The sequence below is a fragment of the Hemicordylus capensis genome, chromosome 1 (genome assembly GCF_027244095.1).
Source record: "Hemicordylus capensis ecotype Gifberg chromosome 1, rHemCap1.1.pri, whole genome shotgun sequence".
Lineage (NCBI taxonomy): Eukaryota > Metazoa > Chordata > Lepidosauria > Squamata > Cordylidae > Hemicordylus > Hemicordylus capensis.
This window is the reverse complement of record NC_069657.1, coordinates 40637798-40781976: the sequence shown is the minus strand read 5'-3', so window position 1 is coordinate 40781976 and position 144179 is coordinate 40637798. Positions and strand designations below refer to the sequence as shown.

The following is a 144179-nucleotide window of genomic DNA, read 5'->3' as shown; positions in this document are numbered from 1 at the left end:
ATCTGTGGGGTTATTGATGGTTGTGGTTCCTGGCTTGGAGGTGGGGGAGGGGGTCTTAGGTAGAATGGAAGGAGCTGATTCATCAGGGGACTGGGGGTAAGTAGTGTATTGCATTGGGAGATAGGTGTCTTTCTTTGTGAGTAGGAGTGTAGCTGACTAGGCAGAGAACTGTCTAGGGCTTTGGTTGGGTCTGATTTGGAAAAGAGAAATGAAGAGCTGGCTGTAGTCTATTTTGTGATCTGGTGTGTGTGTGTGTGTGTGAGAGAGAGAGAGAGAGAGAGAGAGAGAAGTGTGGCATGTGAGCTGTGTTTGCTAGGAAGTCATTTGGGCTCTACAGGGACTGGTTGATAGGGTGAGATTGTGCATGTGAGGTAGACTGAAAGAGCAATCTTTCTTAAACTTGCTGTGAGTAGCCTCCTTAGAAGTGCAGAAGAAACTGTTACAGGTGCTCAAGCATGACTGTTCAACAGATAGAGGAGTTAGTTGAAGATCTTTATTAGGTCTCCGCCCCTCCCCTCCCCTCCCCTCTCTGTTCTGATGCAGTTCTTCACAGATGGGAGCACATGTTTTAAGGAGGCACTATATATGGGGCAAAAGTCCACAAATAACTTTGTGACGTGTTTGTTTTGTACCATCTTGGTGTTTCTTTTTCTCTGTGTAGTCTTTAACTTTTTTCCTGTGCTACTTCGTTTTTCTTTTTTCTTTACTGACTTAATTTTTACTTGTCTCTGAGTGGTCTTGTGTGCCTACACACACACACTCTCTCTTTCTGCAGTCTAGGTAAAGAGTTTTCACACATGCAGTGAACATGTGCTTGGCAACATGTGCTTGGAGAGGAGAGCTGGTCTTGTGGTAGCAAGCATAACTTGTCCCCATAGCTAAGCAGGGTCTGCCCTGGTTGCCTCTGAATGGGAGACTTGATGTGTGAGCACTGCAAGATATTCCCCTCAGGGGATGAAGCCATTCTGGGAAGAGCAGAAGGTTTCAAGTTCCCTCCCTGGCTTCTCCAAGATAGGGCTGAGAGAGATTTTTGCCCTCAACCTTGGAGAAGCCGCTGCCAGTCTGTGAAGACAATACTGAGCTAGATAGACCAATGGTCTGACTCAGTATATGGCAGTTTCCTATGTTCCTATGTAGATCAACAAATGGCACATAGAATAAGCAAAATTGTGCTAGGACAAGAGGATGGCTTAGTTGCACTTAGCTGTAAAAAAACCTCAGGGTTTGCAGAATTGCACTTCAGCACCATAGTGCTGTTGCACCGATGAGGCATGCTACAACTGCACAGATGAGGTGTGCCATACTAGTACCCCAGTGGGGTACTACTTCCCCACACAATTTGACATGTCCTGCTTTCCCACACAATTTGATATGTCCTCAGTGATGTATCCACTGCAGAAGGGGAAGGAGGAGGGTGATGATCCCCCCTCCCCTGCTCCTGATTGGCTGGCTATGTGCTGAAGTTCAGCATACCTTGCCCCTCAACCTGACTGACAGGCTTTAGGAAATTAGCATTAAGTACTTCTGCTGCCTTGTCCCATTAATTTCAATGGTCATATTCATGAGTACCGTGTGTGTGTGTGCGCGCACATGCTAAAGGTTTGTGACAGAAGGGGTACACTTGTTTTTAAAAGGGTGAGAACCCCTGCACTAGTAAAATGTTCTTCGACATGTGATTTGTTGCTCAAGATGTTGGCCAATGAATTACAAAAGTATTAATTTTTGGTACTCTCTCCTCACAATGGCACTGACTGTACAAAAGGATTCTTGTTAAACAAAAGTATAAATCTCTGGTACTCCCCACAATAGCACTGACTGTGCAAAAGGCTGCCATTTGGGGAAGAAAGGAACAAAAAAAAACTGGGGATGTGCGAATCAATTTGGGTACAAAATTATTTGTACCTGAAACTAGCTGATTCGGTTGATTTGTAGACAGAACAAATCACCCCTGTGCTCAGTTGCCCAGATCTGGGTAGTACAAAACAAATCACCCAGGTTTGGACCCCCCCAAATTTGGGGATTTGGACCTCCATTTTGTGGTTTGGGCGGTAGTACCCAATGGGTGAAATCTACCACCCAAATTTCAAAGAAATTGGGCAAAGGGGTGATTTTAAACAATTTTTTAAAGTTCACGTGTCTTTAAGCTTTTCCCCATAGGGAATAATGGGGATGTCAGCATACTTATAGCTCCAATTGGGGGGCACCAGGGTGGCCCAGAACAGGTTGTGGTGGGTGGTAGCACCCAGTGGGTGCAAGGAAGCTACCACCCAGATTTCAAAGAAAATGGGCAAAGGGGTGATATTTAACAAATTTTTGAAATTGGCGTGTCTTTGTGGCAGATTTGGGGTATAAAAGGGGTTCTGGGGCAGAAGAGTGGGGTGGGTGGTAGAGTCCCAATGGGTGCCTGCTACCACCCAGATTTCAAAGAATTTGGTGAAAAGGGTGATTTATTTATTTATTTATTTATTTATTTATTTAAAAATTGAGGTTGGAGCATCTTTAAGCTTTTCCTGCATAGGGAATAATGGGGATTTCAGCAGCCCCATAACTCCACTTGGGGGGCTCGAGGGTGCAATAGGGTGCAAAACACCCCCCAAACCACATGCCCATGGGGTACTGGGTTTTGTTGTGTTCCGTGTTTGAGGTATTCTGAGAGTAGATTATTTGGTGGGAAATGAGACTGCTCTAAGTTCTTTCTAAGTTCATTCAGCATTTTGCACCAAAGAAGATTATGAATGAACAAAGATGAGCAGTGATAGTGGATTCACTATCACTGTTCATCTTTGTTCATTCATAGTCTTCTTTGGTTCATGAGTATGTGTACCAGCTATCCACTAGAATTTATCAGGGGAGCAATGGGGAAATCTGTACCACTTGAATTTATTTCTGGATGCATTGCTTCCCAGCCTACTGCTGAGCTGAAAGGTGAAGGTAAAATGTGAGTGCCCACCTGGAGCCTAATTTGTAAGGCCAGCATCGTATATGAGACTGTACATGGAAATCTTTACTGTTTATATGACGTGGAAGTTAATGTGAGCTCCTTAACTTGCCATTTCCACCCTTAATAGAGTGAAAATGGAAATTTTATGTACCTTAGTTCTCATCTTAAACCAAGGTGTGTGTGTGTGTGTGTGTGTGTGTGTGTGTGTGTGTGAGAGAGAGAGAGAGAGAGAGAGAGAGAGAGAGAGAGAGAGAGAGAGAGAGCCCATATAAACACAGATGCCCCATTGTCCCTCATCAATCATCAAACAACATAAGGAGTTGTTATTTCTGTCACATTGAAAGCTACAGATAAAGTGCTCTCCTGGAGAATATCAAAGTTGTTAGTTTGCAGCTCTGTAAAACCACCAAGATTAGATTACAGGCAAAAGACTGAGGCTTGGAGACTGAGCATGTTCTTGTACTCCTTAACTGAAATATCTCTCTTCCTTTTCTGCCTTGTTAACACTGTTTGTGGAACATAACCATATCAGTTCCCTTTCATGCTAGCTGATTCAACCTCTTTTATCCCTGTATTTCACATTATTACAGTTTGAGGAACAAGTCCTCAGCTAATGTTTATGTTTTATTTATTTTTTGGAAGGAGAGGGACATTTGGGGGATAGAGAGGGGAAAGATGCATGAAAGGAAGATTCCTTTGATCGAGTTTCTTATAGTACTGTCATAGCACAGAAAATTACAGATGGGCTTCCATGCCACTAAAGTAGTGTTGGAAGGTGTCTTTATTGGCCTTAGGCATGCCATATCATCGAGGATTGCTAGATCTCCTAAGGTTCAATAAGGGGGTATAATACAGGAGCTAAAGGCTGGATGAGGGAGAATAAACTGAAGCTGAATCCAGATAAGACAGAAGTACTTATTGTGCCAGGTCAGAACTCCAGAGACGATTTTGATCTGCCTGTTCTAGATGGGGTCACACTTCCCCAAAAGGAACAGGTTCGCAGTATAGGAATACTTCTGGATTCACACCTCTCCCTGGTTCCTCAGGTTGAGGCGGTAGCCAGGGGTGCTTTCTATCAGCTCCGGCTGATACGACAGCTGCACCCGTTTCTTGAGATCAATGACCTCAAAACAGTGATACATCTGCTGGTAACCTCCAGACTTGACTTTTGTAATGCGCTCTACATGGGGCTGTCTTTGTACATAGTCCGGAAACTTCAGTTGGTTCAGAACACAGCAGCCAGGTTGGTCTCTGGGTCGTCTCAGAGAGACCATGTTACTCCTTTACTGATGGAGTTACACTGGCTGCCAATAGGTTTCTGGACAAAATACAAGGTGCTAGTTATAACTTACAAAGCCCTAAATGGCTTAGGCCCTGGGTATTTAAGAGAGCGTCTTCTTCATTACAAGCCCTACCGCCCATTGAGGTCACCTGAGGAGGTCCGTCTCCAGTTACCGCCAACTCGTTTGGTGGCGACACAGAGGCAGGACTTCTTGGTCGCTGCCCTGAGATTATGGAATGTGCTCCCTGCTGAGATATGATCCTCCCCATCTCTGGCAATTATCAAAAAACACCTGAAAACCCATCTTTTCGCCCAAGCTTTCTCAGCTTCCTAACATTTTTGGGTTTTAATTTCTGGTTATTTTTTAAATTGTTAAATTGTTTTTAAGCCTTTGTATATGTTTTTAACTGGTTCTATGTTATTGTAAACCGCTCAGAGATGAAAGTTTGGGGTGGTATACACATTTGATAAATAAAATAAATAAATGATAATAAAGTATAGTGCATGACCAAGCAGGGAGTGAAGCCTGATCAGATGGGGGGAAGCCTTCAAGCAACTTGAAAATATTATTTTAAATAATGGAAAACACATTGCAACCCCCCCCCCCCGCCCTATATTTCTCTTCCAGTGAATTGTTCACTTCCTTTACTTGCATGCCCCAAATGCAAAATATATCTGTCCTGAGATTGAGATATCAGAGCCATCTGGCTTTTTACTGTTAGTCTTATGACTTTAGGCTTTTTTTAAAAAAAACCCTGACTTATTTTTTTAATGAAAAGAGAGGGAAAGAGACTCTTCTCATGATCAGTGAGAAGAGCCTGGAGTGGGTTGTCACATGAGCAGACAGTCTGCTCCGGGCAGCTGAAGCAGCCACCAACACGACTGCCGGCTCCATTACGGAGCCGGCGGGGGCTGGGAGGATTGAGGGCCTCGCGGCTCCCAGAAGCTCCAGCATGCCCTGTGTGAGCGTGCAGGGCATACTGGAGAGACCCCCAAGCCGGGAGGATGCTTTTTAGCCTCCCGGTTGGGGTCTACTCATGAGTTGCAGCGGCATGGAGCACAAAGACGGGGTTAGTGGTGCGCTTGCTCCGCTAACCTTGGCTAAGAGCAGGGGCAATTAAGTGGGTTACGTGCTTGTAAACCACCAGGCTCGCCTGCGAGCCTAGTGGTTTACACGACCAGCAAACATTGGGATAGGCTCTCCTATCCCGATTTTTGCTAGTCGTGAGAATAGCCCCCAAATGTTAATCTGATTGCACAATCTAAATATGTTAGTTTGAAAGGGGCCGCCTTGGGACAATATGTGGAACTGTCCTCTGTCCCATCCACATTCGGACGAAATGGAGAGCTGCCTCTCTGCAGTCTCGCTGACTGCAGAGAGGAGGGGAAACTGCCTGCCAGAGCTTCCTTCTTTAATGAAGGTCAGCCCCAGTAGCCAATAGCAGATGGAGTAAGGGAGGAGCTTCCTCTCTTAACTCTGGTTGCATGGGGGGCACTTGCAGTGCCAGTGTTTGGCTGTAATGCTGGCACTGTGCAACTTAGAGATTACAGTGGTGAAACTTAGAGATAACTGAAGATATGAATTGGAGTCTGAGGAGGGAAATTGCGGGTCCATTTTTGGGCCAAACTCTGGTTGTCTGTAATTGGATGTACAGTTAATGAAACTGGAGGTGAAGGGACCTCCAATTTCATGTTACGTGAGAATGTGGCCACCATGTTTTCAACCAGGAAAGCAAACAAAAGAGTTTTTCACCTGTACATTCACCCTATGTTTTACAGCCTTTTATTCATTAGCAAACAGATCCAGCATTATAACTGTTGTGATTTCACTGCATTTATGCTGCATTTTAAGGGACTCATTAAAAATAAACAGTACAGAGAAAGGCAATTACTACTAACAAACATCAGCACAAAAAACACAAATAAAGGGCCATTACAAATTGAAAATTTATTACCCCAATCTTTCATCCTGCCTTACTGCCAGTAACACACGTTGACGCTGACTTATTCAATTTAGTTAGCAACTTTGTCAATTTTCTTTTGTCCATTAAAGGTTTAACCTTCCATATCTCTAACCGTCAAGAGTATTTGAAGGTTTCCAACTGTTTTCTTCACATTCTGCCAAAGAAATTGAGCCTTGCTCTCCAAAATGGCAGCTCCATTCATCTTTCTTTGAGCTTTGCTATTATCACAGAACACCTACAAAGTTTTTGGTGATTACAAACTGGTCTGTTCATGAGGAGGAGGATAGAGAATGTTAATTCCTCATTGCAAGATAGATTTGGCATTAAAAGGGAACTATCACATTTGCCTCTCTTTTCCCCACCCAAATGAATGTTGCTTCTCTCAGCATGAAAAGCTGTATTGAGAATCATGCAAATGGCTTGTTTTTGCTTTGTCTTAAATGTCAAAAGTCAAATGTTGATTCTACTTATCCTTACTCAAAATCTGGATGGCTAAACCAGAGATGAGGAACTCTTTAGGAATTCACTTAGGCTGAAATGCTACGGACAGACTGGGATTTAGTGGGTTGACCGCTATGAATTGTGGCTTGCACTTGAGAGATAAGGAATAACTGCTAAAGTGTATGTACTTAAAAAAAATAAAATCTAAAATTAAGAGTACCATATTGTATTTATTAACACCTCAATGTTCATCAAATAATATGATGCCATAAGTGGGTGGAGCAATGGTGGCCATGCCACATTATAGAATCATGTTTAGTTTCAAGGAACTTTTGAGTGGTGTGTCTCCTCCTCTTTCTGATAATACCATCTGCTCCTGGCAAGGTTTCCTTTTCCGTCAGGTTTATCTTCCTTTTGGATTGAGTTTCCCACATGTTTTAAATAGGGATGCACAAATTCTCTCAGGTCTGCTTTGTTTTTTTTCTGACATCCCAATATCCCTTGGGTTCCATTCCATGTTGGAATTAAGTAGAATGTTGCTAACAGGTTATGTACATGTCTGATGACAATAATAAAGCACAAAAAAACCCCTCACTTTTGTATTCCTATGGGACTATTTTTAATAGTGAAAAATGGAAAAAGAACAAAAAGAATAAAATACAGTAAAAGTCACAAAAATATGCCAGTTTTTAATTTTCAGTGGTTTACATTCTCTGCAGGGCTAGGAAAACAGATGTAGCCCAGTGAAGATGCAAAGAGACTGGCACTTAAGTCTTCTTCTGAAGCCCCAGCAGAGGGGAGGGTGTAAATTTCACCACTCTGTCCTCTCTGCAGCTTGAGGTTTCACATGAATGAATCTGTCCCTGATGGGTACACAACTGTCAGAATCAGTCCTGACTCAGGGTCTGATTCAAGCTACTCTGAAGGGGAGGAGGAGGATATGCCAGGTGAAGAAGCTGTAACAGAGGCCTGCCCCTGGACTGTGCAGGCCTCACTCTGCACCTCTGCAGAGGAGGACATGGTACTCCCAGAGCCCTCGGACTTTAGAGACCTTGTACCAGCAGGTCCATCCACCTCAGCTGACAAGGAGGTGTCAGTGAACCTGTCTTTCCCACAAATGTCATGCCACACCCCAAGGCTGAGGCTCCAGCCTTCCTCAGGGGGTGATCTTCAGAACCTCTTGAGACCCGAGACTCATCCCCTAGCCCCCAGGAAAGTAGATGCCATTTTATCAGAGAAGAAGTCCAGTGCAGATGACTGACAGTTTGTGGTTTGTCCTCTGGGGGTTTACTTGGGTGAAGTGGAAAGCTTGCTCTGAAGACTCCTCAATTGTAAAGCAGGCCTGGGCTGGGCCGGAAGGGTCTTCCTGAGCAATATAAATGTGATGCTATTTTTGCCATTCTCCCTTTCCCTCTGAAATGGTCCGTTTCCCTCCCTTCCCCAAAATATGGCCCCAAGGCCTTTGTGACCCTTAGGGACATATGTGGGGGGCATAGAAATATGTGATTAGCAAAAATCATACCTCCACCCATTCAAGTGGCTATACGGCTTTAATTTAGAACACAGCAAGTATACACATGCTTCCTTTGCTGCATATGTGCTTTGTAGGTCAGGATGTCAGCCACTGTATTAATTTTAGCACTGCTCTAAAAGGTATATTAACTTTCTCCACCCATTGGGAACCCATTGGGTGGTATTTAAGGGTGGGGTTGGATAAATTTCTGATGAGTTTCAGGGGGCTTACCTCAAGTTGGTAGTGACAGGGCCTTTATACAATACTACAATGTGATGAAGAGTTGTTCTCAGTGTATATAATGATGGTTACCAGTAAGGTAGGTGAAGGTTACATTTAATCGCCTCATAGTAGTGTCCAGAATTTCTCACTACCACACAGCTTCTCTGGCTGTCACTGGTTGGGAGAAGCAATTCTTCAAATTAGTGCTGCTACTACAGACTTTGCTGGGGAAACCAGTGAAGAACAGGAGGGGGGAAAAATGGAACAGAAAGCGAGGTGAGTCAAGTACGGACCATGAGGTACTTTAATACTGCATACTATGAGGTAAAAGGAGCACTTTTTGGATATTTTGTACAGAAAGTTTAGGCAAGAATAAAAGAAGTGAAGTGACTGGCATTGGAGTTGTATCATTCCCATCATCACCCTTGTGGGTCTTTCTCCTGCACCCCTATCATAGCACAGGCAGGATTAGACTGGACATTTCAAAGCACTCCGCTGGCCTCCGGCACTGACTGAAGCAAATTGTGGTCTGAGGCTGTGAAGCACTTGGAAGCTCAACCTGTTCAGAAAAATATCTGTCTTAACAAGAAAAGAACAGAAGCTGCTCTTCTGAGGGAGTAGAATCAAGTCAGTGGATTAGTTCAAAGATCAGGGGAATATAACAATTCAGATACAAACACTCTGTCATTGTAACAGCACGAATAATCTGAAGAAAGAGGGCAAAGAATCCTGCTATCCCTTTGGTGAAATGTGATTCAATATTTTAACCGACTTGCCTCCTCTCCTTTGAGTCCCCCTTTTGTGTTTTCTTTCATAGCCTGGTGAAAAAGGAAGCAACTTCAAGGTTTTGGAAATAACTTTCAGTCTTGGATGAAATGCACTGAAATGGACTTAAACTGTCTGTATACCCTCTATATACCCAGAGGTATACGCAACATAACTAGTAGTCTTTGGGCAGTATTCATGTCTGAAGGACAAGAAGGAATCCTGAGGTAAAGCCTTGAATTCTCTCCTGTTTGTTCCCAAAGGATTCTGAATAATGTAAAAATTCTCTCTCTCTGTCAGAGAATGGTTACTGATCTCCTGAACAGGACTCATGATTCATGATTCATGAACAGGACTCAAACAACATGGTTTCATATAGGAAAAGAATCTGGGCTATGATTATATTTGCAAATGGAATCTTGGGGAAGGAACATATTTTTCCAAGCCCTTCACTGCCTTTCCCATGTATCTTTTCACTGTTCATATTTAATTTAAAATATTTGTGGAGCCCCCCCCCCTTTGTCCCATAAGGGACCCCTAGGTTCTACAACTTGTTTACAACTGTTTTATTTCTGTGCTGGTGATTTAGCACCACTGTCCCTCAGTTGTCATTCTTCCATGCATGAATGGTCACAGCTTATCAGGGATTACCTAATAAATATGGTAAATATTAAATGTATATATATGCAAATATAGTATAGTAAGTAATATATGTAAATAGTAAATATTATATGTAAATATGGTATAGTAAATAATAAATATGGTAAATATTACTTAATAAACATTTCATGGTGGCATAAAGCCAATTCAGAATGAGGACAAGAAGCACTGCATCATTCTGAATGAACATTGCAGAGGAAGCTACACTATCAACACTTTCATCCCTTTTCACAATCCACCTATGCCAGTCTCTTAAATAAAAGGATGTGTTTTGCAGGGAGCAAAATGGTTCCAGAAACATGTTCCTCCATCAGGAAAGTGGAATGCTTATCAACTGGTCATCTTTACTCAAGGGAGAGAAAACAAGATGTAATTGCTCATACCCAGGGCTAGGAGAAAAAGTACTTATTTACACAGCATATAATTAACAGATGAAATTTGCTGACTACTGGTTTAGATGGCTTTAAGTGGGGGGGGGGGTAGACAAATTCATGGAAGATTGGCCTCTAGGGATGGGCTGAAATGCGACCTGGCATCCAAATCATGGGCACATCCCTTTAAAACTGAGGGCTTACACAGCCCCTTTAACACAGAGGCAATCAGTTCCATACCTGCTCCTCTTCCAATTGCTGCCATGGGCGTAATTCCAGCACTCCCCCCAGCTATGCCTGCATGCTAGTGGAGTGTCTCCCAGCTGCCCCTGCACAATGCCGGCACACACATGGCTGTGTGCATGTGCGCAATTTGTATGGTGCACATGGCTGCTACGCATGTGCTGAGGCCATGTACATGTCTGCATCATGCAGGGGCAGCTGGGAGATGCTGCACAGGCACATGGGCATAGATGGAGGGAGAAATTACAGCAATGACAGTGAGTGGAGGAGCAAGTATGGAACATCCCCTCCATGTTAAAGGGGCTTTGCAAGCCCTTGGTTTTAAAGGGATTTGCCCATGATTCAAATGCTGAACCACGTTTTGGACACATCCCTACTGGCCTCTGCCAGTAGCTATTATGCATGATGTGTAAACAGACTATCTATATACTACACACAATCACTCTCAAGCTCCACCAATCCTCCTTCCATCAGCTGGAAGCCTGGCTGATGGAAGACTATGGGAAGAGCTGGGCAAGCCACCAAAGGAATGGGCTGATGGCACCCAACACTGCTTGCCCCACTCTGACCACGTGCATGCCCTCTTTCCATCAGCCCAGAGCCCAGCTGATGGAAGGACCATGAGCAGAACAAGCTGCAGTGGGCTCCATCAGCCACCTCCTTTGGAGGCTTGCCTGGCTCTGCCCATCATTTTCCATTGGCCGGTTGAGCAAAGCTGGTCGAGCATGGTGCAGGCCTCCAATCATTCCTTTGTGGCTTGCCTGGCTCTGCTTACTGTTCTTCCACCGAGCGGGCTCCTGGTTGATGGAAGGAGGATGGGCAGAGCCATGCAAGCTGCTGAAGGTGGTGGCTGGCAGAGGGAGCCCTAGCCAAGGGATGGGGGGAGCTCAGTGGCTGCTCTTGGAGGCTTGGCGGTTCCTGAAGGTAGGGAGTGATGGGTTATTTGAACCTGTATGCACTATTGATGCACCTGTATGCAGTTCATCTGGTGGTGACCTGGGACCGGGCCTTCTCTGCTGTCACCCCTAGGCTGTGGAAAGCATTCCCCATGGATATGAGAGGATTCTCTTCCTTGGAGGCCTTAAAAGACTCATCTTCTAAGCCTGCCCTTTAATGATATTTAGTTTTAATTTTAATTTTTAATTTTAATCTGCTTTTAAATGGGTTTTGATTTTAATTATTTTTTATTTATATTTTTTTAGTGTAAAGCACCCTGGGTCACTTTAGGAAAGGCAGTATATTACATCTGTGTTCCATCTAGAATTTGGTGGCAAGTGAGTCCAACTGGGTCTCAAAAGAAATAGAGTTCTTTTCACCATGAGGCCTACTTGGCCTCATGAATACACAGTGGAGTCCATGCCATATCTCCCAATCTCCCTGCCTCCCTGATGTCTATCACCCCCAATCTCACCAACCCTCTGTTCTCACTAGTCTCTAACCCCCCTAGCCTGATCCCCTTCAATCTCACCCATCTCCCCGATCCCCCTGATCTCTCCCACAGTGTACAGAACACATCCACATCAATTCAGCCACATATCCCCTTACCTGGTGGCTAGATACTCTACATTTCCTGATCTTCTGTTCCCTGCACTCTGCCTTCAGAAAAAGCAGGGGTGCACACACAAGTTTGAACCAAATCCGAACAGTACCGGGCCAGTTTGTTTTGGGCCCCCCTCACCCCCCCCATTTGATTCTGTTTGGTTCAGGGGAGGGGGGTTCATCAAACATTTTGGGGGGGATTCTTTTTTTAATTCACCCCTCTGGGGGACTTCTCCAAGGTGGTGGTGGGGTCCACAGAGGTTTCCCATCCGGCCTTCCTTTTTGTAAAAATGGCCCAGTTTGGGCATTTTCAGCCCTTTCTGGGCCTATTCCCTGGTGCGGAGGCCATTTTGGAGGCTGCCATGCCTGCACAGCGGGAACATTTTTCAAAAATGTTTGATGAACCCACAAACTGGTGTGTGTGTGTGTGTTTGGTCCGGGGTCAAGCCAAACCAGTGGTGGTTCAGCTCAACCCCGAACCTTCGAACTGAAACGGTTTGATATTGAACTGGTTTGGATTCTAACCTGTTTGCACACCCCTAGCAGGGGGTAGGATAAGCAGGAGGAAGAGGAGGAAGGGTGGCAGTGGCAGAGCCAGCACCAGCTAGTAAAGGGGTGAGAGGCAGTGGAGCAGTGAGGCAGCTGGAAGAGGCAAGTGCAGGTTTTTCATAATGCCACAATTTCTGCCTATCCACTGCCTAAGGCAACCACTGCATTGTGCCCCATTAAAAGACTGGCCTTGAAAAGAGAATCTCAGAATGAACAATGACAAAGATACAAACCTGAAAGACAGGAGAGGAAAATAAATTGATCAAATGCAAAAAGTAGATCAAGGAGCATAGTTCTGCTGAGCTGTGATGCAAATGATTAAACTAAATATAACTGATTTTTTTTGTGATCAGTTGGCTTGTATCCTCATCACCCATCTGGCTCTTCCAGCAATGAAATGTCTCTTGATACATGGGTAAGTCAAAGTCATAAGAAGGACCATTTAAATAACTTGAGAGGCTTCTCAGAATAATAGTATTTATTATCCCTAATAGAGCTTCAACAGAGATTTATTTAGTTTTATATTATGTAAACAAGCTGTGCTTTTTAAAATGCGGCCAGAGATTATTAGAGCATTTATTCATGTAAGTATTTTCAAGTCCTGGAAATAAAAGAAGGGGAGGGGGACTTCTTAGAGTATATAATACAAACTCAAACTTTCCAGTAGGTTATGTAAATTGGTAATATTTGCTGCATAAAAATCCCGCATTAGAATCTCGGAAATCATATTGACAAACTGGAGGCCATTCTGAAGATGGCAAGAAAAATTATGATGGTGCTGGAGGAATTGATTTGAAAGATTAAATGTGTGTAGACTGGATCAGCACTAATTGAATAATAGAAAATGTAGTAGAAATCTACAGATATTTCAAAAGAGTAAACGAGTGAGCAAAGATGGCAACTATTTATCGGGCTGTACATAGTGCTGTGTGTGGAGCAAAAGGAAGAAATTAAGGAAAAGTTGTGTAGCTTGAATGCCATTAATACATTCCAGGTTTACAGATGCATTAGGGGATAATTAAGTTTCTGTCTTGTAGCCTAAATACTGTTGAGGATGAATTAAAGTTTTTACTGGCAGTTCTGCAAACTGTGAGTGATTTAAGGATAATTCCAATGTAATATTTTACATTGGGGTACTTGTTTGCCAAAACTGACCATTTCCCCAGGATTTTTTTGGCTCCCTGCTGGCTAATGAGTGGCAAAGTTTAGTCTCAGGCCATTTGGGGGGGCATTGCTGAGCTCTACCGCCATGCTCCATCCCAAAACCAGATCTTTCCCCAGTTTTTCAAAGGTTGGCAGCCTTTTGTCATCACTAGGCCCTGCCTTATGACATCAATAGCCTTAGAAATCCCAGGTTTCTTTTAATGCATCTGAGCTGTCAACCCTCCTTGCATTCTCCTCCGGTTGCACAAATTGAGTAAATTGTGCTTTCATAGCCGTTCCCTCTTGAGTGAGTTTCTGGTAGTGATAGCAGACCTTGAATACAATAGTGAATCTGCCTTTATTCTACTACTACCAGATGTTCTCGTACAACAGGGAAAAGGTCCAAAGTGGTCGTGTATATCATAAAACAGACCTTTATAACCACTGCAGCATCTTTTACTTTAAAAATGGAAAGAGCAGTTTGCCACCTGGGCAGCATCACTTAATTTCCCCTCAGTGCTGGATACTGGAATTTAGAGGGCAACATGAGACAGCTAATCTGCCCTTTTTCAAAGATGAAGCGAACATTAAGAGATTAATCTGTTTAGCAGCTACTCCTACATTCTTGTAACTTGCCCTGGCATATATCACTTGGGTGTATCCAGAACTTAAATTAAAGCAGGATCCTTTTAAAAAAAATAACTCTGATTTCACCCAACGCACCCTAAGGAAGAACTCATGATGTGCCAAAATGTGAGCTGTCAAGCAGATTTCCATTTTAATGCTTAATTATCTGTGCCTTTCATAGCAGGTTGCTATTACCATTTGGTGCGGGAATGCACTTCTTGCTCTCTTCACCTTTCCCCTTGCTCACATTCCTCTCAAGTGAGGAAAGAAATATGGATAACCCCACCTATGGAAATGTAAGTCCATCTGTTATATTTTCAGTGCATCTGTTGAGTTGTTAAACCAGTTTGGTCGTATTAGTTCCAACATAGCACTGGCTTTTTTTCTTGGAGATATCAATACATACCCAGCAGAAATCTTGCACCGGATGGAATTCTATTTTTATCCAGCAAAAAGAAAGGAAGACAGCCCATATGAATGCTGAACTCAGCTGGGTTTGTAAAACCTCATTCATTAAATCTACTTCAGTCTGGATATATGATTTCCTGGAAAATTCTACATCCATGACTATCTGGTAAATGCAAGGGCTTATCAAGACCCCCTGCTAACTGAGCAAAAAGGCACCTTTTAAAAGTGTTGATTCTCTTATATTTAGCAGGGGGAGAGCAACTGGCTCTATCCATCCCTAGCTGTTACTGGTGTCTACCCTACATTGCTTTTTAAGATTGTGAACCCTTTGGGGACAGCAAGCCTATCTACCTACCTACCTACCTACCTACCTACCTACCTAAACCACTTTGGGAACTTTGGTTGAAAAGCGGTACATAAATATTCATCATATTTGTAATTATGAGGAAATTACAGGTGTTTAGTACTTTCCATTTTTCATGCTAAGAAATGATCCAGACTTCATGGCCTCCACTCCACATTGAAGCTTAAATACAGGTGGCTCCACATGGAAGCAGTGGAGGAAAATCCTGCCACAATCATGGACTTAGCTGCCAATTGACTAGAACTAGAAGCTTTTCACATTAAACTTGGTCCACATAGTTTAGTTGTATACATAATACGTGGAAGGTTTGCAGCTAATTCGAAGCCGAACTCCATTCTCCTTCAGCTTAGAATTTTCCCACCCTCCCTTGTATGTTCTATTGTAGCCAGTAGGCTTGTTTTCATGACGGACTTTGGGTAGGAGGAGTGTCCAGCCAGGCTCCAGGCCCTATGCACACTCCTGAGAAATGGTGGCATGTTCACAAACATTGAGGTAGGAGGAGGGGAAGGGAGCACTGCTAGCCCTGATCTGAGTATTGGGATATGGGATGTGCTTTCCCACCACCCTCAGTAAAATGCTAGGTAAACTATCTGGGTTGGCAGCTGAGATGGGCACCCCCTGTGCCCATCTCAAAGGCCAGGTGTACAACTCCACCCCCCACACTAGCTGGATGTGGTGGCAGGCAGTGGGTTTCACACATACATAGTAGCTGATTGTGACACTAAATGATGTGTATGGCCCCATTTGCACATAAGAGGAAACCAGAGTTGAAGGGGCCTGAGATTGAAATTTATGTACATCCAAACGCGTACAACTGCAGTTCGGACCCAAAAGTGACCTGAGGTTTCCTTCCCAAAACTCCAGTTTTAGCATTTGGTCCACAGTGGGTTTTGCTGCTCCTACTTGAGGTTCTAAGCTGGCAAGCTTTACATCCAAACAGTGCACTGAGCTCTAACCAGAGTTGAGGGAAGGAGCTCCTCCCTCACTCTGGCTGTGATTGGCTGGTGGGGCTGTCCTTCATCCCAGGAGGAAGCCCACACAGCCAGCTCCTCCTCCTCTCTGCAGTCTCCCTGACTGCAGTAGGGGTCCCACTGGTTCTGTCCGTGTGGACAAGTAAATGCCTAGGGGAGGGAGAACCATGGGTCCATTGGACCTATGGTTCCGCATTACATGTGAATGTGGCCACGGTATTGTGGGAAAGCCACCACAGAGCTCTCATGTCATCCAATGTCATCTCAAACAAAATCCTTTTCAAAACGTAGTTTGCCAGTCATCAAATACTGAGACATGAAATTGTATAAATGCATGTGTAAAAATATAAGCCCCAAATGCTAACTGAAAACTGTCCATACATCCCACCTACATGTGGAAGCAATCACAGGCATGGCAGCTCCTACATCCTCTTGGTATTGCCTACAGTGGGATCCTCCATTTGCAGTTTGGAGCAGGGAACTTCCTACCACTTGATTGGAAGGCATGAATCCATTTTGAAATGTCCACAATGCTGTCATTATAGTATTCTAGCTTTCCTCTCTGTTAACACAAGGTCACACAAGCAGGTATGAAACAGACACACTGAAACATTTTTATGTTTGTCAGAACTTCTTTCTCAGAGAACAAAGACCTCCATTAGAATACACAGGGTTGTTAATTTTCAAGCCTTTAACGATGATCTGTCTTCATCATTCTTATTGCCAATACCCTCGTGGGTCATTTTTGGGAAAAAGATAGATATGTTGGCACATCTTTTAATCTTACAAAAGTGAAAGAGAACAATTAAAATGTCATCATAAGACACACAGCAATATAACAAATTGAAAAGAAAATGTTTGCCGCTAATGACTAACATTGAGTAATGATGAGGATGGGGTTGGTTAAAAATACACAGAAGACAGGCCAAATAAGGCAATTACCTGGCATTGCTGAAAACAGTTCTCAAGGATGTACATGGAATTAGGAGAGCTGCCTCTAATTAGCCTTGAACATTGTTTGATTTAACAAAGGAGCGAAGGACATGACAGCAGTTACAAAAAGGACCCAAGCCATGGAGACTTTTACAGACTCCTTTTTAATGATTATGCTGATGTCTTCTGCACCTAAATGAGTACTGTACAAGACAGTGGGGGATAAACATTTATTTATTAGCATCTACTTGCTCAAAGTAAATTATTGCCATTGAAGCCAGTGAAAGCTGCCTCTTTATCAGAACTTTAAGTGTACAATGTGCAGTAAAAGAGTGAACGTGAATATGTTGGCATGATATTCTTTGCCTAGTTGATTCCAAATTCAGTCACCCTTTGCTTGCTCCTGTCATGCCATCCTTTTGTGGCAAACTGTACTGTGGGAGATGTAGAAAGCATTTTGCTACAGCTCTGTGGTGTAGTAGAATATACTGTTTTGTATGTTCAGCCAGACACAGAATATGAATTTATTTCTTTTGAAGAGTGCCATTCTAAAAAGAACACTTGTGCATTTCAAAAAATCAAGTCATGCAAAAGTTGAGCAGTGTGAGCGCATGTAATCAGTGAGGCTGTTCTCACAAGCAGCCTAACCCAGCCAGGGGCAGCCCAGCCTGGGTTAGGCTGGTCGTGACCCTCCGAAATAACCCGGCTGTTAGCTGATGTTAAGGGCGCTCTCACACTCTTAACCCAACTGCCAGGTATCATGTGTCTCCTCGGGCTGAGTTCAGCCTGCAGAGACACAGAGACAGGAACACATAGAGCGTCCATCTAGTGGAGGAATCTGCCAATGCAACGTGTGTGCCATGCGGTGCACTGTGGGATGCCTGGAGCCGGAACAACAAGTTCCAACCCTGGATCCCGCCACCATGCTCCGTGCTTCATGGAGCTTCATGGAGCAGGGATGCCCGTGTGGGAGTGCGGAGTACACTCCCACCACCTTCACCTTGATCATCTGTGGGGAAGGGAAGGTTTATCCTGCCATCCCTACCCTGCCCGTGCACCCTGGAGATTGTGCGGATCACCTCATTAAGTAATAACGAGAATAGCAAAGTGAGTAGTCCAGGCTCCTCTAGAATCCAGACCTTGTTCAAGCATACCAGTTTCTTCACCCCCTGCCAAAGAGGCTTCCTGTGGACTTCACTTCTGCTATCCCCAGAATAATCACCAATGAACTGAATATTTTTGTTCAATATCCTTGCCAAATTCCCAGTTCTGAGGCTTTTCTCCCACTCTGTGTAGACTGTTAAAGGTCATGGAATGTGTCGCTTGGCAACAAAGTTTATGTGCCCAGACAAGGAAAATGCACAGGTGTGTTTCATAGTGCCACGCACTAAGCTCATAAATTATACTAATATGCCATTGTACAGCTTTGAATTTTTCTTTTAATAAGCCCAAAGATAACACATTTCAGGGGTGTGTGTGTGTGTGTGTGTGTGTGTGTGTGTGTGTGTGTGTTTATCGGGGAGGAAAGCTGGTGGGACAGAAGGATCTAAGAAGCAATCACTCATTTGTTCTCTCCATCGAAAGATGCTTCTGATTGTTGTTCCACTAGTGGTGGGTCATTAGATGTTCAAGATAAATCCATAGAAGTCATTCAAGACATGAAGAATTCCTAGGATTCTCAGTTCAAACCACAGACAAACATACATATCTGGGTACTTTTTACCTAAATGAAGAATAGTACAAATCCAGCTTGACTGACTTGTCATTGTGACTCAGCTTCAGCCAGATTGACATCCAACATGACACTGTGTTTGTAAAAGCAAGTTGCTCTCTCTGGGTTACTGCAGTTCACTGAAATGCGATCCATCATCCACCCTGAAAACTTTGACTGAAGCCAATCCAGATTACTCCAAAGGACAGTTGGGTGGAGGTGGATCTACTGTATCAGTGCTGTTTCTGATCATGAGAGAAACAATTTTCTCACTACTAAAGAATTCACAAAGATAATTATATCATTCCAGATACCTTGACCTGGTTAATAACTAATTATAGTAACTTGAGGGCTGCTTGATAGGTGGCGACATCATGGCAGTACAATGCTATTAGTTTTAATGTTAAATATTATAATAAGGAGTTTGAAATCTGCCAATAGGCTAAGGCTATGGCACCGTTCTTCCGAGTTTTGCATGTGATCAGCAAAGGGACAGAATACTTTCATGGTAAGCACAGAATTTTTAAAAGCAGGCTACATTTACTTTAATTTAGATGTTAAGCTCCCTGGAGTAGGGACCTGTGCTTTGCTTATATGACTCTGTAAAATTCTATGTACACTGAGGGTGCTATATAAGTGACTGAATAAAATTGTTATTTTATACTGGTGTTGCTTCAAATCCTCTCTCCTAAGTTATCCACACAAAGTTCCATTCATCTGAAACTACGGAACAGATTTTCCTGCAGTGTTTGGATCGACATCAGCTTTGGGTGAATCTATGTGCCCACTGGTTGACAAAATACCTTGCATAAATCATTATTTATGTAATTTCTTGCACAAGAGTGCCCACACTTTGGAAGCATGGGGGCTAGAGTGGAGGTTAGAGCTGGAGCATGGACACCTTGATCCGTGATCTCTCATAATCCATGATAAGGGCTTGGGGGTGGGCGATGGGGAAGGCAGTGGAAGCTTACCTTTCCCACAGATGATCTTCTTGTACAGGTGAAATTCGGAAAATTAGAATATTATGCAAAAGTCCATTAATTTCAGTAATGCAAATTAAAAGGTGAAACTGATATATGAGATAGACGCATTACATGCAAAGCGAGATAAGTCAAGCCTTAATTTGTTATAATTGGCATACAGCTCATGAGAACCCCAAATCCACAATCTCAGAAAATTAGAATATTACATGGAACCAAGAAGACAAGGATTGTAAAATAGAACAATATCGGACCTCTGAAAAGTATAAGCATGCATATGTATTCAGTACTTGGTTTGGGCCCCTTTTGCAGCAATTACTGCCTCAATGCGGCGTGGCATGGATGCTATCAGCCTGTGGCACTGATGAGGTATTCTGGAAGACCAGGATGCTTCATTAGCGGCCTTCAGCAATTCTGCATTGTTTGGTCTCATGTCTCTCATCCTTCTCTTGGCAATGCCCCATAGATTCTCTATGGGGTCAGGTCAGGCAAGTTTGCTGGCCAGTTAAGCACAGTACACTGTATACTTTTCAGAGGTCTGATATTGTTCTATTCTTCAATCCTTGTCTTCTTGGTTCCATGTAATATTCTAATTTTCTGAGATTGTGGATTTGGGGTTTTCATGAGCTGTACGCCATGATCATCACAATTATAACAAATTAAGGCTTGCCTTATCTCGCTTTGCATGTAATGCGTCTGTCTCATATATCAGTTTCACCTTTTAATTTGCATTACCGAAATTAATGGACTTTTGCACAATATTCTAATTTTCCGAGTTTCACCTGTAGGGTCTGAGTGTGCTAGAAACTGACCCTGCCTCATCCTGACCCCTCAGTGCACCGCGTGTGTGCACAGTGCCTTGTGGGGATCCCCCCACCAGTGCTGGCTTTCATGCCCTTAACTCTGGCTAAACAGTGGGCTCTCTAAGAAGGTTTGCCATTGTACCACCTCCGAGAGCCACTTGCTTCCCGGCAGTTCACATGTGGAGCCAAAAGCGGTTTGGCTGCCTTAGCCCACTCTTGGCTGCGCATTGAACAGCCTCAGTATTGATCAGGATGTCCGCCATCAAATTTTAAACCACAGCATTAGCAGAGATAACAATGATACATAATGATAATTGATGTATGTGTTAAGTAAATTATGAGCCAGTTTAGACAATATTGGCCCCAGCAGCCTCAGGACACATGAAGAGGGCGCATCTGCCCTGGCATCACTCAAGGACATACCTGGTGCCCTGGCAGGGCGTCCTTCAATTGCGTGATCTAAATCGCTCCTCTACACGTGCCCCCAAACCTTGAGGTTTCAAGGTGCATGTAAAGCAGGTATTCTGATGAACAACAAAATGAACGTATGCAATTGAAGGAGACCCTAACAGCACATCAGGGCATCCTTCAGTGATATCAGGGAGGCTACGCTCTTGGCCTGTTCCCACCCTCTTCACATGTGCTAAGGGCTTCTGGGGCTGGAATCGCCTGAACTGACCCATTGAAATGTTCATGGCTCAAGATGTAGCAAATTCACCAAAAGAAGGATGGATTTGGGTATGGCTGCCAGCCAGATCTATTAGAGTGGGATTCTGAATTAACAGGGAGCAAGATTTGACCCACATTCCACTTCCCTTTAATTTCAGTGGCAGGAGCATGGTAAGTGAAGTGTAAACTTCTGAATGATATTTATCCTGAAATAGCTGACTTCCACTTCCTATTCACAAATGTACCTGCCAGTGGGGAATCAGAAATGTGGTTTTCCCAACAACTCCTAGCAATTTTTGGCAGGAGAATGATAGTGTAGTCTCCTATTTTCTGGAGCAATTTTGTTTTTATTCAACACTGGAACATTAAATTAATAATTTGAATCTTAACATAAGACATGAAGCATTAGAGCTATTTTAATGTGACTCTGTTGATTTAATTGTATTCGTGTTTTTAATAATTGCATTTTTGTTTGAAGTCAGCCATTGAATTTGAATCTGTAACCTTCTTTATATGTATTCACATTTTAAAAGAAATTTGGTCACAGCCAATTGGGCAGCTTTTTCCACTGGAAAAATCCAAGTTATCTTAAATGGGACTGTTAACTGCAGCCTTACATTTTGCAACAAGAGGTATTTTCACAAGGGGACAACCAGGGTGGATTTTTCTGCACCTTGTCTTAATAACCCCCTGAAGCGTTTTGCAGGCTACATCAATTCCACTCTGGCCTTCTGAAATGAAATGAATATAAGACCAGGTCTGCATGCTGGCCTCTTTTCAAAGACTCCTTCTGAACTAACTAGCCACACAAAGAATCGGTGAATTATGTTAATTAGCCCCATCTCCCCCAAGAGAAGCTCTCCATTTGCTTTGGCTTTTTTAATAGACACGATTCTACCAGATCACTTGTTCCTTCCAAAAAAGAACAGACATTTGAGAGAGATAGGCTTGCTTCCATGAAAGGGGAGGGAAACAAGCCACCACTCACACAATAGGAGGACTTGCTGTCATTATGCAAATGAAAAGGAGATTTGACATTTTAAAGTCAATGTAATCGCGTGTCTTCTGTGGACAGAATGAATTGATGACTGAAGATTTACTGGGAAGCTTTCAAAACAAATGTGTTATCCCCTTGCAAAGAAGAAGGCAAGCTCAGATTAAGGCTTGAAGAGTTATTTTCTTGGGTTCCGCCCCCCCCCCCCCCCCGCAACAAAGCAGGATTTATAAATAACCCCCAGAAGACAACATCCTTATTTAATCTGTCTGCAGAACATGTCCTTACTGAGCTACTTAAACCTATTACACTGAACTTGGTTCAGGAAGCTTTCCAGATTACGTTTTTGTACTTGCCCATTTCTGGAGTGCCACAGAGCATACTCCTCTCACCTGCTGACATACACCTTGCCTGGATTAGCTTTGGGCATGGCATTTGCTTGCGTGCCAGAGAACACGCTTCCAAAGCCTGAAGCTCAGCTTGCTAATTAACACTCTTGGCTGACGAAAAGGCCATTGTGGAGGGGAATGTTGGTGAAGGGTGTGTTTCCAGACATGAAGCATGGCCAAGACAGCCTCTGGCAGGCTCCAACCGACAGTACTGCTTTTCCTGTGCTTGGCTCCTGAGGTGCTCAAAAGGTGCAGCAGAAAGCATCCTGAAGCCCAGGCAATGTGAGAAAGACGCTGCCCTAGCACCAACATTTTCACCACCAGACAACTGCTGAGCCAAATAGTTCCCTATCAAACAACTTCCCATTCTGTTGGAAGGACATTTCATGTGCTCCTGACCGAAATGTATCCTTCCCCTCAATTTAAAATAAAGGGCCCTAAACCTCTTAAAGTGAGGTGCCTTCTAAGCCTATTTCACCAGCCAGCCACATGGGTAGTATGGAATTACCCAGGATTATTATTTTTTTAAATCTGTTGTTTCATACTTTGTCCTTTATTTTCCAGGATATATAAGGCTTGTGCTCCTACTTGTGCCACTACATAGCATTCGGGGTGCTGGGAGGGAAAATCATGCCATTCGTGTGGCAAGCTTCTGCCGTCCTAGAACAGCTTCTCCAGGCTCCCTCCCCCAGTCTTTTAAAGAAAAACACACACATCTTTCTAGAGAAGCTCTTAAATATTTTTTCTGCCTACAGATGTACATTCCAGGCAGTATAAAAATATGATAAATAAATAATAAATAAAATAAATATATCTGGTAGGTTATTTAACTTTAAGCGTTTTACTTATAACTAGCTGATCCGGGCACAGAGCATCTGTGCCTCTAGTTCTCTTCTCAGCTCCCCCTCCCCCCCGCTTTCTTCTCACCCCCCCCCCCGCTCTCCTTTTCCCTCCCCTGGCCACCATTTTTTCCTCCCCCACCCCCAGCTGCCGCTTTCGTTTCCCTGCCCATTGACCTGCACCTCATCTTCTCCGCTGCCGCTTTCCTCTCCCCCTCCCAGCAGCTCGCTCGCGAACTCTCATGAGAGCTGCCACACAAGGGATTAGAGACAGGTATGCCTTAGAGAAAAATAGATGTATATTTTTAAAAATCTGAAAATTTTTGAATGTGTAATTTTTATTTGTGGTTTTAGCCTGGTCTTTGAAAATGTTATTAATTGCTATTGTTCTATGTTGTAACTATTTTATTAACATTGTAAGCCGCGCCGAGCAGCAGTGTACTGGAGGGGTGGGATATCAATATTTTAAATAAATAAATTATCTAAAGTAACTGCAATTGCAATCCGTGCTGCACAGAGGAACACTACAAGGGGAACCATTTAAAACAATGTCCCTGTTGTCACTCTTTCATGTGCACTGGTTCTTAAGTCATCTTTGCATTCAAAGAGTATGGATAAGCCCACATATACTGGGCTTGTATATAAGCACATGCTAGCAATCCCTGTCCCACTTGATGATGTGCCCTATAGCCCTGCTTCCATGCTTCCCACAAGATTGAGACAAATGCTGTCCTTTGGATGAGATTCTCTCAGAGATAGGGAATGCTGGATGTCCAGCATTCCCCCTCATGCCTCTCTGAAGGTGAGGTGGTGGAGGGGAAGGAGCCCATCTTCACTATTTGTCCCAGGGCCCACTCCAACCTAGCTATGCCCCTGACACCTGAAGAGGGCTTTAGTATCTTGCAGTTCTGCAATATGGTCTCCAGTTTACCAGAACACCATGTCGCCTATTTAACCTAATCACACATTCAGCAAGTGTGGAAAGATTGTCTGGAACCTCCCAATGCTCAAAAAAAGAAGACAAGGACACTGTATATAATCTTTCCTCTTCAAAGCAGAGACACTGGTTCTTGCATGCCACAAGGCATCATTCTCCATTGCAGAGGACAGTTTATTATTAGCTGTGGAAGTTCAAATGGAGAGGAAATCATATATCCACCCTTAACGTATCGAGATGATGAGCATTTATTCTGTTGGGTTTTGGCATTTATATCCATCTGCACAGTGGCACAGAGCCTGCTAGCATATTGGTCTAACACATGCCTTTGGTCACTGAGGCCAAGAAAGAAAACTGGGAGGTATTCCTAACTAGAGTTGTCACTGAGACTTCTGTTTCATATATTTCTATATTATAGAATGGCCCACCTAGCTCAGCTATATCGTCTATACCAGTGTTTCTCAACCAGTGGTCCGCAAACCAGTGCTGGTCCACGGGGCATTGGGTACTAGTCCATGAGGCATCACTAATAAAAATCACACACGCACACCCCAAAAAATTTTGGGCTGGCAGTGGCCACCGGGAGCTCTCCGGAATTCATTTCCAGGCAGCCCACCATGCTGGATAACGTTCATTTCACTTCCTTGAGAGCTGCCTGAAATTGTTGGGGGGGGGGTACCTGGGAGGGGTGAGGGGGATGACCCCCTTTACTAACTGCTGGTCCAGGAAACGGTGCATGAATAATGTACCAGTCCATGACTCCAAAAACGTTGAGAAACACTGGTCTATACTGGCTGCCGGTAGCTCTCCTAGGTTTCATACAGGGATCTTTTCTAGTCCAAAACCTCTGGCTCAGATTCTAATGTGAGGTAGAGAAGAACTTTGTCCCCACCTGCCAATCTACCAATGATCCTCCAAACCTCCCTTCTATGCATTTACTTGGCTGCCATAGCAGGAATGGAGAAAAGTCTCTCCTTCTCTAGCACCTCCACATCTGGCACCCCATCTGGCACATGGAGTCCACGTGCTTTACACTGTTCCAGGTGCTAATAGAGCAGGGGGGTATTTTCTCAAGGGCTACCAACAACATTGGCTCAAATTGAGTTAAGCACTTTTTTGATGGGGGCATAGCTCTGTTTAACCTGCCCCAATCTTATTTGAGCCGTATTGGGAACTCAGTATGACTGGAGATTTGTTATTCCTAACACTGCACCTACTGGCTGGCACACAGAGCAAGGATGCACAACATGCTGTGGGAAAGGAACTATTAAGGATGTGCAACCGGTTCAGATTCTAAAGGGCATTGCATTGGCAATGCTGGTCTGGGTTTGAACCAATCGAGCCTGGTTCGGTTTGAACTGGTTCAAAGAGGCTTGAAGGCTCAAGCCTCAGACTCCATTTTATGTCACCTGTCTTGCTTGATTTCATTTGCCAAGCTCCTGCTTCCCTGATTGGCTAGATGTCTCTGGCTCTTTGATAGGCTTTCCAGGGGTGCCAGTCCTTGAGAACTGTCACCCTATTGGCCAGGGTGGAGGGGAGGGGCCCTGCCTCCAAAAGGAGGGAGTTTCAAGTTCTATTTAAAGGCAAGCCCTGGCCTTGGAAAAATCACTCTTGTTGCTTGCTGTTACTGGTGGCTGCTGGTGAAAGAGTTTGGCTGCAGACTTCTTGTGCATGCCTGCCTGCCTCTGTGCCAGTGGTGGTGAGGTCTCCCCAGTCCCCTCTGCCCCCCCACTCCCCCCCCCGCTTCTTCTCCAAAGTAATTTTCCCTGGCTGAGTGTGTCTGTCTTCTGCTACTGCTACTGGGTTTTTTGTTTTCTAAGTTTCTAAGTTGTTCTCTACCCTAACCCCCAGCACAGTAGTTCCAGTGACTGTTGCTGGTGTCTATCTTATGTTTCTTTTTAGAATGTGAGCCCTTTGGGGACAGGGATCCATCTTATTTGTTTGTTATTTCTCTGTGTAAACCGCCCTGAGCCATTTTTGGAAGGGCAATATAGAAATCAAAATAAAATAAAATAAAATAAAATAAAATAAAATAAATAAATAAATAATTGAAAAAGTTGAAGAAAATGAAGATGTAAAAATATTATGGGACTTTCGGCTACAAACAGACAAACATCTGCCACACAATACACCAGATATAACCGTAGTTGAGAAGAAAGAAAAACAAGTGAAAATAATTGACATAGCAATACGAGGGGATAGCAGAATAGAAGAAAAAGAAATAGAAAAAATCACCAAATACAAAGATCTACAAATTGAAATTGAAAGGCTGTGGCAGAAAAAGACCCAAATAATCCCAGTGGTCATTGGCACCCTGGGTGCAGTTCCAAAAGACCTTGAAGAGCACCTCAACACCACAGGGGCCAAAGAAATCACCATCAGCCAATTACAAAAAGCAGCTTTACTGGGAACAGCCTATATTCTGCGACGATATCTATAACAATTGACAATAAAATTCTGGCATCCCAGGTCCTTGAGAAGGACTCGATGTCTGGATAAAACAAACCAGTCAATAACACCTGTCTGACTGTGTAAACAAGAAATAATAATAAATAATAATAATAAAAAGATCGCACAGACTGACTGCAAACAAAGGCATGACAAAGTAGCAGGGATGATACACTGGAACATCTGCAAAAAATACAAGCTACCTGTAGCCAAAGATTGGTGGGACCATAAAATTGAAAAAGTTGAAGAAAATGAAGATGTAAAAATATTATGGGACTTCCGACTACAAACAGACAAACATCTGCCACACAATACACCAGATATAACTGTAGTTGAGAAGAAAGAAAAACAGCTTTACTGGGAACAGCCTATATTTTGCGACGATATCTATAATAACCAACAGTACTGATGATAAAATTCAGCCATCCCAGGTCCTTGGGAAGGACTCGATGTCTGGATAAAACAAACCAGTCAATAACACCTGTCTGACTGTGTAAACAAGAAATAATAATAGCAGTTATGTCGATAGGCTATACCTCCCTCGCGGCTCAGGTGGAAGAGTAATGCTGCAAGTCCATCAAACAGTAGAGGAGGAGAAAAGAGGCCTTGAAGAATATATCAAGGACAGTGAAGAAGATGCACTTAAAATGGTCAATAACGCAAAACTATTCAACACCAATGAAACAAAGCAGGCCTACAAGAAAGAACAAGTCAAGAACCGAGCAGAAAAATGGAAAAAGAAGCCCCTGCATGGTCAATATTTGCACAATATAAGTGGAAAATCAGACACCACTAAGACCTGGCAATGGCTTAAGAATGGCAACTTGAAGAAAGAAACAGAGGGTTTAATACTGGCTGCACAAGAACAGGCACTAAGAACAAATGCAATAAGAGCAAACGTCGAAAAATCAACCACAAATAGCAAGTGCTGCCTTTGTAAAGAAGCAGATGAAACTGGACCACCTAATCAGCTGTTGTAAAAAGATCACACAGACTGACTACAAACAAAGGCATGACAAAGTAGCAGGGATGATACACTAGAACATCTGCAAAAAATACAAGCTACCTGTAGCCAAACATTGGTGGGACCATAAAATTGAAAAAGTTGAAGAAAATGAAGATGTAAAAATATTATGGGACTTCCGACTACAAATAGACAAACATCTGCCACACAATACACCAGATATAACTGTAGTTGAGAAGAAAGAAAAACAAGTCAAAATAATCGACATAGCAATACCAGGGGATAGCAGAATAGAAGAAAAAGAAATAGAAAAAATCACCAAATACAAAGATCTACAAATTGAAATTGAAAGGCTGTGGCAGAAAAAGACCAAAATAATCCCAGTGGTCATTGGCGCCCTGGGTGCAGTTCCAAAAGACCTTGAAGAGCACCTCAACACCATAGGGGCCAAAGAAATCACCATCAGCCAATTACAAAAAGCAGCTTTACTGGGAACAGCCTATATTCTGCGACGATATCTATAACAATTGACAATAAAATTCAGCCATCCCAGGTCCTTGAGAAGGACTCGATGTCTGTATAAAACAAACCAGTCAATAACACCTGTCTGACTGACACCTGTCTGACTGTGTAAACAAGAAATAATGATGATAATAATAATAATAATAATAATAATAATAATAATAATAAGAAGAAGAAGAAGAAGAAGAAGAAGAAGAAGAAGAAGAAGAAGAAGAAGGAGTGAGTGCCCCTTACCAGTGTTTGTTTGTGTGTGTGTGGGGGGGGCACAACAACTCGGTTCACAGCAATTAAGGCCACACACAATTTTCCCCCCCTGAATGGATCAGCAGTCCCTATTCATTGCACCAAAACACGCTAAAATATTTTAAATATCTATATTTTTAAAAATCATGTACCCCACCAACTTGGGGCTTCAGTGGGGAGTTGTGGCACAATGTGCTTTGCCCCAAAATCCACTTTGGTGCCCAGGCACCCCCCAGGGGGCAGTTGGGGCATCCTCAAATCCCCACTATCCCCTATAGGGGAAATGCAAAAAATGTAAAAATCTTCAGAAATTCATTTAATATTGAGGGATTGCTTTGGGATTTGGTTGGTGGTAGGCACCCATGGGTACCTACAACCCACCTTGGTTTTGTGCCCCTAGATACTCTGCATAGGGAATAATGGGTGAGTTCAAGTCCCCATTATACCCTATGTAGAACCTTTTAGAACCTTTTGGGTTGGGATTTGAGCAAAACCAGAACCAAACCTACCCTCACTGGTTTGAATTGGGTTTGAATTCAAACCAAACAGGCCAAGCTGGTTTTGTGCACACCCCTAGGAATGATAATTGATGCCATCGCTTTCCCCAGGTAATGCTCTGTGCCATGTGAAAATATGTCCCTGAGGGTCACACAGTCCCCTTACTGGAGAAGGGGAAGGTGACATGCCCTTTCCCCACTGCACTGGCACAGTTATTTGGGATGTTCTATTCAGCCGGTCTCTCACTGCATCCATGCATCCTTGCCTTGAATGTTGGCCACTATCTCTTGCAGAAAAAGGACTCCTTTTTCTGTACCAAGAGTGAAAGACCATCACTACATGCATTATTGTCATCTGCATTGTTACCAGGGGCGTATCTAGGGGTAGGGCAGGCAGGGCACGTGCCCCGGGCGCCACTTGAAGGGGGGCACCATTTTGTAAAATTAATTTTTTAAAAAAAATGGCTGCCAAAAACAAAATGGCCACCGTGCATGCTCAAATGGCCTCTGTGAGGCTCTAGGTCATGCCAGGCTTTGCAGAGGCCATTTGAGCATGCGCGGTGGCCATTTTGTTTTCAGTGGCCTTTTAAAAAATATATATATATATATATATTTAAAAACGGCCACTGCACATGCTCAAATGGTCCCTGCGAGGCCCTAGAGGCCAGTGGGGTGAGGGGGAACCTTTGCAAACCCCCCCAGCCTTTAGGAAGCCCCCCAAAGGGGCTATGGGTAAAAATAATAATAATAAAAATATAATATAAGACACTGTACACATATTCAGATTGGCACTATGTACAGAGAATCAGGGCTTGTGAATACTGAGCTGACGCTTAAGAGCTAGGATTGTATTCATTTGCTCTTACTTTGCTTCTTGTGATAAGTGAGTTAAATGTGATGTCTTGCTAATATGGCTATTAATGGTGAGTTTGTCTTTGAATCAGTGTGAAACCCTTAATATTAAGGCCCACTGGGAGTTTCTTGCTCTCTTTCTCTCATTTTAACTGTCTTTCTGAAAGACTAGAATATATTCCAAGCAGTGACACAGCTTACTCTGCATATCCTTTAATTATTTACAGAGTATCTGGGAAAAGTCAAATTCTCCATTGATTTTTAAAACTTATGTAATGGTGATGCTACAATGCATAGTAGGGAATTAGACAGGCACTTCTGTTTAGTTTTCCAAGTACATCTCCACATAGTATTTGGGTATTTCATGAGCCCCCACACACTGAAATGTGTAGTTTTCCAGCATTTTTTGGTCTGTCTAAGTCCACTGCTAAATAGTTTTTGAAATATTAAAAGATTAACGGGCTTGACTTGTATTTTTCAGCTGATATTATGGTAAAGTTATCTGAAAGATGGGTGTCAGATGCTTGGACAGGGGGCGCAATTTCAGTGTTTGCCCTAGGCGCTATTTTCCCTAGATACGCCTCTGATTGTTACATTCCCCATTGCTATGGGTTGCTAATTTTTTATGGGACCTATTCCTGTATTTTTAACACTTGTTTGATCCACTGCAATAACGGTCCACCTGGAAGTCTTCGGTGGCAATTTAAGAACAAGCAAATTTGCTGTAGTATAAGCTTTCATGGATTAGAGTCTACACATCAGATGAAGTGGACATCCATGAGAGCCTATGCAACAATAAAAGTGTTAGCCTTTAAGGTGCTAAAAGGATTGTCTGCTTTTGTTTCTGCAGGCAAACATGGCTACTGCTCTGGAACATGTTACACAGAGATTGTTAAGATAGAACCAAGTGTGATTCACCATAACTCGTACATAAACTCTCCTAGAGCATTACAAAAGATGTCTGCTTCGAAAGTGGGAAAACATGAGTTCAGGCTGGTTATGCCCTGGCAGTCTGGCTGCAAAGGATCTTGGCATCAACCTGCAACCACACTTACAATATCATGTTCAATTTGCATACAGGTGCTCTGACATCAAGCTTCCCAGAGGTAATATACTGACTCAACACAGAACATTAGAGCATTAGGGAGAAAGAAGAGAATTTACATTTATAGAACCAGGGTGGGCTACTTGCCATCCTATCCTTCAGTCTGGCAATTTCCCCACAGGCTTGGCACAAAAAATCCCCCCCCCCTCAAAAAATGTCGGGAATTAGACTTGGAGCTTCCCAAATGCATCTATTCATTAAATGAGGTCTGCATTCCTTATGGTGTTTGCTTCAGGGAAATGCTTGCAAGTGTAGCAGATCGGCTTCAGTGGGACCCTCATTTGAGCACTGCCAACCTATGCCCATAAACCCCGGTAGAATGTTCGGCAGACAGCTCAAATGCTACAAAGCTATAAACAGCAAAAGACCAAAATTAATTATCTTGACCTTCAAATCTGTCCCGTGAGCCAACTGAAACTATTGAGGAGATGAGAGAAGCAGAATGGTAGACGCTTTGGTCCTGGTTAGAACAAATGTTGAGGAACTGAGACAAACAAAAACACCAAGAGGAGAAGCCATAGCTCAGTGGAAGATCATATGCTCTGTAAGTCAAAGGTCCCTAGTTTGATCCCTGTTATCTCTAGGGAAGGATCTCAGCAGATTCTGGAAAAGTCCGCTGCCTTAGGCCATGGGCAACCACGGCTGGTCTGAGAGTAGACAAAACTGGGCTAGACTGATCAACTGAATGACTCAATAAGAGGCAGCTTCTGTGTTCTAGATAAACTGAAGTAATAAACCAAAAGCTCTTTGCTTGGAGTGTGTGAAGACTACTCATCTCCAGGGGTGTAGGGAGCTTGGTGGGGGCCTGGGACAAAGTCCGACTGGCAGCTCCCCTTCCCCCTGGGTGTTCCTTCATGTGTGTGAAGTGTACATGTGGCCAAGACATGCCCCCTGTGTCTGACTTCAGATCCAAGGGCCAGGGTAAGTGCCAAGAACAGGGCTGTGACAGACATGGCAGAGTTTCATTTCCCCAGTCAGCTGTTGGTGGAATTTCTGAAAGGGAACTCTTTTCCAGGTGAAAAAGAAATTCTGCTGGGGCTGTCACAGCCCTGTTCTTAGCACTGCCCCTGCCCCCTTGCATCTGATTTCAGATGCAGGGGAAGGATCAATGCCCAGCAGGGAGAGCCCACCCCTCCAATGTCAGCATGAAATGCAGGCTGGAGAGGTGAGGGGCATGCCTCATGCTCCCAGCCAGCAAGCACTTTGCTTGCAGGCTGGGTGCAAGTGGGGGAAAAGGGGAGCCCTAGCTGAGGATGATGGGGAGTGTTGGGGAACTCCCAGGCCTGGGGACAATTATCCCACCTTGCTCAATAGTCGCTATGCCCCTGCTCCTCTCTTTTTTCATGGGGTGCTGGTTCTTTAATGGCTGCATGAAAAACCAACACAAATTCAATCACTGAAGCTGCCCAGTGTGAACCAAAAACCTAAAAATAAATGTGGAAAGGTAGTCAGGCAGAACAGTTCTAATTCAGCCTGAAGTTCTATCATACTCTCCACATAAAGTTCTTTGATGTGTGTGGCGGTTAGAAATGTGAAGGTCTGGAAAAACTGAAAAAATCAATTTTCCTCCAGAAAAAAATGGGGGGGATGTTTTTTCCTCCCCCCCACCCATTTTTTCCAGGCCTTCACATCTCTAGTGGAGGTGCTGGGATGGAAGACTTCAAACATGCTAACCATCCCAGCATTCTCCTGTGGTATAATTATGGGGAAACGTCACCATATTCTTCACTCTCAAAGCTTCGAATCATCTCTTTGATCTGCCACCCCACAGATACCTGAATAGAGCTTTTCAGGTTCTTCATGATCTTCAGATATGGCTGGCAGCATCCTTTTGAAAATTGATCTGAAGATACTGAACTCAATGTCATTTACTAGATTCCATAAGACCAAAAAAAAAAGTACAAATTAGCCCGTTACACCACATGTTGGGTTGGCTTGACAAGCATGGAAGGAATATTGTCTTTCATCAGAGCTGTTAACAAATTATCATGTGTTAGCCTAAGAAAACAATTAGAGACAGAGAGGTCAGAAAGGAATGTTCTTCTTAATTTAGTTTGCCTTTGATTGCTTTGAATGCCTGTTTATAAATTTAGTCATTCATATACCTGGCATGATGCTGTAGAAATATAGCCTGACATCCAGACTAAGGAAGGACCAGTGTTACATGATAAGTGGCAGTGTCCCCAATAGCTTCAACTAACTCAACAGCAACAATAGCTTAGGGTGTGTATAGATTTTGATGACCTCCCCAAGAAGCACTCTATACCACAGGAAAATATACCCCTGAGGGTCATGCAACCCTTAAGGATATATTTTTGTGAGATACAGAGTGCTTCCAGGGAAAGAGGAAGTTGTTGAAATTCACACTTGTATGATTGTCACTATTGAGATAGTTGAAGTCATGGGGAGCACTGAGTCAGCAGTGGAGTTGAGTTAACTGGACTTTTCAGAAGAACTGGTGCTTATTTAGTCAGGATGTCAGCCACAGTAAAAAGTTCATATTCTTGCAAGTCTCTTGTGATCTGTTAAGTATTGCCTTTTTTTTTTTTTTTTTTGGTCAAGTAGGGACCACGCCCAACTTCATTTCCAGAGATGGTTGGAGATGGTTCAGAGATGGTTGGAGGAACTGTGATATAGCCACGTGTTCAAGCTAAGCAGATCTAGGTTTGGGTGACTAGTCCTATTTATGCTGCCTTAAATTCCATGGTGGAAGTAATGTGGCATATATTTGAAATAAATAACTTGAAAAGTCATAAGTAGGACACACTTTTAGAAAAGAAAAGAAAAGAAAAGAAAAGAAAAGAAAATATCATGTTCAGCCAATGTGACAAGTCAGTTCTGATGGTCTCTGGAAGTCATATGAAACAAGCCTGCTGTGGAATATCTACAACTGACTCAGAATTCTTGCAGTATGAATACCACCAAGACGGCACTTCAGTAGAAATAACCTAGCATGTTGCAATCTGGCATGGAACCAAAACATCTCTTCTAATAATGTTAATAATTAATATGTCATGTTGTTTATCAAATAATGTTAAAACCAGGGCCAGATTGACTGTAGATGATATGTGAGAAACGCACTCTGTTACTATTTCTCAGTTGAATACATCTGATAGTTACCATCACAGTTGAGTAATATAGATTTAAGAGAGAAGAGCCATAAAACAATAGAACATTGATTTTTAAATTTGATTTTTAAAATGGACTTTTAAACAGTTTTTAAATCAAAACAATAAAATATTAATGTAAATTGCCCTGAGCCATTTTTGGAAGGGCGGTATATAAATAAAATAAAATAAATAAATAAAATAAATTGGGTTTTTTTGGTATGTTGTGATTTCATGGGTTAATTTTTTTTTTACTAAATGTTTTAATGTTGTATTGTGAGCTGCCCAGAGAACAATTTGTTATGAGGGGGCTAACAAATAAAGTTGTTGATGATAATGATAATTATTATTATTATTATTATTATTATTATGCCAAAGGTGAAATGAAGCAACTAGAACAAGGTGCTAAATCATACCAGTGTGTTCAGGTTAAAGTTCTAACAAATGTGCAGCACTGAGTGTTGAAGGAAATGCTTCCGACATACAGGTGGTCATCTGTATCTGTCACCAGGTGTAGGATTCAGCTTTGGCAGGCTGTCACCTTGCATGTGGGTTAATAGCAGCATGCCAAAAGCCAAATCTCCTGCATGCTGTCAGCCTATCACCATCTGTTGATATGGCTGCAAGTCAGCATTGGCTGGCTTTTTCTTGCAATTGCCACAAGTTGAAATGGTTCTGAGATGAGACCCAAAATTACATAAAACTGTCTTTCCAAGGGCTTATTTTCCATTTGTACTCCCTATTCAAACTTCCAGTACAAAGTGCTTGTAATTCTTATCCATCTTCATAACATTCTAAGCAGACCTTATGGATCAAATTCCAGCACATTTTCTACTGTGTCACATTTGTGTGGAGTAACGGTGCTGCTGCTGAGAATTTGGGGGTACTACATTAGACCTCTTCAGACCTTATCAGCAATAGCAGCACTCACATGTACAGTGGGGAAAGTGGGGAGGAAGTCCCACTCCCCTGGTGTCACTCACACCTCCCCACTCAACATAAACCACTGTTTGTCTGAAGGGGGCAGCACCATAACATGTTCACCATGCAATTCCTTGAGCTGTAACTCCAATCAAGCTGTTCACGTTGATAATGTCTGAAGAGACTGTGCATGAACCCACTTGAATGGAAAAGGATTTATAAGGAACCCTGACTGAGTGGGCATTGTATTTCTAAACAGGATCTGGTTGGCTTTCCTTGAGGTAGGGGTGTGCATGGAACCGCGGAGCTGTGGTCCGGCACTGGGGTGGGAGGTTCCTTTAAGGACAGGGGAGGGTTTACTTGCCCCTCCCTCCGCTTTCCCCCCTCCTGCACACATATTTTCTTCAGTAATCGGGGCAGCAGGATACCTCCCTGCCACCCCTTCCCCCGCTTGGCTGCATTGCCTTTTGCAGCCAAGCGGGGGGAAGGGGCAGCAGGGAGGTATCCTGCCACCCCGATTACTAAAGAAAATATGTGCATGCACGCAAAAGGCTCCCTGCCGCCCCAATTACTAAAGAAAATATGCGGGAGGGCCAGAGGATCCATGAGCTTCAGGTCTCCACTGGACTAAACTCTCATTTGGTACACCATCCAACTGTAGCCCCCCCCCCCCCGATGTGGGTTTCCTGTTATCTCTGTTTAACAATAGCACTCATATTTGGCACCTTTTCCTCTCCCCTCAACCCTTATAGACTCCCAATGAGTCTCCCAATGAGTCTGGGATGCTCCATGTATCCAGGTGGTTCTGGATGGGCAGAGTTGGGTAATGTCATGGATGGCTCCAAGAACATGATCAAAATTCCAGGGCTGGGACTGTTGTTGTGGCATAAGCAGATCAGCCACCATGGGGCATATCAGGTCAGGGGAACCCTGCCATGCTGGGTGACTGTGTTGGGCAAAAAACCCAACAACACATGCATAGGAACATAGGAAGCTGCCATATACCGAATCAGACCCTTGGTCCATCTAGCTCAGTATTGTCTACACAGACTGGCAGCAGCTTCTCCAAGGTTGCAGGCAGGAATCTCTCTCAGCCCTATCTTGGAGATGCCAGAGAGAGTACTTGGAACCTTCTGCTCTTCCCAGAGCATCTCCATCCCCTAAGGGGAATATCTTACAGTGCTCACACTTCTAGTCTCCCATTCATATGCAACCAGGGTGGACTCTGCTTAGCTATGGGGACAAGTCATGCTTGCTACCACAAGACCAGCTCTCACATGCATATGTGTTAAGGGATGACTAGACGGCCAGAGAGAACACATTGACTCCTGCTTTCCACCTGTCACTGGGACCAGGTTGCTGGGATACTATTTCCTGCAGGTATCTAGCAACTGGGCTGGATGGCAATAGCCTTCCATCCCACATGTGCCTCTATGGTCTGTCCCTCTCATTAAAGAGCGGTACCTGAGGGGATGGGATGGCCACCTTTCTAAGGTTTTATCATGACACTTGGCTTTATTGCCCAGTTAATGTAACCAATATTTAGGTGTAATCCAGGATAGCTCTTCTCATGAGATATGGCCGATACTGCATTCTTGTACTTCAGGGGAAGAGGATGGGCCCTACTTCCCCTACAAACTTGTACAACAATCAGAACAGAAGCACTCAAGTGGGCTTCCCCCAATGTAGTTCTCTACCCTTACATACATTGATGTTTGGGACACAACAATGCAGCATCACTGTTGCAGGCAATGGCAGGAGCAGTGCGAGGACTGTGGAGGGCGGGGCAACTGATTGGAGAAGCAGCCAGTGAGAAGCGGGGCAGGCATAGAGCTGAGGCATTTCTGGGCTGATCTGAGCCACCATCTCTATGGTTTTTGGAGCAGTCACACCCCAGAACCAGGTTAGTTATGATGGTGGCAGGGTTTGGATGATGTGATGCCACCTTCAACCCTGGGGTTCCAGCAGTGACCACAAAATTGGACGACCATGAAATTGAACCTCTGGCTCATCTGGCATTATGAATATGAATACGAATAAGGCAAATATTTATATACCACTTTTCAACAAAAGTTCCCAATGTGGTTTACGTAGATATAATAAATAAATAAAATGGCTCCCTGTACTCAAAAGGCTCACAATCTGAACAAGAAATATAAGATAGACACCAGCTACAGTGCTATGTGCAAAGTTGGCCTAAATGTCATGCTGAGAAGGGAGACAGAGGGACACTCTTAGAGTTACAGCTCTTGAGATAAATCACCTGGGAAATCGCAGCATATACATTTAGCTGTGTAAACTCACTGTTAAGCCTGCAGTTATGAAACCAATTTGCAGCTCCTATCCATGTTTATTTGGAAGTAAGTGCCTGGTAAGGGTCTTATTCCCAGCTTTGGACTGCAACCTTGGGAAATCTTCAAAACTATTTGAAAAAGCTACTGATTTTGGAAGGTATGGATGAGAAGGTGTGGAGTGGCGGAGAGCAAGCGAAAGTGAGAGAGTGATCAAATGTGCAATGCCTCCCACTTTCCTTGGCCAACATTCAGACTAATAAGTGTGGTGAAAAGTGCTTGTGGTCCTTCAGTGTTCCTCACTAATGCAGCACTAGCACACATGAAGGGTGGAGACATTTATACGGCCTCCTTTTCTTCTGGAAGCCCAATGTGTCACGGCAAAATATATCTCTGAAGGTTCGGTGACCCTCAGGGACATATTTTCAGGTGGCACACAGTGCTTTAGGGATGTGCACGGAACCATTCTCAGTGGTTCAGTTCAAATTTAAACCTAATTTGAACTGAACTGCTGGTCTCAGAACTGGTTCATTAGAACTGGCCAGTGGTTTGGTTCATGCAGGCAAAATGGGTTTGGCTTAGTTTGACCCAGTCAGAGGGGCTGTTTCTAAAGGAGAATCACATGATGAATCACACAATTACAAGCAAAGGGGATTCCTACCTCTAAAGGGGTTCAAAGGGAGGGTGGGGGTGTGAGCAAGAGGGCACCTTTACTGGTGATAAAGCCTATAAACCCGGGGTCCCAGCAGCAAAGCTCACCACAAACTGAAGGTTCAGATTATGGTTTGGGGTCAGAAACCTCAGGTCACTTTTGTGACGAAGCCATAGTTTCAACTAGCATTTGGATGACCATGAAATCAAACCTTTGGCTCAATCGTCTTCAGTTTGGCTTTATGTGCAAAGGCAACCAGAGAGTCAAACTGCAATACTTGCTCTTAAAACCCACAAGCTTTATTCAATCACTGCAGGTCTCCCCAGCAAAACTCATACAAGCTGAGCAGCCCAGCTACTTCTCAGATTAATAACATACAGAATACCAAATATTCTGATAGTACAGTCTTTAACTTGTTTTGGACTACAAATCCCATCATCCCTTGCGTTAAGCAATTGTAGTCCAGGATGATGGAAGTTGTTACTCAAAAACAAGTTACTTGAGACAGTTTGTTAATATTATACCCCAACTTTCCAGCCCAAATGCTTCCAAATTACCTTACACAATTTTACAATTGTACTTATGGCCATCCTTTCTCACCCCTAGCAGTTAATGATATAGTTAGGTCCAGATTCTTCCAATGGAGGTACTATATAAGCAGCAGATGGAGTCAAAGGCTGGCTGGTGAGAAGCCAAGAAGTTGTCCTTCTATGGATCTGCCTTCAGGAAAGAAATAGTAAAGCAAAAGCAAAGCATCACCCAAAGGTTTTAGGTGCTATACATGCATCATTGTCATCAGTTACAGATAACATGGCATTAGGCCTTTCTCCTCTAAGAACCTAGAAGCAAGATCCATGGACTTTCTGTTATACTTTCATCAGTGTTTGAGGTGAACACATATCCTACTAGAAAAATACCCACAAAGATACAAAGAAGACAAAGTCCAAAACAAATGGAGCCTTATGGCTCTGTTAGATTGTGCATCATGTTAGCCAGTGAGGCCATTGTGCATCAAGTTAGTCAGTGAGAGCCTAGCCCGATTTTTGCTGGTCGTGTAAACCACTGGGCTCGCAGGCAAGTCCGGTGGTTTACAAGCAGGTAAACCACTGAATTGCCCCAAAACAAATAAAAGGAATGGACTCTTCTCCCTCACTGAAATCCTGACTCTAAAGGTCTTCCTAGGATTTCAACACCAAAAATTCTTTCAACCCTGTTGGGTTTGTTCATCGCACCTTGATGTCAGCGCGTGCTTTGTCTGTGAACTAAAAATGGCTCTTAACTGCAACTTTCAAATGGAACTACAAACTCAATAAAGCTAGTTTCCCACTCTTATAAATGTATTATGAACCCAGACTGTCTTAATGGCTCAAGTATTTAGTCAGCTGGGAAATAGCCCTGTCCTCCTTTGACTTCCTGGTGTTATTCTTTTCAACAGTTAGAGGTGAAAAAGCTTATACTTCATCAGCAGAATAAAGTCCTCCTGCACTGAAGTAAAAAAAAAACCAAACCTGCATTAACTTCAAGTAACGTCCCAAAAATGGGTCAGCAGCTTTTCACATGTACTTCCAACTGACAATATTCAGTGCTTTTAAAAACTCACTCAACAGTCTTACCCAGATGTTGAGACTTTCTCTCTTTTATCCCATTATTGAAATCCTTTGCAGCCTATGTTTGATTTAGATGTGAAGCATAGTTGCCAATATTTTAAATTACAAAAGACAGACCCTACTCTTGGGCAAAAGCCCAACTCCTTGTACACTTCCACAACCCCACAGATTTGTGAGTTTACTAAACCAGCATGACACAGGTGTTTCCTGCAGTGAAGATGTAAAGTGTAGCCAACGTACTATTGTCTTACTTTGCATCTAAACACCCATGTATCAAAGAGACCTTGGCCAATTAGGGCACATCTATGTTTAAAAACATGGATATAACATCCTGATTCCACGTGTTTGCTGTAAGAAACACTGGCTAACAAGATGCACAATCTAACAGAGCCATAAAGCTCCATGTGGGGCTGCAGCAAAGCCAATATTTAAACTTGGTGGCTGCAGAAACAGCATTACCATATTTATCTGCATTGTCGCAAATAGGGATAAATGCAGTAACACTGCTTCTGCAGCTACCAGTTTTAAACACTATGGGGTTTATCTTGCAGCTTTGCCCTGAATAGAGCACTCATAGCAATTATGTCTGGTCTATTAGTCTTCATTAGCCTTAAGATCCATCCATCCACCCATCCATTTATCCACACACCCAGAGCTGGAGGATGCATGCATTTTATGTCATCTGAACTTGAGTGCTGGATCCTCTCCATCACCAAACATTACTGAGTGAACTTCAAATGTTGGTTATGAATGCCAAGTTGATGGAGGGGACCAGACATTCTCCACTGACATGGCTGGGTTCAGATGACACAGAATGCACTTCTGGATTGTGCCAGGAGTGTGCGCTCACCAGGAAGCTCTGGTTCCCTCTGTATTTAATTTCTGTGGGTTGGCTGAACTGCCAGAATTTCAATGGTTGCCTTTACCTATATTTCGGAAAGAGATGGGCCAGCCTAGAAGTCTATACCTGTCAAGAGATGGGCCAGCCTAGAAGTCTTGTCAAGGAAGCAAACTGGGGCTCTGTGGGATGCCAATGTCTGAGGATCATGGCAAAGGCTATGATATGAGGCAAAGATAACATTATCTATCTATCTATCTATTATATTTTTATATTGCCTGATATGTACGGCTCTAGGAGGTGTACAAATTTAATATTTTTAAAAGTCAACACAGATTAAAATACACAAGACACAATAAAACAATAATATAAAACAGTTATTAAAACAAATTATTAAAATTATTAAAATCCTAATTAAAAGCTTGCAAGAACAGGAAAGTCTTGAGGGTCTTCCTGAAAACAAACAGAGAAGGAGATGCTCTTATTTCAGCAGGGAGCATATTCCAAAGCCCTGGGGCAGTCACAGAGAAAGCCCAGTCTCAAACAATCTGGTGGCAATCGTAACCAGACCTCTCCAGAAGATTGTAACACGCAGTAGGGTTCATAACAAAGGAGGTGCTCTCTTAAAAAGCCTGGACCGAAGCCATTAAGGGCTTTATATGTAATAACACTAGCACTTTGTATTTCACCTGGAAACATACTGGCAGCCAGTGCAGGTCTTTCAAAACCAATTATGTGGTACCTTCATGTTGTCCCAGGGACCAATCTGGCTGCCGCATTCTGTACCAGTTGTACTTTCCAGACTCTGTACAAACTTGACTATTACAGTAGTCAAGCCTGGAGGTTACCAGCATATATACCACTGTTTTAAGGTCATTTAAACAAGGACTTTGAAATGCACTCCCTGTTGAAATAAGAGCCTCCCCATCTCTGACAACTTGTGGTTGTAAAGCCCTGAAAACAAATTTATTCACCCAGGCTTTCAATTAGATTCATGGTTTTAATTTTTAATGTTGGTTTTCAATGATTTTAGTGTTAGTGATTTTAATGTTTAAATGATTTTAATTGTAAACTGCCCAGAGATGCAAGTTTTGGGCGGTATAAAAATATGTTGAATAAAGAAATAAATGAATTTACCTCTAGAAATGGATGTAGCTGATACACACTGAAAGTGAGCAGAAAGCACAGGCTGTTTTACTTTGTTGCTCCAATCCAAAAAGAGAAACAGGCCTGAGCTGCATGACTGAAAGTGGGGTCAGGCCTTGTCACATTCTCTGGTTGCAAAGATGTTCACAGGATGCCTCCGTCCATAACTGATATGGATTATTCTTCGTTCAGGCGCTAGGAAGCTAATTATAGACAGAGTTGCTCAAAGTTGTTTTGAAGACAGAATTGTGTGTCCACGTAAACTTCAGTCACTCCTGCCTTCAGTTTCACAAAGTATGTGCTTTTTGAGAGAGGGGGCTTTTGATGTCAACCAAGAACAGGAGCGAGCAAACAAGAAGCAGCAGCAGCAACTATAATGACCTCAAAGGTACACCTAAGTAATTTTTTACCCCACCGAGTGCAAGTTAAGCATCATCCCCTACACACACACCCCATGACACATGCAGTTTTTTAAACACATGGGTTCTTGAGGGCACAAACAGCAACTATACTATATTTATGCAAATATATATTAGCAGAAACATTTCAACAAACAACTTGACATATTCCCACCCCATATATTTTTTTCCCCTTTCCCCTCTCTGACTCTAATGCAGAGGTCATGTTCAGCCACACGGTGCAGGTCACAGTCACGCCCGGCCACCTGGAGCAGTGCAGGCCAGCGGTGTGGCAATTACACCACACGCGACAGACTAGAGTGGATTTGGGGGCCCCCAGGGGGTGTGGAGGCCCTCGACTTTGGCGAGCTGAGCTCCTTCCTCCACCCAGGTTACTGCACACTGGGCTCTGCTACCTACAGCCCATTTCCAGCTTTTCTGCCTTGTGGATGGAAAGTTGGAAATGAGCCACAGATACCAGAGCCCGTGTGCAGACTGCTCACTCGGGAGGAGGGGAAGAAGATAGAGCTAAGCTCGGTGTTGTCCACACAGCGGCGGGCTTTTAGAGGTAAAAAGGGGGCACTCTTCCCTCTCCACCCACGCTGCAGCCAGCTGCCGCCACCATGGCGATCTTTTAGGGAGAGGCAGCTGGTTGCCCCCTCCCTGAAGCAGCTACAGTTGCTGCCATGGCTTTTTAAAAAATTAAAGTAAAGGGGGGGACTTTCTTCTTGCCCCTGATGCCGTTGCTGCTCCAGAGACAAAGAGGCACAGTAAAATTTGAGGAGCAGCTCCTCAAATGTTGCCACTGGAGGCAAATGCCTCCTTTGCCTCTGCGTTAATCCGTGCCTGTATATCACAGTTTCTCACAATATCTTCAGAGTTCTGGGGAAATGGAAGTATAATGTGTGATTTTTCCTCTCGCTTAAAAAAAAAAAAATCCTGTCACCTAAACTCTTCTAACCAGCTGTTATAAGAATAACATCTAACTGTTGAGGGAAGCGTGCCAATGATGAGAGAGTGCAGCATGACAACTGTGTGAAGCACTCAGGTTCATGAAGAGAAAAAGAGAGGCAACTGATAGACCCAGGCAAGAACAGGCGACTGCAAGCAGAGTGAAATTCTAGAATTTTTATTGGCTTGGGAAGGGGAGAAGTGATAATGTTAAATCTAATCAACTGGGATACTGTGACAGCCGGGTTACAAAAACAGTAGCTGCAAGAAACTAGGATATCTGGTCACTCCTAAGCTATAAATATTCAGCAGTTGGAACTTGGTTGATAGCTTTGTTGATAGAACAGAATTTGGCACGCACACCCCTTCATCTTGTGTTGGTAGAAATAACTCTTTCAACTCCTTCTGGCTTGGACAGGATGGAGGGATACCAATGGAAGAGAATCCATCAAATACTCTCATCTATCAGAGATTATGTAGATGTCTGAAATCTTTTCTTCAGTTGGGGATAATCCTTTGGGTCCCACCCAACGAGATGGTCTGGGATACACTAAAAATCTAGAGGAAATCTTTGTGTTCCTTTTCTTTCTCTGGAAACTGTGTGTGTGTGTGTGTGTGTGTGTGTGTGTGTGTGTGTGTGTGTGTGTGTGAGAAATCTTATGAGTTTAGAAACAGAAGCCGTGAACTTTTCAGACACTGAGTCTGCGTGATTACAGACAGAATTTTACTGTACCAATATATGAAAGAATACATTATTATTTACTTTTAAAATGCCATTAAGTGATTCAGGCTGTTCTTACAAGCAGCCAAGCCTGGGCTGAGAAATGCTGGGATCCACACAGATCCTGGCAGCCCTTCAGCCCCAAAACCTGTGCTGAAGCCCAGCCCTTAGCCAAAGTTAAGGGCACAAATGAGCCCTTTACCTGGTTGCCGGGGCCATGTGTCAGTGCGAGTTGCTTGCAGCTCACACTGTCACAGAGAAGGGTGCCTAGAGTGCCCATCCCCTGGAGGAATCCCCCAGGGCACTGTGCTTGGAGTGCAATGTACTGTGGGATAGGGGTGAGCACAGGACTAGCTGGTCTGGTACAGTTTGAATTTGAACCAGACCCAGACTGGACTGGGCCAGTTTGATCTGGCACCCCCTCGGAAACCCCCCCCCATTTGGTTAAGTCTTGTCGCGGGAGGGGGGGAGATGCAGGCTTTTTAATTTTTTTATTACTTTTCTTAAACTTACCCAGGGGGGCTCTCCAAGACAGCAGAGGGAGGTCCATGGAGGTTTCCCCCCACTGACCTACCATTCGTCCAAAACCAGCCAGGCCATGCAGAGGCCCATTGTGCAGGCATTTCAGCTGTTTTGTAGCCAAAACAAAACACCCAGTGCTCAAAACAGAAAATTTTAAAGCCTAAACAAAACGTCCCTGTTTCGGATACAAAACATTTTGTAGTTTCGGCTGTTTTGGAACTCCATTTTGCAATCGCAAAAAAGTCTTACTCCTTCAGTCTCCATTTTGAGTTTTGACATCTGTTTGAATTTCCACCCCTTCCAGCCTGCAGATTGGCCAGAAAAAGCATGGGCTGATCTGCTGGCAATTTCCTCCTTATTCCTTTTAAGCAAATTTAAGGGTAAATTTTACCCTCATTGGCCAGTGGGGCAGTATGCGTTTCATTGTTGTTGTTTCACACTGTTGTGTGTAGATCAATTGCATTTCGGGTGGGGGGGGATGTGCATGTGTATGACCTTTGGAAATCTGCCTGATTTTTTCCAAAGCTCTGCTGTTGTTAATGTGTGATGTTGATGTTATTTGGGGTGGATTCGGGGCAGAAAGGGGGCTTTGGGGGCAGAAGAGTAGTTCAGGTGGTAGTGCCCCAATGGGTGCCTGCTGCCACCCAGATTCCAAAGGAATTGGGAAAAGGGCTGATTTTTAAAGAATGTCTGAAGTTGACATGTCTTTGGGGCAGATTCAGGGCAGAAAGGGGGCCTGAGGGGCAAAACATTGGGTTGGGTGGCAGTGCCCCAAGGGGTGCCTGCCACAACCCAGATTCCAAAGGAATAGGGCAAAGGCCTGATTTCTTAGGAATTGTTGAGGTTTACGCTTCTTTAAGGTCCCCTCCCAAGGGAATAATGGAGGTTTCAGCAGACCCATAACTCCACCTGGGGGGCACTGGGGTGGCCAGGAGCGAGTGGTGGTGTAGTGCACATAGGGTGCCAACCACCCCCATGGGTTGCTAACCCATGGGGTGCTGGATTCTGTTGTTTCTGAGGTGTTCTGAGTGTAGATTCTCTGGTAGCATATGAGATTTTCAACGACAAACCATGAATCCACTCTCATATGCTACCAGAGAATCTGAATCTACACTCAAAACATCTCAGAAACAACAGAACCCAGTACCCCATGGGTTAGCAACCCATGGAGGTGGTTGGCACCCTATGTGCTCTACACCACCACTTGCTCTGGGCCACCCTAGTGCCCCCCCAAGTGCAGTTATGGGGCAGGAATTATGGAGGTCCATCATTCCCTATGGGGAAGAACTTTACAGATGCGCAAACTCCATTACATCTTTAAAAATCAGCCCTCTGCCCAATTCCTTTGAAATAATTCTGGCAGCTTCCTTGCCCCCACTGGGCACTACCACCCATCCTACTCTGCTCGGGGCCACCCCTTTCACCCCAACATGAAGCTATACTTTTGCTGAAACCTCCATTCTTCCCTATGGGAAAAATCCTATACTTCAAAAATTCACCAAAAATCAGCCCTTTGCCCAATTCCTCTGAAATTCGGGTGGTAGCTTCCACCCATTGGACACTACCACCCCCACCCACTAGTTTTTCCCCAGGGCCATTTTTTAAAATCCAAAACATTTCAGATTCGGATTTTGCAATTTCGAACAAAGAACAAAATTGGGGTGTTTTGGATCGGCTGATTTTGAACAAAGAACAAAATGGGGGTGATTCGGATTTGGGCCAGAAACAAAACAGAAAAAACAAACAAAATGCACAACCCTAGATAAAACACTAGAAAGTATTTTGGTAATTCAGGAAGTGAGAGGTGTGAGCAGAGATGAAGTGTGGGACAAGTTCATTGGTTGTAGCAATTGTACTCTCAGTTTCTGGGTGCCATGTTTCCCCCCACAAGGGTCCAGAGCAATGGCAATAAGCATTCTGATTACTTCATAAAGATGCCACATGAGGATATGACATCATGAAGCCAAATCAGAGTGTGGGCAATGCTTTGTGCCCTCACTCTAGAGTCTTGTGGTGTGTGTTTGGTGGTGGCGGGGATGGCATCTGTCAGCAACCTGGGGAGATTACAACAACCTCAAAGAAATGACACTGTAAGAATAAGATGAGTGGGGGGCAGTTTCATAAAACCATTCCGCCGACCACAGAGCCATCACTCACATGCAAAAACATTCTAAACATTCTACACCGCCTAGAGATGTACATATCAGGCAGTATAGCAATATGGTGATAGATAGATAGATAGATAGATAGATAGATAGATAGATAGATAGATAGATAGATAGAAGAACTTATGGCTCAGTTTGAAATCTTAGCCACCCTAAGCCTGCAATTTCAACTTGCATCTTCATATTTAATCCTCAACAGCACTGGAGATGGGACCATAGCATCTGATTATCATGCAGAAAGTCCCAGGTTCAATCTGCGATATCTGCAGTTAGCAAGACTCCTGCCTGAAACCTTGGAGAACAGATGCCAGTCAATGTAGACAATAAGGTCATTCGGGCTTGCTAGCACTGCATACCCACACAAGCAGCATGTGGGTATGCTCTGAGAGTGGCCGGGGAGAGGGATGAAAGCAGACTGTGGCCTCCTGCATTCCAAAAGGCACCACACAATGAGTGTGATGTACTGGGGGATTCCCCGATAAACTGGGCACTCTAGGCACTCAGCTCTGTGTCTGCTTCAACTTCCTGCAGCTGAGTAAAACCTCGGGCCTGGGGGAAGGCCTCAAGCTTCCCAGGAGGGCAGTGCCGGGATCAGCCTCAATCCCAGCTTCACACGAGCCTCTCTACACAGGAAGGGCTGCTTGTGTGAACAGCTTTAATACTGAATTAGATGAACCAATGGTCTGACTTGGTTTAAGGCAGTTTCCTATGCTGCTATGAGCATTGATGTAATTATTGTCTGAGTACAAACTAAAGAATATTTCAGAATCAAACCATGCAGAACTATTTCAGGGCTAACTAATGAACTGTAATGTATATACAATAATTTTCATATTTGATTTCTCTGAGTAAACTACTACTGCTGCTGCTGCTGCTGCTACTATTATATATATACCACTTTTCAACAACAGTTCTCAAAGCGGTTTACAAAGAAATATAAATAATAAATAAGATCTCAACGGAAACATCTAAACAAAATCTAAATCTAAACAGAAACATAAGATAGACAGCAGCAACAGTCACTGGAGGGATGCTGTGCTGGGGATGGATAGGGCCAGATGCTCTCCCCATGCCAAATAAAGAGAATCACTTTAAAAAGTTGCCTCTTGGCTCATTTATTAACACCAGCCACTGGAAGGATGGCTGAAAAAGTAATGAGAGTAAGCAAGCATATATCTCCCTCACTCCCCTCCCTGCCTCCTCACTAGTGGCAGGTGATGACATTCTGGAAACTTTAAACCTATACTCTCAGCTCTTAAATTCTAAAAGTGGAAAGGGAACTATTTTGTGCGGGGGTGTCAGGAGTAACAAGGACAAAGAGCACAACACAATAAGGGCGTGAAAGGAGGTAATGAGACACTTATCACTCAGTGGCTTCTTCAGCATTCCAGCATAAAGCTCTGTGTCCTTTAGGATGCTGTTGAGGAGGAAGACTGGTTTTAAACCAGAGAGAGAGAGAGAGAGAGAGAGAGAGAGAGAGAGAGAGAGAGAGAGAGAGCAGCATAATGGAATGAATGCTTCTGCCAACCTTTTTCCTGAGGGGGTAATGCTCCTTCTGCTTGCTCTGGGAAAGAAATGAGTTGCTAATGAATGATAGAGAGGCTGCTCCTGCAAGGGTCATTTAGAGTAGGTGATTACTTTGCCACAATTCGGGACCTTTGGCTGAAATGGCGGATGGAGCAGCTGGTGCCAGACGGGGGCAGTCCAGTGGTCAGTGCTTACGTCAGACATATTAAGTAAGGCGAAACCAAGAGGCTACTTAGCTTCAACGGATAACATTCATCCAAAGAGACAACTGCCAAGTTGTTGCCCAAGGATGCTATATTTCCTGCAGAGCAATAATTTCAATTCTCATTGTTTTCTCTCTAGGAAAGAGAGGCGCTCAAGAAGTACTAGTTGAACCAGTGAACAGCTTTGGGATTCTGGGTTACTTGTTTGGATGTATTCATGTATTGTTTGCTTCTTTGATGCCTCATAAAAGCACTGGATTTGACTGCAGAGATGCAAGCAGAAAGGCACTGCTTTCATAGAAAAGAAAGGAACTGAACATGCTTGAATGGCAAAAGGTGCTATTTCAGGCAGCAAATCTAGCAGATGAAAGAATCATTCAGATGGTATGCTTGAAGGATGATGTAAAAACATTCACCACTCAAAGAATGAATGGAAGTCCTGCCCTGCTGGCATGTCCATAATTTTCCTCTCTTCCCCTGTAAGTGGCACTAACACTTCCAACCTTTTTCCGAAGCAGCAAAGGCCATAAGCATGATGGCAGGCACTTCCATGAGTGGGTGAGTTGGGTGCTGAAAGACATTAGCTGGAAGCAGGAGCCCCACAGCAGGAGGAGTGAGGAAAATGATGGACACGGCAGCGGGGCAGGAATTATGTTCCTTTGGATGGTGTACACGGGTGCATCATCCTTTAAGAACAACTTTAAGAACAACATTTGGATGAGATTCAGATCTGTCATTATTCCCCCACCATGACCACTTCCTTCCTGTTCTTTCAGAGCTCAGAATGGACATCAGAGAAGCTGGCTGGGAACTCCAAGTCAACACAAGTTCTAGGTTAGAGATGAGAAGCAGGAGTGTCAAGGGCACAATTTTCTTCAAAACCCACTGCCTCCGTCAAGGTTCAGTTGTTTCCCTTGATTCTAGTGTATGTGGACAGCTCAAGTCTTGTATTGATTGATTGATTGATTAAGTGCCATCAAGTTGGTGTTGACTCTTAAAGAATACATAGATAGATTCTCTCCAGGATGATCTGTCTTCAACTTGGCCTTTAAGGTGTCTCAGTGGTGCATTCATTGCTGTCTTAACCGAGTTCATCTACCTTGCTGCTGGTTGTCCTCTTCTTCTCTTTCCTTCAACTTTCCCCAGCATTATGGACTTCTCAAGGGAGCTGGGTCTTTGCATAATGTATCAGAAGTATGATAGTTCAAGTCTTGTATACCACATGCTTAATGGGAGAGCTGAAATACAAGGCCATCTCTTGCATTTATCTCTTCAGCCGACTTTCCCCTCTCTGTTCCAACCACTTGCCATGGCCAATTCATGTTTCATTTGTGAACTACTAGCTCAGTTCTTTTCAGAAGTGTTTCTTCTTACCCAGATGTCTTCCATTTGGCAACGGGGAATTTATTTTTATTCCCTGTGTGTTTAACGTTGCATTCATCTCTGTTGAATTTCAGTTTACAGGAGAAACCCACATTCTCAAGTGTATCAAGATAACTTTGGTTTCGCCTCAAAGTGGTTGCAGTTGCTTCTAATTTTTTTGCCATCAGCACGCACACTCTGTTCCTTCCTGGCTTATTACAGCAGGCATTTCCTGACAGGTCTGTAGTCAGCCTAAAAGGAGGGCACCCAAAAAGTAGGGGGGGAGGTTTCATTACTTTATTTGCTCTCCATTATATTACAATATAGAAGTTTTAAAATTGTTGGGGGGAGGGATAAAAATTTGGGGGTGGATTAAGCCTGCCCTCCCTGCTCGTGGCTTTGGGTCCATTTCCTGATAATTGAATTAGCAGAGGAAGAAAATCAGGCCTCTGTCACAGAGATAGTGTGACCACATTTGGCATATTGTGTACAGTTTTGGTCACCATATCGCAAAAAGGACATCATTTCTTTCTTTCTTTCTTTCTTTTTTAAAAGGTGCAGAAGAGGGCAACCAAGATGATAGCGTCTTAGAGCTCCTGCCTTATGAGGCAAGGCTACAGCATCTGGGGCTTCTTAGTTAAGAAACAAAAGGCAACTAAGGGGAAAACATGGTAGAGGTCTATTAAATTATGCATGGTGTGGAGAGAGAAACCATGCATATAAAATGATGCATAGTGTGGAGAAACCCCTGCTAACTGGGCAAAGAGGCACCTTTTTAATGTGGCGATTCTCTTTATTTAGCAGGGAGAGAGTAAACTGGCCCTATCCACCCCCAGCACAGTACCTCCAGTGACTGTTGCTGGTATCTATCTTTTGTTTCTTTTTAGATTGTGAGCCCTTCAGAGATAGGGATCCATCTTGTTTATTTATTTATTTATTATTTCTCTATGTAAATAAACACTTTGGAAGCTTTTGTTGAAAAGCAATATATAAATATTTGTTGTTGTTGAGAGAGAATTTTTTCTCTCACAGCACGTGCAACTGATTGCCAGGAAATTAAGTACTGGGAAAAGAAAGTACTTTTTCACATAACACACAATTAATCTCTGGAATTCTCTGCCACAGAAACTGATGATGACTACCAGCTAGGATGGCTTTAAAAGGGGCTTGACAAATTCATGGAGAACAGTTCTATCAATGGCTACAAGTCTGGTGGCTATAGGCCACCTCCAGTCTCAGAGGCAAGATGCCTCTAAATACCAGTTGTAGGGGAGCAACATCAGGAGAAGGGCATCCCCTCAGATCTTGCCTGTGTGCTTCCCAGAGACATCTGGTGGGCCACTGTGTTAAACAGGATGCTGAACTAGATAGGTCTTGGGCATGATCCAGCAGGGCTGTTCTTATGTAAATGCAAAGGACAGAGCTTCTAAAGAAGAGAACAATCCTCTAGATGTCAAACAAGCTGCACCTGCCACATTCCTTTTCTCTTCAACTCTTAAAGGTATAAGAGCCCCATCCTTCTTTGTACTCAGGAACCCTAACAAAGACAGCACTAAGAATACTCTGGGGCTATTCTCACGATCAGGCAAAATCAGGCTAGGGGAGCCAGCTTTAGTAACCCTCCCCAAAGCCTGGGTTTGCGGAGCAGGTGCTCCGCAAACCCAGGCTTCCCAATTGTGAGTAGCCACGGCACAGCTCCGTGGTGCAGCTACTCACAGGTAGACCCCCAGAGGTGAGGCAAAAAGCTGGCTCCTGGCTCTGGGGATCTCTCCAGTATGCCCTTCACCCAGCACCTGAGCTCCCTAGCCCCCTGCAGCTCCATCATGGAGCTGGCAATCGTGTGGGTGGCCAATCTGGCCGCCCAGGGCTTCCTCCCCGATCGTGAGCAGGGAGAGTGGCCTTAGCCCGCTCTCCCCACTCAGCTCCTGAAACTGGGTCTCTCTAATCATGAGACCTGGCTCTCTAAATTGTATCAAGAACTCTTTTTGATCCTCCTGATACAGTGTGATGGGATGTCAATCCACTTTTATGAGCAATAACCTCACCTATAAAATCAAGCCCATTTAAGCAGTCAGCAGCAAATTCTCTTTAATTTTGGTAAAACAAACATCTTGGCACTTTGAAAATGTTTTATTGAAAGCTGTTTCCCATATGGCTTAATAAACACACTGAGTATGTTTCAAACATCCTCGCTCCCTCACCACTATTCCCTTAGGAAGGCAGGAATTAATCACACCTGGGCTTTTCTCAATCAGTTCAGCAGAAGCTGCTATCAGGAGAGATTAAAAAGTCAACATTTCTTAAGCAAGAGAATCCTGTTTGCTTTGTATGTAATTAACAGATCTACTTCTAAACCCTTCCTAGTGTATATTCTGCTCATGTGCCTCTGGAGCAAATGCAGTGTATTCTTTTGCAGCAGGTCAGTTACGTGTCTTGTATAGCTTAACCATTGTTAGCTGTGAGCAGCACTCGCCTATTAGGTGGGCATTTTGTTGCAAATGAGTTCTACAAGTCAGTGCCTGGGCTTTAAAGATAAACAGGAGGCACTTGAGCGATTTGATCAAAGGTTAGTAAAGCTCTTAGAAAAATATGTCCTGCAATTCAAATCTTGTCTTCTTCCATTCCCATTGAATAGAGGCCACATTACTCATAGGAGCAGAGGAAGCTGCCTTCTACCGAGTCAGACCATTGGTCCATCTAGCTCAGTATTACTGGCAGCAGCTTCTCCAAGGTTTCAGGCAGGAATCTCTCTCAGCCCTATCTAGGAGATGCTAGGGAGGGAACTTGGAACTTCCATAAGCAAGCATGCAGATGCTCTACACAGAGCGGCCACATCATAAGAGCAGCCCTGCTGGATTAGGCCCAAGGCCCATCTAGTCCAGCATCCTGTTTCTTACTGTGGCCCACCAGATGCCGCTGGAAGCCTACAGCAGGAGTTGAGGGCATGCCTTCTGTCCTGCTGTTACTCCCCTGTAACTGGTACTCAGAGGCATCCTGCCTTTGAGGCTAGAGGTGGCCTTTAGTCCTCCAACTAGTAGCCGATGATAGACCTCTCCTCCCTGAAGTTACCTTAAAGTTATCCAGGTTGTTGGCTATCACCACATCTTGTGGCAGAGAATTCCACAAGTTGATTATGCGTTGTGTGAAAAATTACTTCTGTTTGTTGGTCCTAGATTTCCTGGCAATCCCCTAAGGGGAATATCTTAACAATGCTCACAGATGTAGTCTCTCATTCAAATGCAAACCAGGGTGTACCCTGCTTAACAAAGGGGATAATTCATTCTTGATCTCCCATTCATGTGAATGTAAAGATAAAGTGTGCTGTCGGGTCCTGGCACCCACAGAGCCCTGTGGTTTTCTTTGGTATAATACAGGAGGGGGTTACCATTGCCTCCTCTTGTGCAATATGAGATGATACCTTTCAGCATCTTCCTATATCACTGCTGCCTCAAATAAACCTGAAGAAGAGGCTTGAATAAACTTCAAAGACACAAGGAAACAGTTTAGATTCAGGGTATTGGAAACATCCCAAGAGCCTGGTCAGGGACTTGCTGGTGACCTAGGGTCAAGCTGTTGTTGGCATACCTGCCCCACCCACCGCCCTGTCACACACTGGTTTTGCATGGTATTGGACACCTGCTGACGCAGGAGGCCTGGCTAGCACTGGGAAGTGGTGATGTGCGGTCCTGGTCATCCAAATACCTACTATTTTGTGCTGTGAATAATGACTTTTTGAATCCTTCCTATAAAAAATTGATGGTTTGTCCCTCCAATATTTTATTCTTACGAATCTGAAATGTCTCATTCTCTTTCTTATAATTGCTGAAGTACTTTATCACCTCTGGTTTTCATGTCAGTTCATGGACAGTACTGTGGCACTAACATATGGTAAGTATGATGGCATTTATATCCTTGTATGGAGTACTCACCATGGTAACCTGGGCCTTACTGTCTAAAACAGGGCAGGTAGCCCTAGTTGGGGGTAAAACACCCCTGCTCATATACTTGGACAAGTCTGGGTCAATTCAAAGAAAAGATAGAACATGAACCTGAAGGAATTCAACTCAAAAAAGCCTTTTAAAGAGACCATCAGTAAATCCTGGACTGGATAGCTGGGCTCAGTCACTAAATTACTGGACAGAGTTCCATTAGTGTCTATATGTTGGGGTATATTACGCAGAGGCCCATTGTGCAGGCACAGCAGCCTTCAAAATGGCTGCTGTGCCCAGTGGGGGGAGGTATGAACGGGCCAAAGAACAGCTGAAAAAAGCCATTTTTTAAAGGAAGGAAGGCTGGAGGGGGGACCTCCATGGACCCCCCACTGCCTCAGAGGCATGTTGGGGATCTTGGAGATGTGACTGCAAAACCCAGTGGTAAGGCAGATGTGTCCATACAAGACCATGTTACTTCTCTCACAGGACCACATTCCATTATTGGATGTACTGCAGTGGTTCATGAGAAAGAAGATGACCTGGGTAGAGGAAACAATGAAGGAAGCTTGAAAACTGGAAATGCTTGTGCTCGTCTAGCTTGTGGTGTGATTGGATTAGATAAGGCTTAGATCTGTCAAGACTAACATTGTATACTAAAAGCAGTTCAAATGGAATGTAAATCTATCTGTGGCATTAAAGTGGCTTTGTTTAGAGTAAAAGCAAACATTTAAGCTCATGGTTCTGTTGAATGGAATTTAAGTTGACAAGTTCTTTGTAAAAAGGTCTGTAAACCCCCCAGACCAGAACTGGGGGATTCGAGGGGGTGCAGGACTGAACTGGCCCAGTCTGGTTTGGGTCCAGTTTGGTCTCGAACCAAACCAGACCAGCCATTTCCGTGCACACCCCTAGTGAAATGCACCTTTAAGCATAAATTAGTAGGTGCTTACCTCCACTCCGGCCACACCTGCAAGCTGTTCTGAACAGCAGCGCCACCTAGCACTCCCTGTGGCCATGGGCCAAATTATCAGCCCAATTCTGATCATGGCCATTCTCTTATCATGCTAATGATGCAGGATTGCATTGAGCCAGTAATTATTACTTACTGACTCAATTGATGCATTGAGGTGTGGGTGGAATTTACCTTAAAGGAAGAGCTGGCTTCTGCAAAGAAAGAGGCTGCCTTCTGGTAACCTCAGCAGCAATGATTCAAATTGCCCCCTTTCCTTCAGTTGTTCTGTCCTATAATACACCATAACAGGAAGCAACATCATGATGTTGCATCCTTTTCCTGGTACATTACTGGGGAATAAGATGGCCACACCCCATAGTTCTTCCTTTAAGGTTAGTTTCCACCCTCGGATACATTTTGATACCTTAATGATACTATTTGGTATGGTATCAAATGGGCTCCAAACAGCAGATTAATTTTTCTCTGGAAACATTTCTGGAGAAAAATGCTCTGATAGGGCTTGCCTTGCATCAGACCCTGTCATCAGACCAATGTGATGCCCTGCCCTCCTATGTACCCTGCCAAGTAAGGTACTTGGAAATAAGATCCATTGAACAAGATGCAAGCATCAGGCTTATATCCAATCTTTGAGCATCAGGTCAGATGAATTTTATGTGCGTCATCTCCTCGCAGATCAAGATGACAATATTTCATATAATGTTGCCAAGTTCTGCCTGATAGCTAGTAGTATTTGTCAGGGTATGATATATTTTCAATTGTATAAGAGTTATGTTTAATATGATAGTACCATTCTGTTCCTGTATAATGATTTGGTGGGGTTTTTTCTGCCCTCTTATTGGCATTCATATTTGTATTGCCCTTTATTATTCTATCTTGTGCATATCTTATGCATACACTTATTGTATGCATAAGACAGGTGAATGGTGGAGCCGATCCCCCACTGCAGGGAGTGCTGGGCAGTGCATTGCTGCTTGGAGTGACTTGCAGGTGTGCCCGGAGCGGAAATAAGCATTAAAGTTTCAAAGGCTAGGTACCTAACTAATTCAATGTGGAACAGAAGACTGAATGTATAAGTCTACCAGAGCATATTCTGCCTGGAAAATAATTCACATAGTCTTTTATGTTCTGCATTAGTCTTCATTCCCATTGTCTTCGTACTATCAGGAAAGCAATTACAAGACATCCCTGAGAACTACATTCATGTCTCCCATGGCCACACTTGACTGATCCACCAGTACCAGATATGTAGGACTGAATAACTCAGATCTTGCTCTCTACCTGCAGTGCTTTCCTTGAGTATCCTGCTTTTTAATGTGTGTGTGTTCTAGTACACTGGTTGACTTTGCCCCAGAAAAGGTCCCCCAATCAGTAAAGCCTGAGTCCTCCAAATATAACAATTAGTTTGCGTGACAGTACTAATTTCCTGATGTTGGCCTGGACTGGAAGTGGTGGTGCAGCTACATTGGCATACTAACCAAAAGAACAATGGCTGATATCCAGATTAGTCCTGTACTAGCAGAAGAGGGCAACCAAAATGATCAGGGGCCTGGAGCACCTTCCTTATGAGGCTAGGCTACATCATTTGGGGCTCTTTACCTTGGAAAAGAGGCAACTAAGGGGAGACATGATTGAGGTGTATAAAATTATACTTGGAGTGGAGAGGGTGGAAAAATTTTCTCCCTCTCTCACAACACTAGAACCAGGGGTCACCCCATGAAACTGAAGGTCAGGAAATTTAGGACCCAAGAGGAAGTACCTTTTCACATAGATCATAATTAATCTATGGAATTCCTTGCCATGGGATGTGGTGATGGCCACCAGCTTGGATGGCTTTAAAAGAGGCTTAGACAGATTCATGGTGGACAGCAGGTCTAACAATAGCTACTAGTCTGAGGGCTATAGGCCATCTCCAGCCTCAAAAGCATGATGCCTCTCAATACCAGTTGCAGGGGAACAACAGCAGGAGAGAGGGCATGCACATACCTCTTGCCTGTGGGCTCCCCAGAGGCATATGGTTGGCCACTGTGTGAAACAGGATGCTGCACTAGATGGGCCTTGTGCCTGATCCAGCATAGTGGTTCTTATGTATAAGAGAAGTTGCACACACATAAGTAGTTTGTGGAGGTGAACGAAGTTCTGGTGCTACTGTTACAGGTTGCATAACTCTTGTAGGGTGTTTAACCTTGTATATGTCCTGAAAGTCTTCTACCTGTGGTTACACAACATCATTGAGCACCAGAACTTTGTACAGCTCCACAAACTACTTAATTGTGTGCAACTTCTCTTCTGCTAGTACAACACTTATTTGGATATCATCTTAACTTAATATATTCTGTTAGAGCAAGAGGTTCCTTGGGGCATTGGGGTGCACACCTGTGGCCCTCCAGCTGTTGGACTACAACTCCCATTATCCCAAGCCACAATGGCCAATAGTCAAGGATGATGGGAGTTGTAGTCCAACGGCCGCTGGAGGGCCACAGGTGTGCAGCCCTGCATTAACACAACACTAGTCTGGGTGTTGCAATTTTTCTTCCATTCAGTATTTATTCTAAAGTACAAGACAAATTGCACAAGTCAGGCAACATACCCATAGATTGATTGGGGAGAACTGATCTTGTACCCACTGGCCTTAACTCAGAGCCTATGTATTCATGAATTGTGTACGCAAAGGGTTTGATTTGATAATGAACACATATAATGAAAGTGTGGAGGTGGGTAGCGCCCAGCACAGGGCCACCTCATCCCCACCCATGGATTCATTCTATGCACATATGTTCTCTGAAAAGGGTTAAACTAGAAGGCCACTTCACCAGTCACGAAGCACTGACAATCAACAAAAGCATTAGGGAGCACATATTCTTGTTTTGCACCAATACTGTACAGGGTGTTTATGTCTTGTCACCCTTTTCTGGCAGGACTTCTGTGCACTTCAAAATTGTGTGAAAGCCAGAAATCCGAGAGGTGAAAATTCTCCCATCATTGCATCTCCACACTGCCAAAACTGCTCTTGTTGAATTTTATGTCATGTTTTAAAAGTCCAAGAATCCTGTCAAAAAAAGGTGGCAACACAGTTTGGAACTCTGCCTTTTGGCCCAGATAGAAGAAATGAGTCAGCAGGACAATGCTCATATTGGTTGAACTCTCTCCTCACACCAATGGTATAGCAACATCAAGTGTGGCCCTGGGGGGAGATTCGAGGACCCACCACTACTGATGACATGACCCAGGGCTGAGATTTTCCCACCACCACTGCTGCTGTGCCTTCCTTTGCCAGGCTGCTATGTGGTCTAGTGATATCACCACACCGGTGTGAGGATGCTGCCTCTTCCCAGTGAGAATAGGCGTCAGTGTGGTAACATCATTAGACTGTGTCACAGTCCAGCACAGGGGGCAGGCTGATGGCAAGTGGGCAGCCAGGTGGCTGGTGGAGCTCCATGTCTCCTAGAGTGTCTCCATGTCTCCTAGAGTGTGACACATGGCTCCCAAACAGTAGCGGTCTATGTGCAGCCACACTGCGTGCCCTTATTATAGCTTCATGCTTGCCTCACACTTTGAGACCATTTGGACTAGAGTGCTACCACAACTTCGTTGCTGCTACTGCTACTGCTACCACCACCATCAGGGACATAGCTATAATTGAGCAGATGGATTCAAAGAACCCTGGGCCCCAAGCTCCTGAGGGCCCCCCAGCTCCACTCCTCCCAATTTGCTTCATTATTTCCATCACTCCAAGGGGCCACCTTGGAGGGCTGAACACAGGCCCCGTCTCCCCTGTCTATGCCCCTGACTACTACTACTGATGATGATGGTGATGTTTATATACAGGACTACTTTTCAAAGTTCTCAAAATGCTTTACACAGAAAAATAATAACTAAGTAAGAAGGCTCCTGTCCCTAAAGGACTCACAATCTAAAATAAACATAAGGTAGACGCTCTGGAATGCTCTCCCAGTGGCCATCCGCTCCTCAGTCTCCATTACAATTTTTAGAAAGCGTCCGAAATCTTGGTTTTTACCCAGGCTTTTATATGATTGTTCTGATTGCCACTGCTTTGTATCTTTGGTGGTTATATTATGCTTGGTTTTTTAAAATCTTTTTGAAAAGATTAAATCTGATTAATCTTTGAATAAGATCAGGTATTTTTAATCTTCTAACTGATGTTTTAATTGTGTAAGTTTTTTAGTCTTGTTTTAACTTTTGTGTGAATCTCCTTGAAATTGTTTTAATGAAAGGCAGTACAGAAATTTAACAATCAATCAATCAATCAATAAAAGCGACTGCCACTGAAAAGATGCTGTGCTGGGGTTGGATAGGGCCAGTTCTCCCCCGGCTAAATCTAAGAGAATTGCCACTCTAAAAGATGCCTTTATGCTCACTTAGCAGTGGCTGGCACTGCCATGGTGGACACCTTTATTGCTAAAGCATAAAGCCTCTTCAGGTCTCTACTACTAGGTACATTGTACTACCAGGTGTAGGGTGCTGATGTGCTCCATAGCCTTGCCCCCTGTATTGTCCATTTTCAGTGCTTGTCTGCAAAGACTGCAAAAGTCTGTCACCCCACCCCAAATTTGCCTGGGCAGTGACAGACTTAGTTGGATCTCTGTGCTGCTCCACCTGACTGTTTCTGCTGCTTGTGTTCGATATGGTGCTGCTGCCTAGACTCAGTGGCAGCAGAAGAAGCAGAGCTTGAAAAGGCAGAGGGACTTTTCACTCTTCCTGCAGTTCTGTTTCCTGCCCTCTGCCTTGTCAAAAGGCTGGATGGGACGAGGAGGAGGAGGAGCGGAGGAGGAGGAGGAGAAGGAGAGGAGGGGGAAGATGAGGGTGAGGAGGATTGCTATATAGAAAAACATTGTTCCTGAGCAATATATTATAATGTTGTTGTTGTTGTTGTTGTTTTACAAGATATTACATTCAGTAATATAACTTCTTTAGCCCAAACCATCAGTTCTTCAGGTAGGCAATGAGGGACTGTTCATCTTCAGTCATTTCAGCTGATTCTGCAGAAGCTAAGTTTGCCATCTCAGAGCACATGGGGAGCACATCTCAGAGCATAAAGAAATGTCTATTTGGGGGTTTTGCCTACAGTATCTTATCTACCCATTTAAACACATGCATGAATCATTAATGTGATCAAGTTTTCCTGTAAGGACTTTGCCAGAATAGCTATTTTAAGACCTTGCTTCTGTTAAAGAGAGAGAAAAAGAAATAAATGTGGGAGTAGATATAGATGTAAACGGGTTATGTAAAATAGAGTCCTATTTTTCCAGAGTGGAATGGAAAAATATGCACAATGATTCTATTGGAAAAGAATAAAGTTTCTTTTTTGTAAAGAAAAGAAAAAGGTGTATTTGCTTGTGCATGTGTGCAGATGTGCATGCATGTACACACACACACACACACACACACACACACACACACACTCACCCCTAGACTAGTGAAGACTAGGTAATAGATCCATCTCAAATAGAAGATAACAAAATCACCAGTATTTTTTGTTTGGTTTTTAAAAATGTTTTATTGAAACTTCGAATTCAATGAAAGGAAGATATATATGGATCACTTCAATAAAGTCATGGAACACACAGCATCAGGAAGGAAGTCTGTTTATCACAGTCAAACAGCCTATGTATTTTCCTGTAATAATTATAACATTTCAGATATTTGATTTTTCTCTCAGAAATAAAAAAGAACATATTTGTGGCATAGATGGCAAAAAACCCTCCTAAAAGTTAATGAAAATGTAATTTAAGCAGCAATTTTTCAAATTTTGGTTAGCCAGGTTATCAGGGTACCTTTTTGCAGCCAATTGCTTGCTATTAGTATTTTGGGAGGGCCAGTACAGAAACAATAATTTATTTCTAACCCCTTCCAATGTAGCTGTTCCTATGCAGTAGTTGAGTATATCGGAATAGCAATGCTCATAATCTGGTTAACAAGAGCCACAATCTCTACCGAGAAACATCCACCAAATATGAAAGAAATCTCCTTTAACATGATCAGCATTTACCAACACTGCAAAATCACTAGTCTTGAACGACCCATGACATTATTCTTACTTAGCCAGGGTCTCCCTGTGATCCTTTATCAACATTGGCATGCTGGGTGTCTCTTTGTTCTGATTGCTCTGTGGATTATGCTTCATAACTTATGACAGGCACCTAGTAGAAAATCAGTCACCCAGGAAGGGCATCACCCCTCATGGCAGGACCCTCCAGATTCCTTCGGCAGCTTTTATTATCATTTCCATTTAATCCCACATAAGACACAAAACTTTGGTCATGTTTCCTTTTCCCATTTAAGACAATTCCAGTTTATGCTTGACATGCTAATTGAAATCAGTTAATAAAGCCTCCAGATGTGCCTTTCAATGGAAGAGAGTTTCAGCCTTGTTGAACTGTAATATATCACATGTCTTTGTCCCTGGCTTAACATTGTTAAAAGATGAAGGGAAGGATTGATGAGTGCTGATCAGCCAGAACTGAAGTTAGTGTTGTGTTAGTAACATCTCGGGACAGTAGCCAGTAGGATATTGTTGAAGCCATCGTTTTGCTGCGTTCTTACCACAAGCTAGCTCCAAGGACATCAGAAGATGCAAAAATACTGACTGCAGATGAAAATAGTTCAGAGTGACCAGAGGTCATAATTTCCAGAGGTGCACATGAAAAGTGATGATGACAGTTAGGACCTTTGTCTTGCACTTGAAGAACAGATAAAACTATGTCCTTTGAAGTGAGCTGAAAAGGAGTGAGTGAAAGGGAGAGAAGGCCTTAAACCTGTGAAATATTCTGTTCTTAACCTTATCAGCATGTGCCTCAAGGTTGAGGCATTAGGAGGAGAGATACTGTTATTGCATGTGGAGAAATTATCTCAGGCAACTTGTGTAACTGCCCTTTTTATCTTCTGAGGCTAAAGCTTTTGACCATGTTTCATATCCTTAAACTGTTCGCCCATTGTTGTTATGACATTTTGTTATCTCCAAAGAGGGTTTAAGGACTCATTAGTGAGTCTTCCATTCATAGTATGTCAGATAGCAGCCTGCTTTTTATTTTCCCTTTTCCAAGTCTTCAGGAGTTGAGCATTTGTTTGGTTATTATGTAGATAGATAGACAGATAGATACCGTTTCTTGTGAGGTAAGTTCTGAACAAAATAGTAAAGGATGGCAAAGATTCAGCTAAAAATCACTTTGAGGATCAAAGCACCCTGAATGTTTATGGGGTTACTGACTAACAGAGAATTCAGAAAAGGTATGTGTAGACATTCCTATGTAGAGTAGTAACAGTTTTAACTGGGGGTCTGCACAACGTTCTTTACTTTTAACTAATTAATTTTTAGAAGTAATTAATTCAAGTTAAGTACAAGCATACCATCATTTCTGTTACAGGCAGTCAAACAGATAGATATAAAACAAGAACTATCTGGGTACAGGAGGAAAAAATGTTGAAACAAATTACTCGCAGTTAAGAACATAAGAACAGCCCTGCTGGATCAGGCCCAAGGCCCATCTAGTCCAACATACTGTTTTACACACTGGCCAACCAGATGCTGCTGGAAGCCTACAGGCAGGAGTTGAGGGCATGCTCTCTCTCCTGCTGTTACTCCCCTGCAACAGGTACTCAGAGGCATCCTGCTTTGGAGGCTGAAGGTGGCCTATAGCCCTCCGACTAGCAGCCGATGATAGGCCTCTCCTCCATGAAGTTATCCAAATCCCTCTTAAAGCCATCCAGATTGTTGAATTTCTCTCTATGCACTTTCTCCACACCATGCATGATTTTACCTCTAGCATGTCTCCCCGCGGTCCTCTTGTTTCTAAACTAAATAGCCCCAGGTGTTGTAGCCTTGCTTCATAAGGAAGGTGCTCTAGGCCCCTGATCATCTTGGTTGCCCTCTTCTGTACCTTTTCCAGTTCTACAATGTCCTATTTTAGATGTGGTGACCAGAATTGTACGCAATACTTCAGGTGTGGCTGCACCATAGTTTTGTATATTATAATATTATCAGTTTTATTTTCAGTCGCCTTCCTAATGATCCCTAGCATGAAATTGGCCTTCTTTTTTTTTTACAGCTGCCGCACATTGAGTCGACACTTTCAACGATGCCTCTCCTGGTCAGTCGCCGACAGCTCAGATCCCATCAATGTATACTTGAAGTTAGGGTTTTTCATCCCAATGTGCATCACTTTATACTTGCCAACATTGAGCCGCAGTTGCCATTTTGTCACCCACTCCCCCAGTTTGGAGAGATCCTTTTGGAGCTAATAATAATAACAACAACAACAACAACCCCCAGTGAGGCACTACCTTGATGTGGTTGTGGGGCTTGTGTGCTCTGAGGAAGGTGAGAGCTATGCCAGAGGTCCAACCATACTGGACAGGTCTCACCAGAGGAGCCAGACAAAGAGTGCCCCTTCCATCAAAAATATGGTGAGATGTAATTTTAATAAATTAATACCGATTTGGTCGTCGCCCGGGTCAACAAGGACCACGCCAGGTGCTATAGTCCCTGGACATCTGGTGGCAAGTGGGCAACAGGACTGAGGATCTTCAGTTGAGCAACCAGGGCTGGAGACAGCAAAGCTACTGGAAGAAACGTCGCTTAACCAAAAAAAAAATATACAAAAAATGCCAACAAGGAAATAATGATCTGCTATTACAAGTCTAGTCCAACTAGAAGAGGTTATTTAAAAAGAATGTACCAAATTTGGAAAGAGAAGCATCCAGATACAGAAATAACAGAACAAAGGCTAGCAGACCAGAGAAGATTCATACTAAGAAATAAAGTATTCACAGGAGTTGAGCTGGAAAAACTGCAAAGAGCAACACAGGCTCAAGATATGGAAGAAGAATTACCACTAACTGAAGCAGTTGCTCAGGCGCAGATGGAGGAGGTGTTGGAAATAGAGGATACCACCATTGCTGAACTGTTTCAAAATCAAAACCAGGCAACCTCCCCTTTGCCTTCACCACAAAAACCCAAATGCTGTTTAACAGAAAAGCAACAAGAACTAAAGCAAAAAATATCTGAGCACATGAACCAAACAACCACCAGGGTTCGACTTCCCGCTCTAAAAACAGTTGCCAAAAAACAACTTGCTCAGGCATTAAAAGATGTCAATGCTGCACTTGCAGAAATAACAACCAATAATTTGCAAGAAACAAACCAACTAATGTACAGTGCAGCAACAATAACAACACAAGAGCTAGGATATAAGATCAGTGGACCTGTCAAAAAAGAAAGCAGTACATCACCTAAATGGAAGATTAGATTAGAAAATAAAATCTCCAGGCTTAGATCAGATGCTAGTAAATTGAAAGATATGAAAGACAAGAAGCTGAAGAATGAAAACACCAAACAGTATCTGATCCAAAAATACCACCTAGATTCAAGGAGAATTAGAGAAGTCCTGGAAATAATAAAGCAGCAAATAACAGCTGTGTCAAAGAAGATTAGCAGGTATGAAGCCAGAATTACACAACTCAGGCAGAATCTCCAATTCCAGTCGAATCAGAGACGTTTCTACCAAAGCATAGAAGGAGAAACTGCAAGAAACATAGAAACACCAAATAAAGAAGAAACAGTGCAATTCTGGGGAAAATTCTGGGACAATCCAATAGATTATAATAAAAAAGCAGGCTGGATGAAAGAGGTCAAAAAATGTAACCAACAAATGCAAGATCTAATAATAACACCAAAATTAATAAGTGAAAGAGCAAAGAAAATTAAAAATTGGACTGCGCCAGGCGACGATGAACTGCATGGCTTCTGGCTTAAACACCTAACAAGCCTTCATAAACAACTATCAAAACAGTTCGATCACATTTTGCAAGGCGGTGATATTGAACAATGGCTAACAACTGGGAAAACTCATCTCATCATGAAAGACCCAGCAAAAGGTGCAGTTCCAAGTAATTATAGACCGATAACCTGCCTGCCAACCATGTTCAAATTATTAACTGGAATAATAGCAGATGAAGTGATGCAACACTTATAAACTAACAAACAGCTTCCAGTTGAACAGAAAGGAAATTGCCCAAACACCAGAGGCACAAAAGACCAGCTGCTGATTGACAAAAAGATTTTAGAAAACTGCAAGAGAAGAAAAACCAATCTAAGTGTTGCATGGATTGACTACAAGAAAGCCTTCGATTCATTGCCTCACACATGGATACTAAAATGTTTAGAAACAACTGGTGTCAGCAAAAACATTCAGATATTTATTTAAAAAGCAATGAGGATGTGGAGTACACAGTTAACAATCAATGGCGAGGCACTTGGACAGGTTAAGATTAGAAGAGGCATTTTCCAAGGGGACTCACTATCCCCTCTATTGTTTGTAATCGCCATGACACCACTTTCACAAATACTAAACAAAACAAGCCTCGGATACCAAACATCTAAAACATCAAGTCAAATCAACCATCTGCTGTACATGGATGATCTGAAGTTGTATGGAATGTCCCAGTCAGAAATTGAATCACTGCTAAACACTGTCCGTATATTCAGTTGCGATATAGCAATGGAGTTTGGACTAGACAAGTGTGCTGCATTAATAATGAACAGAGGGGAAATAACAAAAACAGAATGAATAGAACTGCCCAATGGAAGCAAGATCAAGAACCTGGAAGAGAAAGAACCTTACAAATACTTGGGCATTCTCCAGGCTGATAACATTGCACACACTGAAGTTAAAAGAAAAATGGGAAATGAATACATCAGGAGAGTCAGAAAAATCCTCAAGTCCAAACTCAATGGTGGGAACATCATACAAGCCATAAACACCTGGGCTATACCTGTTATCAGATACACTGCAGGAATAATAGACTGGACACAGGCAGAGCTAGAGATGCTAGATCGTTAAGACCAGGAAAATCATGACCATCAATCATGCTCTGCACCCCCACAGTGATGTAGATAGGCTCTACCTCCCTCGCAGCTCAGGTGGAAGAGGAATGCTGCAAGTCCCTCAAACAGTAAAGGAGGAGAAAAGAGGCCTTGAAGAATATATAAGGGACAGTGAAGAAGATGCACTTCAAATGGTCAAGAACACGAAACTATTCAACACCAATGAAACAAAACAGGCCTACAAGAAAGAACAAGTCAAGAACCGAGCAGAAAAATGGAGGAATAATCCCCTGCATGGTCAATATTTACACAATATAAGTGGAAAATCAGACATCACCAAGACCTGGCAATGGCTTAAGAATGGCAACCTGAAGAAAGAAACAGAGGGTTTAATACTGGCTGCACAAGAACAGGCACTAAGAACAAATGCAATAAGAGCCAAAGTCGAAAAATCCACAACAAACAGCAAGTGCCGCCTTTGTAAAGAAGCAGATGAAACAGTGGACCACCTGATCAGCTGTTGTAAGAAGATCGCACAGACTGACTACAAACAAAGGCATGACAAGGTAGCAGGTATGATACACTGGAACATCTGCAAAAAATACAAGCTACCTTTAGCCAAGAATTGGTGGGACCATAAAATTGAAAAAGTTGAAGAAAATGAAGATGTAAAAATATTATGGGACTTACGACTACAAACAGACAAACATCTGCCACACAATACACCAGATATCACTGTAGTACAGAAGAAAGAAAAACAAGTCAAAATAATCGACATAGCAATACCAGGGGATAGCAGAATAGAAGAAAAAGAAATAGAAAAAATCTCCAAATACAAAGATCTACAAATTGAAATTGAAAGGCTGTGGCAGAAAAAGACCCAAATAATCCCAGTGGTAATTGGCGCCCTGGGTGCAGTTCCAAAAGACCTTGAAGAGCACCTCAACACCATAGGGGCCACAGAAATCACCATCAGCCAATTACAAAAAGCAGCTTTACTGGGAACAGCCTATATTCTGCGACAATATCTATAACAGCAACAACATTGACAATAAAATTCTGGCATCCCAGCTCCTTGGGAAGGACTCGATGTCTGGATAAAACAAACCAGTCAATAACACCTGTCTGATGTGTAAACAAAAAATCATAAATGGCTCAGGGCGGTTTACAAAGAGAAATAACAAACAAAAAAGATGGCTCCCTGTCCCCAAAGGGCTCACATTCTAAAAAAGAAACATAAGACACACACCAGCAACAGTCACTGGAAGTATTGTGCTGGGGGTGGATATGGCCAGTTACTCTCCCCCTGCTAAATAAAGAGAATCATCATGGTAAAAGGTGCCTCTTTGCCCATTTCACTACTCAAAAGAGTTTGGTATCATCTGCAAATTTGGCCACGTCGCTGCTTACCCCTGCTTCTAGATCATGTATGAATAAATTAAAAAGCACTGGTCCCAGTACAGATCCCTGGGGGACACCACTTCTTACTTCCCTCCATTGTGAAAACTCTCCATTTATACCTACCCTCTGTTTCCTGTCTTTCAGCCAGTTAGCAATCCACACATGTGCCTGTCCCCTTATCCCATAACTGCTAAGTTTCCTCAGGAGTCTTTGATAAGGAACTTTGTCAAAAGCTTTTTGGAAATCTATGTATACTATGTCAACTGGATCACCTTGATCCACACACATGTTGACACTCTCATAAAACTCCAAAAGTTTTGTGAGGCAAGATTTGCTTTTGCAGAAGCCATGCTGTTCTCTCCCAGCATGGCCTGTTCTGAAATCAGTTGTGAAATCTGGCACACATGACGTCCACATTGGCAGGATTCTGGTTTTTTGTTTTGCTATGCGTAACTCTTCTGATTTGGGGGGAATTTGTGGGGTGAGACTAAAAATATACAAGGGATAAAACTGGCTTGTTTCAAGCCAAAGCTTAAAAATTCTGGATCTGAAGCCCTCCCTGGGACCATCATTCCACCCCCCATGCAGAGGAACAAGGACATTTCTTTGATTTTATATTAATTTTGGATTTTCCCATTGCAAAAGCACTCAGACATTAAAAGGGAAAATACTTTGAATGTTTCTGGTTTTGTGACTAGAAATAATTTCTCACTTTCCCTTCTAGCCATTAAGGGATTAAAAGGTGTGAAGTCCTTTTAATCCCTTTTAAAAGGTGTGCCTGTTCCTGTAATTGAGTAGAAAAAAATTCATATAAAATCAAAGGAATGTCCTTTTTCCTCCACGTAGGGGTGAAATTATGGCCCAAGAAGCATCGTCAATTTCAGAAGTTTTTGGAAAGTTCTGGCTTGAAACAAGCCAGATTTCTCCATTTGTAGCCATTGTCAAAAAATAATAATCAAAAATTCATCAAAAATCAGGGTACTGGCCAGTTCTCTCCAAACTCACTACAGGGGTCCTCACCTTCTTCCCCACATTTGTGTCAAGTTTCAAGGGTCTAGGACCAACTGGTGCTTTTTGGAGGTTTTTGGTGTTTTCCCCATTGACCACTATGGGGGAAATTCCAAATTTAAGTGAGAATTCTAATTCTAATTCTGAATCTGATATTGCCAGAGCCCATAGAATCCAAATACAATCTATTATATTTTCTCCTGGGTGTGCCTTGGGATGTGCGTCCCAGAACCCAGGTGATTGGCTGGGCGGCAGAGGCACCTGGCTGGCTGAGGCACACCGAGGAGAATTGGTCACCGCGGTGGTGGCAGTGGTGGGCCTGGCCACGGAGGCCAGGTGGGGACGGGCCAGGCGGGGGCAGGCATGGCAGCAGCGGTCCGGCCCGGCCATGGAGGCCAGGCAGAGGCGGGTGCAGCAGCGGCCAGGCAGTGGTGGGCCTGGCCGCGGAGTTGGACGGGGGGGGAAGAGAGAGTTGGTTGGGGGGAGGGACAAGAGAGTGTGGCAGGAGGGAGGGAGAGTGGAGGGCCTGCTGCGCTGGCCAGGCAGCAGCGGCAGGCCCAGCCGTGGCATTGGGCAGGTGGGGAGCGAGGGTGGGCAAGAGAGAGTTGGCTTGGGGGGAGGGACAAGAGAGTGCGGCAGGAGAGAGGGAGGGGGAAGGAGAGTGTTGGGCTGGCTGTGGAGTTTGGCGGGGGAGGGGGCAGGCAAGAGAAAGTTGGCTGGGGGGGAGGGACAAGAGAGTGGAGCAGGAGGGAGGGAGGGGGAAGGAGAGTGGAGCAGGAGGGAGTGGGGAACAGCCAGCCCCAAAGAGCACAGATGTTCTGTGCGGGTCAGCTAGTATTTTCAAATTCAGATTGGGTCTAATTTGAGTCTGAATTTTTTGAACACGCACAGTCCTATTGGATACTTTTTTTGTTGATAAATGTAGACCCTCATACACAAGACAGAAAGATTGAATGTAATATTTGTTTGATGGCAAATATGCAGTGGGTATACTGTGTGGCCTTATAGGAGATGGAAGGATAGCATGTTGCTATCTGATTGTTTCATGAGTTGAATTTCTTTTGTTGAATGGTGATTGATTTTTCAGTGTGATAAAAACAAACAGAAAAAGAGAGAAAATCTGGGGAGACACTACAATGTAATAGGGGAAAGAAAGGATACATTATAATTTGTAAATAAATATAAGGGATGGAGAAGAATCCTCCAAATAAGATAGATACTGTTTCCTTCCAATAGGTGCAGTATACTGTTGCTGGGGAACAGTTTTTATACCATTATCTCGAAGGGCATAGCCTTAAACTATCATGTTTGAAAAGAAACAGGCTATTCTTAGATATAGTTATCTTTCAACTTCCTACAGGTGTGCAGCAGATCAAATTGATTTATATGCATGAACAGATAATCAGTTAAACTCCTAAAGTTGTCTTCCATTTATATCAGTTTCTATTTTCTGGGGAAAATAACTAGTTTGTAAACAGCAAATAACTTCCTCACAATTAAAAGCTGATTGTTTTTTCACAGGGGCCTATTAATAAGGAGTGTCCAAATATGCATTTTGCCTTTCTCTGCTAAACTAGGGCCAAACATGCCAGAAACAGAGTCACTGCAATACAAACCGTTACTACAAATACTAGTACTACTATTTAAGAGGTAAGGTCACATCATTCTGTTCTAGCACTTGTACTTCTATTAGAACAAGAGGGAGCACATTAGAGATGTTCATGAATCATTATTTTGCTATTTGATTCGAGGTCAAATCGAATCAACCAGATTTAATTCAACCTTGAATCTTGCCCCTTCGAATCAGCCCAGATTCAATTTGAATTAGATACTATACAAATTTGAATCAATTTGAGGAAAATTTAAAAGGTCAGGGGGCATCAGAGTGCATAGGGTGGTAGTTCCCAGTGGGTAGCAACTACCTTCAAAACCCCAAGGGAATTGGGCAAAGGGGTGGTTTTTAAATAATTTTTGGATTTGGAATGGTTTTTCCCCCCGACATAGGGAATAATGGGGATTCAAAGCATCCCCATTACTCCCTGAGGGTAGTGCCAAGGTAGTCCAACGTGGGTTGGGGGGAGGGCACATTGGGTGCCATCAACCTTGCAATCCGTAAATCAGTGGGGTACTCAGGTTGTTGTTTTTAAGGCATTTTTGAATTGTTTAGACTCTCCGGTGTGTTATGACTTCTTATCATAATGAATTCCTATTAAGATTCATTACACAGAGCAGAGTCTAAAAACTCAAACATTCTTAAAAAAATAAACTGAGTACCCCGCTGACTTGTGGTTTGGGTGGAATTAGTGGCACCCCATATGTCAACAACCCTCCAGACTGCAAGCCAGTGAGGTACTCAAGTTATTTTATTTTATTGTTGAATTGTTTAGATTATTTGCTGTGTGATGAATCTTCATAGGTATTTATTATGATTAAAAAGTCACAACACACTGAAAAGTCTAAACATTTCATTAAATTCAAAAACAAAAACAAAAACCCGAGTACCCCACTGGCTTGCGGGTTGGGATGTCATTGGCACCCAAAGTGCCCTACTCCCCAACCAAATTTGGATCATCTTGATTTTACCCATGGAGATTAATGGGGCTGCTATAAATCTCCATTATTTCCCATGACAGAAAAAATAAAACCACTTCAAACTCATAAATTCCTTTAAAAAATAACTCCTTTGCCCGATTCCTTGGTGGTTTGGGTGGTAGTTGGCACCCATGGGACATGATGCAATGACAGAGGGAAAATCAAACCTTGAATCAAATTTGGGGAGATTCGGTTCGAGTTCTATTTTGCCTAGGGGGTTACAGGGCAGATTTGTTTTAGGCTCGAATTACTTGAATTGACCTAACTAGAGTCAAATCAATTCAAGCTCAAAATGATTTCCATATCCCTAGAACACAGGGAAATTGGTGGTGGAGAACACTTGGTGAGAAGGCGCCAAGAAGAAATGACACCATTTACAAAACTACAAATACTCTACAATGAAGAATAACATTCTTACTTATTAAAGGTCATTCTCACAACCATTGCAGCCCAGCGGGGAGGCCAGGGCAGGAGGGAGGCAAGATCAAGATTACCTTCCCTCCCATGAAGCAGTGCCATGATTGGCCTCAATTTCCTCAGTGTCTCCTTAACTACAACCCACCCTCCCCTTAGAAGAGGAGGGCTGGTTTTGTGGCAGCAAGCATGAATTTTCTCCTTTGCTAAACAAGGTCTGCCTTGGTTTGCATTTGGATGGATGATTGCGTATGAGTGCTGTCTGTTGTAAGATATTCCCCTTAAGGGATGGGACCAGATCTCAGTGTTCAAGCATCTGCTTGCACTCAGAAGCTACTAGGTTCACTCCCTGGCATCTCCAGGTAGGGCTGGGGAAGACTCCTGACAGAAACCTTGCAGAACTGCTGCCAGTCAGTGTGGACAATACTGAGTTAGATGAACCAGTGGTCTGACTCAGTTTAAGGCAGCATTGTACGGTCCTATATTCCTATGATCCAGGCACTCCTGCTCCCTTTGGCTAGGAGGAACTCTGCTGCAAGCTGGTGTTAGATGCCTAGATGGGGAGATGCATATAACCTTATAAATAAGGTTAAGTCACCCACATTGCATGGAGCCTGAATTTGATAGTCAAGATCCATTTCAGCTCAGTTATTTCCATAACACAGACTTCTGTTCCACCGATGATGGACTGTTGCTAGAATGGAGAGAACATAATATCATCCAAAAGAAGCAACATTTGAAACTTGCCTCTCTTGACAGCAGCATTCATATCCACTTTGCTGTAACATGAAGGCTGCAGAAGTGACTGAAATAGGAATACGGTTCCATTTTAGTAGCTATGATTTGGGTGGAAGGTTAAGAGGTGGTTATGATGGAAATATAGCATCTCTGCCTTGTGATTGGTGCTAGAGGAAGCTGAGGAGTTGATCTTAACTGTGTCTATTTTTATTTTGAACATGGTTGGTGTTCTGTAACAGTGATCATCACGGATAAAAAACACAGAGCATATCAACAGAAGCAGCAAAAACATCGTAGTGCTGTTTGGAACTGTATGTATACGGCAAAGCCGTTGATACAAGGTGATGCATTAAGTTTCTTTAAAGAAAGTTAAAACACATCTATAATTTATTTTGGATGGGTGTTTTTATTCTGTTCAGTGAAGATTAGTTGTGAAAGAGTATCTAAAGCTGCTCTTTCTGCTATACTTAATTTAGATCGATATTGTGCTACTGGAACAAATTTAATCTTTGACCAAAAAAGCTGTACAACAAAGCACAATAGGCAAAATGATGTCAAACTATTGGCAACTCCAGCTTATTTAGCAGTGGCTGCTCAAAGTGGAATTCCAAGCAAACCAGAAATGCTACTCATCAGCACGAGTGAACTATGTTTAATGTTCACCAAGAGAATCACAAAATGGGTACACTGAGATCTTCAATTAGACTAAACTGTTAGTGAAAGATGTTGGGGGCATTTGGATTACCTGGAACACTGTACTACTGTATGCAAAGTAACAGTAAATCATTAATTGCATTAGCCAAAGGCCATTGCAATACCTAGAGTACATTCAAGCAAATAAACATAAACAAAATAAAATGGTTGAATTTTTTAAAAGGCCCTCTCACTGCCTTTTAAATATAATTAAAAAGTAAGATAATGTTGTCAGGGTAAGTGCAATATCTATCCTAATCTTCCCTCACCCACCCTCATGTTTACAGCAGCCTGGGAGGTGGGATTTACAAAGGTTTTCAGCTACATAGCAAAACTGCTTCTCTTGGTAATTAATAAGGTTGTTTTCATGACCAGAGATTTCTTCATGGGAGAGGGTTAACTCAGAAATCTCTGGTTGTCTGGGGCATCGGAGTCCTCCCAACCCAGCAGCTCCAAGCCTGGGTAGCCCGGATCTGCTACTCAGGCTAAAAATTAAGTAGGAGGGAAGCAGAGCCTGTCTTGTTTCATCTTCTGTTTGTCTGTGCCACTGCTGAATGTAAATTGCTCCTGGATGGCCAGCAGCCATATTTACCATAAAGACCTGAGGTTTGCAAGGCCAGTGTGAGAATCATGGTTACTGTATTGAGGGCTGCCTCTCCGCTGCATGCATGGTGCATTGTGGGATACTGGAGGAATACAGCTTGGGTTCCTGCCTCCCAATCTCAGCCACAAAGATCTCTCATGCCATTCATATGGCACACACGTGGCAGACCCATGAGTAGGCTCTGGTCATCTAGGGGCAGGAAGGTCCTGCCTTCTCTCCAGACGAGACAGTGGGTGTTCAGGTGGACACAAAACGGAATGTGCCCGGTTCTGTTCAAGTCCAGGTCAGACTCAAACTGAACTGGACAAACTGGTTTTATGCACACTCCTATCTACCAGCATACAGTCCATTTCTGTATCTAGTTGCTAGGAGCATACTCAGTGTATGCCATTTTATCTGACTGTACTCAGAATATTCTAGCAGTTTAGTTTGGCTCAAGAAGAGAGTAGGGATATGTGAACAGATTCGATTCCAAACTGGTTGGAAGTTGAACAGGTTTGGTTTGATGGCTTGACATTGGACCGAAGCCCCACAGCCGTTCGGTGGGGGGGCGGTTTCGTGTGTGTGTATGTGTACACACACACACACACACACACACACACACACACACACACACACTTAAAATAAGTACAAAAGATAGGGGTGTGTATAAAACCAGTTTGCCCATAATGACTTCAGGCTACTCGGGCCCAATGCGCATGCGCAGTGGCCTCCAAAATGGCCACCATGATTGGGGCAAGGCCCAGAAAGGGCTGAAGATCACTAGAAATGGGTGCTTTTATACATAAGGAAGGCTGGCAGCAGGAGGGGATCATCCATGGGCCCTGTCCCTCACAGCCTCAGAGGATCCCCCTGGAGGGGATAAGCACAAAAATTTATTTATTTATTTATATATATATATTTATATATATATATATATATATATATATATATATATATATATATATATATATATTTTTTTTTTTTTTTTCCCCCACTTCCCCACAAATCCCTCCCCCCGGAGCCACTAACTGAACCAGGCCAGCCAGTTTTGTGCACACCCCTAGAAGATAGCAGTTGCAAAGCAGGGGTAGGATGGTCATGGACTACTGTTTGTTGTTTTGAGCCCTGCTTTTAGTATGTACAGGATTCAAATGTCCAAGACATAGGTTTATTTTAATGTTTAGTTTTCAACACCTGGAGTGATGATTTTTTTTTAATGTAATTTCTTAGTTTCAAAAGTAGTTACAAGTGCTTTTACTAAAATGCAGTTAACTAGTCATTACAAATCTGCCGACATTTCACAGAAACCCAGAGTTCAGCATTCCCAATGCCACATCAGATGTTAAAGGTCTCCTGATCTTTAAACCCCCTGAAAGGAAATTTTAACTCATTGTTGTGGTGGATTCCCCACTAGTGGTGGTGTATTCCTGACTAGACTAGGCTTTCTGCGCAGGTTTCAAGGCAAAATGGAATGAGGTAGAATGTTAATACATATAATACTGTTGATGTCTACAGACCATGGTAGGCCTTGTAATTGTTATCCTTGAGCTGAAGCTGTTCCTCACTCTGTTTCTGGGCTTGGATGGTTAGGTCACATCTGGAATGGTGTAGCCATAATTATTCAACAGAGTGGAGACCTAACCCTAACCTGAAACCTAACCTTAACCCTATCCAATGGCATGGATCCCTGGCAGTCTTGTGCAGAACATTCCACAGACAAGTTCACTTCTAGTGTTGCTCTGTCCCAGCAATTCAACTCAGTGATTCATTTCAAGATTTAGTGATTTCACTAATGGTCAAGGACGTACCTTCTGGAGGCACACGAGAGGGGCCCCTCTTAGAGAGGGGCAGAGGGTTGAGCACAGAGTTAGCTGTCCCAGAGTTATCTGGGCAGACCTTCAGAGCAAGAAGCACACCTTGCTACTTCAGTCCCAATCACACACATGGGAAAAGATGGAGGTGCTAGAGCAAAAGGGCTAGAGTATGTCAGACCTATTTAGTCATTCTGGAGTTGTTCTTTTATTTAGAGTGCAGTAGGCTCATCTGCCAAGATGCAACGATTGGCCTGGGACCTTGCTGTTCCAACATGGTGTTTTAGCCTATTTAAAATGCAGGATATAGACTGTGATCTCCAAGGATCTCTACAAGCTTCAGGTTTTTGCTCATTCAAGTCCATCTTGGGTGTAGCAGCTTTGCCCACTCAGCCTTGATATAGCATTATTGGCTCAGGGTCACTGTTGGTTCCTGCATGGTGAAGAGGGGGTGGAGATCCCAGTCCTGTCACTCTCTCCCTTTATTTAGCTTCTTGGTTTCATAACCAATAATAACCAGTGGTCTATTCATTAGCCAATGAAGGTTAAACTTAATGGCACACGGCTTTTGTCTCCGCAACAGTTCAGCTCAGTATAGGGCAGGGCTGTACAACTTCAGCTCTCCAGCCACACTACAAGTCCCATAATCCCCAGATACAGCAGCCAATAGATAGGGATGATGGGAATTTTAGTCCAGCATCTTCAGCATCTTCAGCAGAGCCAAAGTAGTGCAGCCATGTATACAGGTGAAATCCAAAATTGAAGGGAGACATCTTGTTACAGCATATCATGCAGACTAAACAGAGAGTTTACAGCAGGTCTGCTCAACTTAGGCCCCCAAAGTTGTTTTTGGACTAGAGCTCCCATAATCCCTAGCCACAGTGGCCAATAGCCAGGGCTGTCCTTAAGGTACAGCAAGCAGGGTGACCATTTTAGGCCCAACTTTTTTTAATCCCCATTAGAATTAACTGGAAGGGGCCCCCGCACTGGCTGCTTTGCTTCGGGCCCCGCACCCCTCCAGGGCTTTCTAATGAGAGCTCTGCCAGGGATTATGGGTATTGTAGGCCAACATCTGAAGAAGGGCCAAAGTTGAGCAGCCCTGGTGTACAGTTAGATTGCACCTGATGTTAATTCTCTTCCCCTGTATTTGTCTATTTAAATACTCACATCTGTGAGTGATTATGGTTTTTAAATGGAGTGTTCCCATTTTTATTGATTTTAATTTTTGCAGCTGCTAAAGGTTAGAGGATCTGATTGCTGTGTAAAAACTATGGATGCTGTGACTGAAAAAGCTAAACAAGTATTAACATCATTGTAAACTATTATGCCACAAATTGTCAGCATCACGGGTCAAAAAACCTCCTTTGTTTGCTTGTTTTATTTTTGCATTTTTGGCTGCCTTTTGTCAGTTGACCCCAAGGCAGCTCACAGCAAATGTAAAAACACATTAACAGCAAGTTTAAAATAATATATTCAAGTATTAAAGTGCACACTAAAAACATACCACAGACACAGAGCAGAACAATGGCCCAAAGGCCTGGATGAACAGAATGGCCTTCACCCATTTATGGAAGGCCATGTGAGCTTAGAGAGTGGGTTTCAGCATGGAGGGAGTCCAACAATCTTGGGGCAACCACCAAGAAGGACCTGTCCTGCCTGAACAACAATCAGCGGGCATCAGCACTTAGAGCAGAGCCTGGAAGAACTTGGTACTATACTTGGGAGCAAATGACCCTAAATGACCTAAGTCATTTAGGAACTTAAAAGTCAAGAGCAGCATCTTGAATTAAAGCCAGAAACAGATCATTAGCTGAGTGCAGTTCTTTCAATACTGGCTTACACAAGCAACCCCAGAAATTGATCTGGCATCCACTGTCTGCACCAGCTGAAGTTTCATCAAAATCAGAAGCATCAAAATGCAGGAAGAGCTCTGCCAATTACCTCAGCCCAACAGAGCCCTCTAGTACCCTCAAAAAGCCCTAGTAAAAAGAATGGTCTTCCATAATTAATGGAAGGCTGGGAGTCAAGGGAGGGCGCAGACTACCCAGCAGAGTATCCCATGCTCTGGAGGCCCTGAACCACAGGCATGACTGACAAGCTTCAGCAGCCATAGGCATGTGGAGCAGAGTTTCTCCATTTCATTGGGAGTAGATTTTTTTTTAATTGCTCAGATTTTATACTGCCTTTCATAATGCATCTCAAGGCACTTTACAAAAGTGAAAAAGCAATAAAATTGCATAAAATACATGAAAAAAACCTTAAAATCAATTAAACATTAAAACCATAAAACACCAATAAACAATTAAAAAGAAGCAGAAGCAGGAAAGCTGAGAAACCTGGCAGCCTCTAGGAGGTAAATGCCTAAGTAAATAAAAAGATCTTTAGTTGTTTTATAAAAGCAGCCACAGCTGTCACAGCATGAATGTTCACTGGGAGAGCATTCAAGAGGCTGGGGGCAACAACAGAGAAGGCCATGTCCCATGTGCGTGACAATCTAGGTTCTCTCAACATTGGCACATGGAGCAAAGGGCCCCCTGACGATCTTGTTGAGAGGGCAGAAACCCGTTGAAGCAGGCAGTCCTTCAGGGATCTAGGGTCCAAACCATTAAGGGCATTAAAGGTGACAACCAGCACCTTGAATTGGATCCAGAAACAAATTGGCAACCAGTGCAGCTCTTTCAGAAGAGGTGTAATATGCTCTGAGTGAGATGATCAATCAGAAGCCTTTAAAGGCCATAACCAGCTCTTGAACTGAACCCAGAATCAAATTGGCAACCACATAACTCTTTCAGAATTGGGATAAGATTATCACCAAATGTTATCTTGGCAACAGTATTTCACACAAGCTGCAGTTTCTGAAGTCTCTTCAAGGGCAACCTGAGGTATGATTGATTGATTGATTAAGTGCTGTCAAGTCGGTGTCGACTCCTAGCGACCACATAGATACATTATTTTGGCTAGCTATGTGGTTTTCTTGGTAAAATACAGGAGTGGTTCACCACTGCCTTCTCTCATGCAGTATTTGTCACTGTCACTGAAGTGATCGTCTGCCTCTAGCACCTTCCTATATCACTGCTGCCCAATATAGGTGCCTGCTTGCTTTAGCTGGGTGACCTTTGCACTTTGGGTGACCCTACTGGGAATATACCTCCCAGTGTACTTCACTCATCCCTCCCAGGAACACCCACCAAAACCACCACGATGAGGCAAGCATAGCAGGGTTTGGGTGTGGGGAGGTATTATACATTGCAGTAATCCAAGCATGATGTAACTGATGCAGGGGCAATGGTAGCCAGAGCTCCTTTTCCTCAAAGAGGGGTTGCAGCAGGCACTTTCAAAGGGAGTGCAATCCCATCTAGTAGGCTGCATCCCTACTCCCTGATTAGCTGAACTACAGTCCACTAAAATCTCTCTGGATCTAGATTAAGCTTCCGTTTGTTTGGCCTCATCTACCCTATCACCATTCCAGCCTCACATCCACTGACTCCCTGAGATCTGGTGACAAGGTGAGAAAGAGAGCTGGGTGTGATCCAGAAACTGGTGATACTTCAACCCAGATCTATAGATAGCCTTCTCCAGCAGTTCCATGGAGATGCTGAGCAATGTGGGGGACAAAACTGAATCTTGTTGGACCTCAAAAGCCAAAGCTCAAGAGGCCAAGTGAAGTCCTCCAGTGTTACCTTCTGGTCCTTCCAGAAAGATAGGATTGGAAACAATGCAAGACTGTGCCTTCGAATCCCAATCTCATGAGGTGGCCCCGAAGGATACCATGGTTCAGCATAGTCAACATCACTGGGAAGTCCAGCAGAACCAACAAGGATGCACTCCCCCTGCTTGATTTCCAGCATGGGTAATCCACCAGGGCAAGCAAGGCAGTTCCAAACCCAGGGCAGAAGCCAAACTGAAAATAGCTGAGATATACCAAAATATTCCAAATGCTCATTCTCCAATTTAAAAAATACAAATATGAATATGACAAATATTTATATACCGCTTTTCAACAAAAGTCCCCAAAGCAGTTTACATAGAAATAAATAAGTAAATAAAATGGCCCCCTGTCCCACAAAGGGCTCAAAGTCTAAAAAAGGACATATCATATAAACACCAGCAACAGCCCCTGGAGGGATGATATGCTGGGGATGGATAGGGCCAGTTGCTCTCCCCCTGCTAAATAAAGAGAATCACCACTTTTAAAAGGTGCCTCTTTGCTCTTTTAGCAGGGGTAGCTAGGGGTAGCTAAAATGAAGCTAGGTTTTCCCCTCCCCCTATTCAGTCTGTTTTAGCAGCATAGCAAATACATTATAAGGTTGCATTCATGCCTTTTTCTTTTTCTTTTTGGTAAGGCAATTATTTTTGTCAGAATGTTTTTTACATTATTTCCAGTGACTGGTATGGATGGTGTAACTGGCATTAAATAACATTTACTGACAGCAAGCTAATGTTGCCAAGTTGAATCATGATGTAGAGACAAAGGGACATTCAGAGAATCTGAAAGGTGTCAACTTTAAAACAGATAGAAGAGAGCCCTTTTTCACACAACATGTCAATTAAATGCAAAATGTGTTGATGGAATGTACTGCAAAGAAAAGGAATGTACCAAAAAGTGGGAAAATAGGGCACCTCTGTGGCTAAAAAAAAAATCATATTCTAAGCCATATCATTTAATGTTTAATGATAACGATAGGGGGGACATAAGAGCAGAATTGTACTTTATGGCATATTTGGGTCGGCACATAAAATAGTCTTCTTCCTCTCTCCCTCTGATCTCCAGTGAATGTTGCAATGTGACATCATCCAATTTCCCTGTCCTTGTTATGCATCCTGAGCTGCCACACCATGCGTTTGACTAGAGCCCTCTTCAGACATTCAGTGAAGGCATGGAATCAGCAGCATCACCGCTGCTTCCCAGTCCATTAGCATGGTGTCCTTGGCAGGACCAAGGGAGACTGCAGTTCTACCTTGGGATCCCACCCGAAGGTTCATGGATGGCTTCCTTGGAGTTTTGCCAGGTGTATGGGAGGAGCCCACCAAGCCTTGCAGCAGGGCTGAGCGGTGTGTTCCGCAGTACCTGCAGGAACCAATGGCAGGCCAGGAGACAGATTTGGGCAATTCACTGCCAAGACTGGATGGACTTGATGGCGGTTGCTGGATGGTTCCTCTTGTGCCCACCAACCAGTTTCCACAACAAGAGGGTTTTCTCCATGGCATGGTGACACGTCATTGCTCATGTTTGGATGCTGAAATGGTGGAGTGGCTGGCTTCCTGAAGGCCAGCCTCCCGCTTCTGGGCTATCCTGAGCTGGCCATGGAGGGTGAGTGATTCATGGCCACCCACCCACTTCAACACCACTGGCATCTCACCCCACTCTGGCCAAACCCAAACCCAGATGTTTCACAGTCTGCTTGTTAGTGCCATTAGGGATGTACATGCCTCCGAACCGGTCCGGATGGGCACAGGGGGGTGTATCTTTAAGGGCGGGGGGGTAGTACTTAACCCCCCCCCCGCCGCTCTTCCCCCTCTGGCGCTGTGGTTTTTGCAAAAGTTTCTGGGGTGGCAGCGTTCCTCCCTGCCACCCCTGGCCCCGTCGTTAGCCTTCCAGAGCTCAAGTACGCTACACGCATGCGCCAGCGCCGGAACGGGCGCATGCGTGTAGTGTACTTGAGCTCTGGAAGGCTAACGACGGGGCCAGGGGCGGCAGGGAGGAACGCTGCCACCCCAGAAACTTTTGCAAAAACCACAGCGCCGGAGGGGGAAGATTGGCGGGGGGGGAGTACTACCCCCCCCGCCCTTAAAGCTACAACTCCCCTCCGTGCCAAGCCACCGGACTGGCTCGGAACCGGACCGGTTCCGAGGCCTCCAGCATGGCCTCCGAACCGGTTCGGGCACATACCTAAGTGCCACTGATACACGCAAACACACATGCATGCCACCACCATGGCTGATGCTGAGATGATGAACTGGTGCCCTGTCCCATGTGTCAGCCTGTCAGCCAGAGCCAAGCACCAAGCTGAGGCCACGGTGTTATCCAGACACAAGCAGGAAGGCAGGGATGTACACTGAAGAAGAAGAGAAGTCTCCTTCTCATAGTTAGAGTATAAGCTTTGTTTCTTGTCAGACCATTGGTCCATCAGGCCATGACTGCTCTGTCCTCTGTGGCAGGCAGGATGGAAGGAAGGTTTGATTTTGTTGGTTTTTTCAACACTAAGTATAATGTGCTTGCTGTGCTATTACTTGCTGTTATTATTTATTATTATTTCTCTATGTAAACCGCTTTGGAAACTTTTTTTTGTTGAAAAGCGGTATATCAATATTTGTTGTTGTTATTGTTAACTATCTGGTTTTGCTGGATCTCACATTGACAAAGGCAGAACTTGGATGCCTGCCTGCCTTCATTTAGTTGTGGTTTGGTCTGTTTGTGAGATGGTGTTGTCGTGATACATGGACAGTGGCAGTTCAGCTCTATTTTTCTGGGTGTAATATTGCTTGGTGATCAATGTGATTAGCTCCATGTCTGGCCTTGGCTAACTTGTGCTTCACTCACTACTCTGATCTGCTCTGCAATCTGCATTGCAAAGTGTATTCAATCAAAATGTGACTGATGACATTCTAGTTGAGCTTACAGCTATGCTTGCTGCCAAGGGTGCTGCTGTGGCAGCTGTTGCAATGGAGCCATAATTGTGTGTGAGAGAGCAACTTGTGCTGATGATATTACTGCAGCCCAGGCACTGTGGCAAGGTCAGTGATTCTTTTTTGGCCATTTTTGAACTGTGTTTTTAAAATGTGTGTTCTGTGTCAGGAGGGACAGATTGCTTTAACTGTGTGCTTCTAATCTGCAGTGGTTTACAAGGTAGGAACACAAAATGCATTGCAAATTGCAATGTAAAACATCTTGTTTGCACTCTGAGTGCAGTGTGTTTCTGCCATAGGGAACAATGGGGAATTCAAAACACCCCATTGTTTCCCATGGATAGGTTCTAGGGACACCAAAGTGGGTTGTGTGGTAGGGCATGATGGGTGCTACCTACATCCCAACCCACAAAGAAATGGGCAAGTGGACCATTTTAACATTTTTTTAAACTTTTCCCCATAGGATCCTATGGGGTTTTAAGGTTTAAAAAAAAAAATCACTTGCGTATTCATTTCTTTTGTGGGTTGGGTGATAGGTAGCTCCCATCACACTATACCACCCAACCCACTTCGGTATCCCCAGGAGCTACTCATGGTGAACAATGGGGTAATTTGAGTTCCCCATTGTTCCCTATGGCTGAATCACTCAGATTGATTCGAGTTGATTTGCTGAGACAGCTGGCAATGCCTGCTGTTTCAAGAAATCGATTTGAGTGTTTTGCAATTTGATTCGTGCTCAAATCGAATCACAGTATGAGATTTGTGCACATTTCTAGTAAGGGCTGTTACATTTCTGATAATAAAAATACCCATTTACCCTGAACCTTTTATGTATGTGCTCACTAATAAAGATATTAGCTGCATGCTAATGCAAGGTAATTTATTTATAACTCAATTAAACTGGTATTTGAAATAAAAAAAATCACGCTAAATTCAATTACTCTAATTTCAATTCTTAGCTTCTATAAACATTTTTTTTGCATTATATGATCCCATCCATATAATCCTCTGCAACCAGCCAGCAACCAGATTGACATTTAATTTTCTTCTCAAATATATTGAATATAAACTCTACTTTGCATTAAAATGAGGGAGCTTGATGAGTCATGGGAGCTGGCCAAACTCTATCATGCTGAATCCTGCAAGAAATTATAGTGACTGGTTATTAAAGGAATAAACCTCATTAAATAAAAGCCAAACAGAAGATTTCATGAACATTTTTACATTGATAGAGCTGTTAACATTGAATAATTATCAATGAAAGCTGCAACCTCCACTAATGTCATATATTCATCCTATGCTAATTTGCATATGGAAATTTCCCAAGGTAACACTCTGTTCCCATTCAGCATTCACTATACTAACCCATTAAGTGATTCTTATATGACTAGAGAAAAAGCCATGCTCTTTATCTTGTATAATGTTAAACTAAGGGCTGCAAACATTTTGTACGTTGATACATAAGAGCATAGCTGGCTTCATAGGCTAACTGAATGGGGAAGATTCTGGAGTTCTCCTGCGGGAGGAGTTAATGCATTCAGGAGGTTTGTGTGAGTTGGGCAGAACCTTCAAACAAAGGGGCCATGTGCTTTCTTCTAAGTCATATCTGATACTGGGCCAAAAGGCCACACTGGTATGAAGATTGGGGAGAGGACTATAGCTCATTGGCAGAGCATCTGCTTTGCATGCAGAAGGTCCCAAGTTCAATCCCTGGCTTCTCCAGGTAAGGCTTGGAGAGACTTCTTCCTGAAATCCTGGAGAGCTGCCGCCAATCAGTGCAGAGAATATTGAACTAGATGGACCAATGGTGTACCTTATATAAAGGCAGCTCCCTAAGTTCTTCTTATGTCCCTTTGGTTACACCACCAGAACTTGGAAGATGATATTTTTAATGACTGAGTCTTTCAACATAGCACTCTTAGGTCTATTAACCCCTCTGGCTGTAGCGGGGAGGGGCCATAGCTCAGTGGTAGAGCACATGGTTTGCATCCAGAAAGTCCCAAGATCAGTCCCTGGCATGTCCAGATAGGACTGGGAAAGCTTCTTTATGAAACTGTGGAGAGATTCTACCAGTCAGTGTACTGTGGAATAATATGGTCATGGAATTGTAGTGTTAGAGCACTCTAACACTGGGGTACCTAGTCCAACCCTCTGCTTCATGCAGAAAACCCAGAGCAAGAGCATTCAAAGATAGCTGTCCAACCTCTGCCTGAAGGTCTCCAGTGAAGGAAAGTCCACAGACCCCCAGGTCACTGGTTCCATGGTTGAACTCTTCTTCCTCAGTGGCCTCAACCTCAGGGGGAAAACTACACATCCTAGGAGCATCTGCACCCTGGGATCCCTTGGGAGTAGGAAAATACCCTTTAAAAAGACAAGCTGTAGAAGCTTGTTTCTTTGTGTCAGGGAGTGAAGAAATAAAAGAGAAGCTTCTCTCCTGGCCCCTGTGGGCAAACAGTTTCAGGAGTCGGGGCATGGTGAAAAGGTTCGGTCTGGTTTGCTGTGCTTCAACCCCACTTTAGCTTCCACCAGATGGTGCTTCGTTTCAGGCCAAAGGGGTTGAAGCAGGTTGGACCCGATTAGGCCTTCGAAGCTTCACAGAATTCACAGCACTCTTCAGTTATTTGAAGAGTGCTGTCATGTCCCCACTCAGTCTTCTCTCCTCCAGGATTAACATACCTAGTTTCTTCAACCTTTCCTCATAGAACGTGTTTTCCAAACCCCCTGGACATCCAAATTGCCCTCCTCTGATCCCATTCCTATTTGTTTACATTCTTCTAGCCCCCCGAACTACTATTTGTAGTACTTCTACAAACTTACTTACTAGTAAGAGTAGTAATGGTGGTGGTGGTGGTAGTAGTAGTGCATTCTTTTTAAAGTGCAGCCCCACCCCCACCCCCAGAACTAGACAATACACTGGTTAGATAGACCCATAGATTCAGTAAGCAACATCCTTAAGTTCCTAAAGGCCCTTTGCTGGTTAAGGAGACCCACTGATGGTCTCTTGCTCAATTCCCCTCACTTTCCCCAAGACCCTGAGGTCTGCCAAGGATAAGACTTTACCTTCTGATTGTTTAACTTTCCAGAGATTCATGGTTATGTGAAAACAGGTGGATTTGGAGGAATTTTGTTTTTTGTTTTTCCCTCTGATTTGGTGGTGGTGGTATTATGGAATTAACTCTTCATGTGTGCTGCTTCATATTTTCTGACAAAACTGCCATGCTGCTAGATCACCTCCAACTCTAATATTCTAAATGTGTGCAAAGTTAATCAAAATTACAGTTACAGGGTTTCTTTCTGGTGGGCAATTTAACCTCTATTTTTCAACATTTGAAATAGGACTTATCCTGACAAGTTAGAATCCCTTGAATGCAGCTCTAATTACAGGTAACTTAAATGTATAAAAGACAGGCCGAATTAAGATGAAATAGGAATCTGGAGGACCCTTCAACTCTTATTTCCAAAGCTGCATGTTTGAATGTGGGGAAACACCATTTTGACTAAAAATGGGCCTATAGTTTCCATTCCCAAACTAGGAAATGAACCTCTGGTTTTCACTCAGCCTCACTTCCTCCAACTGCAGTTACATAGTGCCAGCGTTACTTCCAAATCCTGGCACCACAGTTTCACCCCTCTGAAACTGGGGTTGAGGGATGAAGCTCCCCTCTTGTTCCAGCTCCTATTGGCTGTGCTGGGTCTCATTCATGAAAGAAGGAAGCCTGCACAGCCAGTTCCCCCTCCTCTCTTCAGTCAGCGAGACTGCAGAGAGGTAGCTCTCCATTTTGTCCAAAGGCGGATGGGAGAGTGGGGGAGGGGGGCACAGCTCTGTGGGTCCTTTGGATGCAGAAAGAGTCTATGTAATGCAGAAACATTACATCTGAAGGCATTGATAAAATACAAGCATGCAATACAGACATGGTTAAAGTGATTTTTGTTGTTGCAAAATATACCCCTCCGCCCCAAGCTCACTGTTGATTGAGAAAGATAACAGCCTCCTTACGGGATGGATGTTTGCATCTTTATTCTTGCTTTTCTTGAATCCAGATGGCAGTCTAACATGATTTGACTTTTGAACTACAAATCTCATGTGCCATTAGAATTGCTTTGACCTGCAATTAAAACACTGATCCTGAATATCTGAACTGCTGGGAAGAGAATACATTGTCAGTCCCATCTGCAATTCTATTGACCATTATTCATGACAATAATATAAAGAGAAAAGCAGAGTGAGAAAAATACCTGCACAACATCCAAATAAAACTTGTACATCTGGCAGGGAAGTGGAGCAAGGAGCTGATATCTGGTGTGCGCCTTTGCCAGTTCCAAATGTAGTATCTGTGTGGAATCCTACCAAACAACCTAAGACTTTTATCAAAATAACCAAACCCTCAAAGCTAAGAATGGCATAGATCAGGAGTTCCCAACCTATGGTACTCTAGAGTTTGCGGAACTACATCTCCCATCACCCCCAGTTACAATTTATTGTAGCTGGGGATGATGGGAACCCCCAGACACAGTATAGCTTGTGTTTTTGCATTTTCTGGCATTCTTTTTGGGGCCCCTCTGTCCCACCATCGTGCACGGTTCCTTTTTTGTTTTTCCTGTGGGGACTTTAGTTCAGCAACATCTGGAGTACCTAGTGTAGATTATTTATTGGCCCATCTTCAGTTGTGTTGTTTTACCGTTAAAGAAAGAACTACAAAGAACTACAATTTTCAACACTTTCTAATTTTGAGGTATCCTGGTGTCATTGTACACATATGTGAGTATATGAACATATTTTATTATTTATTTATTCGATTTCTATACCACCCTTCCAAAAATAGCTCAGCGTGGTTTACACAGAGAAATAATAAATAAAACAAATAAAATGGATCCCTGTCCCCAAAAGGCTCATAATCTAAAAAGAAATACAAGATAGACACCAGCAACAGTCACTGGAGGTACTGGAGGTATTTTAGACTGTGAGCTCTTTGGGGACAGGACACCATCTTATGGATGTATTTTTCTATGTAAACCGCTTTGAGAACTTTGGTTGAAGAGCGGTATATAAATATTGGTAGTGGTAGTAGTAAAATAAAGAAACAAATAAGCAAATGTTGAAATCAGTGGGTCTTTGTAGAGCTTAACTGTGCAATGATCTTTCTACCATACTTTGAAAAAATGTTATTAATTCATTATATTTATATACTGCCTGATATACATATCTCTAGGAGGTGTACCTAGTCCAAGATATAACAAACATAAAACAGAATAAAAACAGTTAAGACAATTTCACAGAATAAAAACAATTAAACAGTTCACAATTAATTTTAATTAAAAGCCTGAGAAAACAGGTGTGTCCTGAGGGCCTTTCAAAAAGCAATCAGAGATGGAGAAACTCATATTTTGACAGTGAGCATATTCCCTTCAGTGGTCACTATTAGCAGTTCTGCAGGTTTAGGATGTTCATTCAAAATGTTGGGAGACCAAGAAAAGGCAAAGAAGTGGGGGAAATGAATTGACTTACCACAGAAGTTTGATTTTTTGTTTTTTAAAAAAATTGAGTTAGGAATGAAAGGTGCTCTCTCTTTTCCTTGAGAATAATATTATGTACCTTGCAAAGTATTCACAGTTCTCAAGAGCTCTGTCGTAATTGTGCTGTGTTGGAACAGCCTTACTACTAGCATTACAATAGTTAAGGGTTGGTCTGTCATTCTTTCCATTATAAACCCCCTGCAATATGTCCAGGAGGGGTTATAATTTGGCCATAAAAGTTCATACAGTGCTCAAAAGTGGATCACTCCCAGCTGCAAACTCTTGGTAGATGCGCTTAATGATTTTAACTGAGCTCGATGTTTAAACTGAAAACGGTCAAGCCATTGCATAAAATATCAGTCCATACAAAACATAAACTTTCCTTGCAGTAAATCTTCTGGCTATTAGGTAGATTTGCTAAGTGCCTCTTTCCGCTTTTCAGTCTTTAAAAGCCCCTCTTCCTTTCTAGATCCCTCAAATCAATGCCTTGATTTTTGCCCCTTTATGACCTTTAAAAAAAATAAAAATAAAAATACCACTATCTGATTGTTCAAGTCTGGTTTCCAAAAGCAGTAACTTTATGCCGTGATGATGACATGGCTGTCCTTCACTTCTAGCTAGGTACACTATGCTACTTGAAGGGGTGATTCTCATGATCAGCAAGATCAAAGTAGGAGGCAGCAAACCCAGCTTTTTCTGCACATGAGAAGCCCTCCAACTCAGTCCACTCAAACTTATTTACTTATTCATCCATCCTGCTCTTCCTACAAGGAGCTCAGAGCGGTATACATGGTTATTTTTATTCTCACAACAACCCTGTGACGTAGGTTAGGCTGAGAGATACATGACTGGTCCAGAGTCACCAAGTGAATTTCATGGTGAATGGGGATTTGAACTCGGGTCATCCTGGTCCTAGTCCAACACTCTAACCACTACACTATCTCTTAAATGTGGGTAGCCCACCTTTTAAACCTAGATATTTAAATAGCAGCTGTCCTACCTCAGTTTGATCATGTGTTGCAATTGCGGTATTAAACGTTTCCTGACAGCCAGTGGCCTCCTTTATTTTATAATCTTGAGGTTAAAGAAGCTGGGCAGACAGGATCTGCTGCAGTACTGAGGCACAGCAGTAGCTCTTCTCTGCCTGGCCCCTCTAGTCTTGGGACTCTATGACAAAGATGGCCGCTGGCACACCGTGCTTTGTTTTCCCTTCCTGGATCGCTGGGATCCTCAAGTATCTGCAGGGTGAGTTAGCAGAGACACATGGAGTCTCTAATTCTGTGTTGTGAACTGGCTGTGGGCTCTTCCCTCATCAAAACCACCCCAGATTATTGTGTGTATGACCTTAATGTATGAACCTTTCCCCCTAATTCTTCTGTTCTTCACTGGCATTCTACATTATTAACACTTGAGAAGCACAGTTCAGGGCAAATAGTGCCTCATTTTCACCCAGTTTCTTCTGCATCGGGGGTGGCCCAAGGTATTGTGGTGCCTGAGGGGAGGTGCAAAATGCTGACTTCCCCATCACTTGAGGGGCAGGGGACCAGCCTCTTTTCAAAACCAACCCTTGCAGGCACTGCAAGTGCATGGGGAGCAGGGAGGAGGGAAGGTTGCCAGCAGCCTCCTCTTCTCTCCTCATCCTTCTTGCAAGCTTTGTAGGGAATGTGAGGAGAGGCACTCCTTGCTAAGTTTGCAAGGGTCAGATGGTTCCCAAAGAGCTACTTTAATGGCCATGCCCGGGTGGTATCTTGCTGCCCAATAATGAGGTGACTGCCTCCTCTTGCCTCATGAAAGGGTCACCCCTGTCCTGCATCTTTAGGAGCTGCTATTCAAATCATATTACAAGAGTAGCGCTCTTTCTTGCCAATGATATTCAAGTCTAAGAAACAGATGATGGGAGATAACGGCAAAGTGACTGCGTACTGCTTGCTAAAAGTGTTGTGATAAAAGGCTGGGAGGTAGTATAGGGGAGAATAAGCAGGTATGGGACTGGAGCAGAAAAGGTTATGGATTGGTAGGTTATAGATTGGTAGGCAATTGCCCCCACCCCCTGAAGTGACCTCCTTAGTCTAAGAATGAGCCCTAGTTCAGATGAAATCAAAGTGGGGAAAGGGATAAAGAGAAATGAAAGAAAGCTTGAAGAACACTGAAGACAGTGTCACATGACTACCAGTGTAAAAGCCTGGCAACTGAGAGTGTGTACTCCTGGTGGGCATGGCATTTAAAGGCACCCAAGTCTATTCCTGAGATTCTCCGCCCTACATTCTCCTGACAATCGCAAATTTTGGGTACAAATGTTATGCGGAGATCAGGAGCATGTCGGAAGAAGAATCTCAGGGGCAAGCTTGGGCAGCTTCATATGTCACGCCTGCTGGGAGCACAATGTTCTCATCTGCCGATGTTTTCCTGACATGTTCCTCACTTATGGACCCGCCAGCCGTCATGTGAAGCCATCCTGAATGTAATACTCAGGCTTAAAAATGTATCCAACAAACTTGGGCTGGGCTGGCTGGCTCAGCAAGTGGCATCATTGGGCGGGGGCGGGGGGGCGGCAGGGAGCAGGGGGGATGTTCTTGGAGGGTATCTTGGACCTCTCCCCTTGAGGCAGCGGGGGCAGGAATGGTGGTGGGCACAGCAGTGGTGGCAGTGACGGTGGCAACGGCAATAGTGGTAGCAGCGACGGCAACCTTAAGACTTTAAAAAAATGTTGTGCCGCCTATGGTTCTATGATAGTCTGGGCCCGGATCCTTTGGGGACATAGGAACGCCCCAGGACTCAGCAGATATAGTTGAATGGTGAAGGATCCAGGGCAGGGCTATTCTACCAGATAAAGAAATGCAAAACTCTAGGAAGCCAGAAACTAATTGAAGCTATTCTCACGATCAGTGGAAAGTGGGCTAAGGGTGCTTAGCCCACTTCCCAACGATCGTGAAACTCACTGGGCTCGCAGCCAAGCCTGGTTTAGTCAAAGCAGGTAACCCGTTTAATTGCCCCTGCCTTAAACCCAGGTTAGCGGAGCGAGTGTGCTGCCAACCTGGGCTTTTCAATTGTGAGTTGCTGCGGCGTGGAACTGCGCCGCAGCAACTCACGAGCAGACCCCCAACCGGGAGGCTGGAAAGCAGCCTCCCAGCTTGAGGGTCTCTCCAGCATGCCCTGCACACTTGTGCAGGGCATGCTAGAGCTTCCAGGGCCACGCGGCCCCAAATCATCTCAGACCCCGCCGGCTCCGTAACAGAGCTGGCTGTTGTGTGGGTGGCCACTTCAAATGCCTGGAGCAGACTGCCTGCTCATCTGCGGGGAGAGTGGATTAAGTCCGCTCTCCCCGCTAACCCTCCCAAGGCGGGTCTTCTTGTACGTGAGACCTGCCTCATTATCAATGAGAGGGAGTAGACAATCAATAAGAACAGATTCAAGGAGAATAAATTATCAATGAGAGGGAGTAGAGAATTGCCAGACTCTCCTTATTTTCCCTTGCAGATATGGAAAATTATTGAAGAATCCATAACAAGTGGGACAAGATATTTGATTAGGGCAAAGCTACACGCTAGTAATGACACAGAAGTGTCATTTATGGCATCATCCTCATTTCTTCGTTAACGCTAGTTCCATCCTTAGATGCACCACTAGAACCACTTCCACACATGGTGTATATTTTAAATGTGGACCTCTTTGCTTTAAATGTCAAATTAAAAGTGCAATGTCTTAATGTGAGAACCATGGATTTCAATGATGTGTATCATACAAATGCACTTGTCAGAGAAACAGGACTGTGCTAATCTCTCTGTTGGTGGTACACTCAGTGGCAGATCTGGATTTGTCCCCATGTAACGTGTGAAATGGTGCTATGCTTTAATAAGGTGGGCCTGCTTTTTGTACATCTGGCTGGCAATGTGCATTCCTTCTCCCAGTGGCATAGCCAGCGGAAGGGCGGCCCATGTTCTTCCCACTGGTGCCCCTGCTGCACACACACCATCTGCACCAGTGACACCAGTGCACATGATGTCACAGGCAAAGGGGGCATAGCCCGATCACTGGAGGGCCCGCTTCAGCCCTCCAGGCAGCATTTGCTGACTGGGTGCATTTATTTCCCTGTCTCTCCCCCACTGGAGGGAGAGAAAGGGAAATAAATGCAGCCAACCAGCAAACGATGGCTGGAAATGAGAGCTCACATGGACTGGGGCGGCTCTCCAGTGCCCCACTTGCATGTGTCATCATGTGCAAGGAGGGCTCCAGCGGCACTTTGGATTGGCGGCCCAGCTTCTTTGAACCCCAGTGCTGGACTAGGACAGGGGAGACCCGAGTTCAAATCCCCATTCAGCCATGATACTTGCTGCGTGACTCTGGGCCAGTCACTTCTCTCTCAGCCTAACCTACCTCACAGGGTTGTTGTGATGAGAACCAAGTATGCAGTACATCACTCTGGGCTCCTTGGAGGAAGAGCGGGATATAAATGTAATAATAATAATCAATAACACCTGTCTGGCTGTGTAAACAAGAAATAATAATAATAATGATTTCCCCATAACTGTCAAGATAAGATAGCACAGAGGGAAGGGTCACCACCCTGCTCCAAACCTCACCTCACAAGGTGACGTTTTGCACTGGGGCAGAGATTCATATAGATGGTCAAATTAAATAGCTTGAAAAAGTTCCCCCAGCAGTGGGAAATGTGACCATGCATATCAATTCAAGTCTTCTTGTATTTTATAACTGTTTTTCCTTGTGTATTCATTCATATTGTTTACTGGATTGTAAAGCATTCACTCACCCTTAGGGCTTGTCCTTTACATTATGGCACCAAACTCACTCACTGAATTCACACTTCCACAGTACCCAGATGTATACTGCAGGGAAAGTTATACTTGGAGTAGAAGAACTAACTGTGAATTCCCTTGCTTATGGTGGGGTGTAGGTCATGGCCATAATGTTACTTTAACATAGCTCTTGGTGTGTTAATATGATATACTTCAGCTATTATGTTTTAACATGCATAGCAGTGGTTTTATGGCCAAGGGTTACTGCAAAAAGGTATGACATGTTTTAAGACACCTGCTTTGGCATTTCAAGAAATGTTCCCTAGAAAGCAGTGAAATGCATTCTTGATGAGCCAGATTTTTTTAAGAAAAGAAAAGAAAAAGAAAAAAAGGTTGCTCTTCCTTCTAACCTCAATTTGCTAAGTCAGGGATTTCATGCAATACTGTATTCTTAAATAAGAACTAGAAATCCATTTTATGTGTGTTAGTTATCTAATATTACTAGAAAAGCAAAAGAATGAGAAAAATTTAATGCACAGTGGATTTTTAAAAACCAATTACCACCTCAGTCTGTCATAGCTTTGTACCTTTGCTGTGTACCCAGGGACACTAAGTAGTTGTGTTTGGAATTAGCGCATGTGAAGAGGTGTTAACAGCAACATGAGAACAGCCCCATTGGATCAGGCCCCCCCGATCCTCGCAGCCCCCGATCCCTGCAGCCCCCGCCGGCTCCGTGACGGAGCCGGCAATCATGTGGCCAATCCAGCTGCCCAGGGGCTGCAGACTTGATTGTCTGTGGGGAGAGTGGGCTAAGCCCGCTCTCCCCACAAACCCCCTTACAGCTCCTCTCACTGATTGTGAGAAGAGCTTCGTTGACATATTGCAGCAAGAAATGTTTCCTCCTCTCGCTGCAACATGACCATGCGTCAGAAACATCAGTCGCGTCAGTTCCCTCTTCAGATGAACATTCTAAGTATGAGCAGCACAGACAGAGGGAGTAAGAGATGCATCAGGGGCAGGACTTCGAGGCCCATGCAGGACAGCATGCATAAGTATGCATTATAAGAACAATGTAAGGATGTAAGAACAGTCCTGCTGGATCAGGCCCAAGGCCTATCTAGCCCAGCATCCTGTTTCACACAGTGACCCACCAGATGCTGCTGGAAACCCACAGGCAAGAGGTGAGGGCATGCCCTTTCTCCTCTTATTTCTCCCCTGCAACTGGTGTTTAGAGGCATCTTGCCTCGGAGGCTGGAGGTCGCCTATAGCCACCAGACTAGTAGCCATAATAAACCTTTAGTTTTATCCACCCCAAATCTTATTATTCAGTTCTCTAATCACTGCACCATACTTCTCACTCATTCCTGTGTACGGATGCTAGTGTGACTCTGAAGACTCTGCACACGCTCAGGAACTGTGGACATATTTAAATTCGTACAAAGCAGATTGGGATCTTACTCCAGAGCAGAACTGAACAGACAGCATATTCTAAGGGTGAACAGTATACAGTGGCAAATATTCAGTAATCGTCTCAGTTCTTTCTGCCCCCCTCAATGGTGGCTGGCTACTATAGTTTTTCTTCATATATCACGAACCCCCCAGGGACTTTTTGTATGAGGCAGTATAGAAACATATTTAATCAATCAATCAATGATATTCTTCTCCTGGATGAGGGTCATGCGGCAGAAAAAAGTCATTCCCAGAAAGTCAGCTGCCGTGCTGAAGAAAATTTTGAGATTCTCATTTGAAAATTAGAGTCTCAAAATTCTCATGATAATTTTGGAAGAAAATTGAGATTCAGTAGATATTCATCAGAATTTCCACCTTCATATTCTCCATGTGAGAACTTTCTTATAATATTTTTGGGGCATATTTTCCCCAAGTCTTTTTTTTTAACTTGTTATTTCAGGCTGCAAATAATAATTACTTCAATGTGTTATCATTTTCCTCCCACTGTCACCCAGAACTGCAGGGTTCAAACTATGAGGGCTATCTGTTTTTTACCCTCACAAGAAAAAGGTGGGCTTCTGTTAGACAGAAGTACAACTACATAATTATACTAGGTAGTTTAGCCTGAAAGATAGTAACCTTGTCCACATGACCACAAACAGAATATGGGGCTATTCTGACGATCTGCAAAAATCGGGCTAGGAGAGCCTAGCCCGATTTTTGCAGGTCGTCAGAACCACCGGGCTCGGCTGTGAGCCCAGTGGTTCTAGAGCAGGTAAGCTGCTCAAGAACCCCTGCCCCCAAACCTGGTTTTTAGAATCGTGAGTAGTCGTGGCGTGGCTTCGCACCATGCCTACTCACAAGTAGACCCCCGCGGGGAAGGGAGGTGAAAAGCCACCTCCCGACTCCGGGGGTCTCCCCAGTATGCCCTGCGTGCTTACACAGGGCATACTGGGGCTTCCCCAGCCCCCGCCAGCTCCATCTCGGAGCCGGCAATCGTGTAGGCGGCCGATCCAGCCGCCCAGGGCTCCCTCTCTGCTTGTGAGCGGGGAGAGTGGGTTTAGCCCGCTCTCCCCACTCACCCGAATGGTCTCACGGATCATGAGACACGGCTCCTTATGAACCATATGGAGAAGGGGGGACAAGGTTGCAGTAGTAGCAGGGGCATAGCTATAATTGAACCAGGGGTGGGGGGAATGTCCCTGAGCCCCTGAGAGGTGGGGCACTATCTGGGTGACAGCTCACTTGTCACTCTTCACTGTTGATGTTGTATATGAGGTGATTGTAGTAGGTGCATATTTTTAAAAAACTGTTTCTGAGCTAGGGACTGTGTGCCCACAAGTTTGTGTGTAAAAGTGTCTGTGCACATGGGGAGTGTGTGATTTAGGGTCAGTTCAAACGAACATGGCCCCAACATGAGAAGCAGGGTGGGGATGCACCAAGTGTGCACTTGCATAACATCATTGGACATCTGAATGGACCATTGGGGCAGTCTTCAATTTCATGTGGGCACTGTTATTACAAAAACTGCAGCAATTTTTTTTATATTGCCATTAGGTTAAGGTCTCTATTAAGTGGTTAACTGTGGGAGCTGTTTATGCTATTTAAACTAACTTTTTATGTATGACTGTATTTTGTTTTATTGTGTTTTAGTATTGTTTTATTGGATATGTTTGCTATTTCTATTTCTGCTTGCCAATGGCTGTAATAAAATTGATGATGAGGATGTGGGCACTGTTCAATAGGATTTTGCAGCAGATGCTTAGAGGCCATTCAGATGAACAGCCCCCACAAATGATTGAGGGACATCCCAATAGCACATTGGAACATCCTTTAGTGATGTTGGAGTGGGCGTGATCTCAGAGTGTCCATCATGTGTTGGGGCTATGTTTCCATTATTTGGGCTTGTCTGTCACATTATTTGCATAGAGGTGAGAGAAATGTCATGTAGAGAATTGTTTTTCACCAAGGCCTTACAGTTGTCTGCAGCAAAGAGGAGAGGAGAGCTGGTCTTGAGGAAGCAAGCATGACTTGTCCCCTTAGCTAAGCAGGCTCCGCTCTGGTTGCATTTGAATGAGAGACTGGAAGTGTGAGCACTGTAAGATATTCCCCTTAGGGGATAGAGCTGCTCTGGGAAGAGCATCTAGGTTCCTTCTCTGGCTTCTCCAAGATAGGGCTGAAAGAGATTCCTGCCTGAAACCTTGGAGAATCTTCTGCCAGTCTGTGTAGACAATACTGAGCTAGATGAACCTATGGTCTAACTCAGTATATGGCAGCTTCCTATGTTCCTATGTTCCTTCATAGCAGGAGGTGGGAGGCAAGGGGCCTGGGAGCCCATCTTCCATTCTTATCCCAGGGCCACTCCAACCTTACTATGCCCCTGAGGGGCAGGCTTCACCCCCTCCAACTTCTACACATTAGATAAACTCTTCTCCATGGAGCCTATCCACTTACATTTGTACATGCATAGGCTTTATCCAGGAGAACCAGTTAATGCCTGGATGCCAAGAGTAGGACCAGCTTTGGGGCAACTACAGAGAAGGCACTTTGAGTCATCACCAGACAAGTCAGCGGCAACCTCAGATGAAATTCCCCTGAAGAACTTAATAGGCGGTGGGATTCATAACGAAGAAGGCATTCCCTTAAATACCCTGGGCCCAAGCCGTTAAGGGTTTATAGGTAATAACTAGCCTTTGTATTTTGCCCAGAAACCTACTGGTGTAGTTCTTTTAAAACTGGAGTAATATGGTCTCTTTGGGATGTCCCAGAGACCAATCTGGCAGAAGCATTCTGCACCAATTGCAGTTTCCAGACTATGTACAAAGGCACCATATTTTAGTTCAATATTTTATCCACTGCACCATAGCAGCTTTCACTGTTCCCTTCTAGAAGCCTAACTGAACGTCAGAGATATTACTCCCTTACTCACTGCTGTCGTAGTGTTTTTGTGTCATTGCCTCTCACAGCTCCCACAGTCTCTGCATAGAAGCCAGCGCTGAGAGTATCACACCAAAGGGCACAAATTCTCCCATGCCACCCATTGCTTCCACGTCCAGACCATGTTATTTCCACATGCAGAAAACTTTACTTGCTCTTCACAGTGTGCTGTGCCTCCACACCATTGGCAATGTTAGAACAATAATCAGATTATGCATTCATTACATCTCCATTTGGGTTTGAGGCTGGAGAAGCAGAGACAACAGTGGAAGAAATCAAGAAAAGCAGAGGTCTCCCCTTGGCACGCCCGCTTCCCCTTTCATTTCCTTTATGTTCTTTCCAGGCTTTAAGAGAGCAATGAAATTTGTCACTGAAATGTCCATTGAGCCCATCTGTGCAGGAGACTTTAGGGCTGTGAGTGCCAGTAAGCTATAGCTCCAGACAGCCAGCATTCCAAGAGCAGTTTCATATCTCAACATACCAGTTTTTTCACTCTCTGATTCATTAACCATCTAACCTTGTCTGCCCAACTGGCACTCGTTCTAGCTGTGAGTGCAAAGAAATAAATACATTGCGGCCCCAGGCCCATCTTTACCAGAAGGACTGAGGCCAAAACACGGAGGTTGTTCATTAGGCATAAGGTTTTTTCGATTCCAGTGGAAATCATCCTTAATGATGAATGGCTTAAATAAATTAGAATAAATGAAGAGCAAATGTTATCACCAGAAAATTCAGTAGCCAGTTAGTCAGCTTGTAATAATGATAATAATAATAAAGATGTGGCAGTTTAGTGATGGCTAAAGGTCCAGAACCTATATTTGGAGGTCAGAAAGCCAGTTCAAATATACTTCGTCCACTGGCTCTAGCACATGTGATAAGGACATGGATGTGCCATGAATGTGCATGTATTTCCACCTTCTGGCATGCTGGGACACCCTAATCACATGCAGAGGTGCACCTAGGTAATTTTGGAGCCTGGACCTAAAGGCCTTTTGGAGGGCCTGCAAATTAAGCATCATCATGCTCGGCCGGCAGACCACACCACCCAGGACAGACTAAAGAAGCTTGGGGGGTGGCAGCAAGGGCTGTGGAGGCTTCGGCCCAGAAGTTCACATGTAAGAGCACCTCTGATCACATGGGAGAGGCTGTTTGTCCAAACTGCTTTAAGTAGCACTTAAACTACTACAAATTTAAACGTAATGCTTAATAACCATAATGTTATTCCTTACGGAATAACCTCTCCAGAGATGTCCACCAGATGTGTTCTTTGGTAAGTGTTAGGCAGCACAGGATAGAGACAGGAAAATCAGTGCTTCCTGTTTTCTTACTTCTTAGGCGGGTTCACACAATAATCAACATCAGGGTAGAAGGTGAGGTACCAATATTTGCAAGATCACGTGAACCCACAAAAATCCATCCAGTCTAGGTTGTCAAAGCAGGGTAACCCGGCTTTCCTACCCTGCTCTTATCTGATGTTGGAGGAGAGAAGTCCTCCTCTACCTTGATTTTCTGGCTGTGTGAACTCTCTTCTTGCCTCTTTCACCAGCCACTGAGACCCAGCATGCCCTCCTTTGCATGGAAACAGTAGAGAGTTGTGGATACAGAGGCTGCCATCCATTGATGTGCCACTCTGCAAAGCATGAGTGATCCTGAATCTCCTGCTCTTTCAAGGCCAATCAGAGGGCAGTGCTGATGTCCTAAAGCTTTCCAGATGGCTGGCAGTGCAAAGCATGCTGGGAAGGCCTTAGAGGACTTTCCATGGAAGGGCAGGGCTTGCAGCTCCTGATTTCAGCAATGAGCTCAGTGCTTGGTTTAATCCTGTGTTTCCTGCATTTGTTGACACAAAAAGAGGTTTTGGTTGTGTGCTGCTAATGGGGTAGGAGCTCTCCAACCCTACAGCCCACAACCAAATGGTTATGTGAACAAGGCTCTTGTGTAACTTCTCCAAGAGGAGGAACTTGTACATGTCCACAGAGTGAGATGAATGAGCTCCATATGCAAGTATTCCATGATAGCTGAGTTCAGGTCTTCAAAATCACATCAAGGCAAAGTTAAGGCTTCATTGGACCCAGCAGAAAAGTGAACTGGGAGAGAGTTTTATTTCATAAAACTCAGTAGGTTAAACTTATATTTTAGGCCTGTGCCTTCTGAGGCTTGTAGCAGAATTATGCTTGCTCACCAATTTAATGTGAGATGTGTTAAAGGTCTCTTATTTTACCTTTTCCCCTCTTGAAGACTGATGGCAGGTAGCTTTTAGAAGGCAAATCCCCAAGTGAAAGCTGCCACTATGAGACTGACTCTTTTATTGAGGGAAATGGAGCTCTCTAGTTCAACTTTGGTCAGATTAGCATTTGAAACATCATGCCAGCAGGATGCAGAAGCTGAAGACGCTGGAGAAGAAAGCAAGCTTTCCTTCCTGCTTTGAATGACAAGTTCAGGGTGGCTAGGTTTCTGACAGCTTTTCCTGTTGTCTCTATGCACTTGAAAGAATCAATGCAATGCGGAGAAGTTTAAAATGAGTCATGCAAATGAGTCATTTGTGTTCTGGGAGAACCTCATTGTCACCCCATGTGAACTAAACATTGAACATGTGCCCACCCATTATGTGTTTCAGAAAATATAGAAGATATGTGCCAAGCACTGGCAAAGCACGCTCTATGCATGCAGAAGGTCCCAAGTTCAATCCTCAACATCTTCAAATAAAGAATCTCAGGTGGTAAAAAGCTATATCTGACAATCTGAGAAACCACTGCTGGTTAGAGCTGACAACAGAGGCTCTGGCTTTGACAGAGCAGTGGTCAGTAAAAATCATTTTCATATGCTATCTCATTTCCCAAATGCTCTAAAAGTGCACCTTTTTAGTGAGCTGGTTGGATGATAATGTCCCCACCCACACAATTAGGAAGGGGATGCACTGAGAGCATACGATGGGTACGAATATGATGAATATTTATATACCGCTTTTCAAGGAAAGCTCCCAAAGCAGTTTACATAGATATAAATAAATAAGATAAATAAGGGCTCACAATCTGAAAAAAGAAACATAAGACAGACATCAGCAACAGCCACTGGAGGGATGCTGTGCTAGGGATGGATAGGGCCAATTGCTCTCCCCCTGCTAAATAAAGAGAATCACCACTTTTAAAGGTGGTGCTCAGTTACCATGCCCTTCAGAACATCTTCTGCAGACATCTCAACAGCCTCCTGTCCAGTAGCAGTGCACACTAAGCCTCACAAGGGACAGGTTCCAGCACACTCATTCATACCCAGCTTTAGAATCTGCCTTCTGTTCAATATGGGATGGAAGCTGCCTCCTGAAACAAGGGATGACTCCAAAGTGTAGCATGTAGGGGTGTGCATGAATTGACTTTTTTGTTTCAATTTGTACCCAAATCAAAACACCCCTGATTTGTTTTGGGTCCGAATCTGACCCCACCCCCAATCACCCCAGATTCAATTTGTACCTGAATTTTCCAAATCTGAATCTGAATTGATTCAGATTTTTTAAAAGGGTCCTGGGGCCAAAGGAGTAGGATGGGTGGTAGTACGCAATGGGTGGAAGCTACCACCCAAATTTCAAAGAAATTGGGCAAAGGAGTGTTTTTTAAATGATTTTTTGAAGTTTACTCCTCTTTAAGCTTTTTCCCATAGGGAATAATGGGGGATTTCAGCAGCCCCATAACTCCACTTGGGGGGCACCAGTGTGTCTCAGAGCTAGTGGTGGTGTAGTGCACATAGGGTGCCAACCACCCACAAGCCCACAGAGCACTGGGTTTTGTTGTTTCTGAGGTGTTCTCATTCACTACCAGAGAATCTACCCTCGGAACTCTGGTTCCACAAGGTGACTGACCCGAGGTTTTCATCTTGGAACTCCATTCTGAACCCTCAGGTTGTAGTGAGTTTAGTCACCCCAACTCAACGTTAAACACAGCCTGTGTTGTCTGAATTCAGAACTGCAGGCTCCAGGCTGACTGGAGTTGAGGGAGGACACTCCTCCCTCTTTCAAGCTGTGATTGGCTGTGCAGGCTGTCCTTCATGCAAGAAGGAAGCCCGCACTGTTCCCCCTCCTCTCTGCATGCTCCAAGCTCTCTGTTACATTCATATTCAGACAGGAGAGCTGGGTGGAGAGTGGAACTGCAGGTCCATTGGACCTGCAGCTACATGTGAATGCAGCTAATAGCATAAGGGCTATAACAAGTAAAGGTTTGTTTTAAGAGGTGACTTAGAGAGAACACTAGAAAAATAGAGTGTCCGAAGGGTATGAGCCTACTGATCACAAGGCTCAGAGCAGAAATAAAGGTAAAGAGAGAACAAGGGGGCAATCCAATACCCTCTACCTCTTAACTCCTAATGTCCCTATTGGATAATAGGAAATTATACGTCCTGAGAGCTGATGCCCATGGAGTCACATCTCCAACAATTCTAAAGTCACCCCGCCTGAAATTAATGCAGAAGTTTTGTTTATAGCAGGCCTGCTCAACTTACCCTCCCAGCTGTTTTTGTACTACAACTCCTATAATCCCCAGCCACAGTGGCCAATAACCAAGGATTATGGGAGTTGTAGGCCAACATCTTCAGGAGGGCCAAAGTTGAGCAGCCCTGGTTTATAACCACCCCACCACTATTACTGATGTGTATGGCAAAATAATTTTCTGCTTTTTGTAATTTTCCAAATAATTTTCTGCTGAGTCAGAATGAGACTCAGAGACTATTCCCACGATCAAGAGAAATCGGGCTAGGGGAGCCTACCCTGATTTCTCCTGACCGTGGGAGCCACTGGGCTCGCAGGTGAGCCCGGTGGCCTCCAGGCAGTTAACCTGCCAAAGTAACCCTACCCTTAAACCGGGTTTGCGGAGTGAGTGCTCCACAAACCCGTTTTTAAAAATCGTGAGTAGCCATGGCATGGCTCTGCACTGTGGCTACTCACGGGTAGATCCCGGCGGGAGGCTGAAAAGCAGCCTCCCGGCTCAGGGGTCTCCCCAGTATGCCTTGCACGCATACTGCACTCATGCAGGGCATACTGGAGCTTCCGGGGGCCGTGTGGCCCCTGAACTCCCCAGCCCCTGCCAGCTCCATCACAGAGCTGGCAGTCGTGTGGGCAGCCGATCCGGCCGCCCATGGTTCCTGCCCTGCCCGTCTGCAGGGAGAGTGGGCTTAGCCCGCTCTGCCCGCTTACCTTTCCAAACCAGGTCTCACTGATCGTGAGACCCAGCTCCCAGTCTCATTCTGGCTGAAGCAAAGCCTGGAAGTCCATGCAAGATGAACAGTAGGGGTGTGTCCGAACCGGTCTGGAGGCCATTCTAAAGAATGGCCGAACTGCCGGACCGGTTCGGACCTGGCTGGTTCGGGTCCGGGTGGGGGGTATTTCTTTAAGGGCGGGAGGGCTTGCTTACCCCTCCCACCTCTTTGACCCCTCCAGCGCCCGTATTTCACAGAGTAATGGGGCGCTGGAAACCAGCCGCCCCCGCCGCCGCCCCCCGCCGCGAGCAGATTAAGTCAAAAACTAACACTACCGCTACCACTGCCGCCGCCATCGCCCGCCAGCCCTCCCTCCCTCCCAGCCGCCCGCCCGCCCGAGTCCTCACCCATGCTGTTGGAAACAAAGAGAGGAGCTACCGAACAGAGCTCCTCTCGCTTTCAAGTCCTGCCGGCTACTGAGGCTTTGCGCGCGCGCATGCGCGTGCCACAAAGGACGCCGATCGCCGGAGGCCCTGTCTACCCGGCCTTTTCCTAGCGGGTAGACCAGGCCTCTGGCGATCGGCGTCCTTTGTGGTGCGCGCATGTGTGCGCGCAAAGCCTCAGTAGCCGGCAGGACTTGAAAGCGAGAGGAGCTCTGTTCGGTAGCTCCTCTCTTTGTTTCCAACAGCATGGGTGAGGACTCGGGCGGGCGGGCGGCTGGGAGGGAGGGAGGGCTGGCGGGCGACGACGGCGGCAGTGGTAGCGGTAGTGTTAGTTTTTTACTTAATCTGCTCGCGGCGGGGGTGGCGGCGGGGGCGGCTGGTTTCCAGCGCCCCGTTACTCTGTGAAATACGGGCGCTGGAGGGGGCAAAGAGGCGGGAGGGGTAAGTAAGCCCTCCCCGCCCTAAAAGGAAGGCCCCCCTTCGGTGCCGGTCCAGACTGCTCCGGACCGTGCACATCCCTAATGAACAGAATGCAGAGAAACCGTCTGAGAACATTATCCCCTGTTTCTTTCTGGGATGAAACCTGAAATGAGAGGAAACCTTTTTGGGAGGAAACTCTTCATATTTCAAGGAACACTGAAATTCTCTTTCTAATTTCATTCTGGAGAAATTTCAGTCACAGCCTTTGTCCATTCACCTACCTTAGGGCTCTATGCTTTCTATAGTAAGCTTGCTGTTATGTAAGTTGCCTCTCCTCAGTTTGTTTGCTGTTTAAGCTGTCTTCATTCCTCCTTGTGGAACAGAGGCATGCACATCATAAAAATTCTTCCACTGGCACTAATTAAGCAGTGTTTATTCTCAAGAGTTAGAGCTGTGATAATAAACATAATTACATGCTTTCAACCCGGGTGCATCTTTATAGATACCTATGGAAATATGCAAGTATTTTTAGTTAGTTATAGGCATCTTTGGAGATTTTATAAATGGGATTTTGTATTAATTTACACCTTGGCTTGGATGTGCAATTCTTAGTACATTTATTTCTTCATTCATCAAATATTTTATTCAGTATAACATTTTGTAATATTTCTTTGTTTATTCCACAATATTCATTTTCTAGGCAAGCTTTTTAGCCTTTGGGCTGTGCCGGGGGGTGAGCAGCGGCTCTGGCAACTTTTCTCACCACCATCACCCCCAGCTGCCATCCTTTTGATGCCAAACTGGTCTGCCCAAACTTGGTTTGGTTTGATCACGGACTGAACTGCCTCTGGTTTGCTTCGCAATCGAGCCACTGAACCAGCCTGGCTCAAGGCAGGCGTGTATCTAGGGTAGGGCAGGCAGGGCACGTGCCCTGGGCGCCACTTGAAGGGGGCGCCATTTTAAAAATATTTTTTTTAAAGGGCACTGAAAACAAAATGGCCACTGCGCATGCTCATAGAGGCCATTTGAGCATGCACGGTGGCCATTTTTTCCAGCGGCCATTTTATTATTATTATTATTATTATTATTATTATTATTATTTAAAAATGGCCATCACACATGCTCAAATGGTCCCTGTGAGGCCCTAGAGGCCAGTGGGGAGGGGGAACCTTTGCAGACCCTTTAGGAAGCCCCCCGAAGGGGCTACAAGTTTTTTTAAAAAAATGTAATATAAGTCACTGTACACATATTTAGTTTGGCACTATGTACAGAGAATCAGGGCTTGTGCATACTGAGCTGAAGCTTATGAGCTATGACTATATTGTGATGAATTAAATGTGATGTCTTAATAATATGGCTATTAATGGTGAGTTTGAATCAGTGTGAAATCCTTAGTATTACAGCCCACTGGGAGTTTCTTGCTCTCATTTTAACTGTCTTTCTGAAATACTAGAATATATTCCAAGCAGTGACACAGTTTACTCTGCATATCCTTTAATTATTTTCAGAGTATCTGGGAAAAGTCAAATTCTCCATTTATTTTTAAAACTCGTGTAATAGTGATGCTACAATGCATAGTAGAGAATTAGACAGGCACTTCTGTTTAGTTTTCCAAGTACACCTCCACATAGTATTTGGGTATTTCATGAGCCCCAGCATACTGAAATTTGTCATTTTCAAAAAAAAAATAAAAAAAATTGGTCTGGCTATATCCACTGCTAAATAGTTTTTGAAATATTACAATATTAACGCGCTTGACTTATATTTTTCAGCTGATATTATGGTAAAGTTATCTGAAAGATGGGTGTTAGATGTTTGGACAGGGGGGTGCAATTTCAGTGCTTGCCCTAGGCGCTATTTTCCCTAGATACGCCTCCGGTTCATGGTGAACCGATTCAGCATCAAACAGATCAAGCACACCCCAACCACATTACTTTGCTCAGAGTGTCAGCTATGATATTCTTATTTCCACATCTTTCCCAATATATCTCTTCATTTAAAAAAAATGTGTAGAGATAACTGAGTTTCATGTTGTGTATCCTTATCCAGGTATCAGAGCACAGGATTGTGGTTGGTGAGGAAAATGGGCTGGTATTATATCTAAAATTCTGTTCTGATGTTCTGTTATTTTAATGTTCTTCATTATATATTAATGCAGATTGAAATAATTGAGGCGGAAAACATCCTGAAAGACCATGACTTGGCTGGTGCCAATCAGTACTTGGTTGACTGATTTGTTCCTTCCGTGACTTATTCTAGTAACACTGGTAGATTGTGCATTCGGTACCACAAATATTTATATGCTTATATACTGATTTTCAACAAGTTTTCAGAGTGATTTGCATGGATGGATGGATGGATGGATGGGATGGTTCCTGCCACAAAAAGCGCTCACAGTCTAATAAGAAACATAAGATAGCCACCAGCAACAATCATTGGAAGAAGGCTGTGCTGGGGTTGGATAGGGACAGTGGCTTCCCCCTGATAAATATAAGAGCATCACCACTTTAAAAAGTGCCTCTTTGCAAAGTTAACAGGACTTCTTTCTGACATTTCCCCCACTTCCTGAAACCAACAAGTAGAACTTTTCATTAAATAAACAAGCAAATTAATGAAACATATAAGAGCTACTGAAAAATCATTCCCCCAAACTTTGGTGGGGTTTTTTTGTTTTTGTTTGTTTGTTTGTTTGTTTTCCATAAGCAACAAGGAAATGGGAAATGAGTTTCAACTTAGACTTCATTGCAACAATCCAGCAAAACTTATTTTGTGAGATTCTTCAAATACCTTCTTCAACTGTTTTTGGAATTGTGTGTGCAGTGTGCAAGTATGGCCACAGTTCTAGAGGATCATTAATTCTTGTCTTCCCTGCCAAGATAGCCAATACAAAATGAAATGAAGTGCCCTTGAAGAGGTTATAAGCCATTGTTTGATGTGACATGGAGCAATGCAAAAACAGAATCTCTTCCATAACCATCAGCAGTGGTTATCTGTAAAAATGGAATGCAGGGTTTGTGGTCTGTGATGGCATGAGAGTGTTTAATGGCTTCTAGTATGAGATTAGTCAGTTTATAATGCCATGGGGAAATTGATTAGGCAGCCATTACTTGATGCCATGCCACTGTATTACTCTGATATACACATAGCTGCTATGAAAGCAAATAAAAACCATGATAGCTAATGGTACATGGTGGGGGAATCTATCAGTTGGGGTAGCATTCTAATCATATTCCTTTTAAGAGCATTATGTAATTAACAGTGTAAACATTAGGAAGTGTAGTGTTGCAATAAAGCAGTTGTAAAGTCTTTACACTGCACCATAAAACTCATTATAAGTAGCTCTTTATTTTACAACACACGATGCATTAGCGTTCGTTCTTTGGCTCAGAAAGGAAGGACACAATAGATACCGCAGTTTTATGCAAGTTTCACTGGTATTTATTGAAGGAGTATGTAATCTGTCAGCAAAGGTGCAGCAAAGTTGCTGGTGGCCCTTGGATAGGATGCCGAGGTTGCCGCTTAGTGTGTTACCCGCACCGATCACCCCCCACCCCCGCGTCAGCACACCAGCATAGGGGACATGGCTGGCACTGATCACAAATGTTCAACCCCTCACCACCTCCAGCCGGTGAAGCACTTTCTTCACCAGCTAGGTGCTTCTGTTTTCCATTCTTGCTTGCAAGAGAGAATAAGGAAGCAACCAGCTGGTGAACAAAGCATTCACTGGCTGGAGAGGGCAAGGGGCCACACATTCATACCTAGAGCCCGTCACATCTCTTGCAGTGATGTGCTGATATGGGGAAGGGGCATGGCCAGCGGGAAGCACAATGAGGTTAAGGGATAAGGAGTTGCAGAGGAGAGGGGGTGTCCTGGGGGGGCAAAGGAAACCTTGCAAGACCCTGACCCCCACGGCCAAAGGACATTTGTTTTCGTCCTCAGTTCTATTATTCCAACATGCTGGTGATCAGCAATGCCATATAGGGTATGGTTGGACAGGGCAAATTTGGGTGCAACTAGAAGGGTCTACTTGTACATTTTGCTCTTTGTTCGATTGATCAGTTACTCACACTCCACTCTTTGGATACTGAGAACATGTTTATGGATAGAGAAAGGGATTCGTGAGGAGTCTCAGTGGCATGAGTGAGGATTCCTGTACCTATATGAAAATCAAAGACTGCCATACAATATATGAGGCTGTCGGCACAAATTTATGAGACTTTAGGGTAGCACAGGGTAACACTAAGTTGGGTACCACAGTAGCAGATCCTAGTGTGGGAAGCAAGACTCAGACAAGAATGTGAGTGGAAGAATGTTCTCCATGGCTGGAGAGAGAGAAGGTTTATCTAAAAATGCTTTTGAAATAAACCCTGTCCAAATTCCTCCTCAGATTTTGGAGGTCCTGATCCTGCTCTTGGAGAACCACAAATGCATTTGTGATTCTCTGTTCTTCGCTTTTTTGATTTTCAGACTTTACACATTTACAGCTGTCTGAACAATCTGCTGCTGATTTCAGTTTGTATTTTTCCCCCCTTATCCGTTTCCAACTAGCAACTGTGTATACACACAGAATCACAGTGCAGAAAAAGGATCTTGGTGTGATTGCATGGTCATGTCAGGATTTCTCTATGTGCTGTGTTTGTGTTTGACTCAACATGCACGTGTGCACTTATACAATCAAAGTGCATCAGGAATCACAACAAAGTTCCTTCTTTTTTGTATTGTGTTGGAGTCACTATCTGGCCGTTCGCTGCTCGATTGGGCTGCATGGCCCATTTGCCCCACCCACGTGGGACAAGGCACGATGCCTCCTTGAAGCCAATTGGCTCCTTTGCACGAGGGGGGTGGGGTCTGCGGCACGCTTCAAGCTGCCGGCATCTTTCTCCCCCAGTCTTCTTTGAGCTGGCACCCTCTCTCCCTCCCTAGGTAGAGTCTGGGCTTGCTGGTCACCTTTTTGGGGGCCGAGCAGGAATTTGGGGGGCTTTCACCTGATTGGCCAGTGGTGCATGTCTCTTTTCACCTGCCTCTGACTGTACCCCTCTTTCAAGTTAGCTAGTTGAGGTTTTTTGGTCACAATTGTGGTCAGGAACAGTGCAGTGGGAAGGGACAGCTGTATTTCGGTGTGCACCTTCAGGTAAGCATTTGGCCATGGGAGGGGCAGGTCTGTTCTCTAGAGGCTTGGCAGCTCAGGGCATCTGACCTTGCATGCTCTACTCTGTCAGGCAACACCTTTTGGAAAGCTGGGCAGCTTCTGTGGGGTGCCGCTAAGGACAAGAGACCTGGCATTAGGTTGGCCAAGAAGGACAGCCTCTGCTTTACAGCATTGGGGGCTGTCTGGAGCCAAAGTCGCCAGGAATTATTAGGCAAGCCCTTATTAATTAATTTAATTAATTAATTAATTAATAGCATTTATTTATTTATTTATTTATTTATTTATTTATTTATGGATTTCTATACCGCCTTTCATTAAAAACAATCCCAAGGTGGTTTACAAAAGTTAAAAACATACAATAAAAATGACAACTAAAATATTAAACTAAAAATATAAAACAAATCTAATTTTAAAAGTATAAAATACAAGCATAAAAACGATAAATGAGTAAATGAGGCCGTATTTTTATACTGCCTCCTCCCAATTTGGCCCAGGGCGGTTTACAAAGAAAACAAAAACAGTCAAAATCAGTCAACAAGAAAAACAAAAATCCTAAAATACCCTAAAGCAATCAGTTAAAAAACAATTTAAAACCCCAATTAAAAAACCTTATAACACCTGCCTCTGATTTGTTCAATAAATTGTGGCCCTTTTTTTAATACCATACCCTTGTGTCTCATGTCTTTGTTGGGTGTGGGCACAATGCATATGCCACTGGCAAGCGTTGCTAATCGGTAAGGGAAGAAAATTGATGGAAACTAAAATTTATGGTAAACTGTGCCAGTACCAATTCCAAAATCAATTTCGGAAATTTTGCAAATGTAAATCAGATGAGTCGAACCAGAGCAAAACATGGGGCAGAGTGAACTCATGCAATAATAATGGAATGGATAACTGAGTGGTATTTATAATTATTCCCCATGGGTCAAAAAGCTGTGAGGGGTGATTTTCATGGAAAGGGTTTTGAGGGGGAAATGGGAAGGGTTAACCTCATCTTCCCAGGCTTGTAGTCAGCCTAATTTTTTTTGGGGGGGGGATATAAAAGCAGAGGAGGCAGATTATCTGACTTCCATAATTCCTAAGTGTAAGCAACATGCAGTTATTTTAAAAGTATTTGTAGAAACAATTAGGGGGGGCAGAGATAAATTTAAGAGGGACACATGGATCTACACCTCCCCTAGTGTTATGTTCCTGATCTGGATAGCACCTCAACCTGGTTGCTATCCAGTGTTTACAAATGCGTAGAGGATCCATTCATAGAGCCTTCACGGTCATGTTTAGTTTAGCTCTGGGAAGCGTAATGAAATATGCTTGGAATACGCCTAAGTTAAATGCTCAAGATGGCAACACTTCTGATCTACAAGAGCTATTAGTTTCCTGAATATGACTGCACATGTGCTATGGATGTAGTATGCATGCTTCTGATGGGGTGCATAGCCCTTTGAATGCAATCCCCAAATGCTACTATTAAATTTCTGCTTGGCCATAAGTATGTGTCGTAAATTAGTGAGTTTGGTAGCATGAAGATTTCAATATGTATGGTGTCTGCCCTTTCATAGATATGACAGCTGTTCTCTTTTGGTTGAACTTGACTCATTTGGAAAAATGGAAGGTATTTTCTATCTGCATGTGCACAGACATATGGCTGTAGTCAGTAGTGTAGTAATACTCACGCTTTGTTCAGCTAATGCAGTTCGGATTGCCTTGGATCTCTACTGGGGAAATCCAGGCACACAATCAAGTTCATTGTGGGAAGGGGTTGGATACGTATAAGCTATTGGCAAGAGTTCATGAATAGCAGCAAGTGGAACTGGTAAGATCAATTTGATTATGTAAAAATGTTTCAGCCAGTTATTACATTTTTTGTAAGAACTTCTACTTCTACTTCTGAAGAGTATTAGAAAGTATTAAGATTAATAGACAAAGGAAAGATGGCACACACAATATCCCCGAATAATCATTTTTCACTATTCAGCTTTTTTTTTTAGAAGTAGATATTCAAATGAATGGAGCGAATGTTATATTTTACTCAGCTATTGAAGACTTGTTGCTAGTTATAAGCCACATTATAGCCATTTAATCAATCTAAACAGCTCCTCAAGGCAAGAGGAAAATGTGTTCTACATTATTTGAATTTCCGGCATATAGGCAGCTACCTAATGGTGCAGCAGGGAAGTAACTTGCCTAGGGAGCAAGAGGTTGCTGGTTCGAATCCCTGCTGGTATGTTTCCCAGCAGGGGCGTAGCAAGGTTGGAGTGGGCCCAGAGACAAGATTTTAAAATGCCCCCCCCCCCAAAGTCCAGGGCCTCCGCACACCCCAGGCACCCAAGGATTTAAGTCTGATATTCCAAAATAAGTATGCTGCCTGCAAATACATTTCACTGAATACACACACACACGTCACAATATATAGTGATATACATTGAGTACTATACATTTGTATTACTTTTAATGCCTAGAACACACTAGAAAGATGAACGATTAAAATGGGCCCCTTGCTGCAGATTAGCAAAGGAGACTTTCAACCATGCAGGGTGAGCCTATGTTTGTTTTCTCAGAATTCTGAACAAATTCAGTCAAGTTTGATTGCAGGAGGTTTTTCACAGGAGGCTTTTAAAGCCCTTTAAGACACATCTCCTCTGGAATGGAGGTGCTGCATTCACATGTTGGCCAGATTGACCCTGAAGTCCCTGCAAGTTATTGGGGAGCAGTTCACACACAAGAAAAATAAAATAAAAGCACCACACATGCTTCACAGTTCTCACTCAGACCTTCTGGGTTGCAAAACAACTTGAACATAAGTGCATTTATAAATGAATGAATGAATGAATGAATGAATGAATAAGATTAATAAAATACTGTTCCAGAAGTTTTTGCAATTTTCTGCCATGAAACAAGCCACTTATAGGACTTTTTAGATAGTTTTTTTAAAGTCAGCAAATTTTCCAAGCTGTTTCAAAATAAATATTCAGAGACTTCTCAGTCCCTCCCCCCCGCCCATATCCAAGCCCTATGGCAAGCAGAGCCCTATATATGGGGGCGGGGGGCGGGAAAGGTAACCACAAAAAGGAGTTCACACTCTACCTGGCAAATGCTGGTCTGGGTTAAGCAGGGCAGCAAGGGGCCTTCTGCTGCAGAGAACACTCTGGCTGCCTCCTCCTTCCTGGCTTGCTTGGGCCCTACTCGAGTTCAGGCTTCACAGAGGCCTACACGGAGGCCTCCGTGGAAGCCTCGCCCACCCGCCGATCAGCTGAGAGGCGGGAGAAAAGGAGCTCTTTGCAGCTTGTCTGCTGCCTGGATTGCCAGCCAGGAGAACAAGCTGGAGAGACGGCGAAGAGGGCAAGTGGCTGAGGGGCCTTGGGGCTGGGCAGGGGGGCAATGGGGAGTCACATGAGGTGCCTCTGGGGGGCCCCTCCAGGCAGTGGGGCCCCCAGACAACTGTCTCCCCTTGCCCGATCGTTGTTACGCGCCTGTTTCCCAGACTATGGGAAACACCTATATGGGGCAGCGGCGATATAGGAAGATGCTGAAAGGCATCAGACTGCGCAGGAGGGGTAAACCCCTCGTGTATTCTATCAAAGAAAACCACATGGCTCTGTAGTTGCCAGGAGTTTGACACCAACTCGACAGCACAATTTTACTTTAGGACACATTTCAGTCCCTGCCAAATGTTTTACTTTCTGTTTTTATTTTGTTGTAAGCCACCCAGAGACATAAGTTTTGGGTGGTATAGAAATATGTTAAATACTAAATAAATAAATAAATAAATAAATAAATAAATAAATCTCCAGTTTAAAAAAGCCTGGGTAGCAGGCTGGAGCATTGGGAAATACTTTCCCTAGGACCACAGTGAACTGCTGCCAATTGAAGTTGGCAGTTTTTGGCTAGATGTATCAATGGTCTAACTCATTCTAAAGCAGCTTCATGACTGCAAGCCTCCTGTGTTCTATTAGCAGCTATAACTGTTGTTCTTTTTACCCAGTTGCCTGTGAGTTGTTTGCTGCCCACTGGACAAAGACCCTTCTATATCCGTAATACAATTTGCATACCTATCCTTTCAGATGCGCAACTACCCCCTGATTGTTTCTGTTTCTCCGAATTGCCTTTCACAGAATCCTGTTGCAATGTAAATGTGGAAGCTTCAAACGGATTGTGTTATCTAGCACAAAGTGTTACTCTCTGCAATGTAATTAATTAATTAATCTGGAATTGTGTTACACCTTCTGATCTAAGGCAGTGATCATCTACAGTTCCTCTTGAGACAGGATGCTGTACCAGTAGGCTGTTCACATGACCTTTGTGGTGGAGGGCTGGGGAGAGTGGGTGGGTGGGAGTCAGGATTACACCTCCCTTCCCCCCAGATTATCCATCTTTTCTCTTCAGCTGTACTGCTCGCACACCCATACAGTCCATGCTGCAGCAAAAGGTGCAGTCATCTGGAGGCTGGGGAAACGCAGTCTGGCCTCCAGATATCCCACAATTCACCAAACAAGGGGCACAGTGTACTGGGGGATTTCCCCGCTGCTGGTCACTCTAGCCTCCCAGCTCTATGAACACTCAGGCTGTAGGCAGCCCAATCATTTGTACGAATGGGGATTGGGGTAGAAGGGTGAGCTCATGGCCTTCTACCTCAGTATGAGCCGGGGTAAAAAAACTGGCCTTCCCCGGTGAATAGCGCCAGGATAAGGACCATGCCCAGTGCTCCACACAAGCAGCCCACTCCTGGGTAGGGCTGCTCATGTGAATAACTCCAGTGTCTTCACTGGAAAGATGCTTCTGCTTTGGATAGATTTCTCTGTGATTGTACTTGCCATTTTTGATGGCAACTGAGCAGATGTTGACGAAGACATTCTCACACCAAGTTACAGAAGCCTGAAATGATCAGTACAACATGTTACACTGCTGGATAGGGAATTGTGTGGAAGCTCCTTTAAAAGGCCTCCATGTAATGAAAGTAACATGGAGACCAGCCCTCAAATTGTTTCTCCAAAGACGTATATAGCAATAGAATTGTAGAGCTGATCATTACACATGTCTGAATAAACAGGTTCCTCTATACCTGGGGTTCTCAAACTTGGGTCCCCAGATGTTCTTGGACAACTTCCATTTTCCCACAATGGCCAAAAGATGATGATGGGAGTTACAGTCCAACAAAGTCTGGGCACCCAAGGTTGATAATCCCTGCCCCATACAGGAGGACCCCATTAGTCGCGGTTTCATGTATCCGCAGTTGGGTAATTAGCACCCAACCTCAGTATACAAGAGGGTGGAGGGTTAAACCCACATATCTGTGGGTTGGGAGCGGCCGGAAATGACCTCGAATGTCATTTCTGGCTGCCATTTTATGTTTGGAATCCATTTTATGGCTCATTTAGTTGAAAAAATGGGGCAAAGATATGATTTTTTGCTGATTTTTAGCTGATTTGGACTGATTTTCAGCCCCCTGGATGCCATATATCACTCTGCAACATAGTAGGGCACTTTGGGGTGATTTGAGGGGAAAATTGAGGCAAAAACCATGATTTGGGCCAATTTTCAGACATTTTGAGCTGTCCGGGAACCTAGACCCCTGATTCCCATAGACCTAATGCCCCATTATTCATGGATTTGCTATCCACAGCCCCCTCCCAATGGAATGGAACCCTTACAAATAATGGGGTTCTCCTGTATCTAATATAGTTGTGGGACAGTTTAATTATATCCACACCATGGAGTACAGTTGCCATGTCCTGGCTCCAATTTCTCTTCAGGGCCTAGAGAGCTGTTTTAACACATTGAGAAGTATTCCTAAAAATAGTTTTGACATCCATACATAGTGTACTTCTGCACAGCTCCCTAACCATATCAAAACAGGCCTTTTACATAGCTCCCTATAGCAGCATTTCCCAGCCAGTGTGCGGCGACACATTAATGTGCCATGGGATACTGGCCAGCATGCCACACTGACTCCCTCTGAGTCAGCTACAGAAGTGAGGAGTCTGAACTCCCTGCTTTTGTAGCTGGCTCTCTCCTTTATGCACCTAGAGGGATGCATCTTTCTTTGTGCATTATGGGGTGAGTCAGCTCCAAAAGCAGGGAATTCAAACTCTTCACTTTTGCTGCTCACTCCTAATAATATTTTTTTTAAATCCCATGGTGACTGTGTTGGGGGAGGGGGGCAGTGTGTCCCTCAAGTGTGCCTCAGGATGAAATGGTTTGGAAAACACTGCCCTGTAGCAGGAATTCACAATCTGTGGTACTCCAGATGTTGCTGAACTACAACTCCCATCACCTCTAGCTCCAATTTATTGTGGCTGGGGATTATCGAAGTTGTAGTTCAGCAAGCTCTGCAGTACCACAGCTGAGAAACCCTGCCCTATAGTATAGAGTATCCCTAAATTAGCCACAGACAAAAAAATGATTTCTACCAGAAATTTTTGTTTCTTCTACCAATATTGAAAACCATACTGTTCAAGACCATTAGATGAAGGAGCAAAAGGATTTAGAGAAGAGGAAAGGAAAAGAGAACAGAGAAAACAGCGAAGCAAAATAAATAAATATATAAGAAGAGGAAGGCCATGCATTTAAGAATCTCATGACACATCATATTGCTGCCATATTAACTTCAATCCTGTGTATGCATAAAATTCAGCTGCCAAAACCAAGTAAATTTCTTTCCCAAATAGCATTAAATTTATTTCTACAAGCTGTCCAAGTGATTCAATTTTGTGATGAACTGATAAAAATGCATCATCGGCCAGCATCAGACCAAGCATTTCCTTCAGTCTCATTTAAGCTTCAACTACAGGCAGCTAAAGTAATCCTGTTAAGAATGAGCCACAGCAGTTAAATGTCTCCCTCTATTAAGGTCGATTCTAGGCCACTATCCAGATAGCAAGGCCACTAAGCAAAATTAATAACTCCTACTGTGTTGGGTTGTGCTTGTAGGCGACTGATCTCACTGCAAGGTTTAAATCTCCATGTCTTAGGTCTATATATGCGACTAACAATCCTTCTTGGGCCATGCAGACCTAGCAAACTGAAACTGATGGTATTATTGGTCTGTGGTGTTAATCATTTTTTACTAAATGTGCTAGGTTAGTGTTTTGGGTTTTTTTAAAATTACGTGTTATTGCTTTGGCAAAGAACACATTAACCATACTTGTGACTTGTGGTGAGTTAATGTGAAAACTAATGTTACAGTTTCCTAAAAAGTTTCCTTATTTGAAGAAGCATATAGGAAATACAGTTTCTTTATCTGAAGAAACCTGCATTGGATCCCTCAGAGTTAGCTAATTACAGACCCATTTCTAATCTTCCATGGTTGAGCAAGGTGCTTGAGTGGGTGGTGGTCTCTCAGCTCCAGGCAGTTTTGAATGATACAGATTATCTAGACCCATTCCAAGCTAGCCTTTGAGTGGGCTATGGGGTTGAGACTGCCTTGGTCAGCCTAATAGATGATCTCCAATTGGCTTTCAACAGAGGGAGTGTGACTTTGCTGATCCTTTTGGATCTCTTGGCAGCTTTCAGTACCTTCGAACATGGTATCCTTCCGGGTCATCTGAGGGAGGTGGGATTGGTAGGAACAGTGGTTCCATTCCTAGCTCTTGGCTAGATTCCAGATGGTGTCACTTGGAGACTACTGTTCTTCAAAGCGAGAACTAAAGTATCAAGTTCCACAAGGCTCCATGCTGTCTCCAATGCTCATATCTATATGAAATCGCTGGGAGAGATCATCACGAGGTTTGGTTCAGGATGTTATCAGTATGATATCAATATATCAAGACTATATAACTAGATATTAAAAGTGCAAAGCTATCGTGCAAAAAAGTGGGAGGAGCACAAGTCTTTCAGATGGTGTGCTATGTCGGATGAACACATTATAGCACACAGGAGGCAGCAGGAGGTCAGACTAGAGCTGGTTAGACCCACCCCTTACCAGCATTCACTGGATTTTGGATGCAGCCATGTAGAACCTGGCAACGCTGTATGTAATAGCAGGCTTAGAGTCAGAAAGCACCATACAGACAAAGATATGGCTTGAACGTCCTAGGTACTTGCATAGCAATAGATGGATGAAGGGAGAGCGAACGTCTCTATAATACAAATAGTGAAGTAGGACATGCTCAGTTTCAATCTGCCCAGAGCCAAAGGGGCATTGTTGCTCTGCGAGTGGGATCTTTCTGAAATGGCCTTCAAGCACAGCTGAAGGGAAGGAATGACAATGTGCCAAGGTGAATACTCCCCCATGTTTTGGGACTTCCAGTTGAGTAATAGAGGACACCGGGGAGGGTAAATATCCCTGGATGAGGGATAACAAACTGAAGTTGAATCCAAATAAGACAGAGGTACTGACTGGGGGGGACCCAAGAGATGGTTTAGGTTTGCCTGTTTTGGATGGGGTTACACTCCCCCTAAAAGTTCAGGTATCCCCTGAAAGTTCAAGAACCCCCTGAAGGTTCAGAGCTTGGGAGTGCTCCTGAATCCAAAACTCTCTCTGTTTTCTTAGGCTTTTAACTGAAAATAATTTTAAACTGTCTAATTGTTTTTATCACATTAAATTGTTTTAACTTTTTATTCTGTGAAATGGTTCTTAATTGTTTTACTCTGTTTTATATTTGTTGTGTTTTAAATTGTGTACACTGCCTAGTGATACATGTATCAGGCAGAATATAAATATGATAAATAATAAATGAATAAAATGGAATATTCCTTTTTAAGTGACAGTAACATTTAAGTTTACTGTTAGGTACCAGCATCTAACAAGAGATATGTCTGCTCATCCACACTTGCTGATGTTCTGCACAGCCCTCAAGGACATATACCTAAAATAAAAAAAATCCTTTGGGAGGAGCAGCAAAGATCACTCCTGTTCCCCCTCTGCATGAATTTGCCCACTCAGAAATCTGCTAGGTGGAGCTGTGATGCAGAGGCATCTACCAATGCAGCTGCTGTCAGGAGTCCTAACACTGCAGAGGGACAGCCAATGTAACATCACATTGTCTGTCCAATAAAGAACTATGGCCAAACAGGCATCCACAGTGGTGGGGGAGCTGATTTCCCTGCAAGCTACTGCTTCTTAAATCATGTAGTATGTACTCTCAGAAGTCCCCTAAACTTTTCAGGAGTGCAAGGGTATGCAGGAAATTTTTCTGGGTAACATAGAGGCTAGAGGTGTGTTAAAAGCTGGTTGACTTTGAGCTGGTTTGGTCCGACAGTTCAGGGTTGAGCTAAACCACCCACGCTTCGGCTCGACCCCGGACCAAACCTTTCCCAGCTGTTTGCGGAGGGGGGTGCGGACTAAATAGTTTGTTTGTGTGTGTGTGTGTGTGTGTGTGTGTGTGTAAACTTACCTCCTCCAGGAGCTTCTCTGAGGCAGTTGGTGGGGGGAGGGTCCTAAGGAAGTTCCCTCTCCCCCCCACCAGACTCCATTATTGCAGCCATAACTCAGTTTGGGCGGTATTTGGCCCTTTCCATTTTGGAGGCCGCTGTGCATGTGCAAATAGCCCCTGTGTGGCTTGTGTCATGACTTACCCGGAGGGGGTAATTTGGAAAAAATATATATATTTTTTTACTATTTGTCTGTGAACCCCCTGGATATGCACCCACAACCCACCCATCTGAACTTGGGGGGGGGGGCAGTTCGAAGGAGTTCCTGCCCAGTCTGGTTCGGGTTTGGTTCAGACTCTAACTGAACTGGGCCAGCCACTTCTGTGCACACCCTTAATACAGGCTGGACATGGAAATCTCATGTTAGCTCTATCATGTTATCAATTGGCTTTAAATATGGAAACACAGCAAAACCACACTACATTCTTTTAAATAATTTTTTCTACCCTGTACATCTGCAAAGGGTATAATTCATACAAAAAGGGGGGGGGGGGAATCCACTCACCCAAATTTCTCCTGCACAGTTGCAATTTAGATGGATTAAAATTGCATAATAGCCAGCAATTGACCCTTCATGCAACTCTCATTCATTACGAATGGGCAGGAGTTGGCAAACTTGGCTCTCCAGCTGTTGTTGAACTACAACTCCCATCATGCTCAGCCACAATTTGCAGCTGGAGAGCCAAGGTTGCCTAACTCTGTAATAGAGTTTAAGAGTTATTTCCACTGGACTTTCCTATTCACTGACTGATTGAAATATTAAGAAACAAAGTGTATTGGCTTCAAGATTCAGCCTGGCTGTGAAAGCAGGCATCCCTAATTGGCTATCCACCACTGCGATAAGCCATAGCCAGTACTGATTCATTACTCCCAAAGAGGAAATCAAATTGTGAATCTCACCATGGTTCAGACTTCCAGTGTGCTGGGTTGTGCTATCACACTTGGAGAGAAGCAGATGTAAGTGAACCCTGTACCCAATGAAAATTCTATTATCATTCTTTAAATGACAATTCCCCAGATTTAAAACAAACTACGGTTATTAATTGGGGTGAATCAGTGTCCAAGGTGGGGCAGTGTACTAACCTGACTATGGTCCTGGGTGGTTAGTTTATACCTAACTTGAAATTAAACAGACAATTTCACTTTTTTTCCCCAGAGCTGTCAATCTGATACATTTTACCAGTGCCAAATCATTAAAAGGAACATAAAATGTACAGAACCTGTTATAATGAGCCATTAACTACCAGTGCTTGGTTGTTTTTAATCTGTGCATATGTATGGAATGTTTCATTGGACTCTGTGTTAAACATTAGCTCATGGAAAACCTGAGGTTATGTTTAGATTGTGCTGAGGAGAACCTGAAGAGAATAGCAATAAGTCCCACATACTTTTGATATGTTTGTGGCATATTTGCATACCATTGTGTTAAGATAATCATTCCCCTGCCCCAACATTACATGTTGATGCTCTTCTATATTTAAACCCACTCCCATTACAAATGTTCTTGGTGTCTGTTTCTGTATAACCCAACATATGTAGTATCTGTTCAGGGAAACTAGCTAGCCCTGTGAAGCTTGCATCTTACCACTGTTGTACACATTAAACAAAATGAAACGGAGGTTATAAAATCTAGGCCCCTGTCTCTGTGTCTCCTCAGGCTGCGTGGAGCCCAAGGAGACACACAATCCTGGCAGCCGGGTTAAGGGAGTACTTTCTCCCTTAACCTTGGCTAAGAGCCGGGTTTAGGAGTGGGATTAATCTGGGTAGAAGCCCCAGGATTTGTGCAGAACTCGATGCTCCACACAAGTAGCCTGGTCTAGGCTGCTTTTGAGAAGAGCCTCTCAGTGTAAATTATAGAATTGCTTTGACTCCATCTTTATTTTTTATCAAGAAGGAGTTTTACAAAAACACGTAATGCCAAAAACATAATACGATCTCTTAAAATAAATGGATGAAGAGCACTTTGGGATAGACTAATGTTCCATTCGGAGAAGTAGTCTCCCCATGCTCAAGGAGAGAAGGGTAATTTTTTTAATTTTATAAAAGGCAACACAAGCAGCTTGTAAAATCTATTTAGTTTATAAGCAAGTTTATGAACAGAATCACTTCCCCCCTTCAAATCCGTGTTTAGATGCTTGGAACACACTTTGGAAATGTGAATTAACATTTTGTGTCTCTAGATTACTAAAAATAACATTTCTCTAATGTGGGACTTTCTTTCTCTAATCTTGAAAAAAAAGTGATTTCATTCATAAACTTGGATATAAAAACTGTCAGCTACTTATGGAGTAATTCTCTTGCCCTTTTCTAGAGAGCAAGCAACAATCCAAGAAGTCTCAGTTCTTTCTGTATCCCTCTGAGGTGGCTGGATGCTTCATGTTTTTCCTTCATTTGGTTCTCTCGAGACGGGGAATATGACAAGGGGAAATTTGGGGGGGGGGTTCATTTCTGAAAAGCTGGCTGCTGTGCAGAAGAAAAATACCCTCATGAGAATTTCTGGGAAAATTCAAGCGCTCAGTACAAATTCATCAGAATTTCTCCCCTCATATTCTCCCCCTGGTAAATTTTGGAGGAATGTAGTGTGTGTGGGGGATATTCTCCCCTAAGTTTATATTCTCCCCCAAGAAAATCAACTGCCCTTTAGTAAAGAGCACAGGAACAAAGGAAGCTTCCTTATACCAAGTCAGACTATTGGTCTATCTAGCTCAATATAGTTTACACTGAATGGCAGCAGCAATCAGTGGTTTTCAGGGTTTCAGACAGGGTTCTTTCACAGTCCTATCTGGAGATGCTAGGGATTGAACCTGAGACCTTCAGCATGCAAAGCAAAATCTCTACCACTGAGCTACAGCTCCATCCTTGGTTAACCAAGGACACAGTACTGACTTGACTCCGAGCAGTACCCCATCCTTTGTTTCCTTGCTGTGATGGTGTCGTGTGCTTCTAACAACTTGGTGACCCAAGAAGATGTTGCGTGCTATCATTTGATCACATTGTCTAGCCTGTAGGATTGTTGTAAAAAATAAAAATTAGGACCTCCTGCCCTCATTCCACCAGATCTTTGGATCATACTAGTCCAATGTGCTGTGTCTCTGACAGTGGATAATACCTGGAGATCCATTTTCATTACACTTATTCATTGTTCTATGACATAGAGCATGCAGCCAAAATTGGGTCATTTTTTGTACGATGGTGCTACAATTTCAGGGTTGAAAGGCCTTCATTCCACTTGCAAAACCTTTTGGAGATATATAGCAGAGCACAAAGGAAGAAAATATGGAGCAATAGCTAGTGGGATTTCAAAAACTCACTGCTTGACATTTGAACAGGCAGTGCCCCGTGCTGGTTTTAGTCTGCAGCTGTGGATAAGTTTTTTCCCTGCATTTAAAGAAAAGAATTACTATTATTCCAGAATGTTATACGGTGTAATATTTTTACTTTTGACATTCACAGCACCACAGTCCTGCCCTTATTCTAACTCAGTATTTTTACATCTCTTAAGAGAACATGTAGTAGATTATTGAAAGTTAGGGCAGAAAACTCCAAAGACTGGGAAATGGGTCACCAGCCATTCATTATATGTTCCCCAACCATCTGAATCAAAGTTGAACCTTTTAGATGACTTTCGGTTGAGTTTTTGCATGGTGAGCGGTACAGTATCCCTTAAAAGCCTATTAGGACTGCCAGTGTCAGCCTGTCCCCTGCTGTAGCTCTTCTAATGTTCAGGCATTGCAGCCAGAATAGTGGCATGCTAAGCGAGGCTAGCAGGACTGAACTGGACATCTCTGCCCAAAAGACCTCTAAAGAATGCTCAGATCCCTCCACATACCTTTCCTGCAATTGCAATTGAGAACTGATGCTGGGTGGACGATGATATCTCCTGAAATGTAGTAGTAATGGCCATGCACAGTCCCATGATGAGGTCACCAGTTTATAGCAATGACTGAACGGCTTGGGTCTGGATTACCTTAGAGCAGGCATCCTCAAACTGCGGCCCTCCAGATGTTGCTGAACTACAACTCCCAGCATCCCTAGACACAATTTTTTTGTGGCTGGGTATGCTGGAAGTTGTAGTTCAGCAACATCTGGAGGGCCGCAGTTTGGGGATGCCTGCCTTAGAGAGTGCCTTCTTCAGTATGATCCCCATTGCCCGTTGAGGTCATCTGGAGAGGTCTGTCTCCAGTTGCCACTGGTACATCTGGTGGCGACTCAGAACCAGGCCTTTTCTGTAGCTGCTCCTGGTCTATGGAATGCACTCCCGGCAGATACCCACAGTTTAGGCTTGCTGTCAGCCTTTAACAGAGCCTTAAAAACTTATTTGTTTGGCCTGGACTTCCAAGGCTTGTAAAGTGTTGTTGTTTTTTTAAAGTATTTTAATTGGTTTTAAATGGTTTTAATTGTTTTTGAATTATTTTTATATTGTTTTTAGCAATGTGTTTTGAATTGTGTATTTTTATGTCTTTTTAAAAGTTGTTGTACACAGCTCAGAGCCTCTGGATGGGGCGGTTTATAAATGTAATAAATAAATATGAATATAATAATAATAATAATAATAATAATAATAATAATAATAATAATACAATAACAAAATGCAAAGATCTACAAATTGAAATTGAAAGGCTGTGGCAGAAAAAGACCAAAATAATCCTAGTGTTAATTGGCACCCTGGGTGCAGTTCCAAAAGACCTTGAAGAGCACCTCAACACCATAGGGGCCACAGAAATCACCATCAGCCAATTACAAAAAGCAGCTTTACTGGGAACAGCCTATATTCTGCGACGATATCTATAATAACAGCAACAACATTGATAATAAAATTCAGCCATCCCAGGTCCTTGGGAAGGACTCGATGTCTGTATAAAACAAACCAGTCAATAACATCTGTCTGACTGTGTAAATAAATAAATAAATAAACAAAAATGTCACAGAGTTGATCATCCAATCTCCTATATTCTTATGGCCTGGCTGTGCAACTATGTGCACACAATGTTCTAGGACAGGGGGTTCCCCCAACCTGTGGCACTCCAGAAGTTGCTGAACGACAACTCCCATCATCCCCAGCAATCATTTATTGTGGCTAGGGGTGATGGGAGTTGTAGTTCAGCAACATCGGGAGTACCTCAGGTTGGGAACCCCTGTTCTAGGATATGACTGAGTTCCTGGTACGGCTGCCTGGAAGGAACTCACTGAATGCTCCCTATGACTATTACCCATTCATACTACATAAAAGAATTTCAGGAGATGCCGTTTTCTCAAATAGACTTCCATAATAAGCAGTACAGCACCACTGGTGCCTGTCAAAATGTCTCTTTCTCATTGCCTTGGAACATTTAAGGCATAAGCACTGTTTCTGGTAGAAAAAATGGCGTGCCTAATGGACAGGGAATAACATCGTCATCATTATTAGTGATGCTGACTAGTATTACATGACTGTCATTTGATAGTCAAATCTGGCAGTTCTGAGGAAATGTGAGAGCAGCATAACTATCTACAAAATTCCTCTCCAACTTGGATATTAATCTGAGCTGGGGGGGTGGGGGGCGGGACTGAAGCCCGGCCTGCCTGTATTCCAGCTTCCCACCAGTTTCCTGTTTCCAAGCCGCTTCTTCCCCATATACCTTTCTTGTGGCTCCAGCAGTGTCAATAGAAGAATCAAAAGGCATTTCTCACCTTCCTCCCTTCATGGATGCCTGGCATGAAATCATCACAATGTGCCAGATGCAAAGAGAGCCGAAAGCATAATCTTTCTATTGCAGAAGTGCTGGAAAGACTACAATTCCCAGCTCTCCCTGCATCTGGTATTCTGTGATGACTTCATGTCCGGCATTAGGGAGGAGGAAAGGGGAGAAAGTGTGTGTCGTAACCTTAACCTAGGTAAGACTGTTAGGCATACAACCAATCACTTTGTTGGCCTGACCTTGGGCCTAAAGGAGCAGGAGGCAAAATCGGTTTAGAAGCTTTCTTTATTCACTGAACAAAATTTTTTAAATGACGTTTCCTAAGAGGCCAGAATCTTTCCTGCTGGGAATAATTCAAGGAGAGTTCTCTAGAAGAAATTTAACATTTTTTATGTATGCAACCACGGCGGCTAGAATAGTATATGCGCAGAAATGGAAAGACAATAAAATGCCCTCAAAAGAAATCTGGTTGATAAAAATTTTGGAATATGCTGAGATGGTGAAACTTACAGCACTTATAAGTGATAAAAATTTGGAATGCTTCAAAGAAGATTGGGGACCATTTTTATTTTATTTAAAGAACTATTTTTCTAATATGGACCTTTCAGCAGGCTTTGAAATATAGTTAAAAAAAGCAGGTTGGGTTGGATAAAATCGAGTAGTAATGTGGAGTATGTATGTTCTGAAATATTATAGCAATGGTTTATCTGTATAGTTAATGTGAACTGCGCAGACAGGTAAGCGGGAAGTCAACACACACTTAATTAATTAAATAAATAAATGTAGTTGGATTGTTAACTTATTGTAAAAACCATTAAAAAATTTAAAATGCAAAAAAAAAAAAAAGAAGAAGAAGCTTTCTTTATTCAGACAAGACTGCAATAAACTCAGGGCAGCTTGCACTTAGAAAACAGAAAGTTAAGCCACACCCAACCAAACACAACCTAATCTTAAAGAGACTAGGTACACAACCTAATCTTAGGAGACTAGATATGTACTACAGTGAGGCACTTCACACAATGAGTGTGACGCACCAGATGGGGCTTGTGCTGGAAGAGCGGGCTTAACCTGCTATCCCTGCACACGAGGAGTCACTCATTGCTGGTTGGCCTCATCGGCCGCCCAGATGACCGGCTGCTCTGGTCAGGCGCTCCTGCGCCTTGTCTTGGCTCTGTTTGGAGCTCTGGGGGAAGGGAAGCGCCACCGTGCAGTGCCCCGGCCCCCTGAAACCCAGGAAGGCACCATGTGAGTGTGTGATGCCGTCCTGGGGTCCCCCTTCCATCCTGAGTGTGTCAGCTGCTGCTGCAGGCAGTCACAGCTGACACATGAGCAAAAGAACAAGGTTAACAGAGTGCTTGTTCCGTTAAGCTCATTTAGGGGTAGGGTTTTTTAGTCAGGCTAGCCACACCGAGTTTGCCCGTGAGCCTGGTGGTTCTCACAATTGCTCAAATCCAGGCTGGGCTCCCGTAGCCTGGTTTTGAGAGATCATGTGAATAGCTTCCATGTGTTTCTCCATTCTCCTGCAGCTGCTTAAATTGCATGAAAGGAAAGTGGGGGGGAGGAGAGAGGAAGTCAGGTAGGATGAAAGGGGGTGGTGGGGGTGTTCTGGAGGCATGAATATCATTGGAAACTGAAGATCATCGGAAGAACAACATAATAAACTATTTCTTGTGTTGGAGGAAAATAGTTTATTTTTTCTGGACACAATAGGGTTTGCAGAGTTTGCCGATCAATAGTCTGGTTCTGATGATCAAAAATTGGGTAGGACAAGCATCCTACCAAGCTTTGGGAGCTGTGCACACACACAACTTTCAATCATGTATGAGCAAACAACTAGGTAGAAAGAGTGGGGAATGATTGCCTTTGAGAGAGGAGCTGGTAGGACGGCTTTTCCTCCAACCTTGTTAAAATGCTGGGTACAAAATCTGAGTAGGATGATCCTATGCTACGCTACCCAGCTTCTGCCACACATACAATCACTCCCTCCTTAGTTTTCTCTTTAGTTTTCTCACACTTAGTTTTCTCACACACCATTGAAAACTAGGAGTGCACAAAGCTCCTGAAGCTGGTTAAGACGTGTGTCCTACCCAGTTTTTCATCACTGGAACCAGCCTACTAATGACTATTGGGCTGGATCCAAAGGTGCTCTTGCACATATGGGAGGCGTCTTCTACTCAGCACATGCTAGAATGTAGCATGGGGAAAGTGAAACTAAATACAAAGGTGTAACCACAAGTGCTTACAACAAAAGGTGTGCTTTGAGAACTGCTGTAGAAACCTATTTTGTGAACTCTTGTGCAGACATGTGTGGAATAGCACTAGCAGGTTTTTTTTTCCCCTTCTGCTCACAGCACAGTTCCCTGAATCCATCCTATTACTGCTGTTGTTATTCCATGAATGTACGTGGTGCTTTACACAATAACGTAAGTGTAACAGGCTGTCCTTGCCCTGAGAAGTTTACATTCTAGGGTAGGTATAAATGGAGAGTTTTCAGAATGGAGGGAAGTAAGAAGTGGGTTCCCCCAGGGATCTGGACTGGGACTGGTGCTAAATTTCCCGGCAATCAATTTCATGGGATGACCCCTGGTTCTAGTGTTATGCAAGAGGGAGAAGAATTTCTCTCTATCCACTTTCTCCACACCGTGCATGATTTTATAGACCTCTATCATGTCTCCCCACAGTTGTCTTTTTTTCTAAACTAATTAGCCCCATGTGTTGCAGCCTTGCCTCATAAGAAAGGTGCTCTAGGCCCCTGATCATCTTGGTTGTCATCTTCTGCACCTTTTTCCATTCTACAATGTCCTTCTTTAGATGTGGTGACCAGAATTGTATGCAGTACTCCAAGTTTGGCCACACCATCATTTTGTATAAGAGCATTATAATATTAGCAGTTTTATTTACAATCCTCTTCCTAATGACTCCTAGCATGGAATTGGCCTTTTTCACAGCTGCTGCACATTGAGTCTACACTTTCAACTAGCTGTCCACCATGACCCCAAGATCCCTCTCCTGGTCAGTCACTGACAGCTCAGATCCCATCAATGTATACTTGAAGCTGGGGGTTTTCGTCCCAATGTTCATCACTTTACACTTGCCACTGCTAGAACTGAACTGCATTTGCCATTTTCATTCATTCATTCATTCATTCATTCATTCATTCATTCAATTTCTATACCACCCTTCCCAAAATGGCTCAGGGTGGTTTACACAGAGAAATAAGAAATAGATAAGATGGAAATAATTTTGTCGCTCACTCACCTAGTTTGGAGAGATCCTTTTGTAGCTCCTCAAAATCTGTTATGGATTTCTACCTGAAAGAGTTTGGTATCATCTGCAAATGTGGCCACCTCCCTGCTTACCCCTACTTCTAAATCATTTATGAATAAATTAAAAAGTACCGGTCCCAGTACAGATCCCTGGGGGACCCCACTTTTTACTTCCCTCCATTGTGAAAACTCTCCATTTATACCTACCCTCTGTTTCCTGTCCTTCAACCAGTTAGCAATCCACACATGTGCCTGTCCCCTTATCCCATAACTGCTAAGTTTTCTCAGAAGTCTTTGATGAGGAACTTTGTCAAAAGCTTTTTGGAAGTCCATGTATACTATGTCAACTGGATCACCATGATCCACACACTTGTTGACACTCTCAAAGAACTCCAAAAGTTTTGTGAGACAAGATTTACCTTTGCAGGAGCCATGTTAGTTCTCTCCCAGTAGGGCCTGTTCTTCCATGTGCTTCACAATTTTATCCTTGAGGATGCTTTCCATCAATTTGCCTGGAATGGACATTAACCAGCCTGTAATTTCCCAGATCGCCCCTGGTTCTCCTTTTGAAAATTGGTGTTACATTTGCTACTTTCCAGTTCTCTGGTACAGAGCCTGATTGCAGGGATAAGTTATATGTTTTAGCAAGGAGGCCAGCAATTTCACATTTGCGTTCATTGAGGACTCTTGTATGGATGCCATCTGGCCCTGGTGATTTGTTAGTTTTCAGTTTTTCCAGACAGTTTAGAACATCATTTCTTGTCACTTCTATCTGACTCAGTTCTTTAGCTTCCGTCCCTGAAAAGCCTGTTTCAGGAACAGGTATATGCTCAGTATCCTCTGCTGTGAAGACAGATGCAAAGAACTCATTTAGCTTCTCTGCAACCTCCATATCCTCCTTAATAATCTCTTTCACTCCCTCATTATCTAACAGTCCAACCGCTTCCCTGGCAGGTTTCTTGCATCTAATGTATTTAAAGAAGTTTTTGTTATTCCCCTTGATGCTTTTAGCTAAATGTTCCCCAAACTCTCTTTTTGCCTCCCTTATTGTCACCTTGCATTTCTTTTTCCAGAGTTTTTGTTCCTTTCTGTTCTCCTAATTTGAGCAGACCTTCCAATTTTGCCAGAAAAACTCTGAATTCAAGATGACCCCCTCTATAAACAGGACATAACTGGGCGGGGGGACACATCTTGGATTCAGGGAGTACTGTATGAGCATATGCAGTTGTGTGTCTTCAGGCTTCATTTCAAGTTTGGGCTGCCCAGTAGTCCATTTTGGGCTGCCCAGTAGTCCATTTGGTCCATTTCCACCCAGTTTGGGCTGCCCAGTAGTCCATAGCAAAAGACATTTCAAGTGTGCACCACATTTCAAGTGTGCACCTACTAAGGTATGATATACCTTAGTATATCATACTGGTACGCTCATCAGAGACCTGTATTTGGCAGTGGGTCCCTGTTGAATATACACTTGGTAGCAAACCTGGGTTTCACATAGTGGATTGTGTGAAATGTCCTGAGCTCTCTGTCCTGTGGGTCACATTGCCTCTCTTCTGACTTTACCTAATACTTTCTGCCAATCTAAACCATAAAATATCTCCTTGGGGGTCAGTGCAGCAGCCATTTTCTATAGTGTTAATCTCAGAGTATTTGCTTAATTCCATTTGGATTTCATTATAAAGTATTTAAGAATCAGCTCTGTCTCTGCCTAGAGATTTTCAACAAGGGTTGCATTAATCTCTTAAGAAGGATTAACAGCTGTAGACAGATGTATTCATCGGAGCTAATTTTAAAATACTGGCCATTATATTATTCAACATTAGCCAATAGAAATGCTATCAATCAAGCCAATTGAAAACAGTATACCTACATGGATCTAGGTTTTTTTTTTAATTTAAAAAAAAAGGTGGACAGGGGAAAGGATGCTTTGAAAAGGCAAACAGAAAAGGAACGTGGTTTGCACAGGGAAGGAAGATATAATCTTGATTTTAAATATATGCTCTACAGGGATGGCCCATGTAAGGCAAGGCACAAATGCTGCCCATGGTGCTGGTGAGGTCAGCCCCCTTTCCAAATCAGCCTTGCAAGATCTGAAAAGGGCACAGGGTGTTAGGGAGAAGGGAAGGTTACCAGTAGCCTTCTCTGCTCTCCTTGTGATTCTTGTAAGCTTTGCTGGAGGGGTGAGGAGAGGCACTCCTTGAAAGTTTGCAAAGGGCCAACCAGGCCCTAAGAGCTGCTCTGCTGGTGACAATGGGGGCCATCTTGCTATCTTGCTGGAGACCTGATGATCTGCCACCAGAGGCAACTGCCTCACCTTGCCTCATGAAAGGGCCACCCCTTGAGTCCTAAGTATATGTGACTCAAATTGTTTACACAGACTGGCTACTTTAAGAAGCAGAGTTCCTTGAACCATTCACTCCTAGCACAGTGGTTAATATCAACACTGAAGCTCTTCTCACAATCAGTGAGAAGAGCTTCTGTTGGGTCTGCAGGGAGAGTGGGCTTAGCTTGCACTCCCTGAAGATGATTGAACATGTAGCCCTAGGTGGACAGACAGGCCACCCACACGACTGCTGGCTCCATCATGGAGCCAGTGGGGGAAGTCCCCGGATGCCCCACATGAGTGTGGGGGGCATTCTGGGGGGACCCCCTATACAGGGAGGCTGCTTACAGGCTCCGGTTAGGGGTCTACTCATGTGTCACCGCACACAAGCAGGAAGAAAAGGTTAATGGAGTGCCCGCTCTGTTAACCTCATTTAATGGGAGAATGTTTCGGTGGGCTAGCTGCCATGGGAGCACCGGGCTTGCCCGCGAGCCCAGTGGTTCCCACGATCACTGGAAAGTGGGCTAAGTTCCCTTAGCCCACTTTCCAGTGATCGTGGGAATAGCCTCACTATGTTATCAAACTATAGAGACTTGAGCAATACCAGTGTCAGGGTCTGGCCAACTGCCAGGGAAGATCACGGGACAAAACGGAGCTTCTGCAACAGGATACGGCTTGGAAAGTCCGTCTTGACCAGACTTGGCTGCACGCTGTCGACACGGAGGTTGACAAATGTTGCTTTTCAGCAGTGAGTAGAAAGCTGGTGATGTAATTTATAGTGCAAGCCAAGAGCTCCCAGCTGGCAGGAATTCAAGGCTTATCAGCCCTCTGCAAGAGGCGTTTGCTCCTCCTAATAGTCTCTAATTGAGTCCTGCGTCTCGTAAGACGCCGCTGTTGTGGAGTCAGTGGAGCTTGATTGCATAGCTCCTCTTCGGATTGGTCCTTCACGATTTCTGCTGTCTCAGGTTGTTGTGCCTGCTCTGAATCATTACCTGGATCTACCACAGCCGTTTCATGAACACTGACAGCCGGGATCTGCCCCTCAGACACTCCTGCATCAGCTGGAAAGTTGACAGCTTCCCCTTCCTCCTCGCTGTCTGAGATCGAGGGCATGACAACCAGCTTTAGAATTATAACTGGGTAACCCACGTAATCAAATTTCACAGAGCCAGTGGGTATAGGAAATTTGGCCCAGGCCTTTTTGAGCTCTTTGGGCACTGGAAGAAAGTGATCATCAGAACCTTGCAATATTTCCCTAAAGAACCAAGCTTGGTCCTTATAACTCATGGAAGCTCTTCTCATGATCTGTGAGAAGAGTTTCTTCTGGGTCTGAGGGGAGAGCAGGCTGGGCAGTCAGATCGGAGCCGGTGGGGGCTATGGGGACCGGGGGCCGCGTGGCCCCCAGAAGTTCCAGGATGCTCCGTTAACCTCATCTAAGGGGAAGGGTACTTTGGGAGGTTTGCTGCCAGGAACTGCACGGCTCCCATTGCATCACACAATCGGCCAAAAGCGGGCTAGGCTCCCTTAGCCCGCTTTTGGCCAATCGTGAGAATAGCCTCATTGTGTTATTAGCTGGGTAGAGATTTTCAGTGAGCTGGTTGTGCAGCCCTAACCAATTAATTGGTCAATTACTCAGCAGCAGAGGAAGATGAAAGAAAACACTTGAAACTGGAATGGGCAGCAAAAGAGCCACTTGGTGGGCTACAGAGAGCCCAGGCAGTCTCCTCTATTTGTATTTTGCAATGAAATCATTAGTCAGTTGCATCAAATCAATCAGTGCTTTCTTATTCCTTGATCTGGAATTTTCTCTCACCTTATCCTGCAAAAAGACTCTAGATTGGTATCAGTTAGAAAAGTATAGAAAGTATTATATTTGTGTGTGTGATTTTTTGTTTTTTGTTTGTTTAAGTCATCGAATTCAGTGTGTTTGAGCCACAGGTGTCTTTTTCTGCTTAAATAGCCACTCATTCATAGCTTGTTGTTTTACCCAATGTATGACTAATTGTCCATTATGTCCACTGAAGCAATGTCCTTGAAAGACATTTCCCATTTACACAGCAGTACTTCAATCCCTTTTATAATTATGTTGCATTTTCTTTTGACTTTCATTGGTGCAATAAGTGAGACAAGACAGTTTTTTTGGAGCAAGGCAGCCTGTTATCAGGTGGCACCACACTACTGTACATCAGATATTGTACAACACCCCCCAAAAGACCCCCACATATTTTGTAACAAACTTTGCTTGTTGACCATTCCTTTGCTAGCAAAGATGTACAGAAACCTCCTGAGAAATGTGATTTGTCTAGAAGTTTGGCTTCTCTTGACAATTTTCAGATGTTCCAGCTTTGGTGGAACCCTCACATTGTCTTCAAACTACATTGTGTGAAATGTAGGTGCCATCCCTGAGGGTGTGCAGACACACACACACCCCGCCACCAAAATAAATTTCACTCATCATACAAAACCTTGTTTGACTTCTGTTGAAAAAGTCTCAGATATTTCACCTTGAGGGGAACCCTAAAATTCATCTAAGATTTCACATTGTGTGAAATTTTGGCACCAGCCCATGGAGTTGTGCAGAAACTCCATGAGTCTAATGCCATATGACCTCTTCCCTCCAAAAAAGAAGTGTTGCAGGCATCTTGACCAGGCTGCAACAAAGAGTGAGGCAAGATAGCAAGGCCCCTTGATTAACTAGGAAGATTCCGTAATGAATCTACGTTTTGTAACTAAGCCTATGTTGTGGCATTGCTACTTGTTTTAAGCTGCTTCAGGAAGATTTTGTGCCTCAGTGGTGGCATACAAGTCCCTTAAATAATAAATAAAGATAATAAGCTGAACACTTTTAATAAGACTGCATTGAATGGACTGCCCTGGGAGTTTTGAGGGACCAAAGGATGAGGTCAAAATGTAAACAATTATTATTTTTTTCTTTAAAAATATTTATATCCCGCACCTCCAGTACACTACTGCTTGGGGCAACTCACAACATTAATAAAATAGATACAATGTAAAATAAAAGACTAATCAAGTTAAACAAGTTAAAAGACCAGGCTAAAACCACATCCCAAACTAGTCCTTTGCTGTTAGAAATGGGGGGGGGGTTAAAATTCATAGTCCTCATTGGGTTCAATATTTATTTATTCATTTATTTATTCATCATATTTTTATACTGCCTGATATGCACATCTCTAGGTGGTGTACACAATTTAAAATATTTAAGTGTCACATATTAAAATACATGACAATAAAAACTATAGAATAAAATTATTAAAACAAGTTTGTAAATTATTAAAATTATTTCAAATTAAAAGCCTGAGAGAACAGGAGGGTCTTGAGGTTCTTCCTGAAAACAAACATAGAAGAAGATGCTCTTATTTCAGCAGGAAGCTTATTCCAAAGCCCTGGGGCAGTCACAGAGAAAGCCCAGTCCTGGTTCGCCACCAAACAAGCAGGTGGCAACCTTAGCCAGACCTCTCCAGAAGATTGTAACAGGCAGCAAGAATTATGACAAAGGAGGCGCTCTCTCAAATAGCCTGGACCCAAGCCATTACGGGCTTTATAGATAATAACCAGCACTTTGTATTTCACCCAGAAACTTATTTGGCAGCCAGTTCAGTTCTTTTAGAACTGGTATGATGTGGTCCCTTCATGTTGTCCCAAAGACCAATTTGGCTGCCGCATTCTGTACCAATTGTAGTTTCTGGATTACGTAAAAAGGCAGCCCCATATATAATGCATTACAGTAATTAAGCCTGGAGGTTACCAGCATATTTACTACAGTTTTAAGATCACTCACCTCTAGATATGGATGTAGCTGATGTATCAACAAAAGCTGATAAAAATTGCTCCTGGCCTCAACCTGAGAAACCAGGGAATGCTTTGGGTCCAGGAGTACTCCCTCGCTACGTATCTGATCTTTCAGGAGGAGTGTAACCCCATCCAGAACAGGCAGATCTAAACCAACTCTCGGGTCCTGGCCCCCCACAGTCAGTATCTCCATCTTACTTGGATTCAATTTCAGTTTGTTATCCCTCATCCAGCCCATTACTGCCTCCAGGCAGGCATTTAGGGAAGATATGCAATTTCCTGCTGAGGTCAGCATGGAGAAGTAAATCTGGGTGTCATCAGCATATTGATAACACCCAGCACCAAACCTCCTGATGACCTCTCTCAGCGGTTTTATGTAGAAGTTAAAAAGAATTGGAGACAGTATGGAGCCTTGTGGGACTTCACACTTCAGTTCTTGCTTAGTGGAACAACAGTCTCCAAGTGACACCACCTGGAATCTGCCAGAGAGGTAGGACCAGAACCACTGTAAAACAGTGCCACCCAATCCCACCTCCCTCAGGCAGTCCAGAAGGATACCATGGTCGATGGTATTGAAAAGCCACAAAGAGATCCAAAAGAATGAGCAGAATTACACTCCCTCTGTTGATAGCCAGTTGGAGATCCTCCATCAGGCTGACCAAGGCAGTCTCAATCCCATAGCCCACACGAAAGCCAGTTTGAAAAAGGTCTAGATAATCTGCATCATCTAAAACTGCCTGGAGCTGAGAGGCCACCACCCACTCAAGCACTTTGCCCAACCATGGAGGATTAGAAACAGGTCTGTAATTAGCTAACTCTGAGGGATCCAGTGTAACCTTCTCCAAAAGTGGTCTAATAATAGCCTCCTTAAGACAAGGAGGCATCCTGATCTCCCTCAGAGAAGCATTTATAATATTAACCAGACCCTCACTGATAATATGATTATCAGATGAGATAAGCCAAGTTGGGCAAAGATCAAGAGAACAGGTTGTAGGACGCACAGTCCAAAGGAGTTTGTCCATTTCCTCAGGAGTCACAAACTGAAAATGATCCGATCTAATCCCATAAGAGGAGTTGCATGACACCTCCCCAGTAGACTCTGCAGTAACTGTGAAATCCAGCTTGGCCTGAATCTGAGAGACTTTATCCAGATAAAATACAGACATAACCTGTGTTTAACATGTATTTTCAAAGAGGGTCATCTTAAATTCAGTGTTATCTTCTATTCGGGTAAATATAGGTATTTTCCCATTGAGGGGAGGAACAGTTTGGTTTGCTGAACCCAATTCCAAATTCAATTAGGGCAGCTTCTCCATCACTACACTTATCTAGCTCCTGCACACCAGCCATGTATTGGGGCCTGCCAGGTGCTTGTCAGTTCCTTGCCTTCACAGTCTAAGGAAGGCAGCAAAACAAAATGTTTATTGAGAACCTGATGGCTGCCACACATCTGATGGATTGCATTCAGTTTGGTGGCCACAAGTTATGCCAGCCTGATTTTAGCCAATTCCACCCTATTGATATAGATGGGGATAATATGAGCTTGGTAGATTTTCCCAGTGAAAAACCATTGACCCAGTTAATGCTAGATTTGTTATGGAAAGAGGGAGCAAAGTCTGGAACAGAAATAAATTATTACATGTGAAATAGCAACTGGTTGTAGCTAGACATTCCAAACTAGACTCCCTCTTAGCTAGCAAGTCTGGGGGTATTAAAAGTAGAAGAAGGAATTGCTTTTCACACAGGTGCCAAACTCTTGCAGATTCCATAAAAATTAACTTTTCTCAGTGTTTCCCTTTCGACTCCAGAGATATAGGTACAGGGTTTTATTGGTTCAGGTGTCCTCAGTTCTCACACTCAATTTTCTAATAAGCAATTATCCTTCTGGTGTGCAGGAATTCCCTCTGGTACAGTTAGACAGTGTTGCTTTCAAATCATCCCAACCCCTGCTTCTCATTTGAAAATTATGTTAAGCCCACTTTGTGATCTCTTGTAATCAACCTCATTGGGGCAGGCACCCAGCTGTGAGAAACTCAGCCACTGGAAACAGGATTGGGATGAGTGAGATCTGTGTTGGATCTGGCACTGAAATAAAAACACAGAGGAATTGTTTGCATTGCAATGCCACCTCAAAAGCAGCCTCCTTTCTGGCTTTGCCAACATGTTTCTATCTGAATACAGCCAAGATATAATACCTTAACCACAAAACGTGCAACAATGAGTCTGTTCATTAGATGGAAAGGAGGGAGCGGATAGATTACCATACCACAATGATCAAATCATACGAAGGGCACAGGACAGGATAAGCAAAATGATCATTCCATGGAGAGGAGACAGAAATTAGTTGTAATGGCATATATGTAGCTGGTAGCTGCCTTCTTCTTCCCACAGTGAAACCTCCTAAAGTCAATGATATTGACTATAATAAGCCAGCATGGGACAGTGGTTAGGGTGCTGGACTAGGGCCAAAGAAACCTGAGTTCAAAAATCCCCATTTAGCCATAAGAGCACAAGAAAATACTAACAGCCTTATTGGTTCAGGCCCAAGGCCCATCCAGTCCAGCATCCTGTTTCTCAGAGTGGCCCACCAGATGCCGCTGGAAGCCACAGGCAGGAGTTGAGGGCATGCCCTCTCTCCTGCTGTTACTCCCCTGCAACTGCTGCTTGGAGGCATGCATCCTGCCTTTGAGGCTGGAGGTGGCCTGTAGCCCTCCAACCAGTGGCAGATGATAGACCTCTCCTCCATGAAGTTATCCAAACCCCTCTTAAAGCCATCCAAGTTCTTGGCTGTCACCACATCTCATGGCAGAGAATTCCACAAGTTGATTTTGCATTGTGTGAAAAAGTGCTTCCGTTTGTTGGTCCTAGATTTCCTGGCAATCAATTTCATGGGATGACCCCTGGTTCTAGTGTTATGGGAGAGGGAGAAGAATTTCTCTCTATCCACTTTCTCCACACCATGCATGATTTTGTAGACCTCTATCATGTCTCCCTGCAGTCGTCTTTTTTCTAAACTAAATAGCCCCAGGTGTTGTACCCTTGCCTCATAAGAAAGCCATGAAACCTGTTGGAAGGCTCTGAGCCCATCACTACTCTCTCAGCTTAATCTTCCTCAACGGTTGTTGACCATACCTAAACATGTACACTGCTTCGGCTCTTTGGAGGAAGAGCAGAATAGAAAATAATAATAATAATAATAATAATAATAATAATAATAATAATAATAATAATAAATGATATGCAGCAAGAATACTAAACTTAATCCTCAGAAAAGAACACAATAATGATCCTTAGCTCCAAATCCAGAACAGAAGAATGCTATTTGTTCACAAGTGTAATTCTTAGAAGCAATAAAGAAATACATAAATAAAAACCACACATACAGTACATACATCAAATCATGCCCTTTATTTCCATGCACTGGGAATAGCCAGGATCTAATTCAGAAGAGGCTAGGTTGATGACAGACAGGCCTTGAACAAACGAGGTTCCTTCACTAACATCTCTCTGTTAAGAGAGCTAGGAAAAACCAGTCCACAAACAGTAGATCACTGGATTTTTCAGTACTACGCTGGTGTGAGTCACCTTAAGTGGCACAGTGGGGAAATGCTTGACTAACAAGCAGAAGGTTGCCAGTTCAAATCCCTGCTGGTACTATATCAGGCAGCAGCGATATAGAAAGATGCTGAAAGGCATCTTCTCATACTGCATGGGAGGAGGCAATGATAAAACCCTCCTGTATTCTGCCAAAGAAAACCACAGGGCTCTGTGGGCGCCAGGAGTCGAAATAGACTTGACAGCACACTTTACCTTTACTAGGCTGGTGCACCCTTGGTCTGACCGTACAAGTTAGCTCCTACCCTAACATAAGCATTTCCCTCCATTGAAACCCTAGTATGTTTGTTACCTTCTACTTCACACCAGCCCCATGCAGTGTTCCCTGTAACAGGGATTCCCAGATGTTGTTGACTACAACTCCCATAATTCCCAGCCAGAGACCATCACAGCTGGGGGTGGTGGAAGTTGTAGTCAACAACATCTCAGATACCCTGTTAGAGGGAACACTGGCCCCATGCACATACTCTAAGCATGCAAAGCAAACATGTATGTTTGGGGGGGATACAGGATCATAGCCACAAAGCCTTGCACTTTCCTACATTCTTTCACTAGAATAGGCCCATTCACACATTATGTTCAACATTTGTACACCAAGTGTACAGTGTACACAGGGACACATCTGTACACAGATACAGTCATTCCCATTTTTAACACAGGTTCATCAGTACACTTCCTATCTGTACCATGTATTTGAGTGACCTGTACCCAGGTTCACATCTGACATGAACACAGGTCTGTACCTTGTACAACATAATAAGGCTCTACACACAATCCATGTGTAGAGCTGAAAGGGGGGTTGTGGGGAGAGCGGGCTTGACCCTCAGACGAGCAGGGAGCCCTCTCTGGGTGGCCATCATGGCCGCCCAGATGATTACCAGCTCCATCATGGAAATGGTTGGGGTGGTGGAGTTCGGGGGCCTTTGGGGGGAGCCTCCTGATGTTAGGCGGCTTGTTGTAGCCTCCCACTTGGGAGGCTACTTGTGAGTCATCGTGGCATGGAGCCACACCACAGTGACATGCAATCATTTGACCCACTTTTTTGGGCACTCCTGTGCCTGAAACCTGGGTTAAGCAGCTGGCCACTTAAGAGGGCTCAGTGCTGCGCCGCGGTGCTGCCGTGCTGTCACACTGCCGCTGGGAGCTGTGCGGCTCCCAGCGGTTCTCACACGCAGTCAAAACTGGGCTGGGCTCCCTTAGCCCGGTTTCCACTGCACCTGAGAATGGCCTCAATTTCTGCACAGTCACACTCTTCATGCATATGAAGTGTATATGTGTGGGATTGCTTGTGCTGTCAGGGATCCTGCCTTTTGCACAAACTGCAAAAACAAACAAAACCACTTGCATTAATAGCATATGTAGTTTGCTACATGTGCAGGACACACAACAATTCTGCCATGTACAGGTTTATACATGCACCTCACCACACAGAAGCAGCTTCTCCGCAGATGTGTCCACCATCATGCCCACCATCTTCCAAAGCTCCTACAGACAGCCATGCCATTCCAGTTATTTCTGTACCTTATGATATGAATGAGCTGCTGTTTATCTTGTGGCCAACACAAATCTATGTTGTTTATTGACAGACGGAACAAGGAAACTCTTTTCAGGCTCTTTCCTCTTCCTTGTGTTCTCACCAACACAATCAATCAGGCATGCTTTTTCTCTCATTTCTTCAGACGCTTTACAGCGGAGAAGTCTGAATTTGGCTAATGCTATACACTTGCATTATAATATGGTGTTTAGCCCTCCATTAGGCCTAATAACCAGTATTTTCCATTCATTGAACACAATGATTGGTATTCATTCATTTATCACTTATACACAGTCAATCCCAATCCCAACAGCATCAGTTGTTGGGATTCTATTGTGTACTACAAATATAAATGGCAATATAATATCCCACTTCAATTTGCACAGGTAATCCTTGATATAAGCCATCATATTATAGAGTACCATCCAGAATCCCATAGCAAAATAAACTAGATTACATTTGTTTTTAAAGAATTTAAGCTCTCTGGAATTGAACACTAAAGATGGAACCAGTCCATGGACATGGAGTATAACAAGACTGGTTTTGGGAAGAAATAAAAATCTGAAGTTGAATCAGGATCAGACAAGTGAAAACCTGGTGCCAAAATCCCTCAACAGAGCAACATTGTGGATCACAGTACTGGTGTGAATATGTGAGAGAAATAAACTCTGCAGAGGTGGGAAGCAGAATGAAATCATTTCACTCTACAGAATTCCAGAGTAGACCATGGGAGCCAGAACAGCTCCTTCAATTAACTCCAGGCATTTGCAAGGACATGGAGCCTAACCCAGGCTAGGTATGCCCAGCCTGGGTTAGGTTGTGCATGAGAACTGCCGGGATAGGGCCTGAGCCTGATGGGCCAGTATTGCCTAGCCTGGCTTTTTAGCCCAGCTACTAGCCCAGGATGAGGGGGCTTGCGGCTCACGTGCAAATCAGGCTGCTTCTGGAGCACCCATCTCCTGGGGGAATCCTCTGGTGCCTAGAGCACCTGTCTCCGGTGGGAATCCCCCAATGCATTGTACATGTCATGTAGTACATTGCGGGATCTCCAGAGGCCAGGATACATCATCCTGGTCTCCAGAGCTGTGTGCTGCATCAAGCAGCATTGCTCATCTGGGAGCATGGTCTGTGCTCCAAGAAAAACACCATCACTCATTTGGGGGGGAAGGTGAGTATAACCAGCCTTCCCCCTGTCCACCCACCACCCCTCCTGTGAGCTCATGATGTTCTGCAGTTGCACTTGGACCCTGTCTCTTATGCCTGTAAAACTATCAGTCAGGGAAGGAGAAGTTTTGACATCTCTTCCCCCTGGCCTCACCAGAGGCCTCCTTTTAGTTCTAGAGTAGGCCAAAATACAAAATGCTGGATATATCTGACCCCATTTCAGATTCCAGTCCATGTCTAAGCCTGCTCTCCCTGCAGACGATCACACGATTGCCGGCTCTGTGATGGAACCGGCGGGGGCTGGGGGGAGTGGGGGCCGATTGCCCCCCAGAAGCTCCAGCATGCCCTGCGCAAGTGCGCAGGGCATGCTGGCAAAACCCCCAGAGCTGGGAGGCAGCTTTTCACCTCCCCTCCGGGGATCTCCTTGTGAGTAGCCGTGGCATGGAGCTGCGCCGCAGCTACTCACAATCGAAAAAACCAGGTTTGTGGCACGGTCGCTCCGCAAACCCGGTTTTAGGGTAGAGGTACTTGATCGGGTTACCTGCTCTAGAACCACCGGGCTCACAGCTCAGCCTGGTGGTTCTCACGATTGCAGAAAATCAGGCTAATGGAGGCTAGTCCAATTTTTTGCAATTGAGAGAATAGCCTCTTTCTTTTGCTATTGGAAAAGTACACAAAAATCCTCCACGTGCAAGCCTACACGTGGTGAGAAAACTGGTAGTTGCTGAATGTCTGAGGATGTGCTTGCACCAGAGTAAGACCCCCTTCCAGCCCCCCCTTTCTCCCAAGTTGAAAACTCACCTCCAAGAGGCTTGTAAAAGAAAAGGACAAAAAGAAAAGCCGTTTTATTCAAATGCTACAGAGTGCTTCCATCTGAGGCTCTCTCAGCTTTTAGTTACAGGTAAAAATATTCAGTAGGTTACAAGAATACTTCAAAAAGCACCCCAAATGATGTTGGGGCAGCACACTTTAAAAATCACGGTTACCCAGTTGCAAGGAACAAGTATGTAGGAAAATACAAAAGCACCTTTAAAAGTTTACAGAGTCTTTTGAAATGCCCTGGCTGGATGGGCAAAGGCTAGTGTTTCTTAGTTTAGTTATGTTACAGGTAAAGAATCAGAGAACTGTTTCAGGGATATACAAAGCACACATCAAAGAAACATAAAGACCAACACAAAATCTGAAACAAACTCTCCCTAGACTAAACTTCCCAAAGCCCAAGCCCTGGCTTCCTTTGTCGTGAACTCACCAAATCCTGGATAAGAACTCAAGAACCCTGCAGTTCTGTCTTCCAAAAGCTGCAATCATCCTCCAGCAGCCATCCTCTCTGGCCACATGTGTTCCTCTCTGCACCCCCAGCCAGCTTCTTCTAAACAAAGAAAACTCTCCTTCCTCCCTAGTACCCACCCCCACTGTTGTGCTGATTGGCTGAGCCCTGGACTTCACCAGCCTGCCAGTCAGGACAGTGTTCACTTCAGGTTAACTCATTAGGGGAGGGGTGGCTGATGACCACAACATCAGTCTTGACCTTTGTCAAGATGGGTTTTGTATCTTGCTAACCCCTTTTCCTGCAAGCCAAAAAAGCCCGCTTACCTTGGGGAAAGGTGTGGGACAAAACTGGAGGCACGAATAGCTCACTTCCAAACAGGAGAGACCCACAGGCCTCTCAGCTATGAATGATGCTTGGAGCAAAATTTCCTTTGAGGAGATCCTGAGGTTTGTAGTTAGAGAACTCCATTTTAAAAGCCAAATTAATTTACAGGGAGAGACAGAGGGGCATGAACACCCCTAGTTAAATATTTTATTTATTTATTTATTTAGTACATTTATATACCGCCCCATACAAAAAGGTCCCTGGGTGGTTCATAATAAAACCATTAAAACATTAACATAATTAAAACAATTTTAAATACAATAAAAATTCTAAAACCAAAGCTATAAAACTATACACGCAAATCCTGACTAAACAGGTATGTTTTTTGGTCCTTCTTAAAAAACATTCAGAGGAGGGGAAAGCCTAATTTCATTCAGTAGCACATTCCAGAGGCCCAGGGCAACTCTCGAAAAGGCCCAGTTGTGAGTTGCCACCAACTGAGCCGGTGGCAACCATCACTGGACCTCCTCAGATGATCTTGTTGGTGGGGTTGATGAAGAAGAAGGTGTTCTCTTAAATACCTAAGCCTGAAGAGGAGAGGGAGGGAGGACTGTGTGTCTGTGTGACTGTGGGTGCATGTGGTGTGTGTTTGTCTTTCAAAACCATATAATAACAGGAAAGAAGAGGAACGGGAGAAAGGAAAGCTGAGGTGAAAGGAAAGGAGGGAGAAAGGAAAGCTGAGGTGAGAGAAGAAGTAATGCTTTCTTATTGCCATAACAGACAAAATTTCAAAATATTTCCTGGATTTTGTTCTTATCATTTAATTATAATCAATTTAAAATTCAAAATTAAATTCAAGAGAATTAACTTCTACACCTAGCAAATAGCTTCTTCCCTACCCCATCCACTGGGAAAGGTAGTGACCACTAGCAAAACAAGTTCTTGGTGCCTACAAATAGGGATGTAGAGAAAAATGTCTGCCTCTCAGTAAGCTTGATATTTTTTCCCCCATGTGATTTTATAATGCCAGCTACCAGCCAAAAGCCTTTGGGAATGAAAATGGGGGGTGGGGGATGGAGAGAATCCCTCCACAAATCTTTATCCTTCTCATCACCACTTTGAAGAGAAACTGCTGCCTTTTGAACTATGTCATTTCAGAAATTCCTGGCCTGGTGTGTCATCCCTTTATCAATCACGCTGTGCAAATCATCCTGTCTGCAGCCTTGCTCAACCTCCTGACTTACGTGGGGGGGAAGCAGCTTTGTTATCTAAACTTTCTTCTTGCTAGGCTGCTTGTGGAGCATGAATGCCCAGCTTCATTCCTAAGGGGATGTTTCTGTCTCACTCCTGCGGAGTGCTGTTTTGCTCCCATAATAGATCATCTGATCAGACACCAGCGCAATACGCTGTCAAGCTGTTTTTGCTTGCTTGCTGCGGTACAGTTAGGGAGTATGACCTGACAACCTGTGTTCCTTTTTTAAAGCAAGGATCTTCAAAAGTGAAGAGAAACAAATACTCTGATGTCAGAAACAAACATGATTGTCAGTAAGAGAGTTTTGCGTGGGTAAAGAGCCCTAGCCACAACTTCTGGGGGCCCATTTCTTGAGTAACTTATACCCCCTACTTATTAAACTGTGACTGTACAAAATGTATGTACATGAGCATGTTCAGTGTATACTGTGCTTTGGATGAAATGAGTTTCTTTTCTGTCAAAAACACATCTTATTTCTTGTTCACAGCCCAGTTTGCTGTTAGGGATGTGCACGAACCTGTTTGGAGGTCCTTTTTTCGGGTCTCCAAACAGGTTCGAACACTGGGAGGTTCAAAGGCTTGGAGGTTGGGGGGTGGGGGCCAGACTTTAAGGGCGAGGGAGGGTCCACTTACCCCTACCTCCACTTTTCCCCCACTGGCGCTCCAGAGCCGACCCCCTGCTGCCTTCTAACCACCCCTGCACGGTTCCGTGCACATCCCTATTTGCTGTTGCTCTGGTACTGCTGTTGTTTTTTCATCTTAGGGCGCCATGCATTCTCATTCATTCATTCATTATTTTATTTATTCAATTTCTATACTGCCCTTCCAAAAATGGCTCAGAGTGGAATACACAGAGAAAGTGTCTAAGAGAGCGCATTCTTTTACATGATCCCCACCGCACGTTAAGGTCATCTGAAGAGGTCCGTCTCCAGTTGCCACCAGTTCGTCTGGTGGCGACGCAGAGGCAGGCCTTCTCTGTAGCTGCTCCTGGGCTATGGAATGCACTCCCGGCAGAAATTCGTAATCTGAGATCATTGCTGTCCTTCAAGAGAGCCCTTAAAACGTACTTATTTGGCCTGGCCTTCCAGAGTTTTAAATGATTAATTGTTTTAAACTGTTTTAAATTGTTGCCCTGATTTTCAGGGCTTTTAGCTGTTTTATTGGTTTTATTGTGTTTTAATAGTTTGATTTTAATTGTTAATTTGTTTTTAATTGTTTTTATCATGTTGTGACCCACCCTGAGCCATATCGGAAGGGCGGTATATAAATCTAATAAATAAATAAGATGGATCCCTGTCCCCAAAGGGCTCACAATCTAAAAAGAAACATAAGATAGACACCAGCAACAGTCACTGAGGTGGATAGGGCCAGTTACTCTCCCTCTGCTAAATAAAGAGAATCACCACGGTAAAAGGTGCCTCTTTGCCATGATAGCAGGGGTTCAATGGGATTATGTGATCCCATTCCGATCAGGAATCCTATAGTAACCACAAAATCATGGCGTGATAGCCAATCAGATCTGGCATCATCAAAATTTCCCTGAGGGCAAATGAAGTCAAGACCTCAGTCTTGTAATTCTTTTATTCTGTTGTCCTTACGCTTAATGGGTGGCAGATCATGGCCACACTCTCTTCCCATTCTCACTATTGGAGAATGTGCTCAGATGGGGCAAGGGGAGGAAGCCACGAAAAGCTTATCTCCCCAGCAGATGATCCCGTCCATGTTGCTGGGTGGCCGGATCAGCTGTGCTGATGATTTCCGGCTTCTGCTGGTAGCAGGGAGGAAACAGGGAGGTTTGGGGGCCGGGAGGCCCCTGGAGCCAGGAGGCCCCTGTGAGAGTGCACGGTGCATTATGGGGAGCCTTCTAATGCTGGTCGGGAGGCTACTTATGTGTAGGTGCCACGTAAAGCCACACGTCACCGAGACATGAGCATTTAGCCCACCTTTTGGGTGCCCTCGCACCCAAAACCCAGGCTAAGTGTCATGGTCCCTAAGTGGGCTTGCCACTCTGCTGCCACCGGGAGCCATGCAGCTCCCAGTGGTACACACAAACACCGAAAACCGGGCTGGGCTTCCTTAGTCTGGTTGTCAGTGCATGTGTGAATAGCTTCTCTGAATAACAAGAAAGAAATGTCACATCCCCTGCTAAATGGGCAAAGAGGCATCTTTTTAATGTGGTGGTTCTCTAAATTTGCAGGTAACTGGCCCTATCCACCCGCAGCGACTGTTGCTGGTGTCTATCTTATGTTTCTTTTTAGATTGTGAGCCCTTTGGGGACAGGGATCCCTCTTTCCCCACTGCATAGCCTGCCTGAAAGCCAGTCTGAAACAGGTCTAGATAATCGGTTTCCTCCAAGACTGTCTGGAGCTGGGAAGCCATGACCCTCTCAATTACCTTGCCCAACCACGGAGGGATCCAAGGCAGGCGTCTTTAGAAGTGATCTAATATTTGCCTCCTTAAGACAAGGAGGCATCTTTCCCTCCCTCAGAGAAGCTTTTATGATCTCTGCCAGGCCTCCTACAACAATCCCTCTGCTAGATAGTATAAGCCATGTCAGGCAAGGGTTAAGAGAACAGGTGGTAGGCCACACTGCTCCAAGCAGCTTGTCCATGTCCTCAGGAGTCACAAACTGGAACTGATCCAACCTAACCACACAAGAGGAGTCCCTGGACACCTCCACATCAGACACTGAAGTAATTGTGGAGGCTGAGTCTAAGTCAGCCCGAATAAGAGAGATTTCCCTCACAAAGAATTCATTAAACACATCACAGGAGTTCCAGATTCTGATTCAAAGGAGGAGGGGGCACGTACTAGCCCTCTCACAACCCTGAACAACTCCATCGGACCTGAACTTGTGGATGCAATATGGGCAGAAAAGAATCTCTTCTTTGCCACACGTATTGCCTGAGCATAGATCTTCAAATGTACTCTATGTTGAAATCTGTCAGATTCTAGTCGAGTCTCCACTTGCGCTCCAGTTGTCTACGTTGCCACTTCAGCCCCCCTAGTTCTTCCATATACCCAGGGGCCAATTTTGCAGCAGGTCGGAAAGGACGCTTAGGAGCAATCATGTCTGCTCCTCCGGTGAGTTTGCTATTCCAGTTCTCCACCAGAGCATCAACAGGATCACCAGCAGAGCCAACACTAAATCCCTCCAAGGATTCTTGGAATCCTATTGGATCCAATAACCTTCTCGAGCAGACCATCCTAATAGGTCCCTCACCCCTGAGAAGGTGGGGTGTGACTGTGAGTCCAACCTTAACCAGATGGTGGTCAGTCCATGACAATGGGGAAATCACAGGAGTCCCCACCCACGGAACACCACCCTGATCAGAGTGAAAGACCAAATCAAGCATGTGACCTGCAATGTGCGTCGATCCCGAGACCACTTGAGATAGGCCCATAGTTGTCATGGCCGCTATGAACTCCTGAGCCGCCCAGACAAATTGGTCCCCAAATGAACATTGAAGTCCCCCAGGACCACAAGCCTGGGGGACTCCAACACCAAACCTGAGACCTGATCTGTTAGCTCAGTTAAGGACTCTGTTGAGCAGCGGGGTGATCGGTACACCAACAGAAGCCCCAGTCTGTCCCTGGTCCCCAAACTAATCCTAATAGGCCCTTCAGCATTGCAAAGGTGGGAAGTGATTGTGAGTCCAAACTTAGTTTGGTTTGAATCCCTGCTGGTGTGTTTCCCAGAAAATGGGAAACACCTATATCAGGCAGCAGCGATACAGGAAGGTGCTGAAAGGCATCATCTCATACTGTGTGGGAGATGGCAATGGTAAACCCCTCCTGTATTCTACCAATAAAACCACA

General features: G+C 43.9%; 2 long non-coding RNA genes across 2 annotated transcripts; one reads left to right on the top strand and one right to left on the bottom strand.

Annotated features, from left to right (window-relative positions):
• Positions 1 to 30640: 30640 nt before the first annotated feature.
• Positions 30641 to 34210, top strand: LOC128340724 (uncharacterized). Its single transcript, XR_008313923.1, has 2 exons — positions 30641 to 30893; positions 33458 to 34210. It is a non-coding gene; the product is annotated as an uncharacterized LOC128340724 (long non-coding RNA).
• Positions 34211 to 81912: 47702 nt separating this feature from the next.
• LOC128345723 (uncharacterized) lies at positions 81913 to 121864 on the bottom strand. The gene is made up of 3 exons (XR_008316600.1): positions 121799 to 121864; positions 119440 to 119506; positions 81913 to 82054 (listed from the first exon to the last, which is right to left on the bottom strand). It is a non-coding gene; the product is annotated as an uncharacterized LOC128345723 (long non-coding RNA).
• Positions 121865 to 144179: the final 22315 nt, after the last annotated feature.